Genomic DNA, 121,896 nt, shown 5'->3' with positions numbered 1-121,896 from the left:
TGAATTAGCGAATAAAAGAACAAAGTCAGTGTCTGTCTAGCTTCTTCCAAGGCCTTCTAAAGAGTCTTTATGTGATTTATGGAGTAAAGCTGTTTTCTGCAGGCTCTCGTGATTAAGAGAGAACTTTTTAGTCAACTACATTTGAAAAAGTCCAAAAAATCATGATGCGTCATAATAATTAGACTTTTTTTTATCAGTTTGGCCTTCTGTGTATTGTTAAAAAGACACACACAAAAACAATGCATAATTAGATTATTAATGTAGATTTTACCCTGCAACCATGCAAAATCGATATTATATATACAGTCGGTATATCGACAAAGCAGGCAGTTCATTGTCTTAACTTCATAGCAGCTTCTAATAAAAGGAAGCAGTGCGTTCTCAGCTGAGGCAGAGGTTAGTTGCTCATGCCTCGTCCAAGCAACAGAGGAAACAAACTATAGAAACAGAAGTAGTTGTGTAATTGGAAGCTAGAGATGCTTATCAAAGCTGCGCCTGGATCTGTAACCCTACCAGCTGGGTGTGGAGAGCTCCTCTCTGCTCGCCCTGATGGCAGAGACAAACTAAACTGCAGTGACCACAGGGAACATAGATTCACACTTTAATTGATTTTGCTTTTATGTTCTCTTGCTTAATGAAAATCAAATCAAAATTAAGCCAGCGGCCACTCAGTCTCTCTTTCTTTCTCTTTCCCCCTTCCTCCCTCTTGCTCTTTTCTACCTCCCCCCTATCCCTCGCTGTGTTGCTTTGAAGTGTAAATCAGATTCTACTGATGTATGAAAGAGCAGACTGCACACCAGAGACCATTTCACAGCACTGAGGGCATGCAGGTTGTAACCAGATGTAAGTGTATCTTTTTCACGAAATGTATAGGTCAATAATGCTTTACCGTGCGTGTGTATATGTGTGTGTGTGTGTGTGTGTGTGTGTGTGTGTGTGTGTGTGTGTGTGTGTGTGTGTGTGTGTGTGTGTGTGTGTGAACATTCATGAGGCTACATAAACATGAGAGTAACATTTTTATATAGAACCTGCTGATTGAACTCTGCATCAACTGTATGGGCAAAAACACAATATGTGGATCACCTGGATTTACCTGATCAGGGTACTAACAAGTTTTAATAGAGCCTCGCAGTCATCTAGGCAGTCATCTCATATTGTAGTCACATGTTACATGCCATGCAATCACATATGTTCATGTACTGTCTCTTACATACACTTCCATGTTAACCTTTGGCTCTCGTTCACATGTGAATAAACAAAATGCTGAGCTCTGCATCCTTGCTGCTACAAAACTGCCTGCTTTAAGAAAATTAACTCTCTCCATTTCATCAACATTCAGTTGTGTGTGAATGTTTTTTAAACAGCAACTGAAAGTCCAACTGAAGTTTAATTGCAACTTGTTGTCTGCTACAGTGTACGTATCTGGTCTATAAATTACTTGTCTAGTGTTCTCCTGGAGCCCATTCTTTGAACAACAACCCACAACCCCAATCTCCTTTATATCTAGCATAAACAGACATCTTGTCCTGCAGACGATAACACATCAAGGTTAAATTGTACTCATTGCTTAATTCTCTCATCAACTGGGAATTCATGAAATGCTCCTGTGTAAGTCATCAAAGTCTCCCAAACCTTCTTTACGTATGTGAAATGAGTTGTGCTGCTCCTGAGTTTTTCCTTAACAACCAGATCACGTCAGAAACGCAGGATCACATATCATGAAAATCCATCTTGTCAGGTTCATCCAATCACCTGCCAGGTATTTGTGTGAAGTGCCTGCCATTTCCCAAAGAGTTCTGAAGGTTTCCTAGATGGTTCTGTGTAACAAACCATATGGCGCGTGAGTGAGTATCTTTATTCAACTAATATTACAACTCCATGGTGAACTGTGCTATTTTTGTCTTCACTTTTATTGAATCTTTAATTAAACCACACCGTTTGGATTAAAATACTATTTTTCATGATAGTTCTCACCAACATTGGCAGCAATGACAGCCACAAACGAACATTTGACACAAAACAAAAAACTGACTACACATATAAAATGACAACATTAAACATAATTATACTTATGCTACTCTCTTTAAACAATAATAATCTATAAATGTTTTAATCTATTAGGCTACATTTACTGCTCATCACACTTGCCTCATTACACTGCTGCCATTTGTTTAAAGTACTGGGTAATTTTTATTGCACAGCTGATTTTAATAAAAACAAACATTTGCACCTGAATCTCATATAGATGGACAGTCTGTAAGTTTATGGATAAACTGATATTTGACTGTAATGTATTAATTCAGGCTGTAGGTTTAGTTTCAGCATTGATTGTTTAACATGCATCAGAAGTATTCGACCACATGCCTTTACAGTATGAAAGACTTTGATTTATTATGGTAAGCTGTGCAGTCAGCAGTATGAGCTGCATATGGCCATGCTAGCATCTGATCATTTTTCAAAGACTCATCACTCTCATTCTATATTTGCGCATGTTGTATCTTTGCTTTTGCTGTGATTCAGCACTTGTGCAGAGTTTTAAAGATTTCCGCTCAACGCAATAGACGGACAATAAAAGTTCAATACAATAGAGGATCGTTATATATTCATGAGCAGAAACTAATGATTAAACTCCACACTTGTTTAACATACAGTGCCAGTTCTTTGCTGGATGACTTTGATTATGACCTCATTTTTAGTGCATTTTCATATCACATTCTTTTTTTTAATCCTTCAAGACAGAATTTCCTTTTTTTTTTCTCTCATTACAATAACACACAACCACGAACATGTCGGGTCTCAACTGCTGAAAGACTTTTCTGACTCAAAAGTGTTGAACTCATTATTAAGACATGTCATCTTTAATATAAGTCAAAATTGTTTAAGTGGATTTGCTGCATGATTTTCTGCTTGTTACACCTTGTATTTTAGGAGGGTTTTTATTTGGACAAATTGAGGTTCAGCATGACATGTTTAGGCTTGTTAAGAATAGCAAATCATTCCTGGCTTAAAGGCTTATAAACAAAGGGATTTAAAACAGATTTTCTTTTCTTCTACAAACCTCGTATTATCAGGATTAAACTTGAAGCGCCCAAGGGTGAGTACAATAAAAAGAGGACACACTATTTTAAGAGAAATAAGTGTTCAGGGATAAAGCGACTTACTTTGTTCATTTACTGTGGTAATGACAAAAGGAAACCATTCTGAATATTATACTATTAAAATCAAATATACAAAAAATATTCATTTTAGGCCTGAAAAAATGCCTTAATTGACTAAAGAAATTATCCTAGCCCCCATGATGACACACAATGCCTTTTGCCATGAGCATGAAAAGATTTACTCATCTTCACCCACAGACAAAACATACTGCAGAGGCTTTCTCATTTTGGGTGATATATCTTAATGCAAGATGTAAAAAATTGGTTACTGCTTTACTCCAACAAGTCCTCCAAACCATAATACGATATAGAGAGACGAAGTCCCTTCCCTTCGAGTGAACCACCATGGGACCTTATTTCGGACAAAAATGTACAGTACTGAATGGAGAAAGACAAATATTTTTTTTATCCTGTTTGAATTGAGTCATGAATTACACATATGATGTTCATCAATTTAAAAGATAATTTTGCAAATGAAGAAAGCTCCAGTTTGGCTTAGGTTTGCGTAGTACTACTTAGTTTTGTGTGAAACCGCTCAGTTAACAAAACACACAGATGTCGTAGTTTCAGCGAGATGTCACTTATGCGACTTTGGTGTGTGTAGTCTTTCTAATTACGTATTTTCACAGTGTTACGTCAACAGTTTTACGAGAAACTGCGACTTTCTTGACTAGAAAAGTTATCTTTTAAATTGACGAACATCATATGTGTAATCCTTTGCTCAATTCAAACGGGATCAAAAAATAATTTGTCTTTCCCCATTCACTACCGTACATATGTTTTCCGAAATAAGGTCACATGAAGGTCCACCGGAAGTGGAGGGACTTTGTGTCTCTATATCTAAACCAAAGAATGTTGGCCGCGGTTTTGAACGTAAAGATTTTGGTTTTACACGTCTTTAATGTTGTGAAACAGTCACAGTTTCATGTTTAGGCACCAAAACCACTTAGTTAAGTTTAGAAAAGATTGTCGTTTGGATTCAAATCATAAGTTACTTCACTTATGGTTACGCACGTGACCCTGAACGTGACATTCATAAAGTAAAAAAAAAACTCTCTCTCAAACTAGAGTCAAATCCTGCTGTCCTGAGTGAAAGTCCTGTGTTTGTTTGACCCATCCACCATCTCAACCTTCCTCCTTATGTGGAAATTTGGCACTCACTTTGTCACCTTACTTCCTGCTTTGCTACCGTCACAATTACTGTGACCACTAGTGGGCGCCATCACTATAAAGGTAAGGTCTTAATTGCTGCTTTAACAAACTACCTATGAGAGTGTTTTGTGGAGGAGGACAGTCTCCTTAACTTTGTTGAGTTCGGCCAAACACTTCATTCCTGCATGAGAGATGAAAGGAATCTAAAGCTAAAATGGAGAAAGTAGGACAAATAAAAGAGATTTTATGCTGGGCATTAGTTTCTGCTAATATAATGGTCAGTGATGATGAGTTCATTTCTGCTCCTCTGTCACTGAGTAAAAGGCCACCAGACTGAAAATCTTTTTCAAATTCTGTAGTGTGATCAGAAATGCATCTAGCTGCAAAAATACTGCATGGAATATATAAATGTAAAAGTTGGCTATTTGACAACTACAATATGACTTGAGAAAGAAATGTATTTGCAATCATGTAATGATGCTCAAATAATCTGTTCAAGTGACTCTTCCCCCTAACTAATACTGTCCAATCACAGCGGCTCTACAACAGTGACTACGCAAAGCAAGGCTGTCTAGCTTATGACATTTTTTTTATTGCTTATCCAAAACCAAAAACACAACCATAAGAGCGAAAGGAATTGAATGAACTGTGTGTCAGTCTGCTGAAATGTAGTGTGGCGTGAGTAACACGACAGATGGAGAAAAGAGAGTAAGCAAGGGTCTAGATGGAAATTCTACCCAAAAACACGCCACCCTGGGAATTTCACCCAGGGACTTGTTTTATTTTTAACTGTACCAATAATATAAAGGCATACAGGTTCATTATACAATAAGCCAGAGATGTGGTTCAGTTTAAAAAGGTAAGTAAAGTTTATTACAAAATACGAGGGATTAAAAACCACATTAATCCAGATCTAAATTGGGGAGAGGGAAAACCTTATCAGAGCTGAGGCACCAAGGGAGAAGAGGGGGTCAAAGAGGGTGGCGAGGTATTCCAGGGAGAGTCACCCCAATCACACGTGGATTCCTAGTTTTTACAGTCTATGGTGGATTCACACACGTAACACACTCCCATCGCATCAAAAAGCGACGCTTGGTCAGGTGCCTTTGGCTTTGTTCTTGATGCAAAAAGTCTCCTTTATATTTATATTTAGATGCGCTTGGTCGGGAATCTTGGCGTTACTTTTTGACGGTATGGGGGTGGGACTTTTGGCATCACTATTTGACGCTCTGGGTCAGGACATACGTTAAACTGACATGCGGCACAAGAACAGGACAGTTAAGGAAAAGATCGTGGGTGGGTTACAAAATGTACGTTTCAATGACACGTGGGACAACAACAGGGACACGAACGGGAGACGAACCCCGGTCTCTTGGGTGAAAGTCCTGTGTTGATTGACCCATTCACCACCCAAACCAACCTCCTTACCCGGTTTTTCGGTCTTTCATACTACGCGCTACCGTTGTAGCTCTTAATACTACATCATCTTACGGCGCGGTCGAGCTGCTGCTATGCCCGGTGCGTTCCATACAGATGCTAAATGGTGATTTTTGCATTGGTCTCCGACGCTGAGAGCCACTGACCAAGCATCAGTATTTTACGAGTTGGGAGTGAGAACGGGTTGGCACATAAAGAGAGTGTCTCTGTCTGTATGAAAACATCAGATATCAAGAGGCCTTGTTGTGTAACATGTCAAATGTGTCAGAAAAGTAAAAAGATAGATGTTTTTACCGTACTTCTCACATTCTATTCAACCTGTCACAAGGTGTATTGTGATGGTTTTTTTTTATAGTTTAAGGTGAGGTTGAGTCATCACAGCATAACAATAAATTATTCGTTAAGACTATTTTTCAGTTTTTCTCAGACAAAAGGATGTTTACAGAGGAGTGTAGTGTGTATTTGGAGGACCAAATTGAGCTTATAAACTCTATTTCCTTTACATTTCTCCTTAAATATTCCACCAAACCTGACTGCTACTTCTCCACAAACCCCCTGTCATCACTTTCTGCTCATTTTTCTACATTAAATAAAACAATTGCCAATCAGAGTGCCAATCATCTTGTAGAATTGTTTCTCCCCAGCTGAGAAAGTTAAAACCACTCCCCTCTTTGGTTACCTCTGGGTTTGTCCTTTCATGTTCAACCATAAGCTCATTTACTTTCCTAATACTTAACAAAATTAAAGACAAACACCTCTTGCTTTCTTGGTCCATTAAGGCAGTGTGCCTACCAACCTGTGAGTTTTTATTTTTGGTGGTTTTATTTGAAAAGATGAGCTGCTGCACTTCACAGGCCCCCTGCTGAGCACAACATGTTATTAACACACTGACGTGAAAATGAACAGAGAGATGAGATAATTAAAATTATTTTTAGTGAGGGAATGCTGTACTTCAAATGAGATTTCACCAGGTGGACGGGGCTTTAACCGACACAAAGCAAAGTAGGAGGATTTTCTTGCAGGTTCAAGGTTGTTGGTGTCGGGTAGACAAGGCTCGGCTTCAGTATGTGCTGGACACAATATCAGAAATAACCTGTGCAGCCGAACGCAATCTTGTACAGTGCTGAAACATTTACTACAGGGAAGAGTCTTATGTGAAGCAGAATTTAGCCAATAGTCATTACCATGAAGATGAAGCCCATTTCATCTTTTATTGCTTGTTATGTGATGATTTAAAGGCTATTCTTTTTTGTAAAATGTCCTTCATTTCTGATTAGTTCTTCTGGATGAATGATAATAACATCTTGAGCTGTGTTTCAGGAAGTGTACCTTTTTTGTGGCTGATTTTATTTATAGACTCTGAGACAGAAGACAGTTATGTCGTTGCAATACAGTATGATTATATGTGTAACAAGTTATGTTCATATTTGACAAATGTTTCACAACTGCAACAGTATTTTTTCATGTCTTTTAAGTCCATGTGGGCTAAACACATGTATGTGCATGACACAATAAATAAATAAATTACAAACTACCAGCAAATGTATGAAATTGTGTTCATTGTGTTTTGTCCCCATCAGCTCCACTGAACACTGTATAATATATTTCAAGCCACATATACAGAAGTAACAATACACTGTAAGATTCAAGACGCTAGCATTTAATGCAGACTTGTTGAACTAGATTGCATTAGATTGTACAGGTACATGTGATATTGTGTCCACATTAATTAGACGTGGGAGACTATTCCGAGTCTTGTGCTTTGTTTGCTGGCTTGCATTTCACTTGTTTCATCATGTATTACAGCACTTCACTTTGTCATGTGTATGATTATGATTAGACAGAGCTAGATACATTTCATTTTGCCTTCTCTCTGTGAAGTCCTCTGAGACATACTTGTGATGAAAGGCTCTATAAATAAATGAGCTTGAACTCAATGTGATTCTCATCTCACAATTCCTGTGTCCACATCGCAGTGATTTACCTTAATACGCTGGCTTATTTAAAAGTACAAATATTCAAAACACTTCAGTGTAAAGTCAAAAAAGGACTCTTTTAATGAGATTTTTGCCCTTCAGCTGTTTCTTAACAAGGTGCAGGTGATGAAAAGTCAGATGGAGACTGATAGCACAGGTGTAATCTCTATAAAGAAATATTCATCCAACTGATTCTTGAGTAAATGTTGTGATACACAATTAGAAGAATATCAGCACAGCTATAGCAATTTTCCATGTGAACACACATTCTGATCAGAAAGAAAGGCTTTTTTCTATCATGACATATTATGAATATGTCTGTATAAGTCTATGATCAGAATGGCATCCATAGCAATGCTCTGTTATTCAAAAATAACAGACCGATTGGTCTTGACAATATATTCCATCTTGCATAAGGCCTCCTGTAAGCCCCTTTCTATTGACAGACTGAAAGGCGGACCTCTCACCAAATAGCTCCAACCCAATTGGAGACTAATCTAGCAGAACATTCAACTATCTTCAGGAACCCCATCAAGTTATTCATTCTAATTTCACACACAGAACATACTTTACTCCCTGCACATTGCATAGAATGAAAGCTTCACCATCACCAAACTGCACTCTATGCACAAAAATTGTGTGGTGTGGGACTGCCCAAGGGTTACAGGGTTCTGGAAGATTTCAGAAATGCTATCAAACATACTGTCCAAAGCCATTCCTAACTTGCCAGAAGTAATATTACTTAACGACAGCTCCAACTTGGAACTCTGTGCAAAGCAGAGACATGGCTAGCTGGCAACACAAATGCTCGCATGTTTTTCTATTTTTATACCGTTTGTGGTTGCTTGCCATTTCTGTGCTGATTAATGCATGGACATTCGTGATTATATTCATCCATTTTTCAAATTTGTAACCCCTCCCCACATGATCATGTTAAAATATTAATAAAAAAAATGATTACAAAAAGGAATAACAGACCATAGAATGCCGTAATTAAACAAAGCCGTGTAATAAAGCATGATGAAATACAGTCCTGTGTATCTACCTGTAGGTTAAATTAATGCTAAAACTGAACAGATACTGTTATTAATCAAAAAGAAACAACTTGAGAACAGCCTTACACCTGGCACCAAAGTGACTATATTTATTTCAAGGCTGTAAAGATTTTTTGAAACTCAAAATAATTTATTTTTCTTAGGGTATAAAAAATAAAATAAAAAATAAAATTTTAATTATTTTTAAAATTTTTTTTTTTTTTTTTCCACAAAAAAAAAAAAAAAAAAAAGAAAAAGTGTTTTTTCGTGCCATTTCTATCGTTTAATGGGGGGATTGTGAGGCAATCAGAGGGTCATCCTCAGAATAGCACCTTTTCAAGCTGGTAGGATTCAGTTTCTTTTCTCTGCCTCAATGTGAACAACATGCTCTATAATTTATAGCAGTTAATTAAAGGCGTCACTTCAGAAGTGGTTGTTGTAAAATATATCACAATTATTTACTTATCTTCGTCGTCAAGGACTAATCCTTACATGTCGAGTGTGTGGTTTGTTGATTAATGGCCGCCGTCTCCACAGCTGAGGAACTTACTGTGGTAGTGTCTTTGTCTCTGGGACCTCGCAGTGATGATTACAGGATAACCTCTTACACACAGTAATTAATCAGCCCACAAGAAGAGCATTCGTTCAGACTAAATGTGACAGCTACTTGGACGGGTGGATCACTCAGTGGGAGGATGGCAGATCCCTAATATCAACCTCAGAGTCCCTGCGGCTTGGCCCCAGTTCAAAAGAAATCGATAGAAGTTGCACTTCTTACACCTGCAGGTGTTTATGGCTTGTCAATTAAATGCGTACATGGCTTTGAGGTTGTCTTCATGACAACATCCAGTGACTGTGCTTGCCAGGACAGGCTTCGTTTTTCAGTATGCCCTTTAAACAGAGAAAAGGGTCATAAATAACATGAACAAAGTGACACCAGAGCTGAAACTACTCATACATCATCACATGTAAGTTAGAAAACAAGCTAATCTTTGGATCAGTCCTTCAATGTGCCTGTCTGGTGACTTAGCCGAGATATAATTTTCTCATTATAATTTCAATCCACTTAAATTGTGTTCATCTCTACACAGTGCACAGTTCGCAGTCTGAGAAGCATCAAGCAGCCCATTTGAAGTCAGTGGAAGGAAATTTGATTAGAGTAATTAAATGTTTCTCAGATTTCAATGAAATATTTCTCTAGCTCTCATGTCAAAAATAAAATTTTAGGTGATCTGAAAGTGAAAATATGGCCCACAAAGACCCGCTGTGTGAGGGAAACTGGTGGTTGAATATTGGCTCATTAGATTTTTTATGTATCATGGTACTAACATGCTAGAATGCGGATATTTTCTTGATTAATCGTCATTAAAATTTGGGAAAATCCCTATCACAATATTCTATAGCAAAATGATTAGTCGATTGATCCAATAGTCAGTTAAAATGAAATGAATGGCCAATTATTATTTATTTTTTTAAGATTATTTTTTCGGAATATTGACCATATTGTTCCAGCTTCTTAAAGCCATAGTGCGTGGTTTCTCTCGCCCCCATGAGGAATTCTAAGTAATGACAACAACACTGCTGTTGCATCCACATGACGCAAACCTTCGATGATATACTGAGAAATACAGAGAGAGTTTGTGGAGCTGATAGGCTTAATTAGCTTTGTATCAACTCATTTTGCATTGGCTAGAACATTTAAAGCATTACAGCTTTAAATGTGAAGATTTGCATCTTTTCTATGTTTTATATTGTTAAAAACTGAATATGTCTACTACAACTAATATGTCACATTGGGCTCCGACAAAGAGTAATTGACATTTCTGACTATTGTCTGATGTTTAATAGCCCAAGCGACTAATCTATTAAATGAGAAAATAACTGGCAGAATAATTGATCAGACCAAGCTGACGTCTTTAAATTGTTTGTTTTGTCCAACCATCAGACCACAACCCAAAGATATTCAATTTACAGAGATTTAAAACAGACAAAAGCAGAAAATTCTCATGATTGAGAAGCTCAAACTAGAAAATGTTTGACTAAAAAAATCTGTCAATTAACTGATAAATTAATTGACTAATTGTTTCAGCTCTAGCAGACTTACATAAGTGTAAACTACATCCTAGTGTAGTATCCATAGTCAGCATTTCAACCTTTAATACCAAAAACACAAAATATTATTATTATTATTATTATTATTATATCAATATAATCTCATGGGTGAAGATGAGATTAAATGAGCAGATAAGGCGAGAAATACTTTTTCATCACATCAATGTTAATAGCAAAAAAGAAAAAACCTTTATGTTGCAAACTGAAGAAAATACCTTTTTGCACTCTGGCAGGTCAGTTAGCTGAGATGAATGGGCAGCATGCTCCTGCATTGATCATCTCACAGCCATAAATGGCTGCTGCTGAGCAGGCAGGACAGAGGAGGTGGTCTGTCATAAGGTTTGGATATATGGATGAAAGGGTAAATTAGGTAACACTGATGCTCTTTGACTGAGAAAAAAAAAATAGAAACAATTATCGATGACAAAGCATGTTTTTAATAATGAAGCCGCATATATATATGCACTGGCGTTGAAAATAATCAGGTTTAAAGTGTTTTCTTTTTTAAATGGCAGCCTATTCACAGCTGATTCATATTGTCACTACTAGCAAGGTGTATGATAGTCAGCCGCAAAGACAAAGATTTAGTTGCATTTTGCTCTGAAAAGGCAGTGATGCTGTAGTCATCGAGGAAGAATACTCAATTGTCATAATAATGCTGTTTATTCTATTAAAAATGTATTTTATTGATGTAACATTTATTTTTCCCATCATAACATGCTTTCACTCTGACAACCTGCTGTGTTGTAGCTGTCTGGCAGATTGGATGACAAAGGCTGTTATTAGCAAATAATCATCTGGCGAAGATTATATTGGAAATTACCATCAAAATACAATTAACAATTTTGATAAAAATATAGTAAAAGATCTGACATTCATTCAGTACTGGATCTTGCAGTTTCCATGTGCATTCAAAGGTTCTTCAGTTACGGACAAATGCAAGATGTCCTTAAATTAATAAAATAATCTGATGTTCTTAAAGAGTAGGAGGACGGCTTGCAAGAAATGACAAGTCAACCAGCCTCAAAGAAAAAAACCCAGAAACAACTGTCAGACAGAATCCAGAGGTGCTGCAGCAAACATATCACACTCCTGCAGATATGAGTATCAGTGCATGGTATTTTGAAAGTGTACATACACAAAACCTTCTCATTTGCTACATTTTGAGCTTTTTCTTTTCGCTGTGCCATTTAATTAGCCTTCATTTGGCTAGAGAAATATGCAATTAGGTCTATACAAGTGCAAACAGGTAATTCCACTATTTAACATCCAAAAATTGCCTCATGCCAGAAAAAAAGAGGACCTATACAGAAGCAATAACCATGCAAACTTGCCTCAAAAGTATTCATGATCAACATTTGATTTACAGTTTGGTAGAAAATGACTACTTTGTCTCACCAGGCTCACCATACAGGTGCTGCAGGTCTTCATGCTCAGTGTATCTACAGTATTTGCGCCCTTTGAGCAGGTCTGCAGTAATTATATTTCCCTGCACTGGTCTAATTACAGCAGCGCGTGAAATGAGTGCAGCCTCTTCTCTGCATACTCCTCATATGGTGAGCTGGACCAGAGCCAGACCTATAGCCTAACATGACCCCACCACACCTTGATTCCTCACGGAGACCGCGTTGTCTCTATCTCGTGGCTTGATCCAGTATTGCAGCAAGACATCGCACTCCTTCATATGTTCGTTTGGATCTCATCGCATCGCAATAACTCCAAAAGTGTTTTCTACTCTTGCGTGACACTGTGAAAGAAAAACTGTCAGAGATTCAGTTGGATTTGTCTCACTGCTAGAGAAACGAGCATTGCACATCAAATGAGCAGTTTAAGGTCGGTGTGGGGCAAATATGTCGCTGTTCGGACAGAAATAGGTCTATGGAAATAGTCCGGTCAGATCCACTTTCACAGTGAATCAGTGCGCAGCGGGGACGCGTGCAGCACGGAGGCTGTCAGTCCTCACCATCCTTCCCATTGGCTGCAGCAGGATGCTCTGTGTGTCTCCTGTTTCCTTGATCCTCACATTCAACTGGAGCCGACGGAGGTTCGCGGTGGAGCAAGAGGGAGAACCTTCACCTGTAGATATTTGACATTAACCTGTGTTTAACAGACAAAAACCCACACGGCACTTTTGAAGTGAAGGCTCCGCGCTTCGGATATCGCATCGCAGCACAGTCATTGGAAATAACTTACATTTTCCATTTTTTTGCGGGCGGCTGTCGCCCTGTCCTCAGGTTTGACGGGATACTGCAGGCTGTATGGAGGGATGTCGGCATGGCTTGCACCAGGAGAACCAAAACTTTGGTGTCCACATGCGTGATACTGAGCGGCATGACCAACATTGTTTGCCTGCTCTATGTCGGATGGGTAACTAATTACATCGCCAATATTTACATCAAAGTTCCGCTGCCTTTACCGGAGAGAAAGTTAGAGGGTGACAAAAGAGGGGACACTCTCCGGATCATGGAGAGGCTTGATCGGCTGGAGAATGTGGTCAACCAGCACATACAAGGTAAAGCCTCCATCATTACTTCACCTACACCTTCACCATCTGGGCTCCATTAGAATGAAGTTTGAATAGGCTAATTGCTTTGCTTTGAATGTGATTTCACAACAAGATGCATTTGCATTGTCTATTTCTGGAAATGAATACAGCAGGAACATATTATGTCTGTTAAGATCATTGGAGGGTGTGATAAAGACAAAGGACTGTAAGAAAAGCAGCATCTCCCCATGGAAAGGATTAGTTCAGTGAGGCAACATATTTAAGAATGACACTACACAAGAGCAAAATAATTAGTTATAAGTAGGCTGCAATAGCCTACAAGCATATATATATATATATATATATATATATATATATATATATATATATATATATATATATATATATATATATATATATATATATAAAATCTTGTTATGCCATAAATAGATACACATTAGATTGTCTTACTGCCGAGTGCAATTTAAAGCAGGCTATACTACAGTGTTCTCCTGATTTACGGACAGTGAAATAACCTGTCTCATTCATTTATACTGTTAAATCCATGCTTGTGCCTTTTATTATGGTTAATGTCAATGTTGAGTGTGCTAAAACCAACTGCACATTCTTCAAAAAAGTACACATGAAGCTCCTTATATCCTGAACTGCACTCCACCTGAAAATGTAGTGTGACACAACATAATGCATCCGTATTGAAAGCCAGAATCCAATAAAGTGCTACATTAAAATACAGGTACAACACACTTTTTTGTTCAGATTCCACCATGGAGTCTGACTATGTCCTGTTGATAAGTTCCTAAGATAATTTTCCATTCATCCTTCAGTTACTTTGTATTTTATTAAAGTCAATTGGGAATATTTATAAAACACTGCTTCTACCACATTATTTAACTCATACGTGTTCCGTACTTTTAGGAATGTCAGGAATCCTTTTTCTCAAATTCCTTCAAGCCTCTCCTCCACTGCTGGTGTACAGTTACTTTACACTTGATCACACACAGTTAATTTATCTCCCCTCTGTGTCTTTAAAAGAGCTATTCTTGTCATCACAGGGGGTTCACTTTGGGCAGTTCCCAATCTGAAATGGCACATAGCTGGTGCAGAAGTGAAATGCAGACAGAAATCTGCTCATGCTGCTTTGAGCAATAACGGCTCTGTGCTAAGCTCGGGTAAACATTCCTCCTGGAGGCAGGTCTCCATTTCAGCTTGGCACCCATAGGCATCTGCAGGACGGAGCTTTGTTCAGGTGACTTACCACCAAAGTACATGTTTCAACTATGTCTATTACTCTGACAGAAAAGATCATTTCATGATAGATTTTTGCTTAAAAACATCAGCATGGTCTGGTAACCTTTCTACAGGGATTTTCCACTTTTGAAGTCCTTCATCTAACAGTTAAAATAATTATAAAAAGTATGCCTGCATCACCTTTAAAGCTCACTAATTAATAAGTGATATCTCAGAAGTTACTGCACCTGTCCAAGAAATAGTCCCACGCATAACCCCAACTTGTCCTTTTTACACTTTGGTGTTGTATAGATTACAAACATGATATAACAGGTAAATTATGGAGCTTTAGAGGTGCTGGTAGGTGGATATTTTATCCTAGCTGTTTCCCCCTGTTCCAGTCTTTATGCTAAGCTAAGCTAACCTGCTGTTGGCTATACAGTAGCTTCATATTTACTGTAAAGACATGTGAATAGCATCAATCTAGTATTTTATCTATTTCCCAAAATGTCGAAGTCATCCTTTAAGAACTAGCTGTGGCTCACTGTCTTTTTATGGCAGTTTTAAAAAAGAAAAGAAAACAAGTCATGCTTATCAAACAGTTTTACTTTTTTGCATTCCTTTCCTTATGATCTTATCAGCTTGCATCAATATTGGCTGTCTTGGGTATTTGTACTTTGTTAATGCCAATGAATACAAAAAATCTCCATGCTTGTCGTTTTTAGAGTTTAAGAGGCAGCTCAGTGCCGTTGTTGACAACAGAAGCTGTTTGGATGAATGCTGGAGGAGACTGTTGATGTCATATCGGTGAACATTTGCAACAATAAAAACCGTTCCAACAAAATGACCTTTCACTTTAAGTACGAGCCATATTGTCTGGATTTCCCTGATAATTGCTTTGAATGCATTCACTGCAAATAGAGACCGATAATCCAAGTCTGTAAGTGGCCGACGGCGTCAACAGTCAGAGAGCTTCGGGCAGACCCAGGGAGTCATTAGTGCACTTACGACATCTCTAAAAATACATCTTCCTCCTATATCACGTTGTGAGACAAGTGCAGAAATTGTATATTCTGGCTCTTGCATTCTGTAGTTTAGCACGGTGACTTGCACACTTACTCTAAAGGGTCCTGATGCACTGTTCACTCAGCCACATGTACTTAGTTTTAGTGCACTATAAGACCAACATGAGCTCCTACACCACAGAGCATTACTGAGAATGAAACATTAACTGCAGCTGACTCACTGTGGACAGTCAGAAGAGATGTATCTGGTGTCAGGGTCTCACTCGGGGATGCGCAAAAATATTCCACTTCTCTTACTGTGTGATGAAGTTAAGTGGCCTGTTATCAGAACAAAGTAACGTGGCAACTGCACATAAACCGGCTGAGCTCTTTGTTGTATTAAGTACAGTCAGCCGAGGAGAATTTATTGGCAAGTTGGACTGAGCAGGTTCACACACGCCCACCATGAGGGCTGTTTGCGGTGCTCTTTGCATGCTATTGCACTAGTGACCGTCTATAGAAGACCTTTCCAGCTTTTACATTAAAATACAAATCATTTAAGTATGTTATGTTTGCATATACAGTAAATTAAGTACTCTAATATATATTATCCACAGTAACCTAATTGTGCAAATGTTTACACCATTGTGGATATTATATTTCTTTATCAATCTATATACTATCAGAATTCCACGTATAGTTTTGTTTGTTTTTGCTTTGTTTTATTGTAACAGTGTCTTCTTCTTCTATTTGTTGGGGGCAATTTGTTGACCTGGGTTATGAACTGTTGCATACAATTACTCTTGCAGGGATGCATTAAGCAATATTGAATTGAAGTGAATAGGGCTTGCAAGTAACAATTATTTTCGTAATTTCAAAAACTGTTGATTATTGTCTTGATTTATTGTCTCGATATATCATTAATCTATGAAACATTAAAAAGAAGAAATTGCATTCACTACTATTCAGAGCACACTGTGATGCCTTCTAATTTGTTTTGTTTTTTTGTCCGACAGTCCAAAACCTAAAGATATTCAATTTACTGTTGTATGTGAAAAGAAAAACGGCAAATTGTCACATTTTAGAAGCTCAAACCCAAAAATGTGTGGCACCTTTGCTTAAAAGTCAACTAATCGACAAATCATTGCAGCATAAGAATTTAATTAGATACAGTCAATGCCTCAGTTGAATAGTGATTAGTGTTTATGTCAACAAAGCTAAACCAATCAAAACTATGTGTAATTCTGATAATAATTACATTTCTAATGCAGGGTTTACATTAGTTAGTCTAAGCAAACAGTGTAAGATATGTGTATGAATGTATGGTGTGTCAAACTTGCTGTTTTATTAGGATGTTGTTCATGAAAAAGCAGTTTGTTTTTATGGCTTCTTTGACCTCTGACGATGTGTATTACAAGCCTGTAGTCTGATTGACCGGCCACGAGGCCTGCGAGAGGCAGTCATTAACGCAGTGCTGATTTAGCTGCAAATGATGCCGACAGTTCCCAAGATGGCTTTAAGCTAATCCACCCGTCAAGTCAATTGAGAAGCTTGGTAATTCAGCGTTTCCGTTGACGCTCAGAGGACAGTTACATTTGGATATTTATCTGATGTGATTTTCCAGAGCAACAATGAGTGCAGCTGTAGAATAAATAAGTGAAATGTAAAAGAGGTGAAAGCACATGTGATGTGCCCAGGTGTTTGTGTGCATGCTTGTGCATGCAGGCTGTGGTATGCAGCTCGGAAAAGTACAAGTTACACTCGACGCGCATACTTCAGTTCCCTTTTAAAGTGCTCATTCCTTTGGGAGAAAGAACCGTTAAAAGACTGATGAAGGCTACCTTGTTTCTTATTAAATAAATACCCTTTTCTATAATATTCTTATTTTCTTTTTACTACTTACGTGTTATTAAATATGAGATGTCCAAATGGTTCTAAAGTTGATATTAAAATATATTAAATACAAACGTATCAAGGCATAATCAGTATCTATTGACTCATACAGTATATCTCCATTGCTGACAGAAATAGGAGAACATCTATGTTTTTAAAATGGGCTTTGTGTGCAGAGAGCCACAGTATTTGCAGCCAGTGTTGATTGGGCTGTTTCGTTCTGTCGTGTTACTTCTTCTGCAACACATTTTCATTTGGCAGCTAGAGAGTTCATTTTCTTTTTTGTCTCACTTTTTCTTACAGATGCAGCATGATGCTAGATGTATTTATAGGTGATGATGATTATTTTGTAATTTTGCTTTAAAATGTAAAAGATTAGCATTATGTAAGCCTGTCCATGTGTTGTGTTGACAGGGAATATTTACCAAAATAAATTAAATTCCCTTCTTAGTAGTTATTTGATTGGGTCTTACTTCTATAGTGGCACAATGCAAACAGTCAGAAGACTCTAGTGTTAGTCAGTATAAACTGGGTGGCTAATTAAGGTAAATGAGGGACAGGTGTGCTGGCAGGTGATTGGGGAACGGCAGGAGCAGCTGAGGACTAATGCAGAGTGAAGGCAGGGCCGGAAGTGAAAAAACCTCAAAGCTGCCAAGTATCATTTCCAGGAATATAACCTCGGCGGGCAATTCATGAGTACACCTTTAACATTTAATCCAATCCAATAACAATTCAGCCATGAATTCTACCATTTTAAAGATCATATTGTTCAGTTTTGATTGACACTTTCAGAGGTTGTTGGTGTAAACTGGATTGCACGTTACTATATTAATAAACATGATGGGGGAAGAATATTTGAAACGGATTTAACTATAATGCAGTCCAGTACAGTAGAGTCCGGATCGGGCCGAATTTTTCTGTCCGAGGCCGGCCCGCGTCCGACAGAGCCGTGACCGAACCCGGCCCGAGCCCGACAGGTATTAAGAAATTTGTGTCCGAGCCCGACCCAAGCCCGACACAGTTAAAATCTCATTTTATTCCTCATACTAATGACACATGTAGGCTACGTTTGTTTGTGTAGAAAGCCCGCTTTTATTAAGCAACTGTAGGAAGGCATTCGGAAATGTCAACAGATGAGCGCATCAGCGCACACGGGGCAACAAGCGTACGTTAATAAGCTGTTGCCTTATCGCGCTGATGTGACCCTGCCCGACCCAACCCCAACCATAATTTCTAAATAACTGTCCGAACCCGGCCCGGCCCGTCGGGTACCGTCGGGACCCGTCGGCCTCGGGTCGGGTATCCATGCCTTACAGTACAGCAACACTAACTATGACCTGGATTGCATTAGATCGTATAAATGTACCTAATTAAGTGTTCAGGGAGTATATATTTTTAATAAATATAGGCAATCGCTCCAGTCTCTCTTTGAGTAGAATAAAACTACATTGCAACTTTCTGATATCAGACATGTTCTCAAGCAACTTTAATATGGAACTTAGACTGCTCTTTTTGATGAAAAAAATTAGAAACATGTCTATTACAGAGACCAACAGATACAGGATTTTTTTTTTTGAACAATACCAATATTGATATTTAAGAATTAAAACAATGCAACGAGTAAACAGCCATGCTAGCGGCTCTGTGAGGCTGCACTGAGGCACAGTGGTGTTTTGAGCTAAATGCTAATGTCAGCACGCTGATATGCTCATAACAACGATGCTAACATGCTAATGTTTAGGATGCAGGTATACAGGTGGCTCGATACACAAGCCTACCAATGGTTTCACACCTATTCGCTGATCAACAGGTGGTGGTAACACACTGAGATATGCTGCAAAGTGCCTGCAAGCTAGTTAACACCAATGTAAACAATACAAAATGTAAAATACTTGAAAAATTGGCTTTCCAAAATGTTTTATGAAGAAGGAAATGCACTCAGCACGTGTTGGATCTCAAGGATACACACAATGCATTTGGGTGAGTAACAAGAAAACTCTCAGGGCGCCTAGCATGCTAACATGCTAATTATCACAAAACACAAAGTACAGCTGAGGCTGATGGGAACGTCATAAATGTTGCCTCAATTTTAAGTTCTATGTGGGTATTTTACAGTTTAAAAATAAACTTGTCTGTGCTCTCTGGTAGACAAACTAAGTTTCTAAATTACTGCAAACATATCTGGGACATTTCACATGACATATTGACATATTTCAACATGTGACCAGCTAATATCAGCTATCACTGGCAGGTATCGGCTGGTTGATTTATCAGTCGGGCTCCACTGTTAAAGGTTATGTGATTTAATAAAAAAACATTTGTTGAGGGAATATTTCCATCTTGCTAGGTTGGCAGGATTTCGTGACTTATTCAGGAAGCAGCGAGGTAGGACACTGGGCACATTTAGGGCGCTAGACAGGTGTACGCAAATATATTTTAATTTTATAATAGACCAACCTCCTTAAAGGTTTTTGTGAATTCATCACTGTACAGAGACAGTGCTTGTCGGGCCTTGGCATCTGTTGAAATAGAGTAAAGAGAAGAGACTCTACTGTTCTTCATAACTGATAAATAAGAAATAAATGTAACCACGGCCTCTATAAACATTCTGCTGTAGATTTATTACAAGTCTGACTCATCTGTCAGCACTTGCAGGCTGCAGCCTGTAGGCAGGGATGCAGACGGTGTGAAAGAGAGAGAGAGAGAGAGAGAGAGAGAAAGAGAGAGAGAGAGTGTGTCTGGGGTGAGGAGTGGGAATATAAAATGGGGAGATATTCTGGGTGGTAATTCCAATAAATTGTGAAGTTATTGAAATACAGGGATATGAATGCACAAGAGAATGTTTGGTAATGAAAACAATTAATTATTCTGCCTCCAGAGGGCAAAGTCATCACGAAGAGAATAAATTAGACGTTTAAAAGCCTCTTACAAGAGTGTCGATTCAAAGGTCGTCCCCTGACAATTTCTACTAAACAGATCAGTTCACTATTGCAAATGTTCTGTTCTGTTATAATTTTTCCCCCCACTGAGTTTCTGTACCCACAAAAAAAAAATGAAAACAACCCTGAAATCTGGTTTAGCTGCGACTGAGATTTACATCGCAGCTCAAGCTGACAACAGTCCACTTAACCTCACATATTGATAAACAATGATGTATTGATATGAACTTCACAGCTCGGAGTCGGTTAAAGAACTTTAAATGTTTTTGGGATGAACTTACAGCTACATAAAATGATTTTTGACTAGTAGAGAAATCTCACAGAGCTTCAGTAAAGCCAGCAGCAGAAGGGACAAATGGAAGTGCTTTGCTGCTTCATGCTTTCTAGATTTGTCAGCAGTTGTTTTTGAGTTGCTTTTCTCACTCCACTGCACTTTCTTTCTCATATTTAATGGCACTAAGTGAGGAAGCGAGCTCTGGTTAAAACACACCCATGCCATAATGTACAAAGTGTTTTCATCTGCTGTGTAGTGTTTACATTTTTTCATGCAGGAGTAGAGCACAGTAGTTTCTCTTTTCTGAGTTAAAACTCTTTCTGACTACATCTAATCTGTCAGCACACATTTTCAAATCCATTGAATCGTTTTTGATTGCAAAAGTTGTTTGCCTCTTTTTGGGGGTGAAGCTGCAAATAGACAATACTTCTAAATGTGACCACTTGTATGCCAAAAAACAAAGGAAGAAACAGTAAATAGTGTTAAGCATTTCCTTCAAAGATTTATGTCTGAAAGAGCATTTAATCAAATGGACTTTTTAATATATTAAAACTCAGCAGCTAAATGAATGAATGAAATACGCAAACAAATTCATAAACTAAATGTATTATATATATATATATATATATATATATTTGTCAAAATACTGTATGTATTTCATTAGCTCGTAAAAAGCCATTATTAGACAGTGCATATTTATAAGATTTCTGAAAATATGCCAGAGTTAGCCAGAAAGGCTACTTTTCATCTGTAGTCCCTGGGCAGGCAATAGTTAACACAGACGTTAAGAATAAAAGCATTGAAAATAGAATCAACAATAAAAAGCAGTGAAACAATCACAGATAGCTACACACTTTTTTCAAAGCAGCACTTAAGAGCGAGTGCTCACATATGCTGTTAACAGCTTCTTCCCGTTGTCTGGTTGTGGTGATCAAGATGATGCTGAATATATTTTAAAGTAACTATTTCACTGTCTATAAGCCGTGCTTTATATCAAACATAATACATCACATAAGGTAAGTGTTTAAAATTTTGTGTGCAGTCAGTACAGAAAGCCAATTTGTTCACACCCAAACCAAAAACATCAATAGATTCAGTAACCTTCTACTAACTAGCGATTAGATTAAAGGCATTCTTAGTCAACTCACTCATGCGATTTTGTCGACTAATAGATTAGTTGATTTAATCAGCAGATCTGTAAAACCAATATTTGTGCAAAAGCACCACTTTAAATCTTGCGTTTACCAAAGATGTGCTCATAAGTTTCTTGGAAATAAGCAATTCAGAAAGAAAAAAAAAGCATAAAACATGACTAAATAAACTAAAAGACTAATCGACTAAAGAAATCTTAGTCCAGACCAAAATGACCGATTAGTAAACTAATCGACTAAAAGGGGGAAGCCCTACTGCTAACTAACCTCTTATATGTGACTACATCAGTTGTGTTAAAAGGAAAAATTTTCATGCCGTAGATTGAAGCTGCATGTTTTCCACTCTGCAGTTCCTTCTATCCATAAGACAGTGGACTTCAGATGTCAGTATTCCATTTGTCTTTATTGAGTCAGCTGGTGCTGAGGTGAGGTTATGATGGGGGAGGGTGGAGATGGATTACAGGGTGAGACTCGATGAGACAGAAGTGAATTATCGTGGCCTCGAAACGAGATTCATCATAGCTAACTTTAATTGAGATCTTCTATCACAATACATTTTCCCAACCTTCACTCATCATTAATCCATCGCTGATGTAGAAGAAACTTCAACTGTATTTATCTGCCACGAAGCATTGCATTTCAAATCAAGAAAAAAAACCCAGGAGGCATGGATGTTATGTTTCTTCCATTACAGAAGTTGCTGTTGAAGGACTTTCAAACCTCAAATGTTTGAGCGTCCTTGAATGCACCACCAATGTTAATTTTAATCTCCACAGTTCATCACACTGAAGCTCTGGTCACTCAGGACAAGTATTACTTGGGGTCCTCTTGCAATTTGTAATAAGGTTGCCCGCGTTCTTCATTCCATGTAAATCTGCCGGGTTAGTCGTCTCTTAAATAAAAATTTAACAGGACAGGATTTATGTCTCAAAGAGGTTGGGTGATTTTAATATTACATGAACTGGAGAGTAATTTTAAGGCTGTATATGCATATGTGTTTGATATTTCTTGCACTACCCCATGCACGACCCCACTAAATAATTACAATCCCAATTTATTACTTTTGTATGCAGTGAATTAGTTGGTTTTCTCATGGTCTAGTCTGGTTCAACGGAAGTACATTTCCAGGATAATTGCGCATCCCTCACTTTCATCTCTCTGTGTGTTGCCTTTCTCGAACTCCATTCGCTTTGGGAAACCACAACAAACTTTGAGCTAGCAAGCTACACACTGAAAATGGCAAGTTTTGAAGAACATTTGGATCGTGCAACAAGGCAGGCCTGCTTGGTTCTTTCGGGGAATGATTGTAAACATTTACAAAGAATATTTTATGCCATTTACTATCTAACTGGGACGTTTTGGGACTGATGGGTGGAATTGCTGTGGACGAAGTACACATGGCGATAAACTGGTAAGAGCAAATTACTTTTAACCATGTATCCAGCTAATTTAAATAGCTCACGTTACTGTATTGTGTGAACAGTTAACTTTATTTAGTATTCTATGTGGCGTTTTCTTTTGCGGGGTGCAAATATTCCACCAAAACAAGTTACTTGCCGACACTATTTTGGAGAGCCACCGTCTCTGGGTCCAGAGCTTAGCACCAGCAAAGATGATTTTGATTGGTTAAAGAAATGCAAACAACCCAACAAGCATTTTTTTTTCCAGAAAAACTGAAAATGAAAATAATAATTATAGGGCTCTCAAACGATTTAAAAATTTTTATCGCGATTAATCACTGAATTTCTATAGTTAATCGCAATTAATCGCATGTTTTGTCACATGATTAAAATTCTATTATTTTGCATTTCAGAACTGTTTTTAAATACATATTAACAATGGAAAGCAATTCTTACCAGTGTATCTTGATTGGGAATCAAATGAATGCAAAGAAAGTGGCTTTATGAACTTGATTTAAAGATTTGTATTTGTTTATTATTTATTTATTTACTGTAAACAAAATAAAAGTGTGTGAATCTATTCACACATTTGAATCTAGAGTCAATATAGTGTGCAGTAACTCCTAAATAATTTTGATTACTCACTGACGTCCAGTGATCACCTTGCATCACTTTACAGCAGTTCCAGTTTGCCTGCTTTCTCCGTGTGTGTGTTCTCTTAATACACCCATGCTGTGCATGCGTGCGTGAAACTACTGTCCCCCTCGACGGCAATTCATAAGACTGGTCAGAACATGCCAACCGTAGTACGTCTTTAAGACTAGAGTCTGCTACGATGCTGACAGGTCTGCAGTTAGTTGCCACCCATTTTGCAAGAGCTGTAGTAATTTTTTTGGATTTGGTTTCATCAACAGGTCGGCGAGTAGCACTCTCCAAAATAGTGCTTTGCCTGAGCCCAGTAGCATCAACCTGAGTCACGTTAACTGTACTATGCTTAGCTCGTAGGTGGTAGCTCAAGCTTGACGTGCTTCATGATATTTTAATTCGGCTTTACACAATGTGCATATGGCTTTCGACCCGTCCAGGAGTTTTGGAAAATAAAAAGCGCCATTCAGAATTGTGTTGCTGCTGTCTTTCTCCATTATGCCTGCAGCCTGCAGCAGCAGGATGTGTGGCAAAGTATGACAAAGTGTGGCAAAGGGTCAAAATAGTAGCCTGTTAGACACGACGCAAAGCCGAGTGAAGTGAAAATAAATTAATAAATGGTGGCATGCGATTTAAAAAAAATAAATAAAATTAATGCGTTATGCTTGACAGTTAATGCTGACAGCCCCAAATAATTAATATATAAGGAGTTGGTTACAGCACAACAATATGATATAATTAAAGAGCACAGTCAAACCTCAAAGAAAGAGAAAATGTAAAAACATAAATAAATATGGCGTTTGTTGTATGTATTGTATTCATTAGTCTTCTCATCACTCCACACAGATCTGATTTTTTCCTCTTTCGTTTTCATCATGTACGTCATGAGTTATTCACTTAGTCTGTTGCACATTGCACTTTGTCACATTTTGCTGTACACCAACTTTTCTACCTCTGCTGAGCGTATATAAACTTTTTAACGATATTTTGACCTTTCTGATCAGGTATTTTTAATGCGCAAATTAGTAAAAATGCTCATTAAAATGGGTGGATGAAAACTTCCACACACTTACAGAGATCCAAGTCTCTCTTCCTCACTACAGGCTTTGCTGTTCTACGACTGCACTTTTGATACACAAAAAATAATTATTTGGCCCCAACAAATTACTTGAAACTTTTACTTAGAAATTCAGTCACACATATTTCCTCAATCAACATACATTTGCAATAAAGACAGAAGCACTGCTGACAGGCAAAGTGTGCTCAGAACACAAAGAAGGTGCAGAAGACTTAGTAAATGTTGTTGTAAATCACATAAATTTCCCGGCTAATTTTATTTAAGTTTGAGTTGGGCTTTGAGCAGATGTTGTATGATAATTAATAACGTCTTGTTTTTAGATTAGCATTTCTACTTTCCATCTAATCACATTCCATACTTGAAGGATCCAAAGTGAGATCCACCTCCTGTACTCCTGAAGTTTGGGTTTAAACTCTGGGTTTAAATCATTGAGAAAAACCTTAGGTCATGTTCCTGAAATAAAGAAGTTGTTAAAGTGTTTTATTCCCCAAGTTCTCAACTACTCAACATTTTCCTCACAAGATCAAATTTAAGACTCTGTGCGGTCGCTGTCAAAGAGCATCTTTAGTATCTGTTAACTGTGAGATCACGTTTCTCTATGACTCCGACGTCCTCTGCTGTTTCTGACTCAGAGTGTCAGATGCCTCATGGTCATGACAGACTGTGAGTAAAGCTACTGTATGAGGAGCCTTCTCTTTCTAACTTTTAAGAAATTGCTTTTGCTATGATGAAAAATGTGTTATTTACAGCTGAAACAATTGGTCGATGTGATCGATTAGTCGATTAAATCGATTAATAATGAAAGTCATTTTTCATGGAAAAATGCCACAAAAAAAAATGCTGGTTCCTTCCTACCTCTCAAATGTGAAGATTTCCCATTATTTTCGTTCATCCCGTATGATAGTAAAGTCAATATCTTGTGGTTGTCGACTGTTTGCACAAAACAAGCATTTTAAATCTATATAAATATCTATATATATATATATATATTATATATATATATATATATATATATATATATATATATTTTATATATATATATATATATATATATATATATTAAGCATTAGTGCTGGGCAATGATTAAAAGTTTTAATCACATGATTTCCCTTATTAATCGTGATTAATCGCATTGTTATACGCAAAATCCAATAATGAATTTAAAAGCAATTGTATAGCGCAATTTTATTTTAAATGTTCTGCCATATGAACGAAAGTGCCATAACATTTATTCTGCAAACACTTAACATCAGCATTTTGTTTATACAGTAGCAGTTAAATAACATATTTAGTGTAAATCTCTACTTAAACAATGTAATCAAAGCAAATACAAAATTTAAGCTTATTGCCACTGCCAGGGCATTAATGTTATCCTGTTTGTTATATATAAAATAAAACTGCCCACAAAATCCTGAGCCACAATCATAACATTAAAACAGGCAATTTCTGAGATAGCAGCCGAAATTTTTTTTTTCTTTTATCAGGGAGTAGCATAACCAGTCTACGTTCAGTACCAAATATCCCTGTTAGAGTGAGGGGAAGCACAAACGTTTCAGCATAATATCTCTCCTCTGTTTTCATTACAGTCAGAGCATGTGAATGCAGCGCCCACTGTTCATCAATATAATGCACTGTAACTCTGAGGTAATTATGGTTACCCAGTGATGTCCAGTAGTCCCCAGTGAGAGTAACACGTTGTAAAGGTGTCGCTTTTGTGGTCCTCTCCTTTTCATAGAACTCGTGTATTCTTCTTGTGATGGTGCGTCTTGAGGGAATCTAATACCTGCCATCATTTTTTGCTATTCTCAGAATGTTTCTCAGACCGACGTCCTCCACAACACTATTGGGCCTGCAGTCTGTAGCTATCCACTTCGCTATGGTATTTGTTAGCTTCTCTTGCCTTGGTTTATCTATACTTCTCCCACATGCTGCATCTAACGTAGTCTGCCGAAGCCTTGCGCCACTGCTTGTTTCATTGAATGATTTGCTGGTATCAACAGTGTGTATTGCATTCAGGTGATATTTCAGACTGGAAGTACTCCGGTGATAAGAAAATTCCAACTTTGCAGTGGTTACAAATAACTTCTGTCGACTGCGCCGTCTGGAAGAACTTTAAAATGAAAAAAAAAAAAATATATATATATATATATATATATATGGGCAAGTTAACGCCGACAACTGTGTGCATATGCACACAGTATATTAACTAATGTTTAGCGCTGGGAAATTGTGTTTGGCATTTTAAACTAGTTTCTAATATTTTCTAGAGAAAACAATTGACTTTAAAGCTTTAGTGTGTAACTTTTTGATATTAATGAACGTCCGTTACATTCAAGCCATTGCCAGATGAGTTGTTACAAAGCTAATTAAGACTTTCAGCTCAAAAAAAACTCTCTCTGTATTTCTCAGTATGGCTATCTTTACAAAATGGTGCCGTCCAGCGACTTCCGCGCGCAGAAGCTAGAGTGATGTGTTTTACGTCACCGCTGAGAAAGAACAACAGCAACGGTCAACTTTGGTGACTAAGAGGACATAAAAACTACAAGATAATTACCTCTTCTGAAGAGTCCATGTTTTTGAATCCACTGTTTCCTCCTTGAGCTACTAGCAAATGGTGGGGGAGGGGGTGGGGGTGGTGCACGACCACCGAAGGCTTGCATCATGTGGACAGTGTTGTTGTCATTACTTAGAATTCCTCATGGGGGCAACAAAAACTACGGGCTATAGCTAATGTTTTGTTGTAAAAACAATAGTCTTTTTCTGCTGCAGCACCTAAATACTAAGACACATTAACCTGTGTGGTTTCTACATTTTAGCTGCTTAAACTAAACATTTTCCTACTAAAATGCTTCTTCTGATATATAATATCACTGCATAGTTGGAGTTCTGAAAATGTGATGAATTCTTTTTTATTGATTGATTGATTGCACGTTAAAAAAATACAATTATAATATGTACTTAGAGACATTAACATATATACAAACACTTTTACCTCTATATACTATATATACATTTATTTAGAGTAACTAACACCTTGCACAGAAGGGGCAGAAATCTAAAAGCTTATTCAAAGACCTCTCCTAAAAAACTAAAGACAACATTAAATGAAAATAATGAAGAATGGAAAAGGCTACTTCAAAATAAACCTGTGCTACTATTGGTATTGTTTCTGAATCCCCTTTTGCATTAAATTTACAATACAGTGAGCCGCACACAACTGATTTTGGTCGTACTGTGGAGCAGTTGGTGCCTAAAGTTCTGCAGCAGCATCCCCACTTCTGGTCTGTGCCTCTTCCTGGTGCCAGTGTAAGTCATCAAATATACACAAATGCCTCTAGAATGCAAACGCTTTGCATAAAAGTAGATCCAATCCATTGTGAGGCGCTTGGTTTGTATTTGTATCACAGCTCTAGAATCTTTACAACACTTTCAGTTACCATCGACAGCCCGTTAAAGGTAGATGTGGTGCATTTGTTGCCGTCAGAAATGTGCAGTGTTTGTGGTCACAGGTTAATTAGCCTCTTCTCTAGGCTATTAGTCACATTTTCTTAGAAGAATATGATCCACATTTAAATTTTCTAATTAACAAAAAATCCATAAACTTAACAAAACGTGGTCTTGAGTTGGAAGATCACAGGGTGTATAATATTTCATATTAATGTTGATATTAAAACTAAAACTATGCCTAAATGTCCCCTTTTTCACAAGACTGCACTTTTTGGAAATCTTCTGGATCTTCTGACAAAACATGACAGGGGGATAGAGCCGTCAGGCAGTGCTTTGTCAGTCTGGTACAGAGGGCAGTGGCTGCCATCAGCAACCAGCCAGCAGCCATTCAGTCGGCCTGTTCCGAGGTGCAAACCAACACTGTGCAAAAACTGTGTTGTGCTTTTGTGGGACATCTGCTGTGCAGTGATAAGGATTGGGCTGTTTCACTTTTTGCAACATAGCACAGAGTTTTTGAGCTAATTATATACCTCATTGTATTGTTCTAGGAGTTCATGTTAGATAAAATTCTCCCTCAACCTATATGTCATGACTCATGATAGTGTGAAAACAGAGCAGGATGTAAAACAAGGCTTTTTTTTTTTTTTTCAAAGTGATGAAAAACTAAACGTAGGAGCACATCTGCTCTGCTCAGATTACAGAACTGAAACACAGAGCAACTGAACCTTTATATTTCTGCGCTTAGAGCTTTTTTGCCAGTGCCTCTGAATCAGCAGCCTCAGGTTCATCACATCAACACTCGCTGGACTTCTCAGGGATCGCTGTGGCTCTACAGGCTGAAATGTTGCTTATTGTTGCCTCCTGGAAAGAACATTTACTGTTGGTCGGTTTATTCATTTTGGGTGGTGGCTGAAACAGCTCGTACCTTGCCTGGAGGTACACACTGGCAAAAAAATTCAGCTACCTTTTTCTGTGTTGTGAAGAGTAAGGCATCAACAAAGAAACTGTTTATATATCCTTGGGGTTTGCTTTGACTTTTGTCTTATCTTTCTGCAGCGATAGCACCCCCGTACATTAGTTTTCGTTGGTAGGTTACTGCCTAGTGTCGCATTGCCAGACCTATCTCCACAGCTCTGTGGAATAAGGTCTGGCTCCTCTACAGATACATTTCATGATAGGAGAAAAAAAAAACGTTCTGGGTTGTTTGTATTTCTTTAAACCAATCACAGTCGTCTTGGGCGGAGATAAACTCAGGAGTGTAAAATAGTCTCCTAAGTAACTTTTTTTGATGGAACATTTACACCACATACAATAATAAATAAAGTTAACTGTTCTCACAATAAATTAACGTGAGCTATTTAAATTAGCTGGAATAAAAAAGTAATTTGCTCTTAACAGTGTATCGCCGTTTCTGACGTTACTTCATCCACAGCAATCCCGCCAATCGGTCCCAAAACGTCCTAGTTGGGTAGTAAACATATTCTTTTCTTTTAAAACAAAACTTAAACACATCCCCTCCCCATCTATCCCACCACTTGCCACCACCACCTTCCTATTAAAAATGTTGGTCACTTGCCAAATAACATATTTTTAAAACCTAAGTTGATATTTTAATTTGTTTTACAATCAAAATCTAAAGTTTATCCAAACAATATCTCTGTTTCCCTGGTTACGCCTGAGGGTTGGACTAATACCTGGAACAATCATTCAATGCTAACGTTGTTCACTCCTCCAGGAAATTGGAAAGACCTTAGATACGACTTGCCTCCCTTAGCAATGGGAGATATTTGTTGTCCGCTCAGCTCGTAGAACCCATGAATGTATTAAGAGAACGGTAGAACCCTTCAGATTAGCTACGAGCCAGAAAGCTAACGCTATACTAGCAAGATCCAAAGTCAATAACATTATGTACAGTTGGCAATCAGTAAAAAATATTTGACAGTATGTTGAACAACAAGACAAGCTAGCTATCCAGCCATGTCATAGTACCCAAAACAATATAACGACTTTTACGAACAATTTTACCCCGCGATGTGTAACGTTACTGTCGGCCGCAGCCTGAAGTAGCGACCTGAACAGCGAACGGGAAGTGAGATAACGTTATTCGCTGTGAAACAAAGTCAGTTCAGAGGGGAAGTATAACTTACTTCTTGCAGCTTATGTGATAGCGCCATCCTGTGGTGTTCAGAGGACGAGTTGGAAATAACAGATCCACATTTCCTTTTTGTTTTAATGTAGCGCATTCGTTTAGAAGTCAGTTAGTCAGTTTCACCGGAACTCCTTTTAGTAGGTGTCCTACATCACTTTTTTATGGACACCCTGCAGCCAATCAGAATAGAGTATTCACCCAGACCATGATATAAGATGAAATAATAACCATGATATTCAATACAATAAAATAACAACAAAATAGACAACAAATATTCTTTGTAAACAAACATATTCTTTGTAAATCTTTACAATAATTCCTCGAAAGAACCAAGCAGGCCTGCCTTGTTCCACGATCCAAATTGTCCTTATAACTTTCAATTTTCAGCGTGTAGCTTGCAAGCTCGAAGTTTGTCGTTTCCTGAAGCGAAGGGATTTTAAGAGGCAATTATCCTGGAAATGTACTACCATTGATCCAGACTAATCCCTCTCTAAAATAAGATAAACTCTTTTGTAACAGACTCACAACCGCTGTGATGTTTCTGGTCTTTCACTAGTTTGTTTATCACTGGCAGTGTCTTTTCACTCGAGGCTTGATAAGCCTCATTACTGGCCTTTAGCTTGTTTCTTCACCTTTAACGGGTGATGTGAGAGGTGCAACACATTTAGCCAGCTGCTTTTGCAAATGGAGACAGCCTGAGGCTATTTTTCACCATTTCCTCATGATTGAGCATGCCAGTTCACACTTGCATCTGGGTGGTGAGGTTTTATATGACTGACACCAAGGATTATAAAATGTATTTTATTTTGTATCAAATGTTATTATATTTTACTATTTTCTTTATTTTGCGTTCAAGACTAGTGTTGTTGTTTTTTATTGTGTTTAATCCCTTCTTTGTATACTTCAGATGGATTTTAGACTACAAACTGTTGTATTTTACAGTCAATAATGTAATAACTACAAAAAATGCTGAATCACTTTGTCCTCTGCTTTATAGCAAGTGCAGAGTTTCTCAGTTTTTTTTCTTTCTTGCCTTTCTTCACCAACAAATCAGCAGGTCATGGTTATACAGACATTGTCATCAACAGGGGAGCTGTGTCAAGATTTTTCCCCAGCAAATCACTGCACAATCTGATTTATTGATATGTGCACTGTCAGTAACAAAAACAGAATAAGTGAAAGTACAAAGTAAGTGTAGCCAGTGTGTTAACCGGTTGAAATAAAAAGCTGTCTACTATTGTGCTTTTCCAGAGTTAGTATAATACGGTCACATACTATAAACTCTATCTATTATGAAAAGCCTTTTTACCTGTTAAATGTTTAATTCCCGCAGAATATTTTGATTCTGTTTCTGAACTTTCAGTCCATCATTCTCTCTTTGGTTTCCACAGCTCTTAATTTACAGGCTGCAATGTTTATTTCTACATGAAAGTGAAAGAACAGAGGGAAGGGAGAAAATAAAAAAGCTCAGATGTGATAAAAAGAAACCTCAAAGGTCTTATTAAAAATATCCCCATTAAAGGCAAGGAAGGGCAAACAACAAATAAGGATACTGGCTGTGCTGAAAATCCGGTGTGGCAGATGTCAAGATGGAGAAATAACCTGTAAAATAACAGACACAATAATGTAAGCAAGTAGATACAAATAGAGCTGCATGTAAAGCGATTCTTATCTTGTTTCAGATCAGTGTAGTGGGAAATGGCCGGTGCAGAAGTGAAAGATCTTTGATAAGATAAACATCAATGTATTCTTGTTGTGCCTGTTCAACAGGGCCTTGACCGTAAGACAGCACTAGTTGATGTAGTGTATGTTTGGAGTGGAAACCTGACTACATTTGGCCCTTGTTGAAAACAGGTGATTTAGGCTAAATGATCTGCTTCTCTATAATGAGATGACACTTCTAATTTCAGTAATTCATCAACAGCGTGACAGAAACTAAGGCAAAATCTGAGTAAAATGTATGACCAATCAAATGGATGAATGCATTTAGTTTTTAAAGGATTTTGTGGCTCCTGGGTTTGACAACAACTTTATCACATTTCAGGCTGGTTTTATCCGTCCTCCACAGGCAGCTCTGCAGTGTGACCCACAGGTCATTTCTCCTCCTCTGACCAGAAATGGAGAAATCTTGATTGATATTGTCCGGGCCTTCAGCTAAACTTGTAGATGTTGAAAATGAATAGTCGGTTATCAAACCTTAAGAGCTTTGACCATTATCCATCTGAGTCTATCTACCCCATGAGCCCATTTTCTACACCCTAGCATTTGTCTCACTTTCTCTCACTTCACTTTCTTGTGAGCTTCTCCAGCCACAATAACGTTACTATTAGCTAGGCTGGTTTAAAGCCACAACACTGACTCACACATCTCATTCTTCTTTGTTACAGAGGTGTCTTTTTCCAGCTTAGACTTCCTGTGAAATTCCCAAATACATTCTGCTTTTTATACTTCATCAAAACAAATTGCTAAGAAAATGTTTTATGTGTCTTAAGGGTTTTGTGTCAACTGAAGTCCTAATTTTGTAGCAGGTGAGACAGAAAGCTTCAGTTTCATCCTTTTGATAGAGAGGTTTTTTAAGACATTGATACTTGTGTCAAAAGCAACCATCAAGCAGGAAAGTGCAGTTGATTCGTGGCAAGCAATACATATTTCATAATGTCCTCAGCAAGATCAATAAAATGTCATCTTATTTTAGTTTAGAAACTGATAGTTCCTGCATCCAATTTAAGATTATAAAGTGGCTAACAAAAGATCAAACTTGCCAACAGATGAAACCACCAGCATTTATTTGTTTCTCAAAAACATTCTTAAACTCAGTATGTTTACGTGCACACCAGAAACCAGGTTGCTCTTTTGGACATTGCATTTGCATTCAGTGTAGTGATCTAGTTACTGTAAATCAGTCTATACATGCAGCAGGTCGGTTATCACTTTTTTCCCCCTAACCTCAGACCCTATTTATTTTTAGATGCATTCCTTACCTATTTCCCAGTAACTGTAATAATGACATAAAATGCTGCTACCTCATTTTGTGACTTTTACACGTTTAAGTTTTGATAGGAAACATAATTGCTGCCTGGATTTTATGTCCAGTGGCACTGTTTTTATTTTTTTGTTTGTTTCTTTGCTTAAGGTCTGGGAAAGATTGTGGTTTCGGTAAAATATTGATAAGGTAAACACATTGCATTCTGCTTGAGGGCACTGTTGAATTGTGAGTGTCTAAACATAACTAAACATAACATAGAAATGCTTTGAGCAGATACTGTAATGTAAGCAAATATTGTCAAAAAATTAATTAAATATATTGCAGGGATTTGCAAATACATTCAGGATCAACGTCGTTTAGTACTTGTTGCTAAACAATGTAATCCAGGTGGCATTACATTTCTTTTCAAAAGTATTTGCTGTTGCAAATTAGTAGTATATGAACGTAATTTTTAGGAGAGTTTTGTGTGAGTTGGTGTGTGTGTCAGGGGCTCAGAGAACAGGCTCTGTAGTGTGAGTGCTTTTCTTTACAGTTTGAATGTGTCTGAATTATACAAATAGTAAAATGTTCAGCAGTGGAGACTGACTTATGGACACCTATAGGATACTATCAGTTGATGATTTTAATCAGAAAGCTGCATCCTTCCGCACTGCTATATAAAGTCATGGACATATACATTAAAAAGCCGATTAGAAACCTGGGGTCTCATTTATAAAACTTTGCGTAGGATCCTTACTAAAAGGGTACATACGTTAGGGTTGGGTACCTTTCGCATCTGAACCAATACTAGTATCAATACCGGTACCTCAAATTTGGTTCCGGTACCCAACGGTAGTTTTTTCTGTACTTTCCCTCTGTCTGTTACAAAAAAAATATTTCAGTTGTAAAAAAATTTCCAAATCTATTTATCCTATTTACTTAGAACATTCTGTTATTTATTCAGAATATTTTACACTGACAGAAATTAAATAAAAATAAAACCCCTCCCTCTCTCCTCCCAAACCCAAAGGTGCTGTAGAAATAAAGTTTCCTTGCCTTCAAACCTCAGCCTGTCAGTCGGTCCCCAGGGCACAGAAACCACTGTTGTGCCTGCTTGTCTCAGAGGAAGTGTAACGTCAACAGTGCCGCGACCGCTTTCACCTCGCTATTAATATCATATCGCAGCAAACGCTGTCTGCGTGAAGTTTTTAAAAACTGTAACCACACTTGAAACCACTTTATCAGCATTGCCGTGATGCATCACTCACTGTGACTTCAACAAAACTGCAGAGCTGACGTAGTTTGCTCCGTCTGCACCTCTGCGCGCGCGTGTGTGTCGGACCTCTGCTCTCCATCAAGATGCGGAGAGGACAGATAAGCTTGCGCTTACGTGCTCTCAGGTACCGAAATTTGGCAACGTTTGATTTTACGTGAACCAATACTTGGTAGTACCAACGTGATTCGGTCGGTACCGGTAATAGTACGCCCAAAAGCCAAAAATGGTGTACGCTAAAAATTCACATTTATAAAACCATGCGTACGCACATCTGTAAGCAATGTTCCCTTCATAAAATCACAGATTACCCACAAGTGTGCATACGTGAATCAGCCTCTTATCCCGCCCTGTACACGCCCATTTTTAACCATAAATAGTCAATGCAAAGCACCTCATGAATGCTGATAATTAATGACCCTGGCAGTTGTTCTTTCGTTACGCCGAATCATGATGACTGGCGGAGAAAAAGCAAAAAACTTCTCAGAAGCTGGTGAATTGCTGCAAATTGAATTATAATTTTGACCTGTTCTTGCACAATGTAAACCTGATAGACTACCTATATTAATAATAGGCCTACTGTCCAAAATGGCAGGCATTATGGCACTCGGGGACAGCTTCGATATACAACACCTAGATTTAACAGAGCTATATATTATATCCAAACAAGCTTTAGTGATAAAGTTGAAGATTATATATAATATTTATAAAAAAAAAAACACTTGTCTGACAGCTGTCTGCCATTTCCCTCAGGAAACAGCAGGTTGCCCCCAGAATGAGGACCTGTATTTGGACCAGGATGGCACGGTTGCCCTCTTTACTGGACCCAATTCAGTACATAGATCCAAGAGCTCTGCTTAGGGGAATTTAACTCGGCATATTAGCCAGACTGTCATTGTCATGGTCCCCTGAAGTCTCTTTCTCTCCTGATTCTTCCATTGGCGTAGTCCTCCTGCAGTGCCAGCAGTGCCACAATTAGAGTGATTGAGAACGGCTTGCCTAAATCACAGCATCAACTACTGGTATCCCCCCCCCCCGAGATACAATATGAAGACGAAAGAAAGTGTAATTGGCAAATACACTTTTCTTCATGCAGGTTTTGTCACGAACAGTATTAAAGTTCGGACCGATAACGAGGACATTAAGGGTAACGATTGTGCGAGAGCTTAACGGCTGTATTTCCAGACTTTGACATTTGATGATATATGCACAGTATTAAAGACAGATATTTAGTTATTTAGGCTACACAGTGCTCTGCCGTTATCTAATGCTAGGATATTTGATGCTATCCTGTATTCCATGCGTCGGGCCATCTCCTCCTCCTGCGCTCCTAGCGGACAATGAGACGGTGAAACAACGCTGATTAAATATTAAGAACGAATTTTTATTTAAGATTTGAGTTGGATTTTACAAGGTGTTTATGGAACAGTTATCGCTCAGTAGAAGCGCAAATAACACTGCTGGATTTCATCTTCATAGTAACGTGGATGATATGGAGTGAAAAAATGTGCGTACACATACGTGGAGGACTGCACATTCTCACGTCAAGTTTGTTTTTTATAAATCACAACCTTTGTATGGGAAGTCGCGTACGCACATTTTCAGCCCCATTTTGTGCTTATGCCACGTTTATAAATGAGACCCCTGGCTAGAAGAATTATATCCGGGGAAATCATGTTTCTCTGATCCCCTGACCTGGTTACAGAAGTGGGGTTTCTCATGTACAGTACATGATGTTTCAAAGGTTTCTGCAGAAAGGCAACTGTAATTTGGTTACTTAAAGGGATACTTTGCATATTTTAAACCAGCGCTGTGTCATCTTTGTGTGGTGAGTTCAAATGAACTGTGTTTGGACCTCCGTGACGTGTTTCCGTCATACGGCAGAGCTCAGCAGACCTCCGCTGCTTTGCTCCGCTCCTTGTTGCACTGACGCCATGGAGGAAAGCAACGCATTCTCATGAACAGACTCGTATGATATCGTACGAAAACTTATGCCCAACAATTCGTATGATATCATATGAAATTACGACAACTGCTGGTCACTTGACCCGGTTTAGCTGGTCACATGACAGTTAAGTTTAGCTGAGAAAAAGTTACTTTGAGCCGAGTGCAGTCCGAGGGAAGCATAACACTGTTCATCTAACCACACTGCACACACAAAGATGACAGTGAGCTGGATTTAAATCAGCAAAATATCTCTTTTTACTGTATGTAAACACACCAACTTAGAGCAGTTCAGTAATTGTACCAGACTGAGGTACCACACATGTAACAACATTGAACATTCTCTTGTTCACGTCCTATTCATGATGGTGAAAAGAGTGTGAATGGTACATTTTTGTATGCTGCGCACCGTTTGTCAGCTTTTCCATCAGCACAAACCCCGGGAGGCTAGCAGCTTTTTGAATAGAGACTCTCACAATAGCTCTGGTTGTTAAGTGACCTGCGCCATATTTTCACTCAAAACTCTGAGTGCAAAATCAAGGAGCTCTCCACCTGAATAATTTATATATGCCCTATACCAGCCGTCTACAGAGGCCATGATCAAAAACAAAACTCCAAATCCATGTAGACTTCATTAATATAGAGCAGAGAGTTCTGTTTCTATGCAGCGGGTAGAACAAGACAAACTCAAAAGTGTTTCAAAGATTCTGTTACTACTTGCCAGTGAAATATTAAACACAGTATGTCAGAAACTTTCACACTTCTTAAGATCTTTTTCTATTCATAAAAAAAAAAATTCTTAATGGAGTGGTGCCATTGTACAGTAGGTGAACATTTTTGCACAGCTCGGCTGGAATTATTTACATTGCTAGAAAGAATAGTTAAATATGGAAGAAAAGGAATTCTCTGCGAACTCAGTAGACCCTCTGTGGAATACGTCTAGTTCTTTCACCAAAGGCCAAATAATTAAAGATAGTGATATAACAATCACAGACAGACCTTATTGCTAGTCACGATCCTTGAATAATATATCTTATATCATTTGATCAGATGAATTGGCTGCCAAGCCTGCTTTGATTTTGATTCATAAACTATTCTTCATTTAAGTGTTTATTAGTTAAAGCCTGTAGTTTAATCTGATGGATAAGGAGAGGGAACGGTTTCCTTCTGAATTTAAATCTGATCGCCATTTTGAGCAAATAAAAAAAAAACGGCAAAAGGTGTCAGTGTTATGGTTTTCACATTCTCACTGTGTAACACAAACCCATGCAAACACAAACTTAATTTCTATCCTATGCTAAAGTGTGCTTTTCTAAGAGGACACTACACCCCATAATCCACTTTATAAAGAAAACAACTCCCTGTAAATGACAAATGAGGTTAGGTGTGGGGCAAAGATAAAGCTTGCAAGATAAAAAGTGAAAAGATACAGTGAAGAAGCACTTATTTCACAGGCTGAGTGCTGAGGAAGTCAGATCTGATAGGACGTTAAAGAAAAAGCATCTCAGATGACTGAATTTAATGGAATAACAAATCCAGCTTTTCAACTCGAACAGTGGGAATGAGAAATGTAGCGCAGGAGCATAAAGTCCAGAGCTTGATATCAAATAACATTGGTGCTGTCTCATAATATTTTGCTGTTATTCAAAAGAAGGGAAGTATTGCAGCTAGTTGCTCAGAATTTGTCAGCGATAATGCCATTGAATTTCTAGAGGAGAATTCTTCTCCTAAAGAAGGAAAAAACACAAAGAAAGCCTTTGTACCGTCCTGAAGGGCACGAGTGATCTCAACGCTTTAATGAGGAGAAATGAACAAAAGGGGTAGAGATGACAAAGGCCGCTGCAAGTAAACATGACCCTCCTCCTAAATTCTGCCACTGCATATCCCCTCATGGAAATAAACAAAGACAAAGCCACACACACCCCTCCTCTCTTTCAAGAGGAAATGCCAGTGTGACGTGCCAGCTACTGATGCGTCCTAATGAGAGAATTTCCCTGTCCTCCAGAGCCAGTCACAGAGGCCCATACAGTACCTATACAGTGATGGACTCAGCCCCCCATCCAGTAAACAGACTAATTGGTTATTAGCTGTATTAACTGTCACAGAGTTGAGAGTACTGTGATTAGGGCTGGGACAATTCGTCGACGTAGTCGACGTAATCGATTACGTAAATGTGTCAACACAAATAATTTGCGTTGACATGTCACACGTAGAAATAAAAAAAAAAAGCATAGCTGCCTCCAGCAACAGCACAAGTATGGATTCCTCCCAAGTTCAGCAACACGTTGAGAAAAAGGCTCGCACACGGTCTTCTAAAGTGTGGGAGTATTTTACTCTTAATGCCAACAACAACGTGGTAGTCTGTAGACTTTGTAAAATGCAGCACTGAGTCAGGATAACAGCAGCAAAACACCGTAAGTTCTGCTCACCTTTTCGTCCCTTTCCTTCCCAAGTAGAGTTTAGATTCTCTGCCTGAGCCCGAACTCGACCCACGGGCCGGGTCGGGCCGATATTTCCTGCCACAATCCCCGGGATGGGCCCTTGATCAAGCATTTGTGTTTTTTTAATGATTACTTTGTTAGCCTAATTAGGTGGGGAGAAAGCTATGCCTCTCCAGCTTCTCCCGTAGCTCTTGGTATATGTCCTGCACTGACTTCAGTGTGAGGTAAACTGTGCTGTGTCTCCCCCGTCTGTATCACTGTCTTCGATAATTGCGCAACCAGGCCAGATTGTTTCAGATAGCTCACGAGTCCTTTATAACGGCAGGTATAACGGCCCACGTATAAAAAATTGACGGGTTAAAATTGGGCTCGGGCTCATAATTCCAGTTAATGTGTCGGGCCGGGCCGGGCGTGTTTTTTTTTGTGCCTGATCTAATCTTTACTCCCAAACGTTTGCGATTAGTAGTCCAACAGTACGTTAGTCCGTTGATTTGGTCCTCATCCTCAACATGTGCCTTTTTCAGTCGCGAAAATACTTTTCAATACTAATTTGGATTGAAGCAGCAAACATTCAGTGTAAGAGTAAAAAATGAAATAACATTATTTATAATACGTTTATTTGATTCACAGCTGCTATATAGTGTTTTGACCTCGACAACCCAACTGCGTTTTACCGCAAACTTGCGACTAGTTAACTTTCTAAAGCAGGCGCAATCGCTTGTTTGCTAAGAGTCGGGTCGGTGATTGTGAATGTGTGATTGTGTAAAGGTGTTCACGAGATAGATACCAACCTTTCGTGAACTTGTGAAATTCTTGATGGAGACAGACGCTGTGTGCACAGTAGGGTTGGGAGGTAATACGGTATACCTTTCGGGGTCTTAAAAATAGCGTCATTAAAAAAAATGCAATGCACTTATATAGGAGACAAGGATTAAATATTAAATATAATTTATGTAATTATGTGTGGTTGTCATCACAAAATAGGGAGGCGGTTTGACGGTATAAAAATTTGGATACCGCCCAACCCTAGTGCACAGTGGGATCGATGGTGTTTTAAGCCTCCAACGTCGCCTTACAGGCAGCTAACCCTCACCTAAAACCTTAGACCTGACTTAAACCTGCCTTAAACATAACCATTGCTGCTTGGAAGGTGACGTTGGGGGTTAAAAACACCAAACACCGCACGGTGGGAGGGGCTGTGTGTGTGTGTGTGTGTGTGTGTGTATATGTGAGTGAGACACAAATGACAGAGAGACGATTCATTATTTTACCTACTACTGTTTAAAAAAGCAAATACAGGCTACTCTTTTTTCTTTTGCACTACAAATTTATTTTACTTGAACAGTGCAGTGTTAAACAATTTTAATAAATAGAGATTTGAACCTTATTGAAATTTGTTTTGTGTAAATTGTTAACAATTGAACAATGGGAAAATAATCGCTAATTGAAAACGTAATCGTTAGATTCATTGTTTAAAAAATAATCGTTTGGGACAGCCCTAACTGTGAGGAATAATAACACAGGATAAACTGTAACTGTGCTGTATACGCATGCATACCCCACGTCACAGTCCGTGTGTAAGAGCTGCAAAAAATAATCTTCTTCATTATACACTTTTTAGTGAGTGCGTAGGTAGACTGGTGGCGCCTGGGATGTCAAGAGTGCTGTTCACCATGAAAAGAGTGACTCTACTGTCAGCGGTTGAACAAAATTGTTTTAAGTGTTGAGTCATTTTGTAAGTAACCCTTACATACTTCTACCTCACTCACAAGTTATTGTCCTTTTTCCCTCTTGTCGACTATTTTGCGAGCAGGTTTTTAAGTTTATCAAACCTGCATTAATTGATTTGTTTTGGCCTCTTGGGGGCAGCGCATCAAGATGTTAGGAAGCCATGTACACATCCAGCAGGCACAGAGCAACATAAGCATTTGTGTTGAGTCATTTTGTAAGTAACCCTTACATACTTCTACCTCACTCACAGGTTATTATCCTTTGTCCCCTCTTTGTTTAAACTCATTCTGTCTAGGAATATTTTCATCCAAGTATGCTCACACCCTATTACCAAATTAATTGATTTTGTTTTTTAATTATCCAACTCTAGAGAGTACATTAACAATACAGTTGCAGCATACCCAGATGAAAGGCAGTTATATGACTGTGTTTGAAAAAGAGCACTGAAGGACCTTTCCCTCAGACTGCAGACGAGCCGGGAGGTTGTTTCCTCGGAGACCTGTATAAGGGTAAATATGTTGCAAATGTTAACATTTTTTACTCATGGAATATATTCACACACAAGTGATCTGATTGTGAAGTCACAGAAAACATATTCACAAATGTGTAGAGAGATTGTGGATTATAATAAATACAATGGCTGCTAAAAACCAATCAATTGCTCTGCTGTCACCGGCGCCTGGGTTTCTCTCCACCTCATTCCCCGCCGCTAGAAAACTACTTTGCCAGGAGGATAGCAGACAGACGTTCCGAAAACCTTCAGTTGGCACTGTAGCAACTCAAATTCAGCCAGCGCAAACCACCGCAGCGGATACCCCCCCAACACCCCACAGGATCAGCACATTTTCTTCACTTTGACGTTACAAAGGTTAGACCCAGGCCGGCCACCAGCGGCCCGGGATCAGAACCCAGCTGTTACATCCTGGCGCAGTAGTCTCCTAGCAGCAGCGAATGAGGCAGAGAGGGACAGCGGAGTGCACTAGCTAGCTGACTCTTGTGTCGTTTGTGGTCTGATAAACAGTAAATTCATCAAATTCAGTGCCCCATATCGCTATTTTCCAAGCTACTGTATAATCATATTTTGCGGGACCTGCGGGACTGCAATTTCAATGGGAACGCAGCAGTTGAGGCTTTTCCGCCATACAAAAGTGGGCGTGATTTCATCCAAGGTATGTTGGAAAGATGACTTCTGATTGGTGCACCCTCCCCCACGCGCGGAATCGTCACTTTATGATGCAAGAGCACATTTGTGAAGATTGCAGTGACTGATTCGAGAGGTTGTAACACCAAGTTTGTGGTTGTACTGGAAAATGGACTCAAAAAATGTTTGCAGCTGTCATTTTATTTATGCAAATATCAATCTACACATTTGTGAATGTTTTTTTTCTGTGACTTCAGATTTAGCTCACATATGTGTGAATATTTTATACAAGTGAACATTTTAACATAAAAGTTAAGACGTTTTTCTACAAGCTCTAACATTTTCCAACATATTTACCTTCATAGACCTGAGAAATGATTTGGAAGCAGGTGGAACCAGCTCAGGGGCAGCAAGGGCAGGGATGATACAATAGGAGTAATATGATGTGATATAATATAATATGTTATTTACAGTAGCTTCTGTTCGTCTGTTCTGGAGCCTACCAGCATTATTCCCAACTACCTGCAGCTAAAATGGTGAAGGCAGGAACAGAACAAGATGAAAGCATGATTCACCATCTCGATGTCGCTGTAAGATAAGAGCATTTTTATCACAACAGTATTTCTGAACTGAAACCTTAACCTGCAAACGTGTCAAGTTAGAAAAAACACAACTAGCTACACATTTAGACAAGTGTATTTGAGAGTGGTGGGAGGGGAGCCATCTTTGTTAAGCTGTTTTATGTGACTACTCTGAAGAGAACGCAACATGGTGAAGTGGACTCACTTTGAGTTGCTGTTTGCTGCTTTGTATGCTTTTAATGCTGGTTTTCAAAGGATGCTTTTATCAGTTTTAAGGCATTATATAAATATATAAAAGTTTTTTTTTTTTTTTTTTTGCTGTTCTTGTTCAGATTCCAAATATGAATATGGATGGAAATTTACCTAATGATAATATTTACCTTGGCTATTTCACAACAGTTCACACCTCCACTCATTTGAGGTTCAGGCCTTTAATGAGTGAAATCAGTTCTCCTATGTTTAAGGTTTCAGGATGTGGTTTGGAGTGAGTTATGGTGGCAGATATCTAGGATGTTGTTTTTCCTCCATTGAGGAATGGTGACTTACCAGGAAGTCCTGTTGCCTTTCATTAACTGCTACTGGATTTTAGTCCAAGTGTGTTTCTTATTATGTCATTTATTTTTGAGGGAACTAATACAGTAGTGTTTAGAAGACCAAATAAATTATTCAAGCTTGCACATTTATAATTTATAAATACTAGGGGTGGGAATCTACGACGGAGCATTAGGGCCATATCAAGGGAAAAAAAAAATTAAGGAGGAAGATTTTTTATTTATTTTGCATTTTGAGAATAAAGTCGAAATGTCAGGAATAAAGTAAATATGACGAGAAAAAAGTTGAAATACTTTTGGGTGAGGCTATTTGCACCCCTGGTACAATTAGCAGTGTATGCTATTCGCACCCTGGTGCAATTAGAAATGAATGCTTTTCGTACCCCGCCGGTGCACACAACAATGAGTTCTATTAATACCCCATCTGGTACAAATATCAATGTATGCTATTTGCACCCCTGTGCATTTACAGTACCTTGGCATATATTTACACACAGTTATCCATACTACTCATGTATTACACCTTTTTGGAATATTACCGCCCTGACATTCTTACCCTAACCATAACCAATCCCACTCCTCTTTCCTAAACCTAAATAAACCCAACCAGAGCAAGCATTTTCATAAGTCTTCCCCTACCACCCTGCAACAACAAAAATTCGCGTTCACAGGCCCTGACTTGCGCAATGGCATGCAAATTATCCAATCCAAAATGAAAAAGACAAGATCGCCCCTCTGGGGAATCGAACTCCAGACTCCCAGACCAAAGCTCAATATTCTTACCACTCTACAACTGTTTACCACTTGGTGTCTTCAAGCCTCGATTGCTAGGTAACCATACTGTATACATATAAAAAATAAGTACTAAACTAACGGTTGTGTGCTTTCACTGAAGACAGTAAGCGCAACTGTAGTATCCATTTTCCGCTAGAAATTCAATTGTTATAAACTTTAGAGACAAAACTTTCCTAATATGCCAGTTTCTGCAGTCATGGAAGATGAACGTCCGCCATGATTTCGGTGCACGCAAGCAACGTGTTTTTGTTGTTACATCACAGGGTGTGAATAGCTCAGCTGTGTGGCCGAGGCTATTCGTACCGAGGGGTGCAAATAGACACTCCGAATACTTTTTCGAGAATAAAGTCGAAATGTCGAGAATAAAGTCAACATGACAATAAAGTTGAAATACTTTTTCGAAAATAAAGTTTAAATGTCAAGAATAAAGTCAACATGACGAGAATAAAGTTGAAAATACCATTTCGAGAATAAAGTTGACATGTCGAGATAAAACTTGATATTTCAAGAATCAAGTCGGACTTTTGAAACTAAGCCATACCTATAGTCTTCTACAAAATGCATTGCGAAGGCCTATATGAACTCGTGAAATTATACTTCAGAATCGGTTTTAATAACAAGGAAATTCTTTCTCTTTTAGCGCATAAACACAGTATGGTGATAAGTATTAGGACTTTGAAGCGATTTTGCCGAAAATTGCATCTGTTCAGAGGGAGAAACCACACAAACTTGGAAGAGGTGGCCATATTCCTGCAAACTGAAATAGCTTGTGATGGACAGATGCAAGGGTATCGATGGTTACACCTACACATATGTTGTATCGCAAGACACAATGAAACAATTGATCAAATTGTTTGATCCTGAAGGAGTCCTGAAGGACGTAACCCATATATGTGATTTTGCCTACATGGCAGCTGGCATGGCAGACAGTCGCTCTAATGTGATTAAGTGATAAAGGAGTTGAATTTATTCTCGTCATTTCAACTTTAATCTCGACATTTCGACATTATTCATTTATTGTAAAACAATCACACAATGTGTTCATGTGTCATCATCACAGTATTATTCCACTGAAAGTACATCAACAATAGTATTGAATTAATGCACATTAAGATTTGCTGTCAAAGTCTGCATCACAATGGTGGAGGACTACATTTGAGTAATCTACTTGATCTGCATTTCACACAGCACCTGCGTTGTTTGCAGATATAATTGTATCGGAACACTTCAAATATGTATTAAATTATAGTATTATTCAAGTACGATAACAAGAGACTTATTATAACTTTCTTTGAAAGGAGAAGACAAGAAAAGAAGCTCAAATATCAACAGCTGAATCTGTTATTCAGATGTGTAGTTTTGAGCTGCTCTGCAGGAAATGCATTTGGAAAAATGGTAAATGTGACTGTGGCAGCATGCAGGGGGTTTTATGCACCATTGTCAAAACCACCTTAAATGTATAAAGTAAAAAAAATCTCTTTTAGCTGACAGCATCTTTGATATAAAGTTGTAGAAGCACCTGTGTGTGTGTGTGTGTGTGTGTGTGTGTGTGTGTGTGTGTGTGTGTGTGTGTGTGTGTGTGTGTGTGTGTGTGTGTGTGTGTGTGTGTGTGTGTGTGTGTGTGTGTGTGTGTGTGTGTGTGAAATGTTTCATGTGGATGATGAGACCTGATTTTTTTTTTTACAGTGGGAAGTCTACGTCAAGGTCTTCTCCTCCCTCTCAGTAGTTGTCAGGCTGAATATACAATGAATATTTTGACTGCGCCACAGCGTTTGATGTTGTGGCTTCATGCTCCCCTCTCATTATTTTGGATGTTAAATGACACAATGACTGAGGATAAATTGTAAACTGTCTGCTGTAATTGGAGGGTATTTACGGACAGTGAAATATGCAACAAAGAACTACAGACTTGTTTTAAAAAAGGTTGTGTGTCAAGGTCAAACAGGGATCGTCATGTAATTAAAACAATATTTGCTTGTCAGTTTTAGTTTGTAGTCCAATACCTGTGACTTCTGCACTAGCTGCCAAAAGTATCTTTCTCCTTCTCTCCTGAAAGTCATTGACTTAACCAGGTTATAGCCTCAGAAAGGAACTACGCAACATGTTCTTTCTGTCTGTCTAATGTATATAACAGCGGTTTCTATGTGCCTCCCTCTTCTGATTGACAGAGAATAGTTAATAAATTCTCAATATATTTAGCCCTCTGCTAGTACTACGTTCTATTTTTGAGATAATTATCTCATTAATAAAAAATAAAAAAACAGGGCAAATATTTTTTTCTCAAGTGAATGCATTACACTTCCGTACAGATGGGCAACATTACCTGTTATCACCTGCTACTTCAGTGTTTCTCAACGGGGGCGGTACCGCCCCCCAGGGGGCGTTCAGAAGATGATGGGGGGCGTTGGAAGCAATATTTTGGAAAGGGGGGCGTTGAGGTGCCCTTGGGGGGCGTTTGTTTGAAAGCTAGTTTAAACCAAAGATTCACAATAACAACACATGTTTACACTTAAACTACTAAAGAATAAGTAGTCTGCAACATTAAAAGCTGCCAGTTTACAGCACAGCGACTGGACCAGACGGGTATCCTAACTTCTCTGTGCTTCTGTCAGCTTTGTTTGGCGCAGCTCTGTGCTGCCTTCATGGAAACGGGACGTCAGAGCATCGTCTTAAATGAGCTCCATAGCTACTACGTGAAGCTGCGTTCAGATAAAAAAAAAAAAACTGCCGCGACGTCCTGTTGTTTTCTGTAACCCTAACCCCCCCCCCCCCCAATGTAGCACAAGTAGACTTTATATTTAACCGTAACACTTTTTCGTCAGATGGTTTATTAAACACAACGTTTCCTACTGTACCTGAAAGCAGCTTCATTTCACGGAGAAAGAGAGAAAGAAAAGAGATAGAGGCAGTGATGTCACTGTTTACTGTACGGGACTCTCACACCTCCACAAAACACAGCGCGATGTGGGGTTGCGTTTACTCGCAAGACAGGCGATAGCAAACATAGCTAGACTCTTCTAAGTATTAAAAAAAGGGCTCTCACTAACTTTCAAAGGTTGTACACTTATTTCCATTCGGCAGTAGGTGTCGTTCTTCAAGTCGTTTGTCATCACCAAAATACTTGTGTGTGTGCGTGTGTGTGTGTGTGTGTGTGATCCTTCTGCTTTTACCCCTTGATAAGTGCCAGCTTGTTTTCCGTTGGAACAGTTCGATTTTAGATTTGAATGAAAAATAGATTTGATTGTTAAATTGCTAGCTGTTTCTGATTGGCTACTGTTAGTGTTTGTAATAATAATAATAATAATAATAATAAGCATAATACATTTTATTTAAAGCTCATTTCATGACACCCAAGGTCACTTCACAAACAAAAAAGGACATTCAAATTATAGTCATCTTCTAAAGGTGCTGAGGTTCACACCATGCAGCAAGCCTTTTGATAATACCTATTTATAGTTTGAATGTTACATATCTAGTCGTTCTGATTGGCTGCTGTTATTTAATTTGAATGTCAAATGGTTGCATTTTTCTTTAAAACCTGTAAATATATATAATTTCTATTCACATGGCTTTTTGATACCTGGGAAACTAATACATGTGTTGTCATTCAATGATTTGATTTTTTTTATTATTTTTGATAACAATAGTAACAACAATAATAGGCCTATATTGGGGCGTAATCATTAATATTCGGGGCATTTAGCCTACATAATATTTGATGGGGGGCGTTAGGGACCTGGATAATGGATAGGGGGGCGCTGGCACAAAAAAGGTTGAGAACCACTGTGCTACTTAAATGCTAAGAAAAAGCAACATTCTTATATATCTCAGGTCCCTAAAAAAACATATAAAATATATACAGGTAACACAAAACAAAGATTTTCAAGTTTATTTAATTTATATAGCATTTTAGTACAAGTAGGTTTTGCACCAAGATGCTCCACAAAGACAGACATATACAGTATTGGTGCGTTCTTTTTGTCTTGTAATCGCAACTAGTAGCTTGAGTGTGACGTCACATCCATGTCGGAAAACGAGTTACCGTGGGTTGTTGCGTTCTTTTTGTCACACAATACTACGAGTTGGAGAAAAGATGGATTTTTGTAACATTTTTAGTAACATTTAGGATTCTATTCACCCAGTTATTGACATATTACACAACTATATTTCACAGTTTGATACATGAAAATTACGTTTTGATTAACGTTAACGTTAGGCTACTGCTCTGCTTTCTGCTCAAGGCTCGGCTTAAAGCCGTTGTTGTCATATAGCAACCGCGTCTCCAGCTGCACAAGCTACAAAATAACTAATCAGGCGGTATTTAACTCCTAATAAGACTGTAGCGACATGCCTATAGGTAGCAGTATACAGTGCTATGTGTACGACTTCTTCATTTGGTTACAACAAAGACAAAAGTGCTTAAAACTGTAGAAAACCACAATGTTTACTACGTGTGATGCACGACGTAGCCATCTTTGAAAGTGAGCTCGGGGTCCTCTGAGTTCAGACGACTTGACGAGTTGTAAATACGACCTCGGGGGCGTTCTTTTTGCAACTTCCGGGTCGTAACTCCAGAAAACAACTCGTAAAACGACTTCGGTGGACAAAAAGAACGCACCATGGTGCGTTCTTTTTGTCCACACATACAAGCATAAAGACCTGTGCATGGATGTGGAAATAAAACAAGATTAAAATAAAAACAAGTTTAAACAGAATTTAGACCCAGGGAATCAGATAAAAACAGAAAAACAGTTTAAAGTTTGACACCAGAAAATTGTTCAAAACGTAATAGTCGTAAACGTAGTTTGAGGAATAGCAGAGATTGAGGCCCTAATTGAACACAATGAATATAAAAACAGTTGTCTGCATCTGTTACACAGTAAAGATCTCTCAACCAAGATTTTACCCTTTTATTGATTTTCACTAAAATAGTTACAACCACCAAATGCTTTTCTGTTTCCTCCCAGCGCATAATAGGGTTTAGAGTATGAAGAGGAAGGTTCAGGCAAAAATCCAGGCCTACAGCAGTTTTATCAAAAGTCTACATCTGTACCGCCGTCAGTTAGCATTGCATGGAAGAGAGTTATCTCTAAGGTGGTTAAAATGATAACAATTTGTGTTTGAAATTCAAAACATTTTCCTCTCCACAGACAGGAGGGGGTGTATAAATATAATTTGATAAAAATCTTTGTGCATTGTGGGGCAGTTTAATCACAGGGAACAATCTTTTATGGGATCAAATTGAATAATGTAACTTGTGTTGCTGTGCCTCTAAAAAGTAAGTTCATATATAACCTGGGGGTTTATTGAGCTCTTTCAGTGACTTCCTTGTTAATTGTCCAAGTGTGGTCTCCAGCGATTTAGTTTTTTCAGCATGTGCATGTTGCATGTGCTTATCCTTATTGCTGCCTCTCCTCTGTGACTGTACGAGCAGATAGCTATAACTCAAGTTGCCTTGCTGTCAAAGCTCACTTCCACACACGCCTGGAGTGCTGCTGGGAAGTTAAGGGACTACTTTACCTGTCTACACACACACACACACACACACACACATACACACACACACACATACACATACACATACTGTACACACTGGTTTTTGCCTCAGGTATTTGGCTGTGCTTTACTTGAGTTACCACTAAGGTTAGTTGACTGAATATGTACTCAAGAGGAAACCACTCTCCAAACAGCAAGGTTACAGATGAAAAACAAGCAGTGTGATATATTTTCAGATTTCTTTGAACCCTTTTTAGTAAGGTTGTAATATAGCATGTTTGTCAATCATCTACTGTGTGTACCACTAAAATGACACACCACGTAGCCAAGGTAACTCTGTCCAAACAACACCAGCCTGCCCTAACCTCTACTTTAGGGATTCACCACAGAGGAAACTGTCTCTGTAGGCTTAATTAATCACCACCACGAGCAGGGAAATGAATAGGCCTTCAGGCGTACTTGCCAGGATTGAAAGACTTTCAGAACTTTTTTCCTGTCCTTAGTCTAATCACAGTGTTCAAGAGCTGAGACACTTCCTCTCTGCTTCACAGCAGTGAAACTTTAACAACTGTGTGTTGAAGTTATTCCGCCTCAGGCTCATACTGTTGGCTGTGCACTGGGATCTTAAAGGAACACGCCGACTTATTGGGACAAAATAACGCCAACATCCTGTTTACATGTTGTGATTTGTATGGTCACAGGGTGTACAAATAACAAGGTCACTATGCTTTTACTATCTAGTAATTGTTGACTCTATTACTCCAACTCTGAGCGAACTCCAGGCGAACTCTCTCCTCACCACAGGGCTTCAGGTGCTGCAAGCAAATCACTCCGCCCAAGTAGCAGAAGTAGCAGTGCTTCGCCTTTCTGAGAATATAGTTCCCAGTATGTATACAGTTAGAAGACGGCTGTGTCTCATATGACCTTGTTATTTGTACACGCTGTGACTCTACAAATCACAACATGTAAATAGGAACATGTTGGCGTTATTTTGTCACTTATTCGGAGCAGTAGGCTAGTTGGAACCGGTTACCTCCAGGATCTGTGCTAGGTTTAGCTAGCGCTGGGGGCGTCAGACAGAGTTACAACACGCACGGAGATGAGAAGGGTATGTATGGACTTGTCTAACTCTGGGGGTTACTGTGAATAAGCTAAAGTCCCAATAAGTCGGCGTGTTGCTTTAACCCCGATGCTGGTTGACTTTTTGATTGGTTAATTTTTCACAGTATTTTTTTTAAATGCAGCTATGTCATTGTGGTGTGAAAGATAACTGTGTGTGTACAATACAGTAAGCTACCACAATTGGTATTACAAATGTAAGAGATTTGGTCACTCAGGTAGCTCTTAATTAGCATCATTACTTACAGTAGCTGCAGCTAAAGCTGTCATAACAACTAACATGCATACATTATCAAGAGGAAACAAGGCTTTGGCAAAATCTCTTGAATATATTCCCTCACCATTTAGAGCTAACAGTTTAGAGCCGACACATGGCCAACCATAAACTGGTAACAATCTACCAAACTGTCCACTCAGGGCCAAAGTTAAGCCGTAAAGTCGGTCTGCATTAAATCCTATTTGATTGATACCACTACACTTACCGGTATTTGCTTTTTGCCAAGAGTTGGATGGTAGGCAGAGTTTGATTTGCATGTAGGCACATTTTGTTACCTTTGGACAGAGCCAGGCTAGCTGTTTCCCCCATTTTCAGTCTTTGAGCTAAGCTAAGCTAACCGGCTAAGTCCATATCATCCAACTCTTTGATGTGGGGCTGATTTAAGGCTTGAAATTCAAAATTTTGTAAAAGAATATTTTCTTTTGGTGCCTGTGTGAAAGTCAGAGTCAGTGTCGAGATCAATATAAACATTTCCTCTTAATAACCACATGCTCAAGAGAGGTATTGCATGTTTCAATTTTACAGGATACAAACTCTGTAACTACTGGTACAATAGTTTCCTTCACCTTCCAAAGACATTTACTGTAAGCCTGTGCCTTTTCAGAAGCAGTTCTGTTTGTTTTCGTAATAATGTAATCCCTTCACACCTGCCTCCATATTGTTGTCTTAGTTATTCTGTGGCTGACTGTTTGTCACTTGTATGTTAAAACAATTTGCTCATGAATATTTACCTTCAGCAATCTGCTTCAAACACATGCATACTGCACACACACACACACACACACACACACACACACACACACACACACACACACACACACGCACACACACACATATAGACGCACACACACTCTTAACCTTGTCTGTTTGAGGGCTCAAAGCCTTTTCTTTCTTTCTTCTTTGGTCTTTAAAGGAACTCGCCGACTGATTGGGACATTAGGTTATTCACCGTATCCCCCAGAGTTAGATAAGTCTATAAATACCCTTGTCATCTCCGTGCGTGTCGTAACTCTGTCTGGCGCACCCACCGCTAGCCTAGTTTAGTACAGATCCTGGAGGTAACCGGCTCCATCTAGCCTACTGCTCCCAATAACTGACAAAATAACGGCAACATTTTCCTATTTATATGCTGTGATTTGTATCGTCACAGCGTGTACAAATAACAAGGTCACATGAGACACAGCCATCTTCTAACTGTATACATACTGGGAACTATATTCTCAGAAGGCGAAGCACTACACCTGAAAAGCACCGTTGTTACTCTCTGCTCCTCATCAGGTGCTGCGAGCAAATCACTCCACCCAAGTAGCAGAAGTAGCAGTGCTTCTCCTTCTGAGAATATAGTTCCCAGTTTGTATACTGTTAGAAGATGGCTGTGTCTCATGTGACCTTGTTTATTTGTATACGCTGTGACTATAGAAATCACAACATGTAAATAGGAAAATGTTGGCGATTTTTTTGTCGCTTATTGGGAACAGTAGGCTAGATGCAACCGGTTACCTCCAGGATCTGTGCTAAGCTAGGCTAGCGGTGGGTGCATCAGACAGAGTTACGACACACGCGGAGGTGAGAAGGGTATGTATGGACTTATCTAAATCTGGGGGATATGTTGAATGAGCTAAAGTCCCAATAAGTCGGCGTGTTCCTTCCTTCAAGTCGGCTTCTTGCTTTATATTTATTCCTCCAAAAAGATTTAGTATTCATTTGTTAGATTTCATCATGTTCTAAAACTTGAGACATTAATTTAAATAGCTTCAACAAAAACAGCAGAAAACACAGCTATGACAAATAGTATTAATTAAAAGGAGAAATCAATCTTATCACTCCTCTCCTGGCTTGCATTTCATTTTACTCTGAAAAAGAAAACGAAACCTTTCATAATGCCTGTCCGCTGTAAGCTGAAATACTGAAGCTTTATAATGAAATGTGTCTCTTTTGTATTGTTGTATAGCCTTAAATGTGCTGCCTTCTTTCTTAATGAAATTATTAACATATGATACCAGCACCAATTTTCATTAGCTTTAATTTCCTGCTGATTAGAACATTTTAATTAACAATATGCAATTATTATCCATGACATGGAATTTAGTCATACTCAGTCCCTTTCGAAAATAAAGGAAATTATTATCATGTAAATAATATTCCAGATTTGTCTTATTCACTGGATTGCCACCAGATCATAGATATCACTGTGCTGTTAAATAAGCTCTGCAATATTCAGACCTGACTGGAGCACACTTTGGAGTCTCTGCATAATGTTCCAACAGGTACTAGAAGTCAAGGAAATGGCTGTATTAAAGCTGGAATATGGGACTTTTTCATATAAATGAACATCTGTTACATTCAAACCCTTGCCAAACCAGTTCACACAATGCTGATTAACACTATTGCCGCAGGGAAAGCTCTCTATATTTCTCAGTATACTCAAGTTGTTGTGTTTGTGGAGACATTCCTGCGCTAGTGCACCGTAAGTGATGCCAGCCAGAGATAAAGGGGGCAGGAAGGGGGAGAGATGTCTAAATATGTATACAAACAAAAAATTATAACCACTGTAGACTTTACAATACTCTTATTTAAAATGTTCATATTATGCTCATTTTCAGGTTCATAGTTGTATTTAGAGGTTTTACCAGAATAGCTTTGCATGGTTTAATTTTCAAAAAACACCATATTTTTGATGTACTGCACATTGCTGCAGCTCCTCTTTTCACCCTGTGTGTTGAACTCTCCATTTTAGCTACAGAGTGAGACATCTCACTTCTTTCTTGGGAGTCGCATATGCACAGTAGCTAGGTAAGCACTGCTAGCCAGTCAGAAGCAGAGTATGAGGGCGTGCCATGCTAGCAGCTAGGCGAGCATTATAACGTGTGTTACAAAGTGACGCACATTCTGTACGGAAGTGTAATTACTCTCGCTGCCAGAGGGGGGAGACAAATGTTCCGCACTCTAGAGGATGGATACCCGAACCGAGCCCGTCGGGACCCAACGGTACCCGACGGGCCGGGTTCGGACAGATATTTAGAAATGATGTTCGGGTTCGGGTCGGGCTCGGGCTCAGTTACATCAGCACGATGATGCGCTCATCTGTTAACATTTCCGAATGCCTTCCTACAGTTGCTTAATAAAAGCGGGCTTTCCACACAAACAAACGTATGTGTCATTAGTATGAGAAAAAAAACGAGATTTTAACTGTGTCGGGCTTGGGTCGAGCTCGGACATAAATATCTTAATGCCTGTCAGGCTCGGGCTGGGTTCGGTTACTGCTCTGTCGGACGTGGGCCGGGCTCGGACAGAAAAATGCGACCCGATCCGCACTCTACCGCACTCCAGCTTTAAATGAAAAACCTGAAACATATGTTGCACTGTTTTGCACACATTTTTTATTACGGTGCAAAAGAAGATATAATCACTGAGATTTTAGATCTACATACTGCAATCATACAAGTGCAGTTGGGAAACTTATTGTATATTATTTAAGATATCACTTCATTTCAATCCCCTTTATATACTGTATTTATTTATTTTTTGCATTTAAATCACTTGGCTGTGGGTGAAGCTCCCTGACTGTTAAGCACACTCAGAAGTTTGCCTCTGAAGTGCATTAAAACCCCTTGGAATCAGGACAGAATATTTAACAGATGCCACCGCTATTTTATGGAGTCTGGACATGAACTTAGTCTATCAACAAGGACCACAAGCAGTATATACTGTTCGTCACACTAAATGTGTGTTTGTTAGATGTCTTTATGCTCTCAGTGCTGTCAGTGCTGCTCAGTTATAAAATGAGTCAGGACTGCACTCATTTTGAACCCCTCAGGTTTCAGCCCTTTAAACACAAAGTCGTTTTACTGCAATCTTCTGTAGTGCAAAAACACTCCCAGAGAAAAGTTCACTTACTCCAAAGATTATCACACATTACCACTTGATGAATTATTAAAGGAAGCTTGTGTGTGTTGCTCTAGTGATACCTTTAGGGAAATTAGTTTCACTTTCTCCTCCCTGCATAGGTCAAAGAGCAAGGTTAGCTACAGAACATCTCGGCTGGTAGGGAGTGAATCTTGTTTTAAGGACACCCGAGCTTCTTATCATGTGGACAGTTTGAACTCCCAGTGTTTCTTTTGAAGGATGGCCAATCTGTCTCTGGAAATAACAGGCCACCCTTCACCTGCTAACATACATCACAGCACAAGGGAAAGTAGCATTTATCACAGTGATTATATTAGCGCTATCATTTTTCTACATTTCTTAAATGTCACCTTATGCACAACCTCACCGTTAGCCTGAGAAGCTGTGGCCTAGACAAATATTCATGCTATTTGTCTTCCTGTACCTCCTAGAGACTCCAGGGAGGGGAAAGGACGGTCAGGCGGACACATCATTCTCTGACTCATCGCTGTTCGCTCACTGGGGTCAGGAGCTCGGCCCGGACAACCGGCGTGTGGCATTGAAGATGTTCCAGTACTATGGATATAATGGCTACCTCAGTGATCGTCTCTCTTTAGACAGACCAATACCAGACCTCAGGCCTGATGGGTAAGACAGCAGGTAGAATGGTGCTCAAACAAAACAACAAAACATTGTTATATACTATCACCCTACACTAGGTGCTATGTGTTGATATAGATCTATAAAGTATCCTCTGATTATATTCTTTGTCACTGTTATTTTCTCGTATTGTCTCCACATTTTGTGCTGGAAAAGTGCCAGTTGTTTGCAAACAGACTTTTCTCCTTACTTGCAACTTTTGCAAAGAAATAGTTGGAGTACTACTGTATTATGACAGTGTCAAAACACTATGGTATCAACTAATATGTGTGTGCCTCCACACAGGAGTCATAGCAGTATGCCATTTTGTATAGCAATAGATTATGATAATCCAGCAAATTTAAACCAGAACAATCAAGGTACTACATAACATTGATGAATAATCATAAGAATCTACAGCCATGCTAGAAGCACTGTTAGGCTGTGCTTTAAGCTAAATGCTAACGTCAGCTGTTGAGACATTTCAGCCGGGACCAAACTAGTGGACCGACCGGCAGACAGACTTTGAAATTGCCATCACTAGAAATCTTGTAAAGATCCAATATTGACAAACATCAGTTCTGCTCAGTAATTTGCAACATTGCCATGGTGGCCTAACACACCCACTGAGCCACCACAGTGTAAACAGTATGGCAAAATCTCTGACAGCTAACAAATTTGCATCGTCTCAGTGCTGCAACTACCAATTTCAATTATAGATTCATCTGCCTGTTATTTTCTCTGTTAATCGATTTGTTTTTAAAATGGCACAGAATTGTAAATGCGTACCCTATATTATTTACCAGAGCCCAAGGTGTCATGTTCAAATAGCTTGTTTTATCTGACCAACAGTCAAAAAATAAAAGATTGCGTTTCCTGTTATATAGACAGAATATCAACATAGTTACAGATACATTTTCTGTCAAACGATTGACAATCATTTCAGCTCTAGTCTGTATGTATCCTCATATCGGTCAGCCTTATTTACCCTGGTGTTCTGTGCTCTTATTTTTTAGCTCTGAGGACAATTCACTTTTCAGTAATAAACAAATGAACTCATCAGGGACTTGCCACAGCGAAAAACACATTGTTGTTTCCGCTCAAACACCTAAGTGCCTATAATTGAAAACCACTCTGCCTACAGCATTCAGCCCAATGCTGCTGCTTAGAAAGCTCTTGTTCATCGTAGGCTTGATTAAGGGGTGACTCTTACTGTATCAATATCTGTCTCAAACCCCTACGGCCATCTGAAGGCGGCAGGACAAAGTACATGTTTCCATATGCAGCATGTAAATTAAGGGACAAATGCATTTTCAAAGCCTTGTGCAGTACAGTATGTGTGCACTGTGGGCACTTTGATTAAGTGCTGGACAAAAAGGAATCCTGCAAAGTCAATACATCAACATCTTTCCAGGAAAGTGCTCCCACCACATCGGTTGGCTGTGACTCTGTTTTCAGCACAGCTTTTGGCATCCTGGTGTGAAAGTTTACACAGCTCAAAGACCTTCAGGGCATTTTCCCCACTGCACATCACTAGACTCCCTTGAGAGCATTCCCACTCCTACTGGCTCTGTACACTCATCCAAAACTGTTTTGGGGGATAAATTATACACATTTCCCAAAAGTATTGCCCGAGCTACGCCATTCTGTGAATAAAACGGGCAGCATGATGTGGTAACGGCGATGGGATTTTGTCAAATTGAAAATTTGAAACTCGTAAGATGACACAATTCACTTTTTACAATTAAATTAAATAGTCATGTCAAGATGATTGAGAGGGGAGCTTGCCACAGATGTTGTTACAACAATCTACTTACACATTTGTGTCATTGCACACAGAAAACGTTGTGATCAAGATTTTAATTTAAAAAGCCTTAATTTAAACTAAAAGGGATATTATCTGCAACAGTATAGTCATTTTTACAGCTTCCTCTCTCTGCATTTCCTGGAAACAGTCATCCGTTTTAGTTTATTTTGGGAGAAGAGGCTTCACTTCTTATTCACAGTTAAAATGTCAGCATGTGGTGGCAGAAAACAGTGTTTTAATAGAAAAAGAGATAGGCTAGATTGATGTCAGACCTAAGAACACAACCAATTATTTATGCCTCTCAAACGGGCTGCATTGCAGGTGCACCACTATTGCAGTAGCACTTTAATTTTTTAATTCCCAAAAATCAGCTGGACATAAACTGGTGCCAGTTCCTACATTTATACCTTGATTCATGAAAATAGGGTCCTGATATAGTCTGCCAAGTAGCTGGGTTGGCATGGAATCTGCCATTACCCTGCTCTTTAGGAATCAATGTCAAATGTATCTGGTAATCCTTTAGACAGGTCTAAACATTGCCTCACCAAGGGTTTTCTTATTTGTCCTCCACAGGTGCAGAAACCTCACTTATCCTTTAAACCTCCCTCAAGTGAGCATTGTGTTCATTTTTGTGAATGAAGCCTTTTCCGTCATCCTGCGGTCCATTCACTCTGCCATCAACAGAACGCCCTCCTACCTTCTCAAAGAGATCATCCTGGTGGACGACAACAGCAATAACAGTAAGCAGCATCATTTCATCATACAGCATCTGACCTCTTGTTAAACCCCTCCCCCAAACAGCGAGTTATGGTAGCTTAGCAACCATAACTAGGCACGGCAGGCCTGTCAGGCTTTGTTTTTTCTAACAAGATATAGTGCTGTGCATGGGGATTTTTTTTATTTATTGTTTTTACAAATTATCTTATTCATGTATATATATATATGATTTAACTGATAGATGAAAAACACTGATTAGCTGCAAAGCCAGAAAACATGCCCCGAAGCAGATAACAATCCAGAAAGGTGATAAAGTGTTTGTATATCTTGTCTGCATTTGAAACCCTATTTCTTACATCTGCATGCATTTGATGTAGTGCAAACAGTATCAGGTAGAGAATATATCCACTATATGCTGACAATGTGTAACTGCTGAGCTCTGTTCACTTATTATTGAGATGACTGATGCGTGAGATCACTGATGGGTTACTTGAGTCGGCCATGCAAGGCACAAGCAATAGACATGAAGTAGCTTGTGAAAAGTGGACGTGGTAATTTACAGTGCAAGACTTAACTACATTACAAAGAAAGCAGGCTATAAAAAGGTAATGATACTGTGCCAAGGTCATTTATGGGCAATACACTTTTAAATGGGCTGTGCTGCTGGAAACAAGGACAGCTATTAGGGGCAATCAACATAGGAAATACTAGCCTGGGAAAACCCTGACGAACTTCCGGCAAATTTGAGATTTGCTCTGCAAGTCAGTCTAGCCAAGAGCCCATTCAAGCCCATTTCCAAATCGAGTCACCAATCTCAACCATTGAGGCGGCCTTTACACGATGACGATAGCACAGCGACGGCGAGCAGCTTTTTGTTTACATTCAACATGATGGTTACCGAAGCGCGAAGTTGATGCCGCTGTCACTGCTATGGCACCCGGATCGTTGATATGATTGATTGAAGGACTAGCCAAAGCTGCGAATGAACCTTGCCCAGACCCACTCTCAGTTACAACTGAGAAGGGTCTGGCATTGGGAAGAATATGTTTACCAAAGTCAGTAATGCAAAACATGTAGCATGGCCTGAACTGAAGCCTGATGGAACTGAATTTAGATTGCTATAGTTTGTCGTGGGAACTTATCTCAACACACTGCGATAAGATTGTGATTCTCCCTCTGGTTATCATTGACCAGAAAGTTGAATATATCCAAAGTTATCTGTTAAAAAATGTAAATCAGAAAACCCTAAAGTGTGCTCCTCCTAACACATTATTGGATTGTCACATCAGACCCCATAGACATTCATATTTCATCACGTAATTGAGAGCTAGGGAGCAGTTGCCTTTAGCTCCTTCAGGGACCCAAGTCACGCATTGACATTTCGCTGATGGCATTTTACCCTGTTTGCCTGAGCAGTCTGTCACACTGCGTCTGATAGGCCCGGTGTTATCATTATCGCCATGACTGTGAATCTTATCTGTGTTAAATGTCGTTAGCCTGTTGACCCATGATTCTGTTAAGATTGTATAAGGGGTCATCTTCCACAGCTCACCTCCCAGGCATTCAAGCTTTACATTAGTCATCTGCCACTGTCACAGCTCACCTTCGAGAGGCATTAGCATGCAGGAGGGCGTGTTGCCATCAAGGGAGAGAAGGGCAAATTGACCTAGCTGATTCCTCCTTAATTGGATAATGTCCCAAGCTGTGGCCCGAGAAAGGCTTGTCTTTCTACAAGTGGGGTTTTGAGGAGGGCTCACTTATTAGAGAAGCTGTCAGAAGACTTATGATTCCATACTTTAACTTAAATCATAATACCAAGGAGTCTTGTATATACCGTATGTGAGGGTGAAGGATTGGACCCAAGATTGGATATAAGACTGGTGAAAACTTGGAGAAAGAGCAAGTATCAGTTAAACACAAACACAGATTTTAACAACCACAGAGTTGTGTAGTGAGAAATTGCCAAGTGGTGTAGTGTAAACTACACAGCTACTGTGAGTCCTGTATCCATGCCGATTTGCCATCTGCTGTGCAAGCAATAACACGTGTGGTGATAAATGCTTAGTTTGAACATGCATGAAGAGAACGTACAGTATTCAATTACAAATAAATACATTATATATAGGTTTAAATTAATTTAAACTTTATTGAAAGTAATTTAAATTAGCCCCACCTTTACCAGCTGCAGTAATATAATACACCTTATTCTGAAATGTACATTTCTGCATCATTAATGCTTTAACGTTTGGTACTTCATGTACATTTTGATGCTGATACTTTTCTACTTTTACTAGAGTAAAATGTTAAATGCAGGACTTTTACTTGTAACGGAGTATGTCTGTAGCATTGCTTTTTTTTTTTACTGAGTACTGAGGATAGAATAGAGATGAGCTAAATGGCATATTTACTTTTTAGCAGCTGACCATTAGCTTTGCATTTTATCTTCTGAGAAAAACCTTTTGAACATTTTGAATATGTTACAGGATTTATTGGCTGACTGCACAGTGATGTTGGAAACCTGTTTGCTTGTTGTTCCAGTCCAACTCCATCCCAAAGCCTATTGCTTTCCAGCAGAGTTTCAACATCCTGAAAGATTGATGACTGTTGGCCATCAGCCATGCCTGGTGTAATGAACCGTGCTTTATTGTAATTTGTTATGAGGCGTAACACAACAATTATTCTTATTTTCAATTCACACACACATCAGAATGTCTTAATTATTGATGGCTTAAAAATGATTACAGATACAGTAATCTGGTGGAACGTCACCAGCAGCTGCTCGCGTGAGTAACTATAGTAGCTTTCCTTTAGCCATAATTAAGAGTCCAAAGTGAACAAATGTTTCTATTACATATGCTAAAGCTTGAATTAGCGTAGTTTAGTAAAGTGAGCTTTTCTCAGTCCTGGCTTGGATGATCCAGAGTCTCTCTGCTTTAAGTTCTGGATATCTAATCTAATATCTAAGGGCTAAGGTACACGTGGGATGTCTTCTGCAGGGCCGTCACGGAGGGGGGAAGGGGGGAGGTGGGGAACGCAGCCCAGACGATTCTGGTCTGCTAATTGCAATGAACCAGGAAAAAAGTTTTATGGACCAGCAGCATCCACTGTAATGATAAGTGAAACACTGTGACCCTGATTTATTTTTATAAATGTTTGCATTAATTTCCCACGCTGACTCATGAGGTCAGTTCTTGCCTGAGGAACAGTTTAAACACATTGAGGTAATTGAACAAATTCAAGAGTTTGAGTATCTGTGGTGTTTTAGGCAAAAGTAAGAATATGCTGTAACTTAAACTTAACACCCTGTGGAGTGTTTGACCATTAAGCAGCCTGCACATGAACACATGATCCGCTGTAAAACCTCTCTGTTTTCCTATGGGAAAAGCGGTGAAGACAACTCAGAGGAAGCGCTACCCTTGGCGTGGCACACTGCTCGAAAATGTAGCTCAGCTAGTTAAAGTTGAAATTATTTCAACTTTGAACATATTGCCACTGACCTTTCAAGGCGCAACCAAAGCCAGAAGCAATGATGACGTATACCTGCGCTGCGCTTTGCCTGCAATATGCTTTGCACCCTAGCTTGCGTGTTTACTTCTGATCATGTGTAGTCAGCTTTAGTAGCTCTGTGGAGCAATGCTTTTATAAGCGCGTCTCCATTTTGTTTGTATTGCTGCAAGCAGATACATTCAACACATTTGTCTGGACTAAGGGATACACACAATGAAACATCATCCTTGACATACAAAATCTGAATGGTGTTCATTCAATAATGTATTGACACATGACTCATTCATAGTGGGCAGTACTATTTAGATTTTTAGATTAATTGATTGCTTTGTGTTGCTGTTGTTATTCTTCTCATATTCCAGAAAAAAACAACATAACTTTATTAACTTTTTATTGAATCAAGATACCATAGGCAGTTTATCTATATTTATAGTTAGGGATGTAACGGTATGAACATTTTACCTCACGGTTATAGTGACCAAAATAATCACGGTTTTCGGTATTAACGCGGTATTTTTAAAAGTGTGTTCAATATGTTCAGAGAGCACTGATAGGCCTACACAAGCTGAAATAGTTTCAAAAAGTGTAACAGTGTTTATTTTATTACAAAAATATAGGCAATAGGCTTGTAAAAAATATTGAAAACAGACTACTGAAACACTGGCCCGCTGTAGGGTGTCCGGTAATAACTTGAACCAGAGATGTCTGACTTGAGATCCAGGAAGATTTATTTACAACTCGAATATGAAGTTAACTATGAAGTTGTATTTTACGTTACATGTGAAGTTGGACGTGGTTCTGAAATATAAACAAATAATAATGCACATTAATAAGCATCTGACTTACTATAAACATTATTTACCAAAACTAAATGTTATAGCCACCAGCATATAAAAAGAAACAATACTAAGAATTACATCCATTTCTCTGTAATAATTAACATAAATGTAACATATTGCTCATTAATCCACATCTATTACAGCACACATATCCATAATGGAGCAAACGGTGTACAGTGTTTCCTCTATGTTGATTTGTCCTCTCTCCAAATAAATCTCACGTCGTAACAAGGGCTAAACTTATCCACATCGTAGCAGAACACTTATTGAATGGCCTTTTTTGACAAGGCTGATAAATGTCCTGAGCACTGTCATCTCCTCCTTCTGCCATGATTCCAACTTGGTAGGCTACGCAGTGCGCCCACGCTGCAACTTCAGGAGACTCTGATGAAGCTGGGAAGGATTAAACACAGGGTTTCCACACCGTGGTAATCCACCGTGATAATAATGATATTTTAAATGAAAACCGTAATTGTTATCATCAACATTTTTACCGTGGTTAACCATTAAACCAGTAATCGTTACATCCCTATTTACAGTGCATGCTTTTATATGTGAATGTAACATACAGTACAGCGTGTCTCCTCTGGCAATACTGTTGCTGTTCATACCTGTAAATTATTATTAATAATAATAATCATACATATTATTTATTTAATAGGTGCCTTTCAAAGCACTTAAGGTCACCTTACAAGAAAAAACAATGTACTAAGTTAAAAACAATATAACAATCGTTCGTAAAAGGTACAGGACATATTTACAAAGCAAAAAATCAGACCAGCAATTGATGTGAACATACTGTATATACAGTGATCAAAGAGAATAAGCCAGTTTAAAAAGGTGTTTTTTTTCATTAAGTGTTGCAGATATTAGAAGAAAAGATTATAGACAAAACATTAGCAAGCACTGTCGGCTAACCTGACATTCCACATAAGGGTGAAGATAATTACTACTGTCCTAACCTCTTAAGGGATTGCTGATAAAAAGATATAAGGGTGAGTAGAGTAGAGGCACCAATTAATATGTGCTGTGAGGCTTGTTTACAGCGAATAGGTGCCAGGTGTTTGCAAAGAAAGAGAAAATAAAGCTGGCGAAAAATATTTAGAAACTTCAGTTAACAAATAAATCAGTGCTAAAGACTTTACAGAATGTGTCCGTGTTTGTCAAAAAAGTGTTGCATATTTTGTGCAGTTGAGAGATACAGATACAGTATATACCTAAAAAATACAGCCAATGCCTTCGAAAACTAAATGATCAGATGAACTACTTCAACAGAAGTTATTTTTTACAGTTTTGTTGGTTTGGAAAATCAAAGTGTTTTTCGACTTTTAAAAATTGACTCACCCCGCTCGAAAGAAGCCAGACACAGCATGACTTCACGGCAGCCGCTTTCCGTCTGCTTGCAGCTGCTCCCCATTCCCTTCAAACTCGAAAGGTACTGGCAGTTAGAAGTGAAAGCTTAGCTTAGCTTGGTTTATTAACACAGAACCAAGCAAAGGCGGCATAATGCCGTCCCAGTGTGTGAGCTCACATAGCTTTATGCACAATTGTCAAGAGAAAAGCGCCTGCGTGTATGTGTGCGCTGCTACAATGTAACATCTCTGGTCTCTCTTTCTTCATCTGTTTTTGAAAGTACTTTAGTGAGTGACGGAGAGCGAGCTGTACCCAGCATGTCATTTGCCGATGTAACAGTTAATAGAGGTCCCTTCTCAATACATTACAGTACACATACCGACTACCCACACTGTATAACCCACTACTAATAAATATGTCCCGTAGATCTCAAGAGCTTGCACTCAACACTGCACTTCCTTGGGTCTTCAGCAATACACCTTTCAATTGTGAAGTCAATCAGGTTGTCGAGAAAACTAAAGGACAGACATGCATACATACATACTGTACATACAGACAGACGGAGACTCCTTCCATGTTTATTCAGTTCATGCTACCACTCATAACTTGTCGGGAGAACTATGATTATTTTCATAGTAGCGCTGACTCTTTCATCCAGCAGGGTATGAATCATTATAAAATATATACCTCAGGTAATAACGGTGGTAAATTGCAATATCCCGTTATGACTGGTAAGCCCCATGGAGGTCTGCAGTGCTGGCTCAAGCTGCTGCCTCTTTGGTCCAGTGATCAAAGCAGTGAAGCAGCGAGTACTTTTGGCCTCCTACCAATGAAATTCTGCCCACTGGAGGAGGACATGACGACGTCTTGTGGGTGGAAGTTTGCTCACAAGCACTTTACTCACCTATCTCATACGGGATCTTAAAAAACTTTTACTGATGTAAAGTGTGTGTATGTGTGTGTGTGTGTGTGTGTGTGTGTGTGTGTGTGTGTGTGTGTGTGTGTGTGTGTGTGTGTGTGTGTGTGTGTGTGTGTGTGTGTGTGTGTGTGTGTGTGTGTGTGTGTGGTGTTTTGTAGATGAGCTAAAGGAGAAGCTGCAGGATTTTGTGTCTGAGACTAACAGCCAGCATCCAGGATTCATCAAAATGGTGCGTCATGCCAAACAGGAGGGTCTGATCCGGTCCAGAGTGAGCGGGTGGAGGGTTGCCACTGCCCCAGTTGTTGCCCTGTTTGATGCCCACGTGGAGTTCAACGTTGGCTGGTGAGTCACTCGCAACAAGTGCGGCATGACGATGGCACAGCTCAACATTCGCTCTTGAGTCATATCACTGTGTGGGTTTTCAAAAAATTATTTAATTTAAAAAGAAAGACTGTAGCTTGGCTCTTTTTCATTTTAAAATGGGCATTTACAGTATCCATTAAATGGATACTTTAAATGCTCATTTTAAAATGAATACATCAACAACAGTGTGATTGACAAAAAACATGATTTATGAAAATGTAAAACAACAGATATACCTCATTTTGAAAACAAACCCTTTATATACAGTATACACACAGAGTACACTCATCTACCATATTCATACTCCACTGGATAACTGCACACAGAAACTTTTACTATTATTGAGCCGGGTTTAATTCCTCATTGTACAAATGTCTAATTTTAAATGTGTAAACTACTGCAATCTGCTTTCTTGATCCAGACATGAACTTAGTCAAGCAATAGTTTGATATTTTGGGAATGTGCTTATTCACTTTATTGCCAAAGCTAAGGCTATAGCATGTAGCCAGTTATCTTAGCATGAAGACCGGAAACTGGGACAAGAGCTATCATGGCTCTGATTTAAGTACTGAAGGACAAAATCCACCTACACGTGTTTATTTTTTACAGTTCAAACAAACACCATACAGTATACTGTATTAGTTAGAGAACTTTAGGGGTGTTGGTAGGCAGATTTTGTTACCTTTGGACAGAGCCAGGCTAGCTGTTTCCCCGTTTCCTGTCTTTAAGCTAAGCTAAGCTAATAGTAGCTTGGCTGTAGCTTCATGTTTTTGTCATACAGACATGAGAGTGATATCAGTGAATTTTCTCATCTAACTCTCAACAAGTAAGTAAATCAGCGTATATCCCAGAATGTAGAACTATTGCTTCACAATTTTGTGTTCCATTCTTTTAAATGAATTACCTCCTGGCAAAAACATCACACACTGCCTTGTCATACATGTCTGCCATGTATTTAGAGGGGGAAGCATAAATCCCTTTGATCCCTTTTGCCACGTGCACATTGAATTACCTTGTAAATGTATCGTGTAGATTTTTTTGTAGTGTTTATATATTGTATTGCTTCATGTTTTGATTAAGCAAAATTCTATAAATTTATCAGATGGGAAATGTCAGAGGTATGTCAGACTAGTAAATTGGATGGAATTAATCATGAAATGGTTTGGTTTTTAAAGTGCCTTTACATGACAGGCATGATCACAAAGGTAATGGAGAAATCCTGTCGAAACAAATACTCTGTAAAATGACTTTCTCTTTCCATATTTAAAGGGCTGAACCCATTCTGCAGCGAATTAAAGAAGACAGAACCCGCATAATCTCCCCATCATTTGATAACATCAAGTACGACACATTTGAGATTGAAGAGTATCCGCTGTCTGCCCAGGGCTTTGACTGGGAGCTGTGGTGCCGCTACCTCAACCCCCCCAAGTCCTGGTGGCACAAGGGCAACAAGAGTGCACCAATCCAGTAAGTGAACACAACATGTCTTGATAGCCTAAATCAAATAATATGATTATATGATATTTTTTATTTGGAATTGAGTTACAAATGTCAACCCTGCTAAAATAGTAATTAATGCAACATTCATGAACAAATTATATGTTTTGCAAGGTCACATTTCTCTTCTTTTCCCTGCTGTTACTATAGCAACTGTGCCAAGCTAACATTACCTACAAAAGACAAACAAAACTGATCTTCATCATCTTTCATCCCTCCAGGAGCCCGGCCTTGATTGGCTGCTTCGTGGTGGATAGGCTGTACTTTGAGGAGATTGGTTTGCTGGATGAGGGAATGGAGGTGTACGGGGGAGAAAATGTGGAGCTGGGCATTAGGGTGAGTAATACTGTCACCCCCGAGGCCATGGGCCATTGTTCATCCAGGTAATGTGTGGGAAATTAACTATGATAATGACACTTAATGGCTGTTAGCAAGGGGCAATGTCACTGAGAGCCTCATTGTCTACTTTTTATGTAAAATACTTGACTCATTGTGAAAGTCTCATTTAGCTGCAAGCAATGAGTTCTGTGCATTTAAAAATGGTGTACAGGTGGAGTGACATATATGTATTCTTCATTGTTGACCTACAATTGTCAATTTATAATATACTGAGTCCAGAGATTGAGATAGACTTGAATCAGTCTATGAAATACCTATCATGTGTACTTTAATGTATATTTAACTGTAGAGTGTAAACTCAATCTATAACCGTTTTTACATTTGAACTCTGGACTATGTCTGAGGAATTACGTCCCGATATAGTCCGGAGTTTCCCTTTCACACATGTAGCACACAACAGGAGATTGCGTCAGATGTGTTTTCACTTACTGGAAATACTGTTTTGTTTAGACGAGGGGTAGCGCTGGGCAGAGCGTGCAGCAGACAGGAGATGATGATGCTTCACAGAGCCATAATTTGGTCGTAAAACAACCAAGTCTCTTGCCATAGCTTGAATTTGTCTGACAATTCCGGCGTCACCCCTTACTGACAGAAGTTTCCGAATCTCGTCGTCTATCCAGTTAGACATTTTTGTTGCCGTCTTCATGTAAATCACTCCATTGTTTTTTTCCGGTTTTGCACAAGTGGCATGAAATGTCATCAACACGCCCATGCTTGCTGTGAATTTGAACACTTACGGCTCAGTCGGAGAGTACACAGATGTTGTACTAGGGAGCTGGCAGGTTAAAGAGCGGTTGATGTCTGATCCAACTGATTCGGACATTTATTTTTTCATATACGGCTCCGCCGGGTAATGACTATATTTTTTCAGGTTTTCAGTGCTGAAAGGGGCTTAAGTTACTCACACCCTAAATAGTCAACATCTTCAACAATGTTGTTCAAATATTTGTTTTTGTTTTTTATAGTTTTTGGACAAGAATTGAGGTCACAATGGCACAGATGCTATATCAGGCTTTGGCTACACAGACAATATGTGTTACTAGGACATTTTTGGTCTCTTAATGGGATTTGTTGACAATAAGAAAAATATAGAATATTACCAGAAAGGGTACCTTATGTAATACCATACTTACTGTACATGCTTTGATAGGAACAAGTGAACACAGTGAAGGAAATTATCCTTAAGCAGATGTATCCAGAACACACTGTGACATGCTCTCTCTTGTATAGTGACAGCTAGAATAAATAATCACTACTAATTCATTCTGAAGTCTGAATGATCACCTTCCTTCCCTGGTGATCCCACTGAAGCACATGTGAGAGTTGTAGGACTAAAATTCATTGTTACTGTTAGCAGTGATGTGCGAAGAGAATACCAATTGTTCAGAGCAGATAGACGTACTGTGTCAGTACTTATGTTGCATTCATCTCACAGTGCTGTACTTAATTTGTACACCATCACCAGCTCTGACTTGGATGAAAATCAGTTGTTGTTGTTGTTGTTGTGTTCAGTCCAGCGGTACCACAAGCAGATGGGCCAGAGAAAGAACAAGATACCTAATAATAGCATGCATTTACTGTACAAAGCAGCTATCCACCTGTAACAATACCAGCAAGAACCAAGAGACAACTCCTCCTCAGCTCCACTCTGGCTAAATTGTGAGAATGAAATGGAGATAAGCTTACGACAGTGTGCCCAGTGTGGAAATATCCATCCTCGCTAATGACAGAGATGTAATCATCAATAAAGAAGGGAGATTAGCCCCATAAGTCATTTTCCTCCAGAAATTACATGCTTTTAGAATTCCTGGGCCTGATAATAGCCCTAGGGATTGCTTTATAGCTGGACACATTGATGATTTTATCACATATATAATAAACCAGGGTCCTAGCCTAATGATTTTTGCTTCATTTCTCTGTATTTTAGTTTTGTGTTCAGTGTTACACTCATGTTGTTTACTTGCTGGGTTTTGTTGACTGAAGGAACTCGCCCTTCCCTGGAGGTTAATGTAGTTTAGAGGTTAGTAATGCTTTTGAAACAGAGGGTGACACAATGAGCTTAGAGCTACAAGACTGGAGGACCCTGGCTTGGCCCCAGATTAGCAGTCCCATAGAGCCCCAGCAGGGTCTGTCTGTCTGCAGCGTATTGGTCATGCCTCCAGACCACCTGCCAGCACACAGACTGGCTGCTGACGGATCCTCAGAGACACACTCAAACCAGGCCAACAGCTACAGGCTTTGGCTGAGGCTTGAAAGTGATGTCCTGGGTAGTGTCAGGGTGAAATGAACCACTGCTCTCTGCTCACATTTGATCACAAAGTGGAAGCTGAATTTTTCTATCACGATCTACAAGAATTATCATTCAAATTAGTCATAATGACACACATGATTTTATTTATTTAATTGTATGTGTCTGTGTCCTTGTGTCCTTTGCATCCTTTTATGCAACTGTAGTGGTATATGTGTTGTTGCACAAAATTATGAACAGGGCATTAGAAAATCCTGTAAAATCATATATGAATTAAGCAGAGACTTTTATTTTGAAGGCTACACATCAACACAGTGGTTCCATTGTTATTTTCCCTATGCCTTATAAAGTAATGTCACTATATTTTATTGGTATACAGTAAATGTATATGAATGTAGAATTTGTACACTTTCCTAGATGAATCTGGGTGAAGGGTTCCAGTCTGTGGAGGTCGGACAAAACAGTTGGCTAATGCTTTTTTCCCCAAAAGCTGTCATAACCAATTGATTTGAGCCTGAAAAACTTCACGTTTACATCTGTCGGAAAGGGAGCAATTGTAAATTGATCAAACCAAATATCTAAGGTTTCACCTCACAGTGAATGCATTTGTTTGATTCTACCACAGCAGTAATGGAAGTAGCGTGAGGGAGCACAACACATAAATCAGCTGGCGGATTTGTCTGCAGAGAAGAGATTGCACTTCCACTAGCTTTACTTCATGTTTTAGTCCTGAGAATCTATCCAACCTTGTGAATACAGGGAATTTATGATGATGCCATCTGTGGCACTAAATTGCTGGAAGATAATCCTGGGAAGCGTGATCCTTGTCCACTGTAAAACCCAGCACAGTTAAAGTGCCAGCTGTCTGTTTTGAGCTTCAAGTCGCAATGTGTTAATTTGTGTGTTTGAGATGGACGTGCAGCAAACCTAAGGTACAGTTTTTGTGAAGTGATCATTCAAGTCAGACTGTACGGTGGGAGAGACAGCAAATTGGACAGGACCCTGAAACAGAATTATAATACAAATGATTTCCCAAAACACCTGTGAATATTGGGTGTTGTGCCAGTGAAGCCGGCGTGGAACAATGCATCACAAAAACACAAAAACAGACATCATCACTCTCAACCAGTGCCAAGAAGGTTGTGTTGAGAAATGGGGATCATTGAGTGCTATGAAAAACAATTCTGAGATGGGCTTTGTGCACAGTATTTGTGGCAATAAAACACCATTACCGCCAAAGTAATGATTTACACATCAGATTTCACCCAAGTATTTAGCATGCAATTTGTATTCACTATAAACAACGTGTATTATTGTCTGTATATTAAAAGGCCATGTGAAAATCACAGATAGCACAGAAAAATAAATGACCTCCCATTGTCATTCATCAGACCTTGGCAACTTGTGCAATGTGATCAACAACCAATTAAAAACAATTCATCTACACATTAAAAGTTGATGTTTTGTTGCTCTGAACAAATAAATAATGTTTTTTTCACCTTTCAAATTTGATAGAAAGTGTTGTAAAGAATATGCTGCTTTATCTACCTTTAAAAAAATGAAGGCAACCTTTTGTATCAGATTATGTAGACCAAGCAAGATAGTATTTGCAATGATTTTAAGTTGTATTCTGAAAGTGTAATTACTTGAGAAGATAATTGTTTCAAACCACACGCGGTTGATTGGATAATTTATTACACCTCTAGTTTCTATTATGACCTTTTAAACATGTGGGACCAGTGGTTTCTTGTTCATTGAGGGGGATTAGAGATCATTCTCTACCCCAGCCCTGATTTGGGTTTAACAGTCTGTCATCATGGAAACTTCCAGCAGCCTAAAGCTTCGGTAAGCTCCGAAGGGTCCAGGGTTTATGTGGTCCAGCACGACACACAACAAGTTTCAAGTTGAAGTTTCAAGTATAATTCATCACATGTAGGTTAGGACAGGGTCACAATGAAATGTATTTGACAAGAAAATGGGTCAGCTCAGCAATAAAAGCCTCTAGTCGCCCTTATAAGAGCACTAGTCATATCAAAGGTAAGCTAAGATAAAATGACAATAATATGTAAGTAGAGATGCACCGACAGACCAGCCGGTGACCGGAATTGGCCGGTTTTCACGTGCTCCGCCATGACCGGATATTCTGGCACATGTAGGGAACCTCATGATTTAACCTGCAACATGTCAGCTGTTTGGAAATTATTCAGCGTGTGTGCAGAAGATAACCTGCAAGGAAAAAGTAGGGCGTGGAGGGATGACACCAAAAACCAAAATCACATTTTTTTAGTTGGATATTGGATGTGAAAAGAAGGAAATGGTTCTAACATTGCACTTTAAATGTGTGTGGATTTCCCACACCAGGAGTAATTTATATAGTTCTATTTTATAATGATCTGTTCAAAAAAAAGTTCTATGCAAAATGTTCTATTAAAGAAAAGATAGAAAATAAATATTTGTGTGTGCTGTAAAGTGGTTAGAAAAAATGAAATCGTAATCGGCTAAAATCGGTATCGGCTGGCCTAACTCAATGAAAATCGGAAATTGGAATCGGCCTGTAAAGTTGTAATCGGTGCATCTCTATATGTAAGATAAGATGGGAAGACATAAATAAAATATAGCACGATATACATATATAAAAATGAGGATTGTGTGTTTAGGTTAGTTTATTTGTTTCACAGAACATAAAAACAAATTACATTGAAGAAATACAAAAATACATGTGAGGGTGTGGTAGAAACCTGTAACGGCTTATATAAAATCCACAACCATAGTACATACACTAGTGTAGATGTACAAAATCAAAAATACATTTTAAGTGTCAGTGTGCAAAAAGTTCATAAAAATGTAATAAAAATAAATACATGCAGAGAAACAGAAATAATTGCCATGTTTACAGTAAAAACAACAGTTTTCTAAGAGTTATCTTTTTTCCAAAATCACATACGTGGCAAGTTTGCACAAATGTTATGAGACAAATGAGTGGGATTTGGGATATGAGAGAATGGAGTGAAATAAAAAATTTAAAATATAGCGCGATGTACAAACATGAAAAAGAGGATTGTGTGTGGCTCAATAGCACTCATTGTTCCCGATCCCTATTTTTGGGGGTGGAGATTTGTTGATTTCCTTCGTTTGTATTCTGGAACCAGCAGCTTCTCCCACTTCGCAATTATATTAGAACAGAGTAAATAAAACAAGATTGTTTGTTGTGTGGGTGTGCCTAAGAAGATTGGCTAGGATCACGCAAATTCATTATACAGGACAAAAGTTATACCATAATGACTCAGGGGCCCTATCTTGCACCCAGCACAGCACAAAGTCCGACGCAAGTGTCTTTGCTAGTTTAAGACCGACGCAGTTGTCAATTTCCCGTCCAGTGCCCACATCGTTTAAATAGCAAATGCACCTGCGCCCATGGGCGTGCTGGTCTTACAAGGAGGTGTGTTCAGGTGAATTCTTGGCGTATTGCTATCTTGAGGCAGCGGGAAGTGATCGTGCCATAAACCAACAAAAACCTGGTCTAAAGTCAATAGCGCAGCATTTCATTGTCATTTTAACATCAAATTTGTAAAATGCGCCTAGGCTTATGCACAGCGTGCGCACACTGTGCTTGTTACATACACACACAGGAAAGCGCAGCAGCACACAAACATGCAAAAGATTACAAATACAAAATATTACGGTGCAAATCCGCCATCATAATAGCAGTGCGTCAAGGAACAAACTCGCCTGGCTTTTAAAAGGAATGGGAGATGACACTGATTGATTTATTGCATGTTACGCCCAAAACACACCTATGAGTTAATGAAGACGCTAAGTACAACCCTTTTGAAACATGTGCCTGGCGCACTGACCTTATTTTCGCCGTCAAACTAGCAAAAGTGGATTTGGACCCTAAACGCACCTGCGCCATGCGCTTCACGCCGTGCACTTAGATCGTTAAAATAGGGCCCTGAGTCTGTAATTGTAGATGAGCACTGATTGAGTTTCATGACCTCTGTGCTGCTGAAAATCTATAGAATCCTACTGCATAATTTCAGACCAACAGGATAATCAATGACAAAGTCCTTTGTCTAACAGAGGTAATGTGAATGGTAATGTAGCCCATTAAGAAATACCACCGCTTTGTGTAAAATAAAATCAGCATAGTTAAATATAGTCATTCTATTTGAACCATTCCTAATCCTAAAAACAACAATGGTTTACAGTAACCAGAAGGGTGTTTGTAATATGACAATGTTTTCTCTAATGTACTGAATAGAATCAATTGTATTAAGAGTCATATTAACAGTAAACGGCTATGATCTTCCAGACTTCTAACAAACAACAGTCCACACACTTGACTCTGATGAGCTTCATTACTCTGGCTCATTTTGGCTTAGTTTTAGAAGTGAATGTTTTAATTACCTACCAGTTTTTACATGCAGAGCTCCAGAGTACATTGTTGAACTTATAACTTAACTTTTTAAACCATATACAAATGAAGCTTGTTGTTACTGTATTACGACTACATAATAATTATAGTTAACTACAGAGTCACTAACCACATTACTACAGTTCAGTACAAGTAACTAAACAAAAGACACTAAAATATGGGTACCATGGTTTATTTTAGGTACATTATAATTCCCTATTACTGTATTATATTCGACCATACCAGCTAATTTTCTTTGGCTTCTTTAACTCAATTTGAAACCAGGCAAAATTACACCCTATAGTCATAAAACACTTGATTGATTTATTGAAAAGATGGAGCTGATGTTGAGAGCTCAGCTGTTTCTAATTGGCCTGGGGCAATAATTTCACCATTGTAGAGAAAAGTTGGCTAGAGAAACCGAGGAAAGGAAGAGCAAAGAGGGACTGTGGTTTCCTTTACGATCTTATTGCTGTGGGCAGGAGGGGAGTGATATTGGACGACTGGATGAGGGTGAACACAGTGTGGCTGCAGCAGAGTTTTTCAAGACACCCTCTGGATGGGAGATTCAGTAGCACAGAGTGAATACTAAAGCTTGAACATGGATCCCCATAGAGAGGAAGGATCAGATTTGACAGATTTGGTAGATGGCAAAGCTGCTGGATCAGGTTTTGGGTACAGTATGAGCTTTGTGCAATATTAACCCTGTTAATGTTTTGTTTTTCACATTTCTTTCTGAAATTTTAGTCCAATATCTCAGAATTCATATTTATCAGTGGTCAATCTTTCTTTAGCCATGTCCCTCTGATAACTTATTATTAATGGGTTTGTTCTACCCTGCATACAGTTATATTTATTGTATTGTGATATGAAAGTGGAGATGCATTTACATATTCACCATCTCAAATAAACGTCTTGCAGAAGATCCACACAGATCCAGGGGAATATTTAAGTTCAAGTATAAAAATGTAGCTCCAAATTGGACTCTTTGCTATCATGAACAAAATCTAGTGTTTTCACGAATAAATAAAAATACCTCATGGTCTTATGTATTAGGTGCTTATAAAGGTTATTGTGTAGCTAGAGAACTTGCTTGATGACTGTGTGAAATGTTTCACCCCAGAAGGTATTAATTATCCTGTGTGCAGGAAGATGTTTATAATTTGCCAACCTGTTTGAATATTTGTCTCAGATTCACACTTTTTTGTGCTGATGATAACACTTGTGAGGAGGAAGGAAGCTACTTAGATTGAAAAATAAATCAAGTCCTTAGTCAAAAAGATGTTTTTTTGTTGGCAATAAGCGCCTCTGCAGTTGCAAGTGGTTGCAACCGGCAGGATTTTCCCAGTACAGATGTGTGAGAGATACTTTTAAATTAAATTAAATCAAATCAAATTAAAAAAATATTTTAAAAGTGTTGCTTCTGAAGATAGACTCAGCTATCACACATTCCTCCCTGGACTTTTAGGCTAGATTTAGAATAGTGAATATTTATGTAAAATATCCAATCTTGAACTTTACATCACAGATAATGTATTGTTCTTTTTATAGATATAGTTTTAAATTCCGAAATAATGTCAATCATACAGTAGCTTGTAAAACTATGGTTGTCTTAAAGGAGTCCAGCAAGAGTCAGCTTTTTAATGATATGATGCAAAAATAAGCATAAGACAACAAGAATAAGGCTAGTTAGGCTAATATTACAGCCCCTGGATAATTAGACAACACAAACAACCAATCAAGAAACTCCTATGCATCTCTACCCTTCTAGAAAACTCCATGTTTTTAGTTAGATGGGATGTGATGGTAAGTGGTACATTAATAATTCAAGGCTGTGACTCTTCACATAGCTGTCTGCATGGATTACTGCAGCCCTGTCTCCTACAAATTACATTTATATGCATTTATTCTTCATTAGTGATTTATGTTCAAGGGCAACATTCAGAGCCAAGAGAGGGTCAGCAAAAATAAAAAGGATGTTGGATGGGCTTGTACACTTACCCTCAACACCGGCAGCCTGGCTCAATTTGCCATGTCAATTTAACAATCAGCAATGTTTTTTTTTTTAGGATTGACAGGGTCAGTTAGCCAAAAAAAACATATCTTCTTCTCACTTCTAAAGATAACAAGCCATTCTAATAGTTTTGGTTTGATTGGTCTGTCTCTAAGACTTCTGCCTCAACCCACATACAATAGAGAGGAATGAAATTTGTTTAAAATGCTCACAGCAATTATTTAAAGAACTCTACAGTCAGACACAATGTCATATGGGGACCATGATTACACTAAATTTTAGGGCTATTTTCTGTTGAACTGAAGTGGTGTACAGAAGGATTGAGTAGCATTTCTAAATAGGTTTATTGTAGGGCTGCAACTAACGGTTATTTTCATTATCCATTAATCTGATGGTTATTTTCTTGATTAACCTAAGAAATGTCAGAAAAAAAGTGCCTTTTACAAGATGCCAAAGCCCAAAGTGTCTTTAATTTGTTTTTGTTTTGTGCAACCAACAGTTCAAAAGCCAACCTATTACATTTGCTATCATATAAGACAAAGCAAAGCAGCAAATTGTTACATTTGAGAAGCTGAAACCAGTGAATGCCATGCCTTTTTCCATTAAAAACTAAAACATGACCAACTTTACTGATGCTCGCAATATTTGGCACCTGGTGCGCCATAGGGAGTGCTGTGATTCATAGAAATAATGATATCGAGGAAGAAGAGAATTTTCAGTTGACACACATGCTGCATCAGTGTGTGAGTGAGTGGATTTCAAAACTTATGTTGCAATTGAATGACTGTTTGTCTCCGTGGTTTAATTAATGACCGTAGTGAGCATCAGGGACGCAGGCCCCCCGCCTCTTATAGTCTAATCAAGCCAGAACAATTTTGTTATCAATGTCATCATTTACTGTATTAGATAGAATATAAAATGATGTTGTCTATTTAATTGCCTACAGTCCAACAGTATACAGTACAAATAACAGGACCTTATGTATTAGCTCTTGTGCTTGTAAAGCTTGTTCAGCTCTGTTCAGAATCAGCTTCTTTTTTTTGGGCCATGTAGTATGTTGAAGCATTTAAGGAATCTGACTCCAGTGGCTCTTAATGTAATGTACGCACACACAGTGCTAAGAACAAAGTACAAGAAGATGCACACATAGACATACAGCTAAAACAAGCACAACAGAAAGACAGAAATAAGCATACATAAAGAAATCGATATTATGTACATATAGGAGAATATACTATATATATATATATATATATATATATATATACATACATAAACAACAAATAGACAACAACATATAATGTCTACAGGTCAAAATGCTACTACAAACTACTGTATGTATACAGGGTCTCAAAAAGGGAAAGACTGCGTAGGTGTGTAAAGAGAATATTTTATGGGTAATAAGGTACTTTATGTAGGCTACATACTGCAGGTGGTTGTATACTGTACTGTATTTGCATGTATATATACATGTCTATCTACAGTTTAGTTTTACATTCAGAATAAGGGATAATATGTCAATAAAATGTTAATGTGTATATTCAACGGTAATGTTTTTTTTAATTACCTACCAGTTTTTACATGCAGAGCTCCAGAGTACATTGTTGAAACCATATACAAATGAAGCTTGTTGTTACTGTATTACGACTACATAATAATTATAGTTAACTACAGATTTTTTTAACATGGTTTTTGTTATTGCAGGTATTGTTTTTTAACATCATCATATGTAAAATTAAACTGTTCGTGAGATGTGGAAAGAAACTGTTGTCTGGTTGTTTTGGCATACAGTGCTCTGTTGCATTGACATCTGTTGTCCGATATTAACGCTGCAGGAAGTTGAAAGTTAAGCTAGACTTACAGACTGATGATTATTGTAGACCAGATTGCCATGACATCTTTTTTTTACCTCTACCAAGGAGGTCATGTTTTCAGCTTGATTTGTTTGTTTGTTTGTTTGTTTGTTTGTTTGTTTGTTTGTTTGTTTGTTTGTTTACTTGTCTGTGAGCAGGATTACGGAAAAACAACTGGCCAGATTTTCATGAAACTTGGCGGAAGAGTTAGGCATTTTGAAGCAAATCCAAATCACGGACCAGATACACAAATTACTTTTCACTTTTGTTAACATTGCGAGAGGGCATTTGTGCTGCATTGATGTGGTGTCGGAATAATTGGAAAAATGAGAATTCACACTTTATAAACATTGTGAGATAGGGCATGCCTTGGTGGAGGTCCGGTCTCTCAGAGTGCTCTGTTAGTTCAAATGAGACCAGTATGTAAAATCAGCAGCACATAATGGGAAATAACTCAGATCAATATTTGGTCATGGATGTTGTCAAGTTAAAGAAACCCATCCCTCATACTAGAAATACTTCACTTGTGTAACTCTGTACCATCCTTAATGTGTTTCCAGAGACTGAAGGACAGTGGTGAAGATGTATTGGGTCTTGCTTCCACTACAAGTTGATTTAGGATTGTCTGTAATGAGTCAGCATTTTTGTAGAGATGATGGAAAGGTACTCCTCCTTCTCAGACAGCAGACAGAGCGAGTTGATACACATACAGTGGAAACTCCATGCCAATTGTCTGCACTGCTTCAACTCTGTGCTCTAGGCAGCAAAAACGGAAGCTTAGCTTTACCTTAAAAGTAAGTCTGTGCTTTGATGTGAAGGGTTTTATCATCGCAAAATACTGAGGAAATGTGAAATGAATGCATTGGGAAATATTAGGGTGTTTTTTTATAAAGTCACTTTGGGCTTCTTGTGGACAGGAGAGGTGGTGCAGGGAGATGAAAGCAGATACCTTCAGATACACAGACAGGTATGAAATGAAAACAGAAATTTCCAATTGCAGCATAAATCACAGGGATATATGGCTGCAAAAAGTTCCTGAGGTTCTGCTCATCCTGTCAGGTTTCTTTTTCTGTTGCATTTCTTTTCAAGTTTGACAATTATCATCAACAAGGTGTGGCGAGGTATACTTGTAACATAATTGCTACACGTTTATACTACAGTACCAAAGGAGGTGTTGGTCATATATGCATTAACTTTTTAGACTCCAGTTTTGTAGCCATTTTTCATTAGATTTCTGTATTTGATCTCTGTTTTTTTATCACTCCACGTCTGACAAAAAAACATTAGAAAAAACAAACTCACAAACACACTGCCATGAAACAGAGCTGGTTGAAAATCGGACCTGGTTTTAGATGTAGTGACTGAGCAGACTATTAGAAAAACTGAACCCTTTTTGTCCTCCTGGTATCATGCTAAAAATCATTAAAGGAAAAATGTGCTGTGCTTCTATCATATCGTTACATCTAGTGGCATTCAAATGTCTGTCAGCTTTTATAAAGGGGCACATTCTTTATCATGAAAATGCACCCTACCTCATCATTTCCCTACCTCCAGCATGCAGTGACTCATGGCATGACTGATGCATAAACTCTCTCCAGATATCAGTCCGCCCAGCTTGAAACAAGACCCTATCATCTTTTTTGAATCCTCTGGTGTCTCGAGTTCACAAGCCTGAGCCTAAGACGCGGCATCCCATAGCACTCTATCAGAGAAGGACTGGAAACTAATGTATACTGTACTCTTACTATTCATTGTATATAGGGACTGTAGTGACTGTAAAAGAGACTGTAAAATATTTTTTGAGGAATGCATTTGTGAGAGTAGCACTCAGGGGCGTAGCACAAACCTCTGGCCCTGTAGAAAGGCATTTTCTATGGGCCCCTCTCCTCATCCACAGCTATACATACTAGCATCTTTTTGGGCCCTCCTCACATGAGGGCCTTGGGTACTCAGTCCCCTTTTTCCCTCCAGTCTGACGCCCCTGGTAGCACTTAAGGCTCAAGCTTGGTAATGAGTCAATATTGAGTATCACTGTAACTTGATAATATTAGGGTTTAATATCTGTAAAAGGGTAACAATGGGCAAAAATATCCCAACGTTATAATGGGGTAACAAATGAATAATATGGTAATGAGGGGCAGGGCTGGACTGGGACAAAAAATCGCCCCTGGCATTTTTGGCCCAGGCGGCCCACACCCACCGTGATTGGTCAGACACGTTCCCTGCAGACAGTCCTCTTAAAATATGCGTGCATGCTAGTGCCTAGTGTTCAGCGTTCATGTGATCGTTTTGGATCCTTCAAGAGGGGTCTCAATACTTATCTGTTGATCTTACATTTAAATAATTCATTCTTAGAGTTATGATTTGTATATTTATGGTATTTTTATTATTGATATTTTATATTGTATTGACATTATTGTTATTATTACTATTTTGCTTAATATTGGCTTAGCAACTTTAAAAACAGTTTACTGTTAATTTTAACTATTTTAAGATTCATATTTTGTCGCTTTGGACACAAGTGTCTGCTAAATACAATAACTATAACCATTCCCAAAAGCTACAATAAAGCTGAGAGTAGTATATGCCCTGGAAAAGAGCACCAATACAAGAGAAGCTAATTAAGCCACTGATGCTTGTATCAACACTGATTTTATAGATCACACAGACTTTTCAGCTACCCAACAGGCTAACCGCTTAGGTTACCTGACAGCCACTAACTTTAATGTTACAGCCAAACGGCTTGTTATCGTTATGACGTGGCACGCGCACACACATACACACACACACACACACACACACACACACACCCACCTCCTTACCACATCGTCATCTACTCTCTCTTCCATCTTGTCCTCACTCGCTCCCATGACCCTGACACGGTTACTCTCCTCCTCCTCGGCTTCAGGTAATGCTGATGTTGAAGCAGCTACTACAGCCCCAAACATGTCCGAAAATGTGGCACATTTTGAGGAATCCGCCTGTAGATTCTTAATCTTTTTCTCCTGTAATTTCTCTGCACCTCCCTTGCACTTTGGTGGTCGTTTGTCCATTTTAACGTGAATGCTAAACTTCCAGCATAACTATTACAGCTCGTGTCTCGGGGCCGGGAGGCGTGGCCATAGTGGGATTCGTAAATTTAAAAAGCCCGTGGGGTTCCTGGATTTGATTGGGTCAGGCCAGTGTCAATAAAGAAAATTAACCAAGTGAGTGAGTTCTCTATGGGCCGGCCCGGCCAAAAAAATAAAAAAGGCCTATTTATATCGGCGATTCGGCCCAAAAGTGCGTCGGCCCACCGGGAAAATGCCCGGTATGCCAGATGGCCAGTCCAGCCCTGATGAGGGGGTAAAAAATTGATTACACCCACCTTAGTTACTGTTGCTATGCCTTGTTGAACTTGACATTCTTGCGTACAGCATTATGCAGATTAAAATGATAAAAGTGGCAGATTTAACACTCAATATTTAGATTGTTTTTTAACTGTCAATAGCAGATTTTATCAGCTTTAGCCAGCTTGTGTTCAGCTAACTCATTTTAAAACAAAAAAAAACATTTAAAACAGCCTTGATGCTATATACTGGCATCTCTCCCCTCCTCTTTTGCATCTTTTTTTGGGGATGTAATCTCTGTAAATGTGCATGTGGCGCTTATTAATGTGAATGATAGCCTACACTCAAGGTTACTACTGTAGGTAGTAAGATGGTTAGCCAGGGAATGCTAATGTTTGCAACTTAAACAATCCATTTCTTACAATTTGGCTGTTGTATTGTGGGTTTTGGTAAGGCAATAATAGCTCTTACAACAGCCCCATGCACACAGCTTTAACATGGAGAGAAATACAAACCTTCACGCACCTGCTGTTCCTAGTTAGAGTTGCTAAGCTGTGATTTGACAATCATAGTATCTCCATAATAATCAACCATAGAGATAATAGGGTGATATTAGTGTAAAATGTGTAAATACACTGCTTCTAGTGAAAATAGCCAGAGAAGATTTGTGTTTAGCCAGTAGAACAATACTGAGGATATGAATGAAATGTTTCATGCAGCAGAGTGGTTTGAGACATTTTGTGTACACCTTTTTTGGGCTTCTAAAGGTTTGGAATCCGTTGTAATTGATACGACTTAAAGCTGCTGCTGTTCCTCAGGAAGAAGAAAAACACAAACATGTTGCAGCCGCCTTTCAAGCCTGCAGGGGGTGGGTGCTTGACACTCTAAAGATAGATTTTGTGTGGAGCACAGGCAGCAAACCATACACAAACAAGAGGTTGCAAAAAGTTCATGAAATTATAAAGTTTTTCTATAATTTCATTTGACATATTGCTGCAACATAAAACTGCATCAGTAGTATGCTTAATGTCCATTTTGTGAACTCCCATCAAAATCCACTTTACACCACTAGATGCTCTGCTTGGTAACTGGCACCGCAATAGACAGAACAATGAATAAAACACTTCCATTTGCATTACATCTACATTAAAGGTATTTAGCTCTTGCTCTTATCCAAAGCAAATTATGATGAGGCAGCAGTAAAAATTAGCTTAGGCTCAGGCTGATGGTGCCCTGATAATAGATCAAAACAAACACTGCTGTAATGTGAGACCTCTTGTCTGCCAGAAATGTTCTACCAAAAGAAATTAGAGGAAGAACAACTAGATCAGATTTAGACAGGATCATATTTGCAGGAGAATGTGGCATAAAAATATGTGTAATACAAGTGGGAGCAGGGGACGTGAGGCATTTCCTGAGGAGATGAGTTTTTAAGTTTATAAGGGAAGGGAGTGGTTGTGCTGTCCTGACTGAGATTGTTCCAGGGAGTGAGGGAGACTGAGTGGAGTAAGGACCTGACTTTTAATAACACAAAGTAGACCAAAAGTGGTGTAGTGGTGATTGGATTTTTTGTACCCGCAGTATGGGTAAAGTATGATACTGCCCCCTAAATGATACGAGCAATTACGTAAGGAGTTTTTTTTTTTTTTTTTTTTTTTTTTTTTTTTTTTTTATAAAAAGGAAGGGGGTCTTCTTTTTTATATAAAAATTTTTTTTTTTTTTTTTTTTTTTTTTGACAGTGACGGGAAAAAAATTTTTTTTTTTGTGATTTATATTTTATTTATAAGGGGTGTTGTAAGAAGGAGAAAAATTATTAATTTATTTATAAAAATTTTTTTTTTTGTGTGGGAAAAAAAAAAATTAAAAAAAAAAGGAAAAAAAAAAAAACTCTTTATAATAAAGGAAAAAAATTTTTTTTTTTTTATAATTATATCTTTTTTTTTTTTTTATTTTTGTAAACGAAAAAAGCAATTTTTTTTTAATTATTAAAAAGAGAGGGTTGTTTTTAAAAATATTTTTTTTTTTTTTTTTTTTTTTTTTTTGTGTTTTTTTTTTTTTTTTTTTTTTTTTTTTTTTTTTTTTTTTTGGTGAATAATTTTATATTTTTTTTTTTTTAAAAAAAAAAAAAAAAAAAAAAAAAAAAAAAAAATTTTTTTTTATTTTTTTTTTATTTTGGAAAAAGGCAGCAGACTAGTGCTTAGTGGGGCGCCACACAGGCAAAAAAATTTATTCAAAATTTGTTTCATTGTCAGAAAGTTGACACTGAAAAATGGAAGGATTGTTATTTTGGGGAACAAGGTTGCATACAAGCTTTAATTGACTGATGGCACAATTGTTCCAATGTTTCACTGCAGCGTTTCAGCTTGAACAAATCTTCAAAGTTATGTGTTTAGTTGGGTTCGTAGGAATAAGACTAACTGATTATTTTAGTTGTCAATTGCTCTGTTAATTTTTAGCAAGCTGGCAGCACTGCTCTAGGAATAGCAGTGTGGGTCGGTCCACCACTTTGGTCCGGACTTAACTGTTGAATTGATTGCCATGAAATATTTGGTACACACATAAATGTTCCCCTCAGAATCAATTGTAATAACTTTGGTGAGCTCTTAACTTTTCATCTAGTGCCATCATCAGGTTTAAAAAATTAGGTTGTTTATGACTAAATACAATAGACTGTATAAAATATGGACGTAGTCTGTGTGACGTCAAAATTAAGTTCAAAGTGCGTGGCTCCAACCGTCGCCATCTTGGCAGTGCCTGATGTCAGCTAATCCAAAAATGGACAAAGAGGTAGATCGTGGATGGAACTGAGGTGGGCTGAATGAAGCCTACAGTCTATGCTCACCTCCTGTGACGGCAGCCCACCTGTCACTGAAAGCGGAACATCCTTAATTATGCATACATTTAAACCTGAATATAATTTCAATCGCCAAGTTAATAACGTAATGTAACAACGTAATGTGCCATTAGCCATTGTTGTCATGAAGGGTGAACTTAGCTAAAACCGTTTTTTGTACCAGGCTGACATTAAAGAATGTTTAATTCTACTGTAAAGTTGGGCATTTCAACATTGGGGTCTATGAAGATTGACTCCCTTTTGGAGCCAGCCTCAAGTGGCCACTTGATGAACTGCAGTTTTTCGCACTTCCGCATTGGCTTAATTTTTCAGCGCCAGAGGTTGCCACTTGCTTCTTTGTTTTAATTGCTGTAACATATTTTCCATATTAAAATTATTTTACTGATCTGCTTTTGAAAACGGCACAAAAATAAGAATCAGTCAGTAATCTGAAGTTTGACTGTGATGCCAGGACACCACCGCAGCTGCCACAACTACCCAGTTTATCTTGAGACATGGAATTTAAATACCACATAATGCTCTAATTCAGTATTACTTACAGAATATAATCTTGGCTGAGATGGCAAGCTCAATTCTTTGTCCATCTTAAAATTGGAGAAATAAATTATACAAGATGTTCCTCATATAGCTTCACAGTGTATATTGATTCAGTTTGATCAATGGCCTCCCAGAGAAATCTCACTGTAGAAATACTGCACATGTTCAGCCTTGTCCTGCTGCCTGTTAACAACAAAGCCCCTTAAATTAAGTGTGTGTATGTGTGTAAATACATAGTGTGTATGATCATTATGTACATATTGCTCAGCTAATTACTAGCTGTGTATTCTAATTGTGAGACCTCCGATGGGGTCAGGGTTTACTGTTGCTGCATAAATTGAAAAGCACTTTTTGAAGTAGACTTTTTTTTTTATAAGACTGAAAAGGCAACTTTCTCTTGAATAACTGAGAGTGAAAACACACCAATAGGCTATTGCCACATCTGCTTTTAACAGCCAGTACTAACACAGAAAGGATGTCAGCTGCACTATTTGATCCTCACATAATAGCACAGCGTGATGATTTCAACCTTCTTCACACTAAAGCGCCGGGTGTCCTGGACTAATGTTAAACTCAGCACATTTAAGTGGTTTCTGAGGATCCTCTACAAACTCTGATAGTGACATCTCCTTTGGTGACCCCTTACAAATGTGAGCATGTAAACTGAAGAGCACATCTTCATTGCTTCTGCTGAGTCTTTGAATTGCTCTGCAATACCATTTAAATTCTTCAGATACTAATCAGCAGCATTGTACGGCTTAGTTAATTTCCTAATTCATTTCCTTCCAACCTTTATTCTTGTATAGTTCTCTTCAAACTTTTTGTAACTCATACATTCACATCCTTTTTTATGTATAAATGTCAAATCAAAAGATGACAAAAACATTGAAATGTTAATGACTGATATGGGCGATTAGGGCTGAATAACCATACACATTTAATATATTTAATACTTAAGTACATGTTGACTTTAAATGTATGGAGGTAAATATAGAACAGGCTTGTTATGTAAATAAGTGTATAAGCAGCGAATGTCAAAATGCACAGTATGAAAAAGGCAACTGCACTGGTGTCTTTGTTCTTTGTTGCATAAAGTGTATGGAAAGGCACTAAAACTTACACATAGATATTTTGCTGCAAACCTACAGAAAGTGTCATCGCATGCACAAAAAAATATACTGATACTACTTCACGGAGGAGTCTTTTATTGTCACCATTTGCTGGATAGAGGTATCACAGTCAGGGAAAAGTTCACAGAGATCCCTGCACCAGGGTCTCGAGGCTCCCAGAGGTCTAAATTATGTGAGGAGTTAGTGACACTGGCTTTTAGTCATCAAATACTCGGGCTGCTCCTCCTGGGCACTGGGACATTAACGTTTCACCACGGGGGCTCCCGTGGTTCAAAGTCTTGAAAGATGTGTGTGTTGTGTAACTTTGATTTTCTACTTTCTTTGTATTTGTAATGTCTAAAAACCAGGTGTGGCAATGTGGCGGCAGTGTTGAGGTCCTGCCTTGTGCTCGAATCGCCCACATAGAGCGTGCTCATAAACCCTATACCGAGGATCTGACGTCTCATGTGCGGCGAAACGCCCTCAGAGTTGCAGAAGTTTGGATGGATGAGTTTAAAAGCCATGTGTACATGGCCTGGAATATTCCCGTGGAGGTAAGTTAATTATGTTGTTTTTCTAACAAGCGCAAGTCTCAGATCACATGTATTAAAGGGGACATATTATGCTTTTCCGTATTTACTGTCATATCTACAATGTTATAATGTCAGATTTTAATGTAAAATGTTGCCAAAACTTATAATGAGGTAAACGCTTTTTAGAGAAATCCCTGTGAGCTAAAACGTTCAGATTTCCAACTGCTCTGAATGCTCCAGTTTTTTTTCTACTCTCTGCTAAGTATTACGGAACTCTAAGCCGGACTTCTATGATTGGTTGTCTGCTTCAGGCAGGAACAACTGAAATGTTTTTGGACGTTACTGCTGTATTAACATTGTCGCATGTAGCTACATGCTACGTCAGTAAACAATGTCATCTTGGCTGCCAGTGTGGTTAAATTCTCCCCAATTCTGGGTAAGATTACTCCTGAAACATTTCTGGTTATGGAGTATTTGGTTTAAAAACCTTATCTGCGATTTTTGACTGTACTGTAAGTGCTGCTATATTCCATTAGTGTCCACTTCTAACTATAGTAGCTACATGCTAACAGCAGTAAAAGCTGTCATCTTCACTGCCAATTAAATTCTCCAAAATTGAATACGCTACATGGTGATTTGTAACCATTTCTGTGAGGCCACTTTTAACATGCTCTGCTCAGTTTAAATTTTGTGGGCAGATTATTCCACTCTACTGCTGCACTATAGAGAAATATGTTTTGCCCATTAGGCTATTATTAGTGGAAGAGTATTCTGAGCTGTGCCCGCTATTAAAGGACCTTTTTACTGCAGTGTCTTCTGGGAATAGGACATATTTGGACGTGTGGGGACATACAATCTGGGTTTAAAAAAACTACGGTTTATTAGATTAAACCAATCTGTTCCTTTGAAAAAGAATGCTTATTTTTTTGTTGACAAGTGATTGAAAATGAAAACCACCCTCCTTAATCTGTGTAACTGAAGAGAAAAATATACTCCTAAAATTGCAGTTTTTCGTGAAGCAGAAATCCATCGTCATGAAGTTCTTTCAGCTTCACAGTTTTAAAGACAGCTGAGGTGAAACAGTTTATGCTGAACTATTTAAAGCTTTAGTGCATAACTTTTTGATATTAATGAACGTCTGTTACATTCATGCAGTGCGCGGTCACGGAAGGCTTGTATCATGCGGACGCGCCAACAGTGTTGTAGTCATTACTTAGAATTCCTCATGGGGGCGGCAGAAACTACGCACTATAGCGTAAAACACAATCCTCATTCATGTGTCCCATCTATCTATAAATTGCAGGAACGTCTGTCTGTGTGGGTGTTATATCTCTGGAACCGTTAGTCCGATGATTTCAAACTTGACAGGTGTCTTGCTACGGGCACGAGTAATTGCAGTGCCAAGTTTGACGTTGTTTGGATAAGAAATGCAAAAGATATCGTTGGTAAAAGAAGCACACATTGACTTTTGCTGCTCGAGCTGCTAGCTACTCCCCCTCTGCTCACTGAGTGAGCAGTGAGCAGGACCAGAGACAGAGAGAGAGCAGCGGAGCTTTGGCAGCTAAAATGTGACATACACCTCAGGCCCACAAAAATGTGCAAAGTAGCATCAAACAACACGAGACAACGTCTCTCTCTCTCTCTCTCTCTCTCTCTCTCTCTCTCTCTCTCTCTCTCTCTCTCTCTCTCTCTCTCTCTCTCTCTCTCTCTCTCTCTCTGCGTACACACACACACAAACGGTCCGATTCTGGTGGTTGATGAACGCAGATGTGCTGATTAGATCTCATAATGGGCCAGGTGGGTAGTGCACTGCCATGAGCCCATGACGCCAATGTCTGATTACTCCACAATGTCATTGTGATATTTTGTGATTACATTCTGAATCTGCAGCGTTCTCTATCAGGTAAATATAGTATTACAATGTCTGCCTCTGATGTAGATGTAGCCTACACTGTAAGTAGGCCTGTCACGATAACAAATTTTGCTGGATGATAAATTGTCCCAGAAATTATTGCGATAAACGATAATATTGTCATTGAGAGACCATTTTCATCTAATAAAATGATAATGGCATAATAATGCAGGTACACCTTTTCAAAGATCAATAAACTTTTATTTCTAAAGAATATTTAACACTGGAACTGGAAGACATTTTAAATATCCACAATATGTCTTTGATCTCCTTTAGTATGTCGTCTTTCACGCTGTTGTTTGTGCGATAGACTACAGATTCTGTACTACATTTAACAATTATTTAACACTAAGTATTAAATTTAAATTGATTGATACCTGCTCCAACTCTCAACTAGCGTTTTCTGTCTCTCTCTCTCCGCCTGCAGTCCCGCCCACACAAAGACCATGCGACTGACAAGAGGGTTGACTCCTCGTTACGCTAAGGAACCGAGAGTGGTCCACCAGTCTCTTTGGTAGAGTGAGACGAGGAAAACAAACAAGCATGCAAATGGAAATTATCGCGGTCGGAAAAATTATCAAGCAAATTTTTTTTATCGTGCGATTAATTGATTTATTGACTATCGTGACAGGCCTAACTATAAGTCAGTAGCAGGCTATACAGTGGAGTTGCATTGTGGTTTGGGGTCCTTCTGTAAGTAATTTTGGGGTACAATCAAGGGGGTAAGCCTCTCTCCGCAACGCTCCATTTTGATGCTACCTAGCTCTCACCCGCCGTTAGCATTCCATTAACTACCATTCATTTTGACGTCACTTTGACAGTGAATAACTTTACATCTGAAGCGTTTAAAGACTTTATTTGTCCATTGTTTATTTCTAAAGAAACATGACAATGTATAAAAGGCTCCATTACCTTTTATCTCACGTTATGGCTCTGTAGCAGACATTTTTGTAAAAATAGGCTAACGATTGTGTCATAACCACACAACTTACTGTCGCATAGTAGAGGAATTACTGTACAGTACAGGAGAAGCTTGCAGGCAGTTTCGACTTACAGTACAGGCCAAAAGTTTGGACACACCTTCTCATTCAATGTGTTTCCTTTTTATTTTCATGACTATTTACATTGTAGATTCTCACTGAAGGCATCAAAACTATGAATGAACACATATGGAATTATGTACTTAACAAAAAAGTGTGAAATAACTGAAAACATGTCTTATATTTTAGATTCTTCAAAGTAGCCACCCTTTGCTTTTTTATTAATAAGGGAAAAAATTCCACTAATTAACCCTGACAAAGCACACCTGTGAAGTGAAAACGATTTCAGGTGACTACCTCATGAAGCTCATTGAGAGAACACCAAGGGTTTGCAGCACTATCAAAAAAGCAAAGGGTGGCTACTTTGAAGAATCTAAAATATGCAGCGCCCCTCAAAGGCTAAGGCAAATGTTTGCTCACTGAAGCTTTTTTCTTCTCCTGCATAATCTGTTTAAATATGTAAATCCACGTTATGAATAGATGAACATCTGCAGGCAATTCATTCAGTCAATAATGAGGCGTTTAACAGAGTCTGTACTCAAGAAGCATAAAATTTTGCCCCAGCTTTAGCCCCCTGAATTAACTACACAGCAATATAGTCATTGTTAATTTTACCTCTGAGAGTGTAAAAATCAACACTGTGGCAGTGTTCATATGAAGTACATTTGAGTTCAGTTTTTGATCTTTTTGAGTACCAGAAAGCCATGTCTGCAACATCTGCACCCACTTAAGCTTTTGATTCAAAAGAGGCATCAGTGACGTTACATAAGATACAGCGGGCAACATGGGGCAGTAACTACTAATATCACACTGTGAAAATACAGCCTTTAAATTCCTACGTAAAGAGATATTTTGAAATTTAAACTGTGTCATGGCAGTGTGGGCAGTGTGTTTAGATGAACTGGCTTCCCTCCGTGGCGCCAGTGCATGGAGCTCGTTTTCATTCAGCAGATCTCTGCAGACCTCCACTGCTGCGCTCCGTGTACTGGCGCCACGGAGGGAAGCCAAACATTGTTCATTTAAACACTCTGCCCACACAAAGATGACAAAGATCTGGTTTAAAATCGGCGAAGTATCCCTTTAAGTGAAAGTACATTAGCAGCTTAATATACATAAGGTATCAAGAGTAAAAGTACTCATTCTGCATAAAATGTGCCCCTATGACTTTATATTTATATTATTATATATGGCGTTATTACTTGATTGATTTGGTGCAGCATGAAGCATTTGACTGTTGTAGCTGCTAGAGGTGGAGCTAGGTTATCTACTTTAGATATGTTTGGTTTGGTCCAGTACTTAGGGTTCAGACCCCTCCAAAGGGGTTGTGAAATGATCAATGGGAGATATAAGCATTTTTTTGATGTATAATCTTAATCTGAAAAAAAGTAAAAAGTACATTTGCCTCTGAAATGCAGTCAAGTAGAAGTATTAAGTAGCATAAAATGGAAATACTCAAGTAAAGTACAAGTACCTCAAAATAGCCTACCCTTACAATTAACAAAAGTGCAGTACTTGAGTAAATGTACTCTAATACTTTCTATTAGAGATGTTCCGGTATCGGCTCCGATACTGCCTAAAACGCTGGTATCGGTATCGGGAAGTACTGGAGTTTATGCACCGATCCGTTACCACGTAATAAAGCCCTAAAGAAAATCTATGTTAAAGTAGTTTATGTTCTTTTTCCGTTATAACTGACTGTCAAACTGGATAATAAAAGAAAGTTCTATGGCATTCATTGATTGTTTTTGTTCATGTTTTAGAAAGAGTTTAACCTGAGCCAGACAGACAACCAAGATAGAAATAATATCACAGAGATATAGAAATAATATCACAGAGATATATCCATACAGAGATAGCAGTATACATCTGTTAAAACATAATAAAATATATGACACACTGGTATCGGATTGGTACTCTGTATCGGCCGATACGCAAGTTCAGGTATCAGAATCGGGAAGCAAAAAATGGTATCGGGCCATTTCTACTTTCCATCACCGGTAACATGAGACTGGCCATGCTTTTGACTGCGATGTAGCAGCTGGAATGGAACAGTTGTTGGTTTCAGGAAAAAAAAATCAAAACCATACAGAAGCTATTCAAATACACAACAAATGGCTGCACAATTCTCCTAAATGGCCTATTATCTGATTTGCTTTTCCACTAGCTGTGGTTAATCGATTTTGTGCTTTATGAGCATCTGTGTGCTTCTCTCTCTCCCTATCTCTCACTCTCTCTCTCTCTCTCTCTCTCTCTCTCTCTCTCTCTCTCTCTCTTTGTATGTGTCTTTATGTGTGGCTGTTTGCTTCAACCCAGGACCCAGGGATTGATATTGGCGATATCTCTGAGAGGAAGGCTCTGAGGAAGAGGCTGCAATGTAAAACTTTCCGATGGTACCTGGTCAACATCTACCCTGAGATGAGGATGTACAGCGACACCATCGCATATGGAGTAGTAAGCCGCCTCCCTGTTCATCCCAAATGCAATCCAGCCTCTGCAAAAGCCGAAACAAGTCTAAACCGTGCCTGAGCAAATCATTTTAATCCCTTGTGTTGGGATGCGGATGGCTGCTGTCAGGAGCACAAACAGTTCACAAAGAAGAGGTTTGCTGCAGCAACTTTGACTCTTTCCTTCTCACTTCAGAATTTACAGAAAAATAATTTCCTGTTAGATTAATGTGAGGAAATTAGATACATATATAGATGAGTTGAAGCTTACTTTAAATATAGATGTAGTATTTCCCACTTGAGTGCTTTGCAGCAGAATTTTATTAGTGAGAGAAGCCAGAAAAAGTGACAGCCAACAGGGCTGGCAGTGTTCTCTATTTGCCCATTCCGAGTTGTTCTCAAACAGCTTTATTTCCACGGTCCTCCCACCTCACATCACTGCGGTGCACCCTAATACACAGTGACACACATACCGCTTTATGTTGTATGGAAGATGTTTTTATTACAATCTGACAAACGGTGGAAGGATATATTGAGGAAATAGGCCGACCTCATTACATTCATTCATTACATTCATTTCTCTGAGTTACTTGACCTCATTATTCTGTATTTGTGACATGCATTTGATAGGCTAGTTAGTTGTGGTGGTTTGAGGGGTCGTCACATGCCGTGTCACTTGCACAGATAAAAAATATTTTTTGTTGGCAAAACACTGTTGACATTTCTAAAGAATGTGTTTGAGGTTTAAATTATTCATTTCTCTTTCACCCTCCTCCTCCTGATCTAAAAATGTGGGTGAAGGGAGATGCAGGCAGGGGCGGATCTACAGGGGGGCAGTTGACACACCCCACCCCCAATGTAGGGCCTTGACCCCCCCAACTGCCCCCCTAACTTTGGTGTTCAAAAAATTGTGCTTGTAAAAACAAACTTCCACTATGTCCATAAGCTTCTTAAAACATTTAAACAAACAATAAATTTATATTAATTAATAATAAATAATAATTTTATCTTAGCCCCCTGTCCCTCAAATACTAGCTACGTCCCTGTATCAAACGTGCAGAGCGGCATTCGCACAGTCTGGCTTGCACACAGCGAGTCTGCTGCGGGGCGGTGGCCCTGCATCCAGGCAAAGACTGGAGCGACTGAGCTGCCCCCGGGCCTCTGAATGTGAAGTCAGTTTCCCCAGGTGAAGTTTAAACACACGTTTAATGTAAAGTTAAATTTGTAATAAATGTAATGTATGCTAAAGGCAAATCAGCATCAACAACAGCATGTCTATTACGTTAGCCAAAAGTCAAATCGCTCCCTCGTGATTTGTAAGAGCATTCTGCCCTTTGATTACGGTAGTTTTGATTTTAGTAAAGACAAGAGCAGCATAATACAAAATGTTCCAATCTGGCATGTTTGAATTCATAACATTTACAGAGGGTCGCCGTTTCGGTGGCATTACGTTACAACACACTACACGGTGCTTGCTGAGACCGATCATTTGCATGTGATTAGTTAAGGAGTACTATAAAATCCACATCCTCTCACATATCACGGCAATAAGGCTGCACAAATGAAACCAGGTGACATCCTTTACTGTAAGACTGGGAAAACAACAAATACAATGGGCTTAAGGAGGCTAGTCTAAACATGACTGTTGTGTGCGTGTAATAAATCTCTTCTGATTTTATGTTTGTTAGGCTACTTATTAGCTACAGGGCCCTACAATGTAATGTAATACAAGGATAACCAGAGCTTTTCACATCTTGACTTTTGCAGGCCAGAGTAGCTGGAGATATTAGCTGAAGCCTAAAAGTGGGGATATTGCTAGCCAAGAAAATTCTGGGTAGTGCACAGGAGGAAGAGAAGGAGGGAAATGAAAAATGAGAAAGCAGTAAACTGGAGACACCAGCAGGAGAAGACCACGGAAGGAGATGCAGAAATAAGTGAAAGTGAAAAGGGAAAGGAAGACTTGACTGTGAGGGATGAAGAGGAGGCTGCAGATTCATTCAGACATACAGTATGTCACAATTACAGAACCTAAAGACGCTCTAAATGCCATTTCACTCTAAGCTAATGTCCCCACAGGTGTCACTGTTGCATATTTACTATTTTCCACTGAGTTGTTGCTGCCTGTGGATTTACTCATTATCAGATAGAAGTAGACATTTCCTGAGCCAATGTGGAGCTGAGTCATCCCCTAGCTGCGTTCTTCTGATCTGACATCTTTACCTAATTCACTCCCCACGCAAACCACCATCCCTCAAGCTCCCTGCAGTGCAGTTTGTATCTCACAGTCAGGCAGACCTTTGTCATGATGCGCATGAATAACTTTCTGGGCCTCAATGTCTAAGTCATGTTCATCAAGCGTAACGCTTCTGATTTACATTTTTACAAAGCAAAATAAAAATTTAAGAGAATTCAGTGTATGATTCACATTTTAGATGTTTCAGCCCGCTCAGGCTTGTTCTGTATTTTTCTGTAAATATCCTTTAATATTTATATTCTCTTTTTGTGAATCTCAGAGAATATGCTGGGCTGATGCTGGTATATTGCTGTAGAATCTACAGCAATATCTACAGTGTAAATGGTCACTGTGGGATAGAAAGATCTTTCTCCTTTCTCTTTTTTGGTCTATAACGCCTGTCCCAACTCACACAACCATGTGGATACATTTTCATATCAACAGCGAGCATCACAGGAGGCAATGCTTAATGTTTGAATAACAGTTTTCCCTGTAGAGGAAATGATGTACTGCAGAGTTGAAGAGAGCAGGTGGTAGATGCAGCTTCCTCACTCTCACTGTGTTTTGGCAGTAGATGATTTTATCTTTGGACTGGACACCACACAGAAATTATTAACATTATTCATAGTCCACATACACAACATTTAATTAACCTCACCAAACAGCTATTTTTCCTCCATCAGGAAGGTGTCTACGGTTGTTTTCAGTTTCCTTATAAAATATACATTTTATTATATATATATTTTAAAAAAAATATATAGATATAGATATAGATATTTCTTGAAGCTGCACTTTCATATGGCTTTTTTGTAGTTTTACTTATTTAAAGCTAATGTACTTGCACTTACTACTTGTTGTCTGGAGTTTGCACTTTCAGGGTTGAAAGCACTTAATTGGAAGTCGCTTTGGATAAAAGCGTCAGCTAAATGACATGTAATGTAATATATCATTCATGTGACTTAAAGATCACCATCAATACTTAGCAGACAAGACAGTATTGTCATTTTTATGATTGCAAAACACTATATTTACTCTTGTAACAGAAATCTACAAGACAAATATAAATGACCATCAATACAAAATATATAATATAACAACAAATATTGTTTTTTTATCTTAACCCATCAATTGGTAAAAAGTTGAATATCCATTTTTAAAATCAAAGCAAAAACTCTGTATTCTTTCAACCTCACTAAATTTTGAAAACACAGTATACCCAAATCTCTTTCATCTCTTAGAATTTATGGATAACTGGGTCATTTCAAAGTCTACCTTACAGCCCCTGAAAACTTCAAATATTTCTTCTGAAATCTTAAAACATTATATATTTATGAATCAATAAGCAGCACGAAAAGTTTAAAAAAATATTTAGGTATTATTTAGTAAGAGTTTAAGAATCAAAAACCCAGTGTGGGTGTGACTATCATGTGAAATAACCCAAACTGTTACAACTTTATCACAAAATAGTGTGTTTATGTAGGACCTCAACATTTACAGTAAGAAGCTGATTCAAAAAATAGGTTTTGAGGGCTTTCAACACATCTAAAATGTCTAATAAAAAAAGTTTTGAGAGCAAATATAATCTGTCAGACACAGAATCCTTTGAAAGAGGTCCACCCTTTGTTTGATAAAGTGTACAGGAGAAGAGTTGAGCAGCATGTTTTAATTGTGATGGACTTGAATTTAAGCTCACACTGGTCTGCACCTTGCTCGGTGTGCATTCTCAAAGTTAGAAAACATTATTCATAGTAGCATAAATACTCACTGTGTGTGTGTGTGTGTGTGTGTGTGTGTGTGTGTGTGTGTGTGTGTGTGTGTGTGTGTGTGTGTGTGTGTGTGTGTGTGTGTGTGTGTGTGTGTGTGTGTGTGTGTGTGTGTGTGTGTGTGTGTTTGTGACTGTGTGTGTTTTTCTTTGTCTGCCAGCTGAAAAACTCTCTGAAGAATGATCTGTGTCTGGACCAGGGGCCCGACAATGACAATGTCCCCATCCTGTATCTCTGTCACGGGATGACACCTCAGGTTAGAGCCCTCTATCTCGGCACCACTGTTTCATGCAGCGTACAGCATAAAGCCAGATTTAATATATCACCTCTATATTTTATTTCCGTCTTGGGTTTTTCTTACTCAATAGAACCTGTTCTATCTTGAAGAAAATAACTTTCCCTTTGCTTTCAGATTGGATCAAACTCAGTAGCTATACCTCATAAAACAGGTTCAGGTTTTCTATTTTGCCCTTTACAGAAACACTCCTCGATGTTTTTGGATACAAATAAACTGTTCCCCAATTTTTCACACCTCTGTATTTAGGGCTGACATGTCCTAACTGAGTCCAGCTCAGAATAAAATGCCATGTTATTGATGAAACTCAGTATAAAGTCCTGTTTTTTGATTAAGATAACTTGTACTTGAACATTTGTCTCTGTCTCTGTCTCTCTTCACTTTAATGTCAATGGTTTACTTCCTTACACACAGCCTGATAGACCTCTGGTTTACTTCAACCGCTTGGTTTTTCATTGGTTAATGTCTTTAAAACCGTATATGTGGACTACTTGTTCAGGTCATATCTCAGCCCAAATAATAGTGAGTTTAAGTATCTTCAAATGTTAGCATAGTTTGATTATAATTTACTTTCTCCAGCCTCTTCCAGCTCCTATTGATTCCTCGATCCTATAATGTCTGAGAAGATTGTTTTCAGAGATTGTTTAACCTTGCTGTGACAGTTGTAAACCTGTCTTATAAAGCTCACCCGGGCTGGTTGAATAAAGGAACACAGCTACTAAAGGCTAGCCTTAATCCCTCCCTGTGTGTTGCACTTAAAGGTCCCATGGCATGTAAATTTCACTTTATGAGGTTTTTTAACATTAATATGAGTTCCCCCAGCCTGCCCATGGTACCCCAGTGGCTAGAAATGGCGATAGGTATAAACCGAGCCCTGGGTATCCTGCTCTGCCTTTGAGAAAATGAAAGCTCAGATGGGCCGATCTGGAATCTTGCTCCTTATGAGGTCATAAGGAGCGAGGTTACCTCCCCTTTCTCTGCTTTGCCCGCCCAGAGAATTTAGCCCACCCATGAGAGAGAGACATCATGGCTTTCAAACGAGAAAAGTGTCAGTTGGTCAAGGCCACACCCCCGCTCTCCTCCTCAATAGCTACAGACACAGAAATGGCACATACTAAGGAAAGCTCATTGTGGGACTGTCTCTAGTGTCTGTAATACTGCACCAAGGCTGAATTTCGGGAAAGAAACTTCAGATACAGTATTAGGGGAATACTGAGGCCTATATAAAAGCATCCAAAGAGCACCATGTCATGGGACTTTTAACATGAAAATGGGACTAAACTGGCATGGATGAGTGTATATTTTACTACCTAAGAGGGGTTGTGCTGTGTTAACCTGCCAGCTGCTGTTTCAGTTCACGTCTGAAAATGGTTGCTGGCATCACCCTCTCCAGCAGTCTGGAGGCCAGCATCCACTCTCCAGCGCCCTCTCCTTCGTCGTCACTGGGCCAGCCCCCCGCACTCTTTGTTGTAGTTCAGCTTTTAAAAGGTGTATTTACAAAGTTGTGTTGTGGGAAAAGGAGAATAGTCTTTCAGCGTATTTGTCTTCAATAGTGTTCTTCATGTGGTAGCGTGTGGTTTGCAGCCGTCAGCCTGTCGTGTCCTGCTTCTTTTCTGAATGAATCTCCTGAATGAATCTCATCACTCCCACCTGCCAGTGGGCTGGGTTAAATCAGATCAACAACACCACACCCCTTGTGTATACATCAGTCCTGACCCCCTCATCAGGCTAACTACACACTAAAACACAGACTCAAACATAAGACTTGATCTCACATTCTGTTCTATCTATTGGACGTTTCACACTCATTACGCCTTATATTGATATTTGCACCGCAGTACAAATGAATACTGATTAAGGAGAAATCTGTGTAATCTTAATAATACTTTTCCCTTAAAAACTTCTACAATCCTTTCTGAGACCTAGATAACTTTAAAACTTGCTCATTATAAATCTGTTATATGCTATAAATCGCTCATAAATCCAGGCATTTCAAACAAAGGATTGCAGTAGCACCAGCGTTCCTACAGTAATCAGATTAGGCATCTCCTCTGCAAGACAAATCTAGTTTGCTCTATTTTAATGTTTCAGTTTTACATCCTCGAGAGGATTTAGACCCTGGATTGCTTCTATAATGACACATATACATAGCAAATGTTTACTGTAGTCAGTCAAAATGTCGCAGAGTTGCTTTGGGAGACCTAGACTTTGAATCTGAGGTGCTGCAGTAAATGCAGTACATCAACATGCTAAAAGAAAATTGCACAGCCACGCATGAAAGGAAAGGGTATTACAAAGCTAACAATCCAACACGTGACTGACTTTACAAGAGCATATTGTCAGCAAACATGGAGTACACTGATTCAGCTTAAGCAGTAACAAAACATACTGACTTAAGCACAGCAACAATAGAAAGCACAGCCACGTATGGCCCTGGCAGTCTGCACTGCTCCAAAAATGAGCAGCACGAAAATAAATCACATTCGTCAGACTGTTAAACGTCTGGTGTGAAGGAGGCAGGAGGCTGTTTGGGCAATATGAGACAAATAAGAGTAGATTAGAAGAAGCATCAGAATAAAAGTTAAGACAAGCTGCAGAATAAGCAAACATGGCCCTGATTTTTTTGTTTAAAAGAAAGAAAATATCTCTGACAGCTAATGAAGGTGCTGAGTCAGAGCCCGGGCCCACTTATGAAATGTATAGACTTTAACAGACAGAGTCACTGTTTACAGTAATTATCTGCTCTGACATGGATCTAACTCCCCTGTTCTCTTGTTACGCATCTTTGTCATTTGAATTCTGCTAACAAAATTATGTTGCCTCCCTTCCATTTAGTTTTTGTTCATTTGTTTGTTTTAAGCTGCTAGTAGCATGAGTACTCAGATCCTTTACTTAAGCAAAAGTACCAGTACAACAATGTAACAAAAAACAACAAAATTCTACTTCAGTAAAAGCACATTATCGGCAAAATGTACTGTATGTCAAATATCAAAATATAAAGAACTCTTTATTATTTATTAGATTAATACTTATGCTTTGATGTGTTAGCAGCATTTTACTGTTGTTGCTGGTCAAGGTGGAGCTAATATTAAACAGTATAGTGTGATACTTGAGTCCAACCAACCAAGGGGTTGGGCCCAAAAAAATCTGAGGGGTCATTAGAAAATGAATAGGGGAAACAAAGAACATGAGCCAAACCAGTTGGAAGCCATCTTTAACAATGCATTGTTTTCATTAGCTTACAATATATATGTTATGGAATGTATGTAAAATAAATGATAGCTGAATTGTACTTAAGTACCGCACTGGAGTAAATTCACTTACTCTGAACACCGCTGTGTCTGTCTGTAAATGCAATCCACAATTTCCCTCTCTCTTTTTACTCTCTCTCTCTCTCTCTCTCTCTCTCTCTCTCTCTCTCTTTTTTATCTCATGCTTATACCACTATGCCTTTTTCTCTTTGAGTACAGAGCATGTTTCTCCTGCTTTATTCCTGCTTTTCAGTTTTTGTCAGTTGAATATGAGCAAAAAGGCTGCTGTGAAAAAGGCTATCAGAGAGGGTAAAATTATTTGGGTTTTCTCCCCATTCCTGAATTAACAATGAGCTTCTTTTGTGTGCCTTGCCTTGTCCTCCATTCATTCAGGATAGCTGTATAAATATACGTTTAGTGTATGTAAATGTCTCTTTCATACCCAAAGACAACCCAAGAACAAGCCTCATTTGCTGCATAGTTTATTACCTGTATAGTCATATACAGATCTATAGGGACCATTATCTAAATGCCAACCACAGCAGTCTCAACCTACATTACAGCACTATGCACATTGTTTTATGTGTTGTTTCTTGCAGAATGTGTACTACACCAGTACTCAGCAGCTCCACATCGGGCTCCTCAGTCCCACCGTTGATGACGACGACAACAAGTGCCTGGTCGACGTGAATAGCAGGCCGCGCCTCATCGAGTGCAGCTATGCCGCAGCCAAACGCATGAAGCTCCACTGGCTCTTCACTCAGGTGACAACCCATGAACACAGCCGCCACACATCGTCAGAAAGCACAACATTCCGTTTTCAGTTTCTATTCAGCCTCATTTGAGGTATTTTGTTGAATGTGACAGGAGAAACCAAATGTGGTAGCTTGCAACTATGCCAGTGGTTTAATTTACTGTTTGACTCAGTTCATTTCGATGAGTCATTGAAACTTAATGATTGTCTTTCTTCATTAGCTGTGCTTGCAAACTGTGTTTTAACAGAACAAGCAGCCACCTGCTCAACATGGCCCATGACAGTGGGTGAAATGGATTTACTGTAATGTGCTTTGATTCTTTGCTTTGATGGCTCAAAAGACCTCATATTGTTGTCTGCCATGCTGTGAGTCCAGTGTTAATTGTAGATTTTGTTCCTCTTTGTTCCCTTTCAGCCAAATATGTATAAAATCTCAAATGTGCTTCATATTAGACACTTGTTATAACACAGAGTACAATATTTCAGTGCTGGACTGCTGCTATACGTGTATCTATTTGGTTTTACAAAGCAAAAAAAAAATTTTTTTTTTTTTTTTTTTTAAATTTTTTTTTTTTTTTTTTTTTTTTTTTTATATTTTAGTAAGCAGGATGGGGACATATCAGCAAGGTTGGGGAGTATCAAGTCTCTGAAATACGGCATCAATAATTGACACAGTTTTGACTGCACACATGCAAAGTGTCAAGCTCAAACTGAAATAGATTTGCCTTGATGCAGCCATAGCAACTTTGGAGAACAGTGCACTAGTGCACTAGTAATCATTTAGAATAAATATCTAATTGTGATTATTTTGATTGATATTGCAATTGCGATATGAGTCACGGTATTAGAGGGAATGGTAATCTTTGCATTATTATTCTCATTTTCATTGACTTAACTCTGTAAAATATGATTCTCTGCACCACCATGCCACTTATTCAGAATGGTGCTTTAACACATACAGTATTTTGCCTTGAACAAGTATTGCGCCTCCTGTAATTTGGATATTGCACAAGTCCATATTGTGATTTTGTTTTTGTTTTATCTTAATTCAAATGTTGCAGAAAACCTGATTTACTACAGATATTTTAATCTCATCCACTGTAAAGACCTCCTTTATCCACGAAGGAGTGATCTTGATAAGCCTTGATTTGGGAAAGAAATGAAATACATGCTTGCATGTAAAGATTCTTCATGTGTTGGTGCTGATTAGAAAAGCAAGCACATGTTCGGTGGGTGGGGGACTGTGTGGTTTGTTCTGCTTGTGTGTTTTGTGGATATGTGTGGGTGATACTTTTTAAATTTTTCTGTAACAAATACCGATTGTTCTGTAGGCCTATAAAGCATAGTAGAATGTGAATAATGAAAACCCTAGCAAACCATAGCACCCTAAACCAAATAACAACCTTCCCACATGCTACATGCTCACTGTTAACATATACATTCATTAGCCAACTCCTGGAGGCTGATTTTATAAGCAGCATGGAGATGCTATATAGAGAACTTGCAGCTGTACAGGTTGTTAACTCTTAGCAGCTGCTACCGTAGCTTCTTTGTCTAAAACATGATATATCAGAAAAAGAACCTCTGCTTTAAATGAAATAATCTTTGAAGTGCCTTTCGGATTCTGCAGTCATTCTGTATATGAAATATATTGTAGCATAAGACTATTAGATGATACTTGGTTTTGTCTAGTATGATATATACTATAGTTTATTAGCATACAAAACATTAGCTGCTGTGGGTCACTCAGTCCGTAACACCATCCATGAAGGAGTGTCCTGGTCAGGCATTTTACAACAACAAAAATATTTTACTTTAACAACAGTAATAACTAAAACATTAGTTTGAAAAAATATATATAGTTGAAAAACTAACTTGAACTTGAAAATTTAAGTTTTGGTCAAAACTTGGAAAAAATAAAACCATGTATTCAAACTAAAAATAAGTGTACCAATTTTTCTTTCAGTTTGAATAAAATTTAGATTCAATTCTGGAATTATTTTGAATAAATTTTCATTTTTCACTTTTATATTTCTTGTGTGTGAAATTCGATGTAGTAGTCACTCCAGGTGACTAGGTGGCACTGCCACACAACACCACCAAGGCACCCACCTGCGTAGAACCTTCCTTCTACTTCTCTCCTTAGTAGCGCGAAACCAAAACATGCCGAAGCGAACAACAAAAGCTCGTCTGGAAAGACGAGGAGGTGGAGTTGCATGTTTGTCTGATGATGACCGGCACAGTTGACCGTGATAAGCCACAACACAGCACCCACGGGGGCACTACCAATACCCTGAGCCTCGCGGCCCTTCAGCCACTGCTTGAGAGCGAGAGGCAGCGGGCAGAGGAGGCTGAAGCAGACCCTCCTTTTCCGCTGACCACTGACCTCTGCCCGCTGACCGCTGCCACTCGCTCGCTCTCTCTCTCTCTTCATCCGTAACGTTGTCGCCTGCTCTGGCTCAAATGAATAGCCTACATATCGTCATCGAACTATAACAACCTTATCCAAATTGTTGAAATCATTTAAATATTGAGCCATTACATTGAAATTCTAACAGGAGCCTATAATTTCTGTAGCCTACTCCTTAACAACAGACGCCTTTTTCTCTCTCTCCACACCTCTGTCTTCAGACTTTTGCGTTTTTACCCTTTAGACGGTAATGCGACGGTGGAGCGTTTTTAAGATTTCCCCTCTGGAGGGTGGTTTCACTTTTTTGCGTTTTTAAGCCCCAAAAACGCCGTCGCCATATAAACGAAAGGCACATCCGATAAAATATTTTTTCGTTTTCACCCGAGAGCGTCATCGTGTAAACAGGGCCTCAGATAAAAAAATTTCGGTTTCAGACTTTTGGCCCTGATTTTGCGTAGGGGGCGTGGCTTCAACTCAGAGGGGCGTGGCATTATGAGTGACAGCCTAACAAAGAAGGCAAAAGACTCCTCTGTCATGTTGCCTTCAGGAAATGGTGTTACTGTGAGAACTATGACTGAATGCTTTCTATCCATTATATACATGTGCCTTTTCCTTAACAAACTGATACCAGTGACAAAGTTCCATTTAAAAAATTGTTTTGGACAACACATGGTACCAATTACACAATAAGCAATAAACTGTGCCAGATTGTGCAGTTCAGCAGAAAACAATGACTTCTCCCACTTCCATGTATGACTTATAGCAACAGAAACAGACTCATACTCTTGGTTGGTGCATACCTGGACCCCAGCATACCTCCTTGTGTTTTAGTTATTACTGTTGTTGTTAAAGTCAAATATTTTTGTTGTTGTAAAATGCCTGACCAGAGGCCTGTACTACGAAGCAGGATTTGGCATTAACAAGCTAACTTCAGGCTCAACCCAGGATTTTCTGTACTACGAAGGTGGATTAGTTGTTATCGGGTTCAATCGCCGTGGTAACTCATGCTGAACATCTAACCTGGTCGGGAGCAGGTTAAGTTGGAGATTAGAGATCAACCGGTGTAAAAGCACCGCCTACTGACCAATCAATAGATTGATAACGGCGTCACCATTCTTAAAGAAGATCAGGCGGAGCTCGGTGCAGAGAGAGAGAGAGAGAGAGCGGGGTGCGCTCATAAAAGTTAAAACATTTAGAGACCCCCGTTAACATTCCCTGATGGGTATTTTTACGCCGTAAAAATACCCATCAGGCCGTAAAAAAAATAAGTTTTGAATCTGAAAACATGAAATGTGGAACTGAAAAGAAATATAAAAGTGAAAAATGAAAATTTATAATTTATTCAAAATAATTCCAGAATTGAATCTAAATTTTATTCAAACTGAAAGAAAAATTGGTACACTTATTTTTAGTTTGAATACATGGTTTTATTTTTTCCAAGTTTTGACCAAAACTTAAATTTTCAAGTTCAAGCTTTAGTTTTTCAACTATATATATTTTTTTCAAATTAACAAAACATTTGGCCCCGATTTAGCTCCATATTTCTGAATCAGGCTTAAACAGGTGGTTTTTGGTGTTTCTTTATAAGCCCTAAGGCTCAGGGGCTCTCCTGCAGTACACACTGCCAGGATCTGATCCAGCCTTGGAAAACTTGGCCATGGAGATTGTGTCTGCATCAAAATGTCTAAATGATTTTTTTTTTGGGTGTGTGACAGTGTTGGGTACTACTCACTGCTCAACATTTGAAACCTAAAAGACAGAAATAAAAATAAACACATTATGTTCTGTTTCATGTTCTCCTACGTAATGATTGAGCTTGAAGGTTCATTGTTGACCCTGCTAACCACAGCTTCACAAAATAATGGTAATGTTGTTACCAACTTTTGCTCAGTTGTCATGGAGATGGTTAAAATTCTATCACATCATATAATATGTTTTTTAATATCTGCAGTTAGCAACTCATCTGAAAGCTGGTGTAACATAGAGTGGGAATTTTAAACTAATGTGGCTTTATGTAGCTGATACTCTTAAGTTTACAAAAAGCCTTGATTGCCCCATTTACTGCTTTTATGGGCTGGCTCAGGACACTACTACATAGTCGTCCATAAATGCCCACTTTTAGCAGTTATTACCAATCTGTTATCTATAAAATAAAATGTATCTTGGACCACACACAGGCCAAACTTATAATAGTATTGACAAGAGCTTTTTCCTTGCAGCTCTCTCAACACTGTATTGACTGTTGAAGGCCTCCTCTTCAGTCACTTGCCTTGGTCTGCCTTGACACTGTAATGAGAAAATCCTGCTGGAGTATTTTAGAAGCACTGATGTGCTCACTCTGCTCTGGCAACAGCTGTCTTATTAAAGGTCCCATGAACATTTCACTTTATGAGGTTTTTTTTTAACATTAATATGCGTTCCCCCAGCCTGCCTATGGTCCCCCAGTGGCTAGAAATGGCGATAGGTGTAAACCGAGCCCTGGGTATCCTGCTCTGCCTTTGAGAAAATGAAAGCTCAGATGGGCTGATCTGGAATCTTCTCCTTATGAGGTCATAAGGAGCAAGGTTACCTCCCCTTTCTCTGCTTTGCCCGCCCAGAGAATTTGGCCCACCCATGAGAGAGAGACATCATGGCTTTCAAACAAGTAAAGTGGCAGTTGGTCAAGGCCACACCCCCACCGTCCACCTTGCCCACCCCCTCAATACCTACAGACACAGAAATGGCACATACTAAGGAAAGCTCATTGTGGGACTGGCTCTAGTGTCTGTAATTCTGCACCACGGCTGAATTTCGGGAAAGAGATTTCAGATACAGTATAGAGAGCCGAAGTCCCGCCCTTCTACTTCCGGTCCATGGGACCTTAATTCGGAAAAAAATATGAACATGAGTCAATGGAGAGATAATAGTTTGAATTGAGCCATTGATTACAAATATGATGTTCATCAATTTAAAACATTATTTTTCAACCGGAGAAAGTCTCAGTTTGTTGTTAAACTGTTGAAGTATAAGAGTGTGAAAATACGTAATTAGAAAGACTACACACTTCAATGTCTCATGGATGACGTCTCGCTGAAGCTACGATGTCTGTGTGTATCGTACCGGGGATGTAACGTTACTCAAATGAACAGAGGATCTCACTTGTTCTTTTGCTTATCTGCTGGAAACATTTAACTGGATAAAACACAGCAGTTAACATAACGTTAACGTTTTGTGGAACAGAGCTAAGCTAGCTAGCTAGCGAGCAAGCCGAGCATCAAGCTAGGTGAGGTAGATTGTGTGAGACGGGAGATGTAGTTCACTGAGCAGTTTCACACAAAACTAAGTGGTACTACGACAAACCTACGGCTAACTGAGACTTCAGTTGAAAAATTATCTTTTAAATTGACGAACATCATATTTGTAATCCATGGCTCAATTCAAACGGGATCAAAAAATAATTTGCCTCTCCCCGTTCACTCCTGTTCATATTTTTTCCGAGTTAAGGTCCCATGAGGTCCACCGGAAGGGGCGTGACTTCGGCTCTCTATTAGGGGACCACTAAGGTCTATATAAAAGCATCCAAAGAGCACCATGTCGTGGGACCTTTAAAGTTTGTAAATTGTTGGACTAGAATTTCTTTTTGCACTAAAGATTTTGCTAATCCTGCAGGCAGATTTCTCACCTGCCAATAAATTAAATGATTGATTTAAAAAATATTGTAATGGCTCTGAAACTACAAGATTTCCATGTCTTTCATGCCTTTTTTTTAATTTCTCTTCCACCTCGATACCAGGTGTTTTTGTCTGTATTGTCTTTGTGTCTTTTTTTCTTCGGTGTATTCTTTCAAAATCTTGGCCCTTGCTTGGAAGAACACTAATGACTACACTGGCAATTGCAATGTTGTTTTTGCCTTGAAACCATGTTGATGCTATCTGGTGGGCCCAATGAGGATGGTAGTGTGATTCAGCCAAAACACTCAGGGCACTTCAGCAGCACACATCCATATCCATTCACAGCAGTGTGGGTTTAAAGGAGGCAAGTTATATTGCGCACACAAATTGTTCTTCTGGAGCCCAGCACAATTTTCACCAGCCTGCTTTTTTATCTTTTCAGGGAGGATCCATTCAGAACAGGAAATCAAAGAGATGCCTAGAGCTTGTAGCGAGCAGCGACAATGAGTTTGGCTACCAACTGGCTCTGCAGAAATGCACTGGACAAAAATGGTTCATCACAAACGTGATGTTTAGCAGCACCTTATGATTGACCTCTGAAGGTAACACTGGAGTGAATAGATGGAGTTGTTTCTTTTGTGTGCACATGTGTGTAAAAGGATAAGAAGCAGGAGTCCGACAGAAGAGCGGTGCATGGTTGAACACCATCATTTTGAGCACCACGATGTCCTCTGGTTAGCTCGAGTCGACATCACATCGTAAATGTTAAACATTTTATTTTGCTTACACGATCAGCCATAGTTGGCGGATATTTTGCAGATTTGACAAGGTAGTATATTTAGTATATTTTGTGGTATATACAGTACAGTCAGATTTTCGTTGACTTAAAAGATGTAATGGGTCCAATATGTTTTTGTACTTTGTTCATAATTGCTACTGTGTAGCAAGCTTTCCGAAACCTGTCCCTACTGTAATTATTTTATTTTAGTGTCTCAGGTTTGTAGGTTTATTATACTGTACAGTTGTGGGGAAACATTGGAATAAATCAAAAAAATTATAGATTATTTTCTAAATGTAAATATTTTGATTATTTGTAATATATAACAGTAAAATAACTGATGTAAACTACTGAGTGCATGTGCTTTTTTTTCTTTTGTTGTGGCACATTTTGTGATTCAAATCTTCAATCAAGGGTCGCCCTATCATTTAATTCAAAGTACTTGAATCTGCTATCAATGCCAAATAGATTTTTGGTGAGTGCAGTGACCCTGAGAGTTCAATGCACTGCAACTAAAGAAAACACATGCAAATAGACAAAACACAAGCAAATGTGCAAAACCTTTTCACCAGTTTGACAACACATAATACAGCATAACAAAATGCAGTGCAAAGTCAGAAAACACAACCAAATACAGCAAATTTCAGAAAACTAAACAGAACTGAGTTGTAAAACAAGTTTCCAGAGGACATTCAAAACTGATGAACATACCCATGCACACGAGTTGTGGTTTGTAGCTGATAGTTACTTGTGACTTACATGACTCCACAGGAGGCGTAGCGTGAGCAGCACATTGGCCGAACAGCTGAAACGCCTCATGTAAACATGCCGTAGTGTGAACACTATGTACACTATAGATATTTGCTGTACAATATGTAAAATACAATATGTAAAATACAATCAGAATGTTGTTGTTATTTTGCATTAGTTTAGTTTTTTCTGTGTTGAGCTCTCAGGGCCACCATACATTTGGCCTTTAAAAGGGAACTTTTTTTAAACAACAGACTGATCTACATGCACACACAGCATTTAGAAATGACAGAGTCATGGAAGTAATGTCCTCAGTTTGTAATGACAAATGCAGGACAGGAGCTGAGAAACGGGCTGCTTTCTGCACTGACTGTTGTGTGCACCTGGGGAGGAGACGAGTGGCACAGCCTGTTTTCAACATGCCAGTCCTCATTACCATCCACATTCAAGCAGAGCTCTGCAAACCATGGCATTAAATAAACATGGAAACCCACTTTCATCAAAAGGACCTCCCTCACTGACACATCTTAATATATGCAATGCGAGCGCCTCTGCATGCTCAAACCTTTGAATGAAAGCAATTCAACAAAACAGAATTCCCATGCATATTACTTACATCCTCTTTTAGTTGACCACTCATCCTATTTGCCTGCTGGTACTCATTCCAAACATTAGCTTTCAGCTTTAAAATGACTGTAGATATGTAATCTGTGTGTGTACATTTGTTTAATATTCTATTATCATACATACATTTATTACCCTTGTTGATTTATCACATCATCTTGTGCCAGAAAATGATTTGAAATATTTACATATTTTAATGTTGGCACAAAGTATACAGCCAAGATTAAATCCCCTGTAAATGTAGAGTAAAATATACATCCAACTGTATCAAAGTCTCTGTGTGAACATTAGTCACGTACAATATCTCAGAAAAGTGCTGGCCTGATTTGGATGAAGCCGGGGTGATAATATGTCTGTCTTCCCTTTTGAGAGCTAGCATTAGCAAAATTACAGTCATTTGCTTTGATATGAGAATTAAAGACTGACAGGTACATCTTCTGCCTGAACATTTTATTCATTTGAGCAATTTGTAATGCTGTATTTTTGTGTGCTTTATTTTTAAATGTTAAATGTAGTTTTGAAATCCAACACAAGATCCATCTGACGATTAAAACAAAATCTACTGCTAGACATAGTGTGGCTACTCTTCATGACATACTGTAGCTATTGTTGAAGGACATATAGGCTATTGTACTAGGTCAAATAAAACTATTTGCATGGCAATTTATTTCTAGGTCCCTCCTAAAGGCAAATTGGTTACACCCTTATTCCCTGTACTTCTCTACTCGTACCTACCAGTAGGTACTCATTATGTATTTCTTTTTTTGGCATTTTTAGGCCTTCATTTCTGACAGGACAGCTTAGAAAGGGTAGAGAGAGGGGGAATGACATGCAGCAAAGGGCCGCAGGTCAGAACCGGACCCGCGGCCGCTGCGTTGAGGACTGAGCCTCTGTATATCGGCGCAAGCTTTACCAGGTGAGCTACCCAGGCGCCCACTCAGTAGGTATTTCAATGGTACTCTGTATGTACACAATGTAATTTTCAGGCTGTAATTTAAAGCTTGACCGTAGCTCACATAGTATGGATGGCATTAAAGTCCAGTTAATGAGCTTTAGCAATAGTTGGATGAGAAGATTGATACCATTTTTATAAATGTATGTAGTCCGCAGTCGGTCAGCTTAGTTTAGCACAAATTTATTTACATATTACGGCCAGCACTCTGTCGCTGCTTGGTGTGAAGTGTTTTCGGCGTTACTTGCGGTTTGGGAGTTCCAGGTGAACTCATTGAAGTCATTGCTGTATGGTGATGCCAAAGGCTTTGGCTTCAGAACAGACAGCAGGTTCAGGAAGTGAGATATTCTCTCCTTAGTATGCAGATTATATTGAAATCATGCTCTCCTCTCCTCTCCTCTCCCCCCTCACACCTCTACCCTCCACACCAAAATGGTGACAGAGTTGAAACTGAAAACCTCTGTCGCTAAACAAAACTGAAGATTGTCATTGAAATACACATCAGAATGCAAAAAACAAGTGTTCAATTTTTTTAATGCCTGTGTTTTATTTTTCCATGAAACTTTTTTTTAAATACAAGTGTTTCAATGCTAATGTTTCCAACTTGTTTCTTACGGTAGCTTCATATTTAGCGTACCGATATGGGAGTGGTATAGATCTTCTCTAACTCTCGACAAAAATCAAATACTTGTATTTCTCAAAATGTTCAACTATTCCTAAAATAAAATCAACGTTGCATCCCCACCTCTCTCTCTCTCTCTCTCTCTCTCTCTCTCTCTCTCTCTCTCTCCCCCCTGTGTTTCTGTTTCTCTCTCTACCTCTATAATTCATCTTTTTGTTTCTTGTGGGAAAAAAAGCTTTGAGAGGCAACTTATCATGTCTTGTCATTATTTTCTGCCCCTGACACAGAGACATAAAACATCGAGGAATATATTCCTGGCAGAAGTCTTGGTGTGATCAGGGGAATCAGTTGAAATTTGAATACCATATGGCATAAGGAAGCAGCTTGTCAGAAGTGAGAATATCTGAACGGCCCTCAGGATCCAGCAGTGAGGAGGTTTTCTCTGTTCCCTCTCCTGCAGGTGAGCCACAGGTAGCTGAGGGGAAATTGTCAGTACCTGCAGGGACACGCACAGAAACAAAACGTGGGAACAGTCCATGCAGCTATTCTTCTCAGTTGAAATTAAACACAAACCCTGCCAAAGATGAAATGACTCTACATTTACAATCTACAGAAAGACAACAGGGTCCACGCTCCGTTGGAGATGTGAACCGCGTATTAGAGGCAAGAGGCTTTAAGCAAAAAACTTTAAAAGCCAAAATGCTTCACATGTGGATAAATTACTGTTAATTGTTTTCTGTGACAGTGAATTTGACTTGTAACTGCGTTGCCATGGCTACAAGTTCTTATCTGCATATTCTCAGATATCCCCAGGCATCGAACCATAGGTGAGCACATTAGCTGAAAAGACCTGACAGGATGTAATTGCCCGCAGATGCAGATGTAACTTTAATCTTTGCCCTTTTTATGTCACGCTTGAATGCTTTGACCTATGCAAATGAACAAGCTGACAAATCTATTTGTTTTTGTGCATATCTGTCCGTGCTGTATGCGAGGTAAGAGAGTGTAATGGTGGATAAGGGATTTGCTGTAGTGGAAATGAAGCTAATGGGGAGGCCTGAAGTCATAATGAAAAGGTTGAAAGTGAGGGGTAAATCATCTCTAATCTCACCCAGGCAGACATGTTCCAGTACAGGAGTTTTCTTACAAGTAAACCGGTTACTGGTATTAATAATATAGTGTAAAACATTCCCAAAATATAATTTTAAACACACACATACAATTACTATTAAATAGGGTGTGTGCAGACACTCGCCTCACGAGACAAGACGAGACACGAGATTGGGGTCACGACAGCGGGACGCGATTTTAACACTAATTTAAAGAAAACTTCAGTTAAGAAATATGACTGGGAAAAATAGTCTTTACTCAGAGAACCAAGGTTACAAGCTAGGGGTGTGACGAGACGCTTACTCCACCGAAACGATCCACATCACGAGATTAGGTTCATGAGAACGAGACGAGATTTCCGTCGCGGTGAAAAGTTGTCTCGTGAGGCGATGTGATGTCAGCGTGATGGAGCGTGGAATTACTATTGAAAATCCCCCTGCCACTTTTAAATCATTTGTGTGGTAACATTTTTGTGTTTTTCCTGCGGAAATAATAAACGGCGAAAGAGTGACAGACAAGACGAACACAATATGTAAACATTGTAAGAAAAAATGCCGTATACCGCGGCTAACACGAGCACTATGCAAAAACACTTACAGCACCACCACTAGTTCATATCTACTGCACTCCGCGCCCCGCGGGTGCAGTAGTTAGTAGTAACGGCATTCTTTTCTTACAATGTTTACATATTGTGTTCGTCTTGTCTGTCACTCTTTCACTCTTTTCACCTCGACGAAATCTCGTCACGCGAGATCTCGCGAGATATCGTAAAACGAGATCTCGTCACACCCTTACTATTAAATACTTTCACATACAATTAGTCAAACATAAATGTAGGACACTAACATGTATTTTATATAGGCTACTGTAAAAGAAAACTTATAAAACAGGTAGAAATGCCAATAAATGTAAAAATGGATTCATAACTAATGACTACAACTGACATAATGCAGTTTTATTCTGTGACCATACAGTCTACTTTTGTTCTCTCTCTTTTTTATTGGGGTTTTCAAAGTGTAAGATACAATAATAATAAATAATAAATTGAATTTATATAGCGCTTTTCATAGACTCAAAGTCGCTTGATAGACTCAAAGTCGCTTACAGTTTAACAATATGTACAAGTATTTTAAGTACAGGTATTAAGAAGACATAAAGAGTCAAAAATAAATAAATAAAAAACATAGAGACCCAAGAAATAACTCATTTTAGTTTGTAATAATTTGATATCTTGCAAGTTCAGTTCCATACAGTCCACTTAAAGTTGCTGAATCAATTATATACTTTATATAATTATTATAATTAATTTATAAAGGCAATTAATTTGATGTTAGCAAATTCAGTATCCAGCAGGTATGGAGCAACATTAGGATTCACTGGAGTCATGTTTCTGGCCACCTGTGAACATTAAAGGTCCCATGGCATGAAAATTTCACTTTATGAGTTTTTTTAACATTAATATGAGTTCCCCCAGCCTGTCTATGGTCCCCCAGTGGCTAGAAATGGTGATAGGTGTAAACAGAGCCCTGGGTATCCTGCTCTGCCTTTGAGAAAATGAAAGCTCAGATGAGCCGTTTTGGAATCTGCTTGTTATGAGGTCATAACAAGCAAGGTTACCTCCCCTTTCTCTGCTTTGCCCGCCCAGAGAATTTGGCCCACCCATGAGAGAGAGACAACATGGCTTTCAAACGAGAAAAGTGGCAGTGGGTCAAGGCCATACCCCCACCCTCCACCTTGCCACTCCCACTCTCCTCCTCAATAGCTTCAGACACAGAAATGGCACATACTAAGGAAAGCTCATTGTAGGACTGGCCCTAGTGGCTGTAGTTCTGCACCAAAGCTGAATTTCGGGAAAGAGACTTCAGATACAGTATTAGGGGACCACTAAGGTCTATATAAAAGCATCCAAAGAGCACCATGTCATGGGACCTTTAACATTTAGCTCTGTTTTCGTCTCCACCAACTCGTGAGAGAAATACCTGGCTCATTAGCCCAAAATGTTCCACTGTGTTCCCCAGCCAGTCGCTAACTTTGTCTGTTTGCTGTTCAGGGCTTGGCAGGTAGCGTACAGTAGGTTTTTGGGGCTTTTTTGCTGAAAACCGCTGCCTGCTGCGGCCGTAAACAATGCTGTTTACTACAGTTAAGTTGCAAGTTGGAAAACCAAAACAATGAGTCAGGTGATGATTTTCTGTGGGTTCAGCACTACAAGTGACACATTTCACATAATCTTTTGATTGATTGTTAATATAGACATGAATAATGTAGTGCAGCTTTAAAGCATGAATCTGTCAGGCTTGTTATTTTTTTATTTACCCAGTTTAAACTACAGGTTATTAATATTCACTTTGTTTTAAGCAGTTAAAACAATGAGCCTTAATATTACATAGTTTAGCCAGTCAACTGAATCAAAAACACATTTTATAAAGCCATACGGCTCACTGAGCAGCTGGGATCTCACTGTAGGCTACTTTACTTGTACTACTATTGTTATATTCAATAAGTGTCAACAAGTAAGAGGATGTACATATTGTGGCATTTTATCCATTTCAATTTAACTGGCTTTTGACAGTGATGGATGAGGCTCCAAGAGGAAGTCTATAAATCAGATTAAACCGTGAAAATGGGTATTGATTGTAGTAATAGCAATCTATTTGCCTCTAGGTTTTAGTAACTTCTCACTGAAGGTAATCTGTCTGCTTCTGTGGAAAGTCTTTGTGAATGCAATACCTCTTTTAGAAGCAGGTATCAGATGCTACTGAATCACTGATCAGGGTCTTGATTTACTTTACTGAGTCAAACCTGCTGAATATCTTATTCTGAATGAAAACCTAGAAGGTTCTTTTAATTGTATGTCTTTTGTTTTGCCACTTCTCTACTACTATCCATCTGTATTTCTGTCTACACATTTGTGACATCTGATCAATAGATTTGAACTAAAATCAATGAATAAACTCCAATCAAAATTAGTTTTTGCAAGTAGATCCTTCAAAAGTTAATCAGAGCAAAGCCAGAAAACCTATTCTGAAGATCACACTCTATAGGGTGATCCAATCCGTGCTTGTCGCCAAAGGGCTAGACGCTTTTTGACGTGCTGGGAGTGAGAATGTGTTGGCTTGTCATACGCTGGGTACATCAGGTTCAATCAGACATATTTATGGTCCATTTTGCTGTGGCAACAATAGTCTGCCTCACTAACAATACCCACCCCTGACAACACTGGCCTGAGGAATTACAGACTTTCCTCTAAATGAGCAGAAAATGCTGGAGTTCCTGAACTCACATCACAGACACACTCCAATAATGTCTAATCACTGCAATCTGGATTTAGACTCTGCCTCTCCACTCCTGCAGCGCTGCTGAGAAAGACATCATATGAGCATTGAAGCAAAACTCTATTTCTATTCTTGTCCTCCTGTGCACAGAGCTGCATTTGATACAAGATCCTCCGGAACACACAAATTGATCATAAAAGCTTCCGCAGCTAAAGATTATCCTGCTTCTGTTCTTCCACTGGAATTAGATCCCTCTGAAAGATTTCAGTTTGTCTAAGTAAACACAAAGAGCTCTGCACAGTTTATGTATTAAAGATTTGGGTTTCATGCAGATTATAGACCTCAGAGTTGTTGTGTCATCTGTTTTTTGGATTAACATGAAACTTACAGACTGTCACCTTCAAGTGTGTGCTATTCTGAAATCCTGAATGCAGATAAGATTGACTGCTTCTCTGCACCTGTCTCCCACAATCTGTCAATCAACCTGTCTGTCTCTATTTCCGTTTTAAGCTTTACTTTGCACTCCACTATATATTTATATATTTATATAAAAAAAAAAATATATATATATATATATATATATATATATATATATATATATATATATATACACACACACACACACACACACACACACACACACACACACACACACACACACATACTATGGTCTGAATAATCAGACATAACTTGAGATAAGGAGCAATACTGCATTTGAAACATTAGCTCAATTAAGGTAGAAGAAATACTTTGTATCCGTTTGAATCCCTTTTTTAAAGTAATTTTCATGTTATAGTGTGTTTGATGTACAAAGCTTGTGCTGACCTAGATGCAAAATTAATCATATCTGGCAAACAACATCTGTCAAGCAGATGGAAAGCAATGATCTAATGGTATGTGCTTTAGAAGGAGAGAGGCTCATTTATATGGCCACCTGACTCTGAACTTATCAAGGGTACACACAATACAGTAAGCTATAATCCTCAGTATATATACACTGCAGGAGAAAATCCATCAATAGCCTATTTCTGAATGTCCTTACAGAACCTAAATTAGAAGAGCCTCCAAAAACAGATTGCTTTCCATGCTGAATCTCAGAATGATTAAGTGATATTTACTTTTTTAACCTCTCAATTCACTTCACGATGTAATCATGAAACAGTAACCTCTGACCAGTTGTCTCTGGATTATAAAGACTTAAAAAACGATTTTCAATTTCACCATTCACTAACAACACAGAAGTTACATTTTAATGTGAGAAAAAAAGATTGCTCTTACATTGCAGATATAGGCCTACAGCAGTAAATCTAGGCAAAATAATGCATAGCCATTAAGAAAACATATTTTTGGAGATGTGGTGTGATAAGGTACTTAAAGGAAAAGTTTGACACTTTGGGGAAATACGCTCATTCGCTGTGTTGACAGTTAGATGGGAAGATTGATACCACTCTCTGTATGTCGGTAACTATGAAGCTGGAGCTAGCAGCAGGTTAGCTTAGCCTAGCATAGCCTAAATGCTGGAAACAGAGGGAAACAGCTAGCATGGTTCTGTCCAAAGGTTAAAAAAAAATCCACCTACCTGCACTTCTAAAGCTAATTTCTTAACATGCTATCTCATTTAACGGTGGGTTATGTGGCAGACTATTTCTTGGCTGGGATCAGTAACTTCCTGGAGTCTCTGGCAATTGCTCAGAGTCAAGAAATAGCCCAGCACATGGCCCCAATGCTAAGTTTAGTTAATAGTCTGCTAGCTGTAACTTCATATTTAATATCAATTTTCTCATCAAACGCTCGGCAAGAAAGCAAATAAGCAAATTTCCCAAAATGTCAAACTATTCATTTAAAATGTCAAACTAATGTTGTCATTGGTCATAAAACCCACTTGGGAATCGGCAAGCAGCTATTTTTTTATATAGGCTAAAAGTTGCAAGAAGAGTGAACAGGAGACTTACAGGTGACAGCTGATGAATCAATCAAGTCAATGATGTTAACAGGTGAGGATACATTAGCTTAACTCTGTGGAGCACAGAATCTCTGAGGTAAGGTTTTGTGCTAATTGGAAAGTGAATGAAGATATGTTGAGAACACGTTTGTCAGGACATGTTTCTGAAACAAAAAGGGAAGATAGGATGTATCATGTACAGCCACGGGGTTCACACAGAGATCAGCTCTTGTCAACACGTTCAATCAGATACCACCAAAAGCTCTGTGTGAAACAGTCTTTCCTTTTTAGGTCATTAATCTCTTTATCATTCCCTTTGAACTTCAGTCAGTGACTCCCACTGCATTTGCGTTTTACAACTGCGGGTTATTGTTATAATTTCATGAGTAAAAGATGTTCAAATTACTTAATTGTGGCCTCGGTAAATGTTTTTGAATGCTGTTACGTATGATGTATTTCTGTTTCATAATCAGTAACCCACATTTTATTTTCTTCTCTGAAGTTGCTGATCTCACACAAATCTACCACTGAAATGTGCCTTTGAGTTCTCCTTCATTCATAGTCCCAGGCACTAATTGTGTAATTAGCTGTAGCTTTTGTGAAGCAGACGCTACATAAATGCAAACAGCAGCCAGAAATGAAACAGGAGGCTTTCATATATCCAAATCAGGCCTGTTGTCTTCATTTTTGTTGAACCAGAGAAAATGAATTGTATTTTTAGATCCCTTTTACCACTGGATCTCATTTTCATAATGTATGAATACAAATATCTACAATATCTACATGAAATAAGATGAAGTAGTCAAATATAGTATTTCAGTATGTTGTTTTAAAACTGGCTTTGCTTTTGCTGCTGTGGTATTTTAACTTTGCTAAGTTTCTAAATGCAGACTTATAAAATAAAATAGATAATAATAGTAATAATAAACAGTAAAATATCCGAAACAAATCTTGATTGTAGTTGGAGCTCTTCTCATTTTGTTACATTAAACAAGGGGCAAGTAACCATTACCCTATTCTTTAATTTGGCCAAAAAAATTGCATCACCAATGGCAGTTATCAGTCTGTTTAACTGCACATAAAACGTAGGAAACAAAATGCAATTACAATGCAGAATGCAGACAGAATGCACAGATTGATCATTACCCAAAAATCAGATTTGGACACTTTGGATGACTCTCTGGCCCCATTTATAAACAGGGCCAGAGAGTCATTTGGGAGAACTCAAAACAGCAAAAACAAAGCAGAGCGCAGTTCGTTAACAATCATTTAATATGCTTCTCACTCTGCCATCCTCAATGAAAAACAAATGACCCGAGCGGCATTTGACACCGGGGTGAGCATCTCTGATCTTGTTTTTCTGAAAGAAGAGATGTGACAGATTTTTAGATGCTGAAACAGTTTGATATGCTAATGAACTCTGTTAGTAAAAGAAACATGAGGGGAACACCCACGAGCATATGTACCGTATATGCACACAAAGTCACAAACAGGTGTGCACGTGCATGCAAAGACACAGGCACAATGCTCACAGGTATAGTATTTGTTCCATGATGGTTGGTCAATATTGTGTACACCACTGTGAGATTGCAGAAAGCAGAACTGTGCTTCAACTTCAACTGTCATCTGCAACAGTAAACACTGCAGCTGAGCCTTAATGGTTGCTCATTTGGGATGTATTTGGCACAGTTAGACGGGTCACGCAGGGTCATGATCGAGTGCGAGAAGAATTGTCTGATTGATAGCTGCGGTGGACGGTTTTGCAACTCATGCACCACAGCACCTTGGCATTAGACCTTGGGAGTGAAGAAAGAGAGCTGAACCACAAATCAAGGATCTTGATTTACTGACCGATATCTCGTTACGACCATTACCTATGCAAGCACCTCGAATGAGATGCATCTGAAAGGAAGCTGGTCATACTCTGAGAGGCAGGATGAGGCATTTGAAATTTCAGGGGACCTTGGCATCCAGCCACTGCTCCTCCACACTGAGATAAAACAGCTGAAGTGGTTTGAGCTCCAAATAAAAACACCCCCTGGTGGAATTAAACAACAACTATAAATTATATCTGCCAGGTCTCCTCACTCCACTGTGGCCCTGACCTGGATCAATGCAGAGAAAATAACCCTAACCCTATGGTGCCAATTGGAGTTGTTTGTTTATGTTGCCAGGCTACTGTCAACAAAATATACACACAGTCCTGATGAAGTGTTTGAGTGCTGAATAATAACTGATGATGTTTTAATACTAACATTAAATATAATTGTTTCTTCGTTAACCATGAGTATTATATTTTAGAAAAATTACTTATATAAAATAAAGTTTTAAGGGACTTTAAGTTTAACTAAAACAATGGAAAAGTCCCTCCTTCATAATTTTAGATATTTTACCTTTCATGTCCCCTTGGTACCATTCTCTGGATTTTAAGCAACCACAGACCAGCACGCTGTTTGTGGATTATTACATTCATTCAATTTGCCTCTGCATAATCCTAGCAGCAATGATGAATGTTGACCTCAAAACATATTTGAAAAAAATAATAAGTAGTATATAAACATAATTAATATGACACAAGGTTGCAAAATGATCCTTCAGTAGCATGCTTATTATCCTGTGTTGCCACATGTCCACGGGTGAGAGTGAGGATCTGAAATTCAAGCATATAACTTTAATGTTCAAGAACATAACCTTTCAATTGAAAAAATAATTAAATGATAGATTAGATAGATATGTTGTGTGCTTTAAGACTTGGGATACAACATAGTGGCTGGTAGAAAGATACTGACTTGATGCAGTCTGTCCAATCCGCTTTAAAGACTGCAAACTGTTGCAGCTTTGTGTTATGAATGGGCTGATTAGAAATTGGCTCCACTGAGGCAGAAGCTATGCAGTGAGACAAAAGATACATTTTACCTTTCAGCATGGAGTCACTTACTGTCAAGTGAGAATAAAAGTGAGGTGGATGAGGATTTTTCTTTCAGAATAATGCATAATATGAGCCTCTCATCTCACCTTGTTCTTCTTAGTCACCACTTTGCTAACACTGTCCTATTTGGCACCATAATTAGCATCTTACACTAAAATGCTCAGCCATAATAGCCAACGGTGAAAGAAGTATTCAGATATTTTACTTAAGTAAAAGTACCCAAGCAATAATGTAAAAATACTCCATTAAAAGGAAATGTCCTCCATTTCAAAACAGAGTTCTGACACACCCATTTGTATTCATAATTTAGACTTCCCGCAAATCTTTGACTTGTTTGTGAAATACTGGATTTGACCTCGCGGAGAAATGTCTCTTTGGTAAAACAGCTAAAGAATTCATAGACATCTGACACACGTTAAGGAGCCCTAACCAGATCCAGCTTTCATAAAAGAGGTCACAAACCACAAGAGTTTCGAATAATCTTTAAAATGCATTGCATTTTATGAACTTATCATGTTTTTTTTTATACCTGTCTATACCTGTCAGATAAATGTAGTGGGGTGAAAAAGTAAAATATTTCCCTCTGAAATATAGAGGAGTTTAAGTATAAAGTAACATAAAATACTGTAGATATAATCAATTACAGTAAGTATTAACTATAAGTATAACTAAAAAGTGTAAGTACATAAGTACAGTACTTGAGTAAAATTCTGTTACTTTTTATCACTGATAACAGCATGGTAACATGTTGACTCTGGGGAAATTAAACTGGGAAACTATGAGGAATAATGAGGTATATCATTGTATTCTCACCACTACGACACCATGTTCCTTCCTGTCTTTTTCTGCTTTTGGTGAGAAATGATCCGCTCATTTTTTCACTCTGTTCATCCAGTATCATGCAGATAAACATCTGTTTTTGACAGTTATATTGGATTCTTAATTCAAACTAGAGAGGATCATTAGAGATTTAATGGAGCACAACAGACTCGGGGAGACTGGTGAGCTCCTAATCGAAGGAGGCTGATTCAGTCACAACAGCAAAATGAGTGGGAGGTGCTAAACCAGTTTCACATTAGTTCGCAGCTTTTGACCAAACTCCACTGCACTCTTCTCATATTACCCAGTTGGTCTGTTAATTATGTGGCAAGATTGTTTACTCACTATACTGGAGCTATGCTCTTGTGCTCATATTAACTATACATTTCTCTTGAAGGACAAAACTATGTTTGTTGCTCTGTGTTTTAAGTGCTTTTATGGTAGAAATTGTTAACAGTTATGCTTTTGTTACATTTATGGGCTTTTTCTTCTAAATATGTTTGACATCTATATTTCACTTGAAAATGTATAATTGCTCAAGTAATTAGGATTTCTTCTGGGACAGGATGGCGTAAACACTGAGTTCAAGTAAAAGGTTACAATGACTTCAGCAATTAGCGCAAGGCACCAGCTTAATTACTCTGATCACTTCGCACTTCATTCTTTACATTTCCAAGACACCTTTTCATTTGGGGAATTCCAGGATACTGAGCCCCCAAACAAAATGTGAAAATATTATTAAATGCTATTAAAATGTGAAACATCACAGTGGGGCGGGGGGCTTGACATTTTCAAAAGACATTTGACATTGAGGATTGCTGCCTGATCAGATGAAGCATCAACGTCAGCACAGGAAGATTTCAAGATGACCTTGAATGAAAATATATCCATTTAGAAAAAACAGATATCTAATGTCACTCAACCATCTGCTTGTCAGACATATTATATAAACTTTCATTACCTAAATTAAAAAATAATACCTGGAACCCTCTTGTTGGAAACTGCTGCTTTCACCCTGCTTGAAGTGTCAGCTCAAGAGAAGAAAATCACAGTGCAGCAAGAGCAAACTGACAGGAGTGCTAGCCTCATGCCCACTGACATCATGCATATTCATTCACACTATTGTTTACCAAGAGAAAGGTGGGTGTCCAAATGTGAGGCACTTTTTACACACAACTGCAACAAAATGTTTGTGCTAATGTTTCAGTTACATTCGTTTTTACTGTGCTGTACAAAGGGTTTGGTTTTCATCAGCCAAAATGCTGCAGTAGATTTATCCCTTCCTGATGAACAGGCTTAAGCACCAACAGAGGGAGGCAGGTTTAGTGTGATAGTTTATTTTTAATATCACAAAGAGCAATATTTTCCTAAATGCACTTTGTATCTCAGCTGCAACGAAATGTGTCGCCTCTGTGTCAGCTATTCTTTCTTTGTTCAGTTTATTGTATTTTATTTAAAAACAAGCCAATGTTGAAAAGCAAGAGTGTGAGAGTGATGCATGTGGGGTGTTGAAATATATGATTAACAATAAAGTTATAGATTCCCATTTGTCCATTATCCTATCCAACCCAAATTCCACTTTGTCCCCAGTGTAAGAGCCCCTGTGTCACAAGTTAGTTTAAGGATAAGACTTTAGATTTTTCATATTTTTGTTATTGTCAATAAACAATGTGTTCTCCATAATTTTTGACTTCCCAACCCTGTCTGTCAACTCTAAGCCCATTTATTCCTACTGAAGACAATATCTTTAAAAAGGGGGTCACAAACATAAAGTCTCATTTTATCATACGGCTAAATAACTTTTTTTAGTAAATGTTATTCAAACAGGATTAAAAGTGCATTAGTATGGGATTTTCTGCCAAATATTTTGTGTGCTAGTGAGTACTTATGGCAGCAGGATGGTGTATGTGAGATCAGCTCATAGAAACTACAGTGCCCATGTTCATAGTAATGAAGGAACACGTCACCCAGGACAACAGTGTTATGGCACAGAGGATTACGATTTATCAGCCTTTGGCTACACAGACAAACCTTTTTTGACCTTTTCATGGGATTTGTTGCTGACGAGGAAAGCAGATCAAGACAAGTTCTAAGTTCTAATAGAATTAAAGTACACTTTATCTCAACAGGTGGTGGAAAAGCCAGAATGATGGTCCATTAGGCCCATAGCATTCTGGTTATGGCACTTGAAAACATTTTGGGTGTGTATTGAGTACTGCAGGCGATAGTCTGTACTGATCATACAACCATGCTACAATTATGGCTCAGGATTTGCTGTTATTCTTTTTAAAGATTATTTTTTGGGGCATTTTACGTCTTTATTTTAGATAGGACAGATGAAGACATGGAAGGGGAGAGGGGAATGACATGCAGCAAAGGGCCGCTGCGTCGAGGCGTAAAACTCTATACATGTGCACCTGCTCTACCAACTGAGCTAACCCGGTCACTGGATTTGCTGTTGTTCTTAATTCAATCAGGAGAGACTTCGTTGCAGATATGCAAAGATTTATTGTACGAATGCATGATATGACATGTACAGTCTTTGTAGATTAGACTTCATCATTATTAAATGATATATAGTTAGGGGGTTAGAAGGCCAGAAGCTGATCCCCCGATGGAGTCTAGACACTGATG

At 38.7% G+C, this 121,896-nt stretch overlaps 1 protein-coding gene and 1 long non-coding RNA gene across 3 annotated transcripts; one reads left to right on the top strand and one right to left on the bottom strand.

Moving 5' to 3' along the window:
- Positions 1-9,033: 9,033 nt before the first annotated feature.
- LOC120555969 lies at positions 9,034-12,664 on the bottom strand. The gene is made up of 3 exons (XR_005638778.1): positions 12,268-12,664; positions 11,085-11,198; positions 9,034-9,648 (listed from the first exon to the last, which is right to left on the bottom strand). It is a non-coding gene; the product is annotated as an uncharacterized LOC120555969 (long non-coding RNA).
- Positions 12,665-13,009: 345 nt separating this feature from the next.
- On the top strand, positions 13,010-108,078 carry galnt18b (UDP-N-acetyl-alpha-D-galactosamine:polypeptide N-acetylgalactosaminyltransferase 18b). 2 transcript variants are annotated; one of them, XM_039795204.1, is made up of 11 exons: positions 13,144-13,381; positions 55,234-55,429; positions 57,801-57,967; positions 64,721-64,904; positions 66,195-66,392; positions 66,644-66,758; positions 85,548-85,733; positions 90,978-91,115; positions 95,265-95,360; positions 99,250-99,414; positions 105,907-108,078. In XM_039795204.1, exons 1-11 carry the CDS (start codon positions 13,144-13,146, stop codon positions 106,051-106,053), a joined length of 1,830 nt encoding a protein of 609 aa, XP_039651138.1. In that variant the 3' UTR covers positions 106,054-108,078. The 2 variants fall into 2 exon arrangements, 1 of the variants encoding a protein (XP_039651138.1); XR_005638777.1 differs by lacking the exons at positions 99,250-99,414; positions 105,907-108,078 and having other exon boundaries at positions 13,010-13,381; positions 90,978-91,264.
- The last annotated feature ends 13,818 nt before the right edge of the window (positions 108,079-121,896 follow it).

The sequence above is a fragment of the Perca fluviatilis genome, chromosome 3 (genome assembly GCF_010015445.1).
Source record: "Perca fluviatilis chromosome 3, GENO_Pfluv_1.0, whole genome shotgun sequence".
Taxonomy (NCBI): domain Eukaryota; kingdom Metazoa; phylum Chordata; class Actinopteri; order Perciformes; family Percidae; genus Perca; species Perca fluviatilis.
The sequence above is the reverse complement of the archived record's forward strand: the minus strand, read 5'-3'. Positions and strand labels throughout refer to the sequence as shown.

Coding starts and splice junctions, on each gene's coding strand:
- galnt18b (XM_039795204.1), top strand. CDS start 13,144: ATGGCTTGCACCAGGAGAACCAAAACTTTGGTGTCCACATGCGTGATA. Junction 66,393..66,643: donor AACAAGAGTGCACCAATCCA/GTAAGTGAACAC, acceptor TCATCCCTCCAG/GAGCCCGGCCTTGATTGGCT. Junction 85,734..90,977: donor CCTGGAATATTCCCGTGGAG/GTAAGTTAATTA, acceptor GCTTCAACCCAG/GACCCAGGGATTGATATTGG.